General features: G+C 47.2%; 2 protein-coding genes and 1 long non-coding RNA gene across 8 annotated transcripts; 2 read left to right on the forward strand and 1 right to left on the reverse strand.

Annotated features, from left to right (window-relative positions):
• Window positions 1-38279: 38279 nt before the first annotated feature.
• Window positions 38280-87024, forward strand: TICRR (TOPBP1 interacting checkpoint and replication regulator). Of its 6 annotated transcripts, none has more exons than XM_047086706.1 (22): window positions 38280-38942; window positions 44959-45238; window positions 47158-47396; window positions 48532-48766; window positions 49729-49858; window positions 54238-54377; window positions 55176-55394; window positions 57846-57997; window positions 59249-59346; window positions 59657-59750; window positions 59846-59925; window positions 60088-60327; window positions 60812-60908; window positions 63592-63649; window positions 65238-65387; window positions 75687-75777; window positions 78536-78597; window positions 79936-80070; window positions 80654-80811; window positions 82883-84995; window positions 85116-85241; window positions 86027-87024. In XM_047086706.1, exons 1-22 carry the CDS (start codon window positions 38280-38282, stop codon window positions 86137-86139), a joined length of 5673 nt encoding a protein of 1890 aa, XP_046942662.1. In that variant the 3' UTR covers window positions 86140-87024. The 6 variants fall into 6 exon arrangements, with proteins under 6 accessions (XP_046942662.1, XP_046942658.1, XP_046942656.1 ...); XM_047086702.1 differs by lacking the exon at window positions 38280-38942 and adding an exon at window positions 43275-43514; XM_047086700.1 differs by lacking the exons at window positions 38280-38942; window positions 86027-87024 and adding an exon at window positions 43275-43514 and having other exon boundaries at window positions 85116-85426.
• Window positions 87025-87466: 442 nt separating this feature from the next.
• On the reverse strand, window positions 87467-110582 carry KIF7 (kinesin family member 7). Its single transcript, XM_047086707.1, is given in 20 exon segments — window positions 87467-87724; window positions 87726-87811; window positions 87950-88096; window positions 88206-88404; window positions 89133-89339; window positions 90034-90249; window positions 91070-91246; window positions 91421-91546; window positions 91827-92024; window positions 102167-102369; window positions 104038-104161; window positions 104163-104191; window positions 104368-104483; window positions 104828-104973; window positions 105737-105964; window positions 106473-106586; window positions 107122-107641; window positions 107843-108236; window positions 108622-108822; window positions 110255-110582. Coding segments are annotated over 20 exon segments (4017 nt in total).
• Window positions 87640-89226, forward strand: LOC124517316 (uncharacterized). Its single transcript, XR_006963416.1, has 3 exons — window positions 87640-87938; window positions 88014-88091; window positions 88261-89226. It is a non-coding gene; the product is annotated as an uncharacterized LOC124517316 (long non-coding RNA).
• Window positions 110583-110874: the final 292 nt, after the last annotated feature.

Raw genomic sequence — 110874 nt, forward strand, 5'->3', positions numbered from 1 at the left:
AAACTAATATAACAACTGGGCAAAACACAAGAGACTCTTGAATACAGAGAACAAACTGAGGGTTTCTGGAGGGGCTGTGGGTGGTGGGATGGGCTAAATGGGCAAGGGGCATTGAGGAGGGCATTGAGGAGGGGATGAGTCAATGATTTCTAGTCCAGAAATCATTACTGCACTATATGCTAACTAACTTGGATGTAAATTTAAAAAATAATCATAATAAAAAATAAATAATTAAAAAGTTAACATACTTTAAAAGTATTAATCCTTTTTTGGGTATGGTAATATTTTCTTTTCATTTTTTTGCCAGTGTGATTACACGTACATGAAGTACAATAAAATAAAATATCACTGTCTCCTTTCTTGCCATTATTATTAGTATTATCAATTTCATTATTATTGCTGAAAACAATTTTGCTGTATCGAGGGCTGGGAGCATTACAGAGGATCTATTCCATGGGGCACCTGAGTGGCTCAGTTGGTTGAGCATCTGACTCTTGATTTCAGCTCAGGTCACGATCCCAGGGTTGTGGGATCGAGCCCCACATCGGGCTGTGTGCTGAGCATGAAGCCTGTTTAAGATTCCCTCTCTCTCTCTCTCTCTCTCCCTCTCCCTCCCTGTCTATCTCTTCCTCTGCCCCCTCCCCTATTCCCACTTGCTCTCTTCCTAAAAAAAAAAAAAAAAAAAAAAAAATTCATTCCAAGGGTCAGATACTCTAGGTTCACCACTGGATATACTCCAGAGAAATGAGCGTAAATGTCCACCAAAGACAAGAATGTTCAGAGCAACTTTATTCACAAAAATGTCAAACCGTAGATAACTCAAATGCCCATCACTCAGGGAATAGATAAACAAGTTGCGGATTATTTACACAATGGAATACTGTGCAGAAATAAAAACTCAGTAACTACTGACACACGCAGTCAACCTGGATGGCTCTCACAAACAAATGAAAGAAGTCAGGAGCCAGTACGTGCCTGACGACTCCATTTACATACATTTTGAAGACAGGCAAAGATTTTTTAAGGTTTTATCTAAATTCCTGATAGCACACAGTGCGAGCGATGCGACAGTTCCCCTACATCACCCCATGCTCATCGCGACAAGTGCCCTCTGTAGTTCCCATCCCCCACCCCCCTCCTCTCACGTAACCAGCAGTTTGTTCTCTATAGTTAAGAATCTGTTCCTTGGTTTGCCGTTCTCTCTCTTTTGTTCCCCTTTGCTCATTTGTTTTGTTCCTTAAATTCCACATATGAGTGAAATCAAATGGTATATGTCTTTCTCTGACTGACTTATTTTGCCTAGCATAACACTCTAGTTCCACCCATGTTGTTGCAAGTGGCAAGATTTCATTCTTTTTATGGCTGAATAAAAAATATATATATAATATTCCACATTATACACACACACACACGCACACATATATCATATCTTCTTTATCCATTCATCTATTGATGGATATTTGGGCTGCTTCCAGAATTTGACTATTGTAAATAATGCACACACACACACACACAGGCGTGCATATATCCCTTCGAATTAGTATTTTTGTAGATGATACCCAGTAGGGTGGTTGCTGGGTCATAGGGTAGTTCTATTTTTAACGTTTTGAGGAACCTCCACACTGTTTTCCAGAGTGGCTGCACCAGTTTGCATTCCCACCAACAGTGCACGAGGGTTCCCCTTTCTCCACATCCACGCCAACACCTGTTGTTTGTGGTGTTGTTGATTTTAGCTATTCTGACAGGTGTGAGGTGACCTCTCAGTGTGGTTTTGATTTGCATTTCCCTGATGATGAGTGATGTTGAGCATCTTTTCATGTGTCTGTTGGTCATCCACATGTCTTCTTTGGAGAAATGTCTGTTCATGTCTTCTGCCCATTTTTTTTTTTCAACGTTTATTTATTTTTGGGACAGAGAGAGACAGAGCATGAACGGGGGAGGGGCAGAGAGAGAGGGAGACACAGAATCGGAAACAGGCTCCAGGCTCTGAGCCATCAGCCCAGAGCCCGACGCGGGGCTCGAACTCACGGACCGCGAGATCGTGACCTGGCTGAAGTCGGATGCTTAACCGACTGCGCCACCCAGGCGCCCCTGCCCATTTTTTTTTAAAAAAGTTTATCTTTGAGAGAGAGAGTGTGCGTGCATGAGCAGGCAGGGAAGGGGGAGAGAGAGAGGGAGACAGAGAACCTCAAGCGTGCCCATTTTTTAATTGAATTATTCATTTTTGGGGTGTTGAGTTTCATAAGTTCTTTATATATTTTGGATATTAACCCTTGATCAGGTATGTCATTTGCAAATATCTTCTCCCATTCGTATGTTGCCTTTTAGTTTTGTCGATTGTTTCCTTTGCTGTGTAAAGACAGGCAAATTTCATTGATGGTGAAAAATGTCAGGGGAATGGTTATGTTGGCGAGGGGGAGGCAGTTATGGATTGGGGGTGGTGAGTACTCGGATGTATATAATTCTAAAAAGTTATCAGGCTTTACATTTAGGATTAATATATTTCACTGTACGTAAATTATTCCTCAATACAGAAGAAAAAAAATGTAAGCTCCAAAGGGCAGAGATTTTTGTCTGGCTCAACTCTATCCTCAGAGATTAGAGCAGGGCCGGCATAAGGTAGCACACAGGAAGTATTGAATGAATGAATGAACTTGAGATTGCTCTTAGCACACCATCATGTAAGTCTCACAAGGTGACGTTTATGGATCTGTCTCCCTAGTTGGTTTCTGGCCTTGGGGATCTGGGACCTGGTGGAGGGGCCATGAGCAGTGAGGCTGGTCTGTGCCTGGGGTTGGGACAGTTTGAAGACCTGGGTACATTCCTCTACCCCCAACTCCCTTTAGGGGAGATTAAGGTGGGCTGGTCTCTGGAGCTGCAGAGCATTCAGGATGCACTCAAGGACTTTGAGATGGGCCATCAGTGATCATAGAATCAAGGAAGGAGAGAAATAAAGGCCCCAAAGTCTTTCACATTCCCCAACCTTAGATCATCCTGTAGACACTGCTTCAGCCCAGGGTCCCTCTGTCTGCCCCGGGGCAACTCTCCCAGATGTTTTTGCATCCTTCTCCATGGCGGATGGTCCCTTCTCATTGCCTCCAGCAGCTTCTCTGCCAATCTCTCTCTCTCTCCTTTTTTGAGTAGAATTTATTACAATCTTATTTCTTTGTTTTAATGTTTTGTTAATTTTTTGAGAGAGAGAGAGAGAGTACGAGCAGAGGAGGGGCAGAGAGAGAGGGAGACACAGAACCTGAAGCAGGCTCCAGGCTCCGAGCTGTCAGCACAGAGCCCGATGCGGGGCTCAAACTCACAAGCCGCGAGATCATGGCCTGAGCCGAAGTCGGACGCTTACCCGACTGAACCACCCAGGCGCCCCTGCAATTTTATTTCTTATCACACAACCATGCATATTTATTTGTTCTCCTTTCTTTAAACAGTTCAATGGGTCTCTTTCCTCTCTCTTGCTCCAAACCTCTTATCCCGATCTCCAGCTCCCATGTCTGGAGTCGCTTTCAAAGGTGACTCATCCTGAAACCAACCTCCCCTATACCTGTGTTCCCATGAAACACCTTTCAAAACCAAGAGAAACATGGGGAGGGCAGTGGCTTTATCCACGAGGGCTAATAACCCCCGATTGGGTCTTTTAACAGCTTATAATCCGAACATGGCAGGTGGATCGGCGTGCCCAGGAGGGGCCCTTGGCAGAAGTGAGAGCAGTGAGAAAGATTTCTGAACACCTTCCTGCTCCCTCCCGTCTCGGCTTAATGTGGCTCCAGGAGCTGAGCAGTGACAGAGACCTACCTAATCACACCTGTCCAGCACATGAAGAGCTGTTTGCCAACAGAGCGAGAAGACGAGATTTTAATCTTCATTTTTTAAATCCTTGGGGATAAAGCAAATGACCCTGGATTAAAAGCAGCAGGAAGGATCTGGGCTCCAAATCAGGAAGAATTGCCAAACCGGCAGTGAGAACGCGGAACTTGGGCATGACCCGGCAGGAGCGGTGGGACAGGCCCCTACTGGGAAGTCCTGAGCACAAAGGCAATTTCTGAGTCAGCTGGATTTATGGGCCGAGGCTGAGCCTAACCCTGGAGGGATGGCCTACCACCGTTGCCGGGCCAGGTGAGATACATTGCCAGTAGTCGGTGGCACGAAGCGTCTAGGGAGTCTGTCCCCACCAAGGAGGGCTTCTGGGCAGGGCTGGTCCTGTGGAGGCCGGTTAGGAAACTGAAGCAACAACAGATTTGCCCAGGAGGGTTGACTCTTGTCCATTTTCTTTCCTGACCAGCTCCTCTGAATCCGTCAGGATTCAGCACAGGTATTACCTGCTCCAGACAGCTCTCCCTCAGGGCTCTGAGCACAAGGCACCCTGGACCCAGCTGTTTCCCTCTCCAGACCGCAGATCCCTTGAGGGGCAACAGTGGGTGATTCATCATGGTGTCTCTCTTGCCTGACAGGGGCTCAGAGATGTGGAGGGAAAGAGGAAGGAATGGAGGGAAAGACAATGGGAGGAGGGAGAGAGGAAGGAAGAGAGAGGTAGGGAAGTAGGAGCGAGAAGGAAGGATGGAGGGGGTAGTGGAAGAAGGAGAAAGGAAGGGAAGAGGGTAGGAGGCAGGGACTTCTGTGCCCAGAACTTACACAGGTACCCAAAGCTCACCCCTGCTCCATAGACAGTTGTTCGTCCATAGCAACAATCCCCCAGGCTTCCCGGAAGCTGGGACCGGGGCTGCTCCGAGGTCCCTCCCTGCACCCCCAGGCCCAGCCCAGGGAGAGGGGCCCCCCAAGCCGGTGGTTGCTGAGTGTCAGAGCTGGGGCTTGCGATGGCACAGGTTACAATGGGGTTTATGGGTGAGAGCGGCCCAGCTCTGGGAGCCGAGGGAGAGTTCAGTGGTGGTGATTGCTATTAGATCTGGTTCTTGTTCATTTGAAAAAAAATTGTTTTTAATGTTTATTTATTTTTGAGAGAAAGAGCACGAGTCAGGGAAGGGCAGAGAGAGAGGGAGACACAGAATCTGAAGCAGGCTCCAGGCTCTGCCCTGTCAGCACGGAGCCCGACACGGGGCTTGAACTCACGAACCGCGAGATCATGACCTGAGCAGAGCTCGGACGCTTAACTGACTGAGCCACCCAGGCGCCCCAAGCCCTTGTTCATTTCTACTTGATTCACGTAATTTCCGAGCTGTATTCTTACAGGGAAATGTGCTTTCACTTAATTTAATGTTTTCATAAGGTGACAATAGCAGTCTTGTTCTTTCTGAATATAAAGGAAAGAAAGCACATTATGGCAAATAGAAACAAAGGAAAGAATACAAACATGACCCGAAATCCCAGAGATAACCGTTGTCAACATTTCGTTGCACATCATTCTAGAATGTATATGTATATGTGTGTGTGTGTGTGTGTGAACACGTTTCAATATAGAAAATATTTTTGGAAACAAACAAAACCCACCCCCCAGTTTTTTACTGTTAAAAAACAACTTTGGGGAAGGTGCAACAGCCCTCACAGTGTCATTTTTAAAACACACAGACACTGGGTGGCTCAGTCTGTTGAGTGTCCGACTCTTGATCTTGGCTCAGGTCATGGTCTCATGGTTCCTGAGTTCAAGCCCTGCATTGGGCTTCTGCACTGACAGCAGAGAGCAGGACGTGGGGCTTGAGTGCACAAACCGCGAGATCATGACCTGAGCTGAAGTCGGACGCTCAATGGACTGAGTTACCCAGGAGCCCCAAAATATAATTTTTATTTTTATTTTTTTCCCAAAATATAATTTTCAATTAAAAAAATTTTTTAATGTTTATTTACTTCTGAGAGAGAGAGAGAGAGAGAGCGAGTGCAGGAGGGGCCAAGAGAGAGGGAGACAGAATCTGAAGCATGCCCCAGGCTCTGAGGTGTCAGCACAGAGCCTGACGTGGGGCTCAAACTCACAAAGTGAACTGTGAGATCATGACCTGAGCCAAAGTTGGATGCCTCACCTACTGAGCCACCCGGGTGCTAGGGATCCCTTACTGTTCAGGCACCGAGGGAGGCTCTGGAGGGGAGAAGGAGCAGTGAACAGGACCCACCCACTTCTTCCCCTCCTGACAGGCTTCGTGGAGAAGCAAAGGAGACGCTCACGCCTTCAGTAAAGAGGGCACGCGGGGTCCCTAAGAGCTAGCCTTCTCCCCGCTTCTGTGGTCCTGAGCAGCCGCTGTGGGTAAGCAGTTCCTGGGTGCTGGTTCCGTGCGGCGCACGCCCGGGGAACGGGAAGATGCTTCTCGCAGACAGATCAACTTGTTGGAATCCCCTGCCTCGTCCAGAGTCACCCGGCCCTCCCTGTGCTACACCGCACAGCACACACCTGCCCCCCACACCGGTCAGGCACACGGTGTTTGTACTCCCGTTCTGGAACTCAGGCAAGTTTCACAGTTGTTTTCAGGAAGCTGGAAAAGAGCTTAAAGGTCACCTTGTCTAACCGACCTGGTCTGCTGAGGATGGAATCTTCTCTCTGATCCCCCACACCTCAGGGGATACCTTAGGTGGCAAGAAGAATTTTCTCTCTCAATGTGGCCCACTTATTCTGTAGGAGGCCACTACTCACTGATTCGTTCCATCAAATGGTGTGTATTAAGTGCTATGTACTCAGTGCTTCCTATGCACTAAGAAATAAGCCAGTGAGGGGGCGCCTGGGTGGCTCAGTTGGTAAAGCGTCCGACTTCGGCTCAGGTCATGATCTCACGGTGTGTCAGTTCGAGCCCCACGTCAGGCTCTGTGCTGACGGCTCAGAGCCTGGAGCCTGCTTCGGATTCTGTCTCTGTCTCTCTGCCCCTCCCCTACTTGCTCTCTCTCTCTCTGTCTCTCTCTCAAATATAAAAAATAAAACAGAAAAATTTTAAAAAAAGAAAGAAAGGAATCAGTGAGTAAAACACAAAAATTTCTGCTCTTCCAAATCTTACCTTCTAATGATATGGGTTGGGGAGGACAAACGTTAAACAAAGTAGATAAATTATAAAGTGCTAGAGAGTAATACACACTAGAGCAAAAAAAAGGGGGGGTATATGCAGGAATGGCTCAGGAATGGCGATTGTCACTAATATTAAAACATTAGTGTTATTATGTGTTAACTAATACATGTTAACTAATAAGTGAGTTTTAGCAGGGTCACGGGATGCAAGGTCAATAAACAAAACTCAAATTTATTTCTATATATTAGCAATAAACAAGAGGAAATTGAAAAAAATTGAAAACATCATTTACAGTAGCAACAGAAAACAGGAAATACTTCGGTAGAAATCTAACAAAATATGTGCAAGATATGTATGCTGAAAACTACAACACATTGGTGAAAGAAACCAAAGAAAGTCCAAAACACGGGGAGATAGACCATGTTCGTGTTTTGGAATCTGGGCTTAATAAAATTCTCCCCGCATGGATCTGTAGATTCAATGCAATTGTGCCAAAAATTCCATCAGCATTTTTTTTTGTAGAAACTGACAAGCCGATCTTTTTTTTTTTTTTTTTTAAAGGGAGCTATAGGGTTTTTTTTTAAGTTTATTTATTTTGAGAGAGAGACAGAGAGTGCAAGTGGGGGAGGGGCAGAGAGAGAGGGAGAGAGAGAATCCCAAGCAGGCTGTGCGCTGTCAGCCCAGAGCCCCCGGCCGCGGGGGCTCGAACTCATAAACTGAGATCATGACCTGACTAAAATCAAGAGTCAGACACTTAACTGACTGAGCCACCCAGGCTCGTCCCCTGACAAGCTCATTTTAAAGTTTATTTGGAAAGGCAGTGGAACTAGAATAGCAAAAGAATTACAAATAACAAGTCACTCCTAAGAAGAGTGTTGAGAGTGGAGGTGAGGACTGAGAAGTAAGAGAGGGGAGGTCCGCAGGAGGAAGACTTTCACTGTGTGCCTTTAATACTTTTCCAGTGAATGTGCTGCCTGTTCAAACATGAAACATATAATAATATTAAAAAAAAAAATAGAAGTTCTTGGGGGTGCCTGGGTGGCTCAGTCGGTTAAGCATCCAACTTTGGCTCAGGTCGTGATCTCACTCACGGTTTGTGAGTTCGAGCCCTGCATCGGGGTCTGTGCTGACAGCTCAGAGCCTGGAGCCTGCTTCGGATTCTGTGTCTCCCTCTCTCTCTGCCCCTCCCCTGCTCATGCTCTGTCTCTTTCTCCTCAAAAATAAACATTAAAAAAAATTAAAAAATATATATATAAATAAAGCGGCTCTAGCAGACTCAAACTCTACAACATGGAACTTTGATTCAGTGGGTATGACCTAGAGGGAAGCACCAGATATCAGAGTTCTACTGGGCTTGGCAGGGCACTTACCCTCTGCTAGGCAGGGACCGTAAAATGGGGCCTCTGTTTATGTATACACAGCTCCGGGTGGGTTAGGGAGGTCACCTGCGGAGCACCCAGAAAATCTCTGGGAAGGCCAGACCCTCAAGGCTGCTTGGTCCTCCGGCCCCTCACTGGGTGTGGAGAGTGAGAACAAGTTCTCATGGTCTCTTTAGTCATAAGGCTAGAGAAGCTTTCCCGGTGGGCAAGTGGGTGGCATTCAGATGTCATGCTAGAATGATCATGTGTCCCATTTGCCCAGGGCAGTCCTGTTTACACCTGCTGTCCTGGTGTAATTATTAATAATGCCCTCTCTCACTCTGTTTTGGGTGATAGCTAGGGTCACCCTAGCGATAGTTCAGGTTTGATCCCCAGAACGAAAGGAAGATGGTTCTAAAAGGGCACTGGTCCAGGAGTCAGGAACACAAACTTTTTTCCTGCTGCTGACAAACTGGGGGCCTTGGCACGTTTTCTCTGGCTGAATTGAAGAGTTTGGATCAGACAGCCCCCTTTTAGCTGGGCAGTTCATGCACGGGAGATGTGGGTCACAGGGCGGCGGGAGGGGGGGTCTGATTCAAGACCTTTCTGAACCCAGACCTAATACAAATAAGTAAAAAACAAACAAACAATAATGAAATGAGCCCTTGTCTCAGTTGTCAGGGAAAAGGTTGGACAACTGGGGGACATGGTAAAACCTGGAAGGGACTTTGTGAAGTGTCCCAGAAGAAAGTCTTTCCTGGAGGTTGGACAGGACTTGGTAGGGGGCGAGAGGAAGGGAAGAGAAGGGAAAGAAGAAGAGATTTAGGGGGAGGTTACAGTGCCATAGGATCAGAGAGGGGATGGGAGCGCTCCAGGCTGTAGGTCCTAAAGGTATCAGTTTGTAGGGAGGTGACACTTCTGAGTGCCACCGGGACAGAGTGATGCCTTTGGGCTACTATCTACACGGCTCCGTCCCGTGGGGGCCCATATGCAGCATCTCGGGCGTGTGAAGAAAGATTTCGAAAACTTCTCTCCCACCTATGACTTAAATTGGCTGAGCCTACTTGCTCCCGCTTTGGGGTGGGTCCCCAGGGTCACACCCAAAGGAAACACCGATCTTACTTAGAATGTCTTTTTATGCGTTTCCTGGAGGCTTTCCTGGACTCGGGATAGGAACAGCATAAGAGAAATCGTCTCCCCCATGTCAGCCAAAACCCTCCTTACCCATCTCTACCCCTCCCTAGACACCCTCTTCTCGGGACAGCTTGACCTCATTTGGATCTCATTCCCTGTAAACTCCAAAGTGGTGGTTCTCAAAGCACGGTTCCCAGACCAGCGGCATCAGCCTCACCTGTAAGCTTGTGGGCACCTGGGTGGCTCGGTCAGTTGAGCATCTGACTCTCGGTTTCAGCTCGGGTCATGATCTCACGGTTCATGGCACCAGGCTCTGTGCTGGTGGCATGGAGCCTGCTTGGGATTCTCTCTTTCCCTCGCTCTCCCCTACTTGCGCCCTCTCTCTCTCTCAAAATAAATAAACATTAAAAAGAGAAATGCAAATTATTGGGCCCTGTGGTATCCAGAATCCTGGCTCACGTTATTGTTATTTTTTTTTTAACGTTTATTTATTTTTGAGACAGAGAGAGACAGAGCATGAATAGGGGGAGGGTCAGAGAGAGAGGGAGACACAGAATCCGAACAGGCTCCAGGCTCTGAGCCATCAGCACAGAGCCCGACGCGGGGCTCAAGCTCACGGACCACGAGATCACGACCTGAGCCGAAGTCGGACGCTTAACCGACTGAGCCACCCAGGCGCCCCTATTGTTATTTTTTTAAAGGGTTCAAATACAATTTATTGTCAAGTTAGCTAACATGCAGTGTGTAGAGTGTGCCCTTGGCTTCAGCGGCCCCCCCATTCTTATTCCCCAGAGTCTGTGAAAATGTTACTTCACGTGGGCTCTCATGTTGATTAAATTAAGGATCTTGACCTGGGGAGACTATCCTGGATAATTTGAGTGGGCCCAGGACAGTCAAGAGGTTCATTGTAAGTGAAATGGGGAGGCAGGTGTGCTAGGGTCAGGGCGGGAGGTGTGATAATGGAGGGCAGGAGGGTGGAGGGAGAGGCAGCAAGCCCAGGAAGGCAGGTGGGCTCCAGAAGCTGGGACAGGTGACGGAGCCGGCCTCCTCCAGAGCCTCCGGAGGGAATGCAGCCCTGTCGGCCCCTTGATTTCAGCCCACCGAGACCCATTTCGAACTCCTGACCTCCAGCACTGTAAGGTAACAGATTTGTGCTGTGTAAGCCATTAAGTTTGTGGTGATTTGCTAAAGCCGCAAGAGGATGGACCTGGAGAGCATTAGGCTTAGAGAAATAAGTCAGAGAAACGGTAGCTATACCTGCAGGGAGCACAGCAAAATGTGGGGAGTGATTCACTATGTTGTACACTGGAAACTAACATTGTGTGTCTACCTCATTTAAAACAACGCAGCAATCGGAGACTCACGCAGGCTCCATCCCAGACCTGCTGAGTCAGAAACTGCAGGTTGTGTGTTATAAGTTCTTTCAGGGATGCAGAGGTGGGCTCCAGTCTGAGGACCAGTGCTCCCAAACAATGGTTCTTGGCTTTCATGGCACAGCTGACTTACCTGGGGAGTCTCTTTAAAAAACAAACAAACAAAAAACCCACAAATACCCAGGTCAACCCCCAGAAGTTCTGATTAATTGCTCTGGAGTAGGACTCAGGCACCCCACTTTCAAGACCTCCGTCTCTGATTCTGGTCCCAGGCCAAAGTTGAGCCCTGGGATTCTTGTCCCCCCTGCCTGCTTGGGCCTCTGCTCCCTCCTGGCCCCTGGGTATTGGTTTTCTCTTCCCCTGCTCTGGGCTGAACAGTCTGTGAGACTTCATCCTGAGACACAGGCTTGCCAGTATTCCTAATTAAAAAAAAATATGTATATTATATATACATATATAATGTATTATAATTATTATAATGTATTTTATATATATATATACACACCTGTCACAAACTCACTAAGCCGTGCAGGGCACAGATTTAGTCACACTCCTAGAAGGAAAAGATCTTGGAGAAGTGTCTGGTCCAGCCACATTCTTCCCAGTTGAGGAAATTGGGGCCCAGAAAGACGACGTGACTAGTCCAAGGTTATACAATGAGCGAGGTTCAAAGCGTGGGACAAAATTCTAGTTTGAGGCCCGCTCTCCTTTCCCTTCTTCACATCATGGTCCCCTGACATGGAAACTAGAGGACTCCGGAAAGGAAAGGAGCTGGCTCTTTAAAACCATCCCCCATTTCCAGGCAGAAGGGAGCCTGTGTAGTGAGCAAGCCAAACCCTCTGGAGGTGACCTTGGCTTGGGGGGCAAGGCAGGAGAGATTCTGATGGCCCGAGATAAGGGAGATCTGAGGGGGAGGAGAGGCAGCCAGCTGAGACTAACGCCTAAGGAACAGCTAGCCTGTTCCCAGCCACCTACACGGGGTGGGCACTGGGGGTTGGGATGGAGGAAGACGAGAGAGGGTGGAGGGGAGGAGGGAGCATGGGGCAAGAACCTGCAAATAAATAGTCCCCTACCCATTGCAGGGGCCCCGGGCTAACAGGGGGCAGGACACCACTGTGAGGCTACAAAATGGTAAGTCTGGGAGGGGCAACAGCTTGCTGTATGCAAAATCACAGGCAGTGTTTGGAATCACACACATGGGGATTCAAATCCTGAATCTGCCGATGTTTTTTGTTTTTTTAATGTTTATTTATTCACTTTGTTTTTTTACTTTTATTTTTTTTACATTTATTTATTTTTGAGAGACAGAGAGAGACAGAGCATGAGCAGGGGAGGGGCAGAGAGAGAGGGAGACACAGAATCCGAAGCAGGCTCCAGGCTCCGAGCTGTCAGCACAGAGCCCGACGCGGGGCTTGAACCCACAAACTATGAGATCATGACCTGAGTGGAAGTCGGATGCTTAACTGACTGAGCCACCCAGGCACCCCTATTTATTCACTTTGAAAGAGGTAGAGAGAGAGAGAGAGAGAGAGAGAGAGAGCATGAGTAGGGGAGGGGTAGAGTTGGAGGGAGACAGAGAATCCCAAACAGGCTCCGCACTGTCAGCACAGAGTCCGATGCGGGGCTGAAACTCACAAACCATCAGATTATGACCTGAGCTGGAACCAAGAGTCAGGTGCTTAACCGACTGAGCCACCCAGGTGCCCCTGCCAACACTATTTTTTAAATGTGTTTCTGAGTTTATTTATTTTTATTTTGAGACAGAGAGTGTGTGAGCAGGGGAGGAGCAGAGAGAGTGAGAATCCCAAGCAGGCTCTGCTCTGTCAGCTCGGAGCCCGACATGGGGCCCGAGATTGCATGAACCGTGAGATCATGACCTGAGCAGAGATCAAGAGTTGGACACTTAACTGACTGAGCCACCCGGGTGCCTCTGCCAGGACTTAAAAAAAATTTTTTTTAATGTTTATTTATTATTGAGAGACAGAAACAGAGCATGAACATGAGAAGGGCAGAGAGAGAGGAAGACACAGAATCCAAAGCAGGCTCCAGGCTCTGAGAGGTCAGCACAGAGCCCAACGCGGGGCTCGAACCCACAAACGGCGAGATCATGACCTGAGCCCAAGTCAGGCACGTAACCGACTGAGCCACCCAGGCGCCAGCACTTTCAACCACATGACCTGGGCCTCTCTGAGCCAGTTTGCCTTCCTGTGAAATGGGGCTAACAATCCCTGGCCCTTGTGAGGATTTTGAGAGAATCAGGATCAGAGAGGTTAAGCCAATTTCCCATAGTCACACAGCTGATGTGTGGTGGGGGTGGGACCCACCCCAGAGCCTCCCTCTTAACCACACTACACTAGCCTACATGCTCAAGCATGCCAATCTGTGCCGTTCAGCATGGGACTCAGGATCTAGTGCCCTTCCCCCGTCCTCCACGAGTCATGAAAGTTGCCAAGATCACTGTGTGAGCAGAGAGGGCAGTGGGGGTCGGTGGGGGGGGTGTTGGGGAAGAAGGAGGCCCCGGTAAGGACTGAAACTGAAGGCCCCTCCGGTCTATTGGAGTCAGACTTAAGCTGATTTCAAGCAAATAAGGAAGGGCAATGTTTCTCGGGCACCTGGTTGCAGCTGCAAAGTCTTGCCTGCCTTACGCCCTTTATCTTATTTAACTCTCAGAAGAACCGTGTCTCCATTTCACTCATGAAGAAGGTGAAACTCCTCGAAATTCAGAGACTCATTCAAAGTCACAGAGCTGGGAAGTGACAGAGGCAGGCATTCAATCCCAAGTTCAGCCTCCTAACTGACAACTGTCTGGACTTTTCCACATCCCTGGAGCCTTGCGAGTGGCCACTGCACAAGCATGGGGTGAAAAGGCTGGAAGGAACCAGATAATGGGGGGAGGGCAGAGACAGCTTCTGGGTGAAGGTGGCCTTCGAGCCAAGTTTTCGGGGATAAGTAGAGCGGGGCTTGGCAGAAAAGGGCCGGGAAGAGAGTTTCGGGCGTGGAGACCCAGAGATGAGAAACAGCAGGTTCTGTCAACAGCTACGAGTTCAGACGGGAGAGGAACTGGCCCAGGACATGCCTTCTGTAACCGCTGGTGACCAGTCCAGCATTCCTTGGGGCCCCTCACTGGCCAAGGGCAATCACAAGGCTGCTTGGCCCCAGCTCCCTCCCCGAGCCTCCCTGAATTATACCACTGCATTCTCAACGTGCCTCTGGAACATCAATGCGTGTCCCATCACTGGGAATGCTGTGAAGACAGGGATTCTGATTTGTCAGGACTGGGACGGGGCCTGGCACTCCTCAGGCCTTTCTGTCATGACCTCAGGCAATACTCCTGGTCCGAGGACCACACTTTGAGTGGCATCATCCAGAAAAGTATATGTTGAGCCCCTGCCATCTGCCAGGCATCGCGCAAGCTACCTTCTACACTTTTGCTAATGTACTAATCATCACAATGCTCTAAAATGGGACTTATTATTTCTACTTCCCAGAATAGAGAACGGAGGGGCCGAAAGGTGAAATATTTTATTTACAAAGTTAGTAAGTAGCAGAGCTGGGCTTTGAACTTGGGTCTGTCCAACTCTATAGCTGATGCTGGGCCTCCTGGTCAGAGGGACGGCTATAGACTGACTCGTGTCCCCCCAAGACTCAAATGTTGATGCCCTAACTCCGAGTAGGGCTGCATTTGGAGTTAGGTTGAATGGGGTCATAAGGGTGGCACCCTGATCCTATAGGACCAGTGTCCTTATAAGAGGAGACATCAGAGAGTTCTCTTTCTCTCTCTGCCACATGAGGGCATAGTGAGAAGGTGACCTTCTGCAAGTCAGAAAGGCTTGCACCAGGAACCAAACTGGCTGGCACTTTGTGGGGTTTTTGTTTTGTTTTGCTTTTAAAGGCTTATTTATTTATTTTGAGAGGGTGTGTGTATATGAGTGGAGGAGGGGCAGAAAGAGGGAGAGAGAGAATCCCAAGCAGGCTCTGTACCACCAACACAGAGTCCCACACGGGGTTCAAAGTCATGAACGGTGAGACCATGACCTGAGCAGAAATCAAAAGTCGGACACTTAACCTACTAGGCCAGCCAGGCGCCCCTGGTCAGCCCTTTGATCTTGGACTTGCAATCTCCAGAACCATGAGAAACGAATTTCTATTGTTTAACCCATTCAGCTTGTGACATTTCGTTCTGGCAGCCCAAACGGACTAAAACAGGGGCCCAGCTGCTACCGGTCAGCCAAGGATGCCAGTTAAAAGGAACGGCTCCCCTTCCATGGAATGTGGCTCTTCCCAAACTGCATGGGACAGGAGGAGAACCAAGACGGTGGTGATTATAATGGTGATGGTGATGGTGAGGATGTTGATAATGGTGATGGCAACAATAATAACTCACACCCAAGCCAAAGCCACCTGTACCATTTGCAAAATGAAACCACAACAGAACGACGTAGCTGTCCCGACCCTCACACCCCGATTCCAAAGACGTTTCAGGAGAAGACAGGAAATGGCCCAGTAATCAGGTGCCGTCCATTAATTTGCTGCATGTGTCGTGATGGCTGAGTCTGCATCCTTGTGGAGTGGACACACAGCACAAACAAGCAAAGCCTGCTTCCTCAGTTGGCCAGGCCCCCTGTGCCCGTGTGTCAATGGAAAAGGGTAGTGTAGTAGACTAGATACCTGAGTGAATCTCCCAGTGAGAAACCTAAAAACTGAATGCTGAATACAATATTAAACAAAATATCCTCTTAAACGAATCACTGAATTGACACAAAACGGAGCAATCCACAGACTCCCAGACTGGAGTGAAGGAGCCCCAAAGCCAGCTGGCACGCTGAGGTTTCGTGCAGGACACGGGAGACCTTGAGCTTGTGCTTTGCTGCCCCCCGGTGAGAGATGAGAAGATAAATCTTAGGGGTCCACCAGAGGATGTAGGGAAAATGTACGCACACATATGTACACAAATTTTACTGATTCAAAGATTGTATAGCACGTCATTTATAAAAAAAATAATAAGGGGTGCTTGGGTGGCTCAGTCGGTTAAGCGTCCAACTTTGGCTCAGGTCATGATCTCAGGGTTCACGGGTTTGAGCCCCATGTCGGGCTTTGTGTGGACAGCTCAGAGCCTGGAGCCTGCTTCAAATTCTGTGTGTCTCTCTCTCTACTCCTCCCCTGCTCATGTCTGTCTGTCTGTCTGTCTGTCTCTCTCTCAAAAATAAATAAACATTAGAAAAAAGACATACTAGGGCACCTGGGTGGCTCAGTCGGTTGAGCGTTTGACTTTGGCTCAGGTCATGATCTCACAGCTTGTGAGTTCGAGCCCCCCGTCGGGCTCTGTGCTGACAGCTCAGAGCCTGGAGCCTGCTTCAGATTCTGTGTCTCCCTCTCTCTCTGCCCCTAACCCACTCTCATTCTGTCTCTGTCTCTCTCAAAAATAAACATTAAAAAAAAGTGAAAAAAAAAGACATACTCTTTACTGTAAATTCGACACAAACAATTGATTCACACAAAACACTTACGATGATTTATGCTAAACCCTCATATCCATTGCCAGCCTATGGTTGTGGTTCACTCTAGATCTAACGTGAATGTTGGTGGACACTTTGCTGGTTTATGTGAAGGAGGAAGATGAAAGAAAACAAAGACATGTTGGAATTTCACTCATCAATCAACAGCGTAAGCTACTTCTTTGCTAAATCAGGTTATTATTATTTTTTAAGTTTGTTTATTTTGAGAGAGACAGAGATGGTGTGAGTGGGGTAGGGGCAGAGAAAGGGAGAGAGAGACAGAGAGAGAGAGAGGGAGAGAGAGAGAATCCCAAGCAGGCTCCACACTGCGAGCACAGAGCCCGACATGGGGCTTGAACTCACAAAACCGTGAGATCATGACCTGAGCTGAAACCAAGAACCAGATGAGCAACTGAATGAGTCATCCAGGTGCCCCAGATCATTGTTTTTGAATAGTGGAAGAATATTTCCCCAGGCTTGTGTGTGTGTGTGTGTGTGTGTGTGTGTGTGCGCGCGCGCACGTGCGTGTGTGCTTGTGCACGCGTGTGTGCACTATTCACAGTGAAATGACCACAGGCATAACACACTTATAAGTTTAATCTGAATGCTTAACATTTTCCCAACACTTTGTCTAGACAATCGATAAAACATTAAAGCAAGGTTTGACTTGCGGCTCTTAGAACGGTGTGGGGTGCACAGTAGATGTTGTCAAAATGCTGGCTATTATTTATTGTTATTTGCAGTATAAGTCACTCCATGATGACTCCTGAGTTTCAGTGTGGCTGGCTTCTGGATTGTGGCCACATGTGTCTGGAAAACTATGTTCCTGGTTCAAGTCCCAGAGAAAGGCAGGAAGGTGGGCGGACCCAGGTGGCTAAGGACGAGTTTGGGCTGGGTGAGTGGAAAATCCAGTGGAAGTCTTCCCCTCCCTTCCACCGTGTGCTGAGAGGGACCCTGGGTGGATGGTTGGAGCCCGGGACGTGCATGGGTTTCATCTCCACAATGGCACCAACAGAGCTGAGTCACAGCACAGTGTTTAGACATGGCTGCTATACATCATTGGGCTAATTGATTTGGATGTCTCTTGCTCAATATTCTGAATTTATGGGTGCGGCTTTCTTTCCTTTTACTTCCCCCTTTTCCCCGCTCATATCTACCGCACTTGGTCTCTAGGAATCTTGGGGATCCCAGGCTCATGGGGTCCTCGGGCCAAGGTGATAACTATCTGTTGAGTTTCGCGAGCACCCGGAAAGAAGTATTCATCACAGGACACTCTTAAGTTTCAAACAGGCCCCAGGGAAACTCTGCTGGGCTGGCTTGGCAGAAGTCCAGCTCTCATTTGTATGATCTGATTAAGGAGACTGACTCCTCTGTGCCAAGAAACACGAAGTAAATTGCCAAGGTAGACAAGACACTACTCTTTTTACAGACTTCGCCAGTGGAACAGTGATTCTCTCCCTCAGCATCTGTCCTGCTGGTGTCACCCCAGCACCCTGGGGCTTCGCGTCTCAGTAGGGGCTGACTCCCCGCACGACCGGGGCTTGGAGAAGTGGAGGACATGGGCGCAAAGGGCTCTGACTGCATCCCAGCAATGTTGTCTCCTTCGCTCTTTAGGCACAGGATGGGGAGATCAGGTGGTAAATTACTCCGAGCTCTTGGCTGCAAACAACAGACCCCGCTGTGGCGAGTGTGAACAGAAAAGGCTTTCGGGAGCCCCTGAGAATCGCTGTGAGGACGCCAGGCCAGGTTGGAGAGCTGGGACAAGGCAGAGCTGCTGTGAGGAGATGTCACTGCCGTCCCGATGGAGTGTGGGCCACGTGTGGCTGCTTGCAGGGCTGTTGCTGCCTAGGGCAGTGGGGGCTTCTGACACCCTCCCCCCAAAATGGCCCTCACTTCCCAACTCGTGATCGGTGGACACCAGTCACACGTCTATGCCCCTACTGCAAAGGAAGTCGGGAAGGTACGTTTCTGGTTTCTACTTTAGGGAAACATAAACTCAAAAGGTAGAGGCATCCCCAAATAAGAAAAGTGTGTGGGGGTGGGCAAGCAGAATGATAAATGTTCACACATAATCAGTGATCTCACATCACATGATTAAGACATCCCACCACCACCCCCCCCCCCCCCGGGCGCCAACCGCACTGCCTTGAGAAAGTCCCCTGGGCCCTGACCCACTGCCTGGGTCCTCAGATACTCACTCTGCCGCTCCTAAAGCTGGTCCTGACTCCTTACCAGGAGCCTTCATTCTCTGTGTAACTCAGAGGTATGGCTTAATTGTTGCTCGTATGTTTGGTTGGATCTTTGGGTTTTTTTAAGTTTATTTATTTTGAGAGAGAGAGAGAGAGAGAGAGAGAGAGAGAGAGAGAGAGAGAGAGAGAATGAATGAGAATATATCCCAAACAGGCTCCACACTGTCAGCCAACTCTCAGTGCAGAGACGGATGCGGGGATTGAACTCAGGTACCGTGAGATCATGGCCTGAGGAGAAGACGAGAGTCCGATGCTTAACGGACTGAGCCACCCAGGCGCCCCGTGGTTGGGTCTTTGTAGGCAAACACAAATGTCTTCAAGGGCCAGGCAGGTAAATTAGTGGAGGAAGTGAGCAGAGAGAAGGGCGTGTGGAGGACAGAGGAAGTGAAGGAGTAGTCCCTGCCCAGATGTTTTCATTTGGAAATATGGACCCAGTGGCCAGATCTCTGTGGATTTCTTTATGTGAAATACCCAGATTTGGTAATAATTGGTCAAATATTCTTGATCTGTTAAAAATTTTCATTATATTAAAAACTCCAAACATAAAGAGAAACAGAGTGATAGTATGATGAACACCCACATCCAAATACACTCATCACTCAGATTTAACATTTTTCACATTTTGCCACGTTTTATCTACTTTTCTTCTGCTTCAGTATTTTAAAGTAACAAAATCAGAGAAGCTAACAAAATATTTTATCCTTAAACATTTCAATAGGCATCTCTTCAAAACAGAGATATTTTCCAAAATAGTAGCTACTTAACAATACCTAAGAAAATTAACAAACACCAGGGCAATTGGGTGGCTCAGTTAGTGTCCTACTCTTGATTTTAACTCAGGTTTTGATCTTGGGGTCGTGAGTTCAAGCCCCACATTGGGCCCCACACTGCACACTGGGTGTGGAGCCTACTTAGAAAAGAAAAGAAAATTAACAAATACCCTGTCTTCATTTGTATTTCTTTCACTACCCCAAAGACGATGCTTTAGATGGATTGTTCAAACCAGAATCCAATAGAGGACCAAGAATTGGATTTGGTGGTTATGTGTCTTAAGTATCTTTAATCCAGAAGAGATCCCCACTGGTCTGTTCGTTTTGTTGCTTTTTTAATGTTTATTTATTTTTGAGAGAGAGAGAGAGAGAGGGAGAGTGTGGGCGGGGAGGGGCACAGAGAGGAGGAGACAGAAGATCCAAAGTGGGCTCTGAGCTGACAGCAGAGAGCCCAACGTGGGGCTCGAACTCACAAACCATGAGATCATAACCTGAGCCAAAGTTGGACGCTTAACCGACTGAGCCACCCAGGCGCCCCTGTTTTGTTATTTTTTTGTGTGTGTTTCAACTGACACTGATTTGAAGAACTCAGACCAGTGTCTTGTTGACTGTCCTACTTATCTAGATAGGTCTGGTTGTTTCCTTGTGATGTCACTTAACTTGTTCCCTTATCCTCTGTATTCCCTGCAAACTGGAAGTTAGAGCTAAAGGCTTGATTACGTCGATGTTAACGTTTTGTCAAGAATGTATCCCGGGTGATGCTGACTGCCTAATCCAGGACCTCAGAAGGCACAGGACGCTGTCCTATTAGTACAGACGTTAGATGAGAGACTGGGTTGAGATCATTCCCTGTCTTGTAACTTTGCGTTTTCTTCCTTAGATCATCATTGCCCCCCAGGAGCATTTTACCTAATGGTTTTAGCGTCCATTGATACCCCCTGCCCGAATCAATTACTTCATTAGGGATTGCAAGAGGGTGTTTTTCTAATGCTCTTTCTTTGACATTTATTAGCTTGCATTGTTCAATAACGAAGAGCTTTCTTGTGTCATCAACTGGGGCTGCGTGGTTCTCCTGAAACTGGGTCTACTTGTTCTTACTGGATGGCAGAAAAAAAAAATAATGTTTTGGCTTTAATTACCAACTCTCGGAGTAAAGAGTTGGTGCAACAGCTTTGGCCAATACAGTAGTCCCCCCTTATCCATGGGGAGCATGTTCCAAGACCCCCAGTGGATGCCTGAGACCACATATAGCACTGAACCCCATAGATACTATGTTTTTTTCCTATACATACATACCTATGATACAGTTTAATTTATAACCTAGGCACAGTAAGAGGTTAATGACAATAATAACGAGATAGAACAGCTGTAACATTATGCTATCTTAAGACTCATGTGGATGTGGTCTCTCTCGCAAAACATCTTATCGTTCTGGACTCACTCTTCTCGTGAGGCTGTGAGGTGATAAAATGCCTACGTGAGGAGACGAAGGGAGGTGAATGACGTAAGCACTGTGACAAGCGTCAGGCTAATACTGACCTTCTGACGATATGCCAGAAAAAAGACCCTCTGCTTCCAGGCCGCACCTGACTGTGGGTAAGTGACACTGCAGATCAGAAGGGACCACTGTAACGACAAAGTGTTCTTTTCCTTTCTGAAGTATTCACTACTCTGGCTGCTGGATTTTTATGTACTCAAAATTGTATCATCAGTTACAGCCTTTATTCTCTTTTTTTCTTTTTAATTTTTTTTAATGTTTATTTATTTTTGAGAGAAAGAGAGAGAGAGAGACAGAGTGTGAGCTGGTGAAGGGGCAGAGAGAGGGAGACACAGAATCCAAAGCAGGCTCCAGGCTCCGAGCTGTCAGCACAGAGCCTGACGCGGGGCTCAAACCCATAACCGTGAGATCATGACCTGGGCCCAAGTCGGACGCTCAACCGACTGAGCCTCCCAGTCGCCGCTCCTTTATTCTTTAAAAAATTTATTTATAAAACATTTTTAAATGTTTTTATTTATTTTTGAGAGAGAGAGAGCAAGAGAGGAACAAGCAGGGGAGGGACAGAGACACAGGGAGACAGAGGAAGCCTCTGAAACAGGCTCTGCACTGACAACACAGAGCCTGATGCGGGGCTTGAACTCATGAAGCATGAGATCGTGACCTGAGCTGAAGTCAGATGCTTCACTGACTGAGCCACCCAGGCTCCTCTCACAGACTTTATTCTTTTTTGGTGCTCAAATTGTTCCGTCTTTGGCCAGTGGGAGCCCTTGAAGATGGTTTCTGTGTGGTTTTTGATGTATCTCTGCTGCCTTTGGTCACTCTTCCCCTCCAGGCACACCTTGATGTCCCATGTTCCCCAAGGGAACTTTTCCTGCTCCAGCCCTGAGATGAACCATTTCTGCAAGAGCTTAGGTTCCTTTTTTCAAGTACTTTAAAGGCATTCTGCAAGTTATACAAACCACGTAGCTCAGTTGGATACAGCCCATGGCATGCTAGTTTGCCACCTTAGCTCTTAAGTTTCTGCAGTTTTACGCTATAAGACGCAAGCAATCAAACATCCGTGCATGTGGTTGTTGCCCTTATTGGTGGACCATTTGTTTTTTTTTTTTTTATTTTTTTTTCAACGTTTTTATTTTATTTTTGGGACAGAGAGAGACAGAGCATGAACGGGGGAGGGGCAGAGAGAGAGAGGGAGACACAGAATCGGAAACAGGCTCCAGGCTCCGAGCCGTCAGCCCAGAGCCCGACGCGGGGCTCGAACTCACGGACCGCGAGATCGTGACCTGGCTGAAGTCGGACGCTTAACCGACTGCGCCACCCAGGCGCCCCTGGACCATTTGTTTTTAAACCTAACACATGTCTGTGCAGGGCCCACTGTCCATTGACTACTATGCTCACGGGAGCCTGTGCGTTTCCTGGTTTCATGCAGAATTCTGGGGAATGATTTTCTCGTAATCTAGGTTTGCCTTGTCAGCTCCCACGTTTGGTCCCACTACTTTAGGATTATACTGTGTCTCTCTCGCACCTTCACGACCCAGAGCATTTCAGAATAGCTGACTGCTTCAAGCCCCTAATCGTGACACGGCAAGACCTCCATGATATACTGTTAACTGGGTGGCAAGGAGGAGGGCCTTGGAAATTGGTATTTTCATCTCATGCTATTGAGAGTATAAATTTGTATGACTTCCCAGTATTATTCTGGACTCCCTCACTTATAAGTGACAGCAACCCATACAAAACTAGCTTAAACAAACACACAAAGGATGTTCATTGACTCAATTAACTGGAAGACCGAGGGAGGGAAGGCTTCAGGCATAGCTGGATTCAGGGGCTCTATCTTTGTGACTTCTGATCCAAAAGGGAGAGAAAGAGCCCCCTGTGACAGTAGTTTATATAGAGTCTCAGGGAATACTTTGATTAATTCTCTCTGGATCTTATGCCCATCTCTGAACTGAACACTGCAGCCAGGGTTAAGAGAGGACTCTGGCTGCTTCAAGTAGAGGAGTGGGGGAAGCCTGGCTCCCTACAGGAAAAACAGAAGGCTATTATTAGAAGACGGGGGGAAAGAATTCTGAACAGGGGAGCACATCGGATGTCCATTTCATTTAGCAAAAAAAGCCAACAAAGATTTTGAAACTTTAAAACAAAGATTTTACCTTCCATCTAAGAGAATAATTTCACATCAAAGAATTCACGAACAAAAAGATCACGGACAAGGGCAGACTTGTGTCCAAGGATGTTTGTAATCACAGTACTGTGTATAATAGCAAAATATTTTAAGAATCTAAATGTCCATCTAGAGGAGATCAAGCAACTTAGCGCCCATCCATGTTACTGGGATGCTAGGCAGGTCTTGAAAATGATCATTATTTCCTTGTATTTCATGACCAGGAAAGACCCCCATGATATACTGCTAAGTGGAAAAGACAGTCTACAAAATAGCACACATGTTATAATCTAATTTTTTTTTTAATTGGCTCTATACCCATTGGGAAATAAACATGGTCAGGAACCACATCACAGGCTTAATAGAGGTTATCTCCAGGTGATTATTTCAATTTATTTAATTTGTCTACATTTTCTATGATAAGCACGTATTACTTTTTAATAACAGATTTTTTTTTTTTTAAGAAAAGAAATCAGGATAAACACACAAAGATACTCAAAGAATAGACTAACAAGTAAGGGGGGGTGGCCCAGGACCATGCCCACAAGGTCAGAGATGCTCAGAGGCAAGGACACCAGGCCTGTGGGTACCTGTGGGGGCTTAGCACACCTATTCATCAGTGCTGATTCCCTGTCATCTTGACGATTCACAGTTGCCACATTAATCGCAGGGTGGGGTGGGCAGGATGGGCTGACCAGGGCAGGCCACCACTGGCCCTCAGCTGAAAGAAGTCAAGTCCTCTTTGTCTTTTCCTCATCTGGTCCTGCCTGTGAAGACCTCCTTTTCCCAGCCAGCCCTATCCCCATCCCAAGCCCTGCCAGTTCTGGTCTCTGCACTGTCAGGTTAACTGACAGTTAACCCATCACCCAACTTGGCAGTAAAAGCCAGCGGGCCAGAAGGCAGGGAGGTGCCATAGTGACCTGGGAGGATCCCCTTGGCCTGATGCCCTGATGCTCAACTCCCCAGGACTGGCTCAGCAGACCCCAACCCACCTCTTCCCTTTACTCCCCCTAGGGGCTGGGATAAAAGGCTTTGGCCAGGCAAGGACCTCCAGCTCCAAACCAAAGTCAGCCTCTGCGCTGTGCCTGTTGGGGGATGCTGGGGCTCCAGGCCTCGGGTCACCTCTGTGTCTCCACTTGGGGAATGCTGAGGGATCTGTCCTCCAGAGGCCTTGACATCATCCAAATAGTCCACTATAACTTGATTACCTCTTTAGGCAGCCCTCTTGAGTCTCTAGCAGCAAATAAAACTGCCAAGAAGCAGAATCTCTGGTCACAGAGAGAACAAGGGCCCTCAGGCACAATTTGCTAGATTTTTGTTTGTTTCCCAAGAGAAAGTAAGGGGGGAAAGAATCACTAAGGTATAATGCTGGGCGGAAGGGGTACTTTGGGCCAGTAAAGGGAATATACTCAAGATTTGTTTGGAACACTCCTATCATATAAAAATTCGCAGAAATTTTATATGCTACTTCATGATATAGCTATATGTCTTTTTTCAACATTAAACATTTTTAAGTGTTTATTTTTCAGAGAAAGACAGTGTGAGCAGGGGAGGGGCAGAGAGAGAGGGGGGGACAGAGGATCCGAAGCGGGTTCTGCATTCACAGCGGAAGTCCCGATGTGGAGCTTGAACTCATGAACGATAAGGTCATGACTTGAGCTGAAGGCGGATACTCAACCGACTAAGCCACCCAGGTGCCCCTGTTTGCCACATTTTAAATGAAACATTTCAAACATAATTATTTTCACAGTGAAAATATCCCTATACCCACCGCCCAATTTCTACTATTAGTAGTTTACTATATTTGCTTTATCATATGTCTCTCGTTTACTATATTTGCTTTATCATATGTCTCTCTGTCTATCCATCCATCAATACATTTTATTTTTTGTGCATCTCAAAGTAAATTGCAGACGCAGGTAACTTCCCCCTAGTTACTTCAGTATGTTTATCGTTAACTAGAGCTCAGTATTTGTTTATAGTTTTTTGAAGTGAAATCTATAAGCAATGAGATACAGACTCTTAAGTATACAGCTGCCAAATTCTGACAAATACATAAACCTGTGCACCCCAACCTCTATCAAGATGTAGAACCCTACCATCACCCCAGAAAGTTTCCTCATGTCCCTTCCCTATTGATACTTGCCCCCAACCTCTCGGAGAACAACACTGTTCTGATTGGTTCTAACCTAGGTTAGTTTTACCTGTTCTGGAACTTTATATAAATTGAATCATACAGAATATATTCTTTTGTTTAAAGTTTATGTCACTAAACATAATGATTTTGAGTCACTTATGTTGTTGCATGTACCAATAGTTTGTTCTTTTTTTTTTTTTAAGTTTAAAAATTTATTTTTGTGAGAGAGAGAGAGAGAGAGTGCAAGTCAGGGAGGGGCAGAGAGAGAAGGGAACAGAAGATGCAAAGCAGGCTCTGCGCTGACAGCAGCGAGCCTGATGTCCCATGAACTGTGAGATCACAACCTGAGCCAAAGTCAGATGCTCAACTGACTAAGCCACCCAGGCTCCCTGTTCTTTTTTTTTATTAGGAATAATATTCCATCGTATGACTCTAGCCCTGTTACCCATTTTCCTTTTGATGGATGTCTGGGCTGTTTCCAGTTTTTTGGCTCTTAGGGAAAAGCTGCTATGAACATTCTTATACATATTTTTTTGTAGACATATACATCCTATCAGGTCAATACCTAGAAGTGGAATTGTTGGGTCATAGGGTTGGCGTATAATTAGTTTTTTAAAAAATATTTATTTATTTTGAGAGAGCAAGAGTATGTGCATGCACGAGTAGGGGAGGAGCAGAGAGAGAGGGGGAGCGAGAAAATCCCAAGCAGGCTCCACGTTGTCAGCACAGTGCTTCACACGGGGCTTGATTCCACAAACTGCAAGATTATGACCTGATCTGAAATCAGGTCAGAGCTTGAGGGCGCCTGGGCGGCTCAGTGGGTTAAGCATCCAACTCTTGATTTCAGTGCAGGTCATGATCTCACAGCTCCGTGGGTTTGAGCCCCACACTGGGCTCTGTGCTGGCCACATGGAGCCTGCTTGGGATTCTCTCTCTCTCTCTCTCTCTCTCTGCACCTCCCCAACTCGCTCTTTGTCTCTCTCAAAATAAAGAACTAAAAAAAAAAAAAAAAGAGATGCTTAACCAACTGAGTAACCCAGGCACCCCGGTGTATAATTAATTTTAAAAGAATTGGCCTTTTCATCATTTCTTGATGTGTCAGGTGCTTTACGTGCTTTATTTATTTATTTATTTATTACTTTATTACTTTATTTATTTATTTATTTACTTACTTACTACTTACTATGTGTCAGGTGCTTTACTTGCTTTATTTAATTTTGGAAATAGCTCAATGTGGAAGGTGAGGAAGGTGATATCATCTCATTAAAAAATAAAGAAAGAAAAGAACTGGCCTTTTCCAAAGTGGTTGTATTATTTTACATTCCCACTAACAATATAGGCGAGTTCTGGTCGCTCTCGATCCCCGTTAGCCTTTGGTGGGGGTCAGCTGTTTAAATTCTGTTGCGTAGGTTGTAATATCTTATTTTAATTTGCACTGCCCTGATTATGAATGATATTGTCTTTTTCGTGTGCTTATTATCCAGTCATATATCATCTTTTGTGAGCCATCTGTTCAAATCTCTTGCCAGTTTTTCACCGGGGTGGTTTGCCTTTTTATTTATTGAGTTGTAGAAATTCTCTACTCATCCTGGATACCAGTTCTTTTCAGACATGGTTTGCAAATGTTTCCTCCAGTCTAGAGCTTGCCTATTTGGGTTTATTTATTTTTTTTATTAAAAAAATTTTTTTTTTTAACATTTATTTATTTTTGAGACAGAGAGAGACAGAGCATGAACAGGGGAGGGTCAGAGAGAGAGGGAGACACAGAATCGGAAACAGGCTCCAGGCTCTGAGCTGTCAGCACAGAGCCCGACGCGGGGCTTGAACTCACATACCGCGAGATCGTGACCTGAGCCGAAGTCGGACGCTTAACCGACTGAGCCACCCAGGCGCCCCGCCTATTTGGGTTTTTAAAAAGTTTATTTATTTTGGGAGAGAGGAACAGAACGCATGAGCAGGGGAGGGGCAGAGAGAGAGGGAGAGAGAGAGAATCCCGAGCAGGCTCCGTGCTGTCCACGCAGACTCTGATGTGGGGCTCGAACTCATGAACTGTGAGATCATGACCTGAGCTGAAGAGCCAGATGCTTACCAACTGAGCCACCCAGGTGCCCCATCATTTTTTTTTTTTTAGGATTTTATTTCATTATTATTTTTTTTAAGTAATCTCTATACCCTGTGTGGGGCTTGAACTGACAACCCCAAGGTCAAAAGTCACATGCTTCACTGACTGAACCAGCTAGACACCCCTTGCCCATTCATTTTTAAACGAGGTCTTTCAGAGCTTAAACTATTGATAAAGTCTTCTTTATCAGTTTTTTAACTTATGGTTATTGCTTTCTGTGTCCTAAGAAACATTTGCTACTCTTAGCCACAAAGATATTCTCCTCTGTTTTCTTCTTTTTCTTCTTTTTAAAATGTTTATTTATTTATTTTGAGAGAGAGAGTGAAGGAGAGAGAACAAGCAGGGGAGAGGGGCAGAGGGAGACAGAGAATCTCGAGCAGGTTCCACGCTGTCAGCACAGAACCCAACACAGGGCTTGATCCCACAAACCATGAGATCATGACCTGAGCCAAAGAAATCAAGAGTTGGATGCTTAACCCACTGAAGCACCCAGGTGCCCCACCTCTGTTTTCTTCTAAGAGCTTATGGTTTTAGCTTTTATGTTTACATCTATGATCCATCTTTAATTACTTTTTGTGTACGGTGTGAGGTAGGAATTAAGGCTATTTTTTTCTGTATAGATATCCAGTTTTTCAGCCCCATTTATTTATTTTTTTTTTAATTTTTTTTTTAACGTTTATTTATTTTTGGGACAGAGAGAGACAGAGCATGAATGGGGGAGGGGCAGAGAGAGAGGGAGACACAGAATCGGAAACAGGCTCCAGGCTCTGAGCCATCAGCCCAGAGCCTGATGCGGGGCTCAAACTCACGGACCGCGAGATCATGACCTGGCTGAAGTCGGACGTTCAACCGACTGCGCCACCCAGGCACCCCCAGCCCCATTTATTAAAAATATTTTCCTCTCCCCCTTGGATTGGCTTTGGCACCATTGCCAAAACCAAATGACTAAACAAGTGTGGGTCTCTTTTCAGCTCTCTATTCTGTCCTTGATGCATTGCTTGATCCTTATAATGGCACCACACTATGTTGATTCCTGTAATTTTATATTAAGTCTTGAAGTAAGGTAATGTAAGTATTCTAACTTCTTTTTCAAGATTGCTTTGGAGATTCTAGATCCTTTGCATGTCTGCATAAGTTTTATTTTATTTATTCTTAATTTTACTTTTAATTTTTTTAAATTTACATTCAAATTAGTTAGCATAGGGGCGCCTGGGTGGCGCAGTCGGTTAAGCGTCCGACTTCAGCCAGGTCACGATCTCGCGGTCCGTGAGTTCGAGCCCCGCATCAGGCTCTGGGCTGATGGCTCGGAGCCTGGAGCCTGTTTCCGATTCTGCGTCTCCCTCTCTCTCTGCCCCTCCCCCGTTCATGCTCTGTCTCTCTCTGTCCCAAAAATAAATAAAAAACGTTGAAAAAAAAAATTTAAAAAAAAAAAAAAATTAGTTAGCATATAGTGCAACAATGATTTTAGGAGTAGATTCCTTAGTGCCCCTTACCCATTTAGCCCATCCCCCCTCCCACAACCCCTCCAGTAATGCTCTGTTTATTCTCCGTATTTATGAGTCTCTTCTGTTTTGTCCCCCTCCCTGTTTTTATATTATTTTTGTTTCCCTTCCCTTATGTTCATCTGTTTTGTCTCTTAAAGTCCTCATATGAGTGAAGTCATAGGATTTTTGTCTTTCTCTGACTAATTTCACTTAGCATAATACCCTCCAGGTCCATCCATGTAGTTGCAAATGGCAAGATTTCATTCTTTTTGATTGCTGAGTAATACTCCATTGTATATATATACCACATCTTCTTTATCCATTCATCCTTCGATGGACATGTGGGCTCTTTCCATACTTTGGCTATTGTTGATAGTGCTGCTATAAACATGGGGGTGCATGTGTCCCTTCGAAAGAGCACATCTGTATTCCTTGGATAAATGCCTAGTAGTGCAATTGCTGGGTCGTAGGGTAGTTCTATTTTCAGTTTTTTGAGGAATCTCCGTCCTGTTTTCCAGAGTGGCTGCACCAGTTTGCATTGCCACCAGCAGTGCAAAAGAGATCCTCTTTCTCTGCATCCTCACCAACATCTGTTGTTTCCTGAGTTGTTAATGTTAGCCATTCTGACAGGTGTAAGGTGGTATCTCATTGTGGTTTTGATTTGTATTTCCCTGATGATGAGTGATGTTGAGCATTTTTTCATGTGTCAGTTGGCCATCTGGATGTCGTCTTTGGAGAAGTGTCTATTCTTGTCTTTTGCCCATTTCTTCACTGGATTATTTGTTTTTTGGGTGTTGAGTTCTGCATAAATTTTAGAATCAGCATGTTAATTTCTATAAACAAACCTATGGAGATTATGATTTAAATCTATAAACCTATTGAGGAGAATTAACAATATTGAATCTTCTAATCCATGAACATGGTATGTCTCTCCCTATGCTTACATCCTTTAAACATTTACCTTAGGAACGTTTTGTAGTTTTCATTATGTAAGTCTTGCACATCTTTTGTTAAACTTATTCTTAGGTATTTTCTGGTTTTTTGTCTTTATCGTAAATTGGATTTTATTTTAATTTTACTTTTCAGCTATCTACTGCTAAAAAAAATTTGGAACACTTCACAAATTTGATGTCATCCTTATGTGGGGACTGAGTTAATCTTCCATATCATTCTAGTTTCAGTATATGGGTTGCCAAAATGACATTGTATGTTTTTAATAAAAACATAGTATCATCCACTCCTGTGAATTTTTGAGATACACTCCAGGCAATGGGGCACCTGGGTGGCTCAGTCAGTTAAGCATCCTACTCTTGATTTGGGCTCAGGTCATGATCTCACGGTCAGGAGATGGAGCCCTGAATCCAGGCTCTGTGATGGACATGAAGCCTGCTTAAGATTCTCTCTCTGCCCCTCCCCTACACACACACACACACACACACGTGTGTGTGTGTGTGTGTGTGTGTGTGTGTGTGCTCTCTGTCTCTCTTAAAAAAGAAAAAAAAAAGATACATTACAGGTAAGGAAGTCGCTTCTTACCTGGATCCCTTTGTGCGCCTAGCACAGTGCCATGGACCCCTACAGGGAGCATTATGGGATCTCTGCCCAGAGTGCCTTCTCCTCTGGGTCACTATCTGGCTCTCTGAGGTTGGAAGCCTACATTCTCCACTACAAACTCCACACACTCACATCACCTGTGATTTTGTAAAATGGTTCATCAGTCCTAAAACATGGTGGCAAAAAATGCTTCCTGAGCCAGAACCTGATTTACTGGCTCATTCCTCACATTCATCCCCAAGTATTACTGGAGAGAGAAAATCCCATCTCACGGACCTAAGGATAGCCAGAAAGAGTGAAAAGAGAGGCACATCTGTCAGGCTCTTTAAAAGCCATTTCTAACCTCTTGGGTGGGTCATGATGACCCTTGAGGAGAAGACAGTGCCTCCCGCAAAAGCTGGGTGGCCCCAGCCTACAGGTGCTCTTGGAGCACGCGGAAACCTCTCTTCAGCCTCAGATGAGACTGGCCTGACACGCTTTCTAAGCTAACCACAGTATCATATTCTTCTTCTTCTTTTTTAATTGTAGTGAAATATGCATAACATAAAAGTTACTGTTTTAACAATTTTAAAGGAAACAGTTCAGCAGCCTTAAGTAAGTACATTTGCACTATTGTGCAAACATCACCCCCATCTGTCTCCGGGACTGTTTCTCATCCCCTATCACGGTTCATCTTAGAAAATTATTTTTCATCTGACCTATGCTTTTTGAAGAATGAATTAAAAGCAGGTTGCCCAGCCCTCCACTCCCAAACCACTTCGCAGTCCTGGGATCCACAGTGTGATAGAAATCTTTCCTCCTGGCTCCCATTAGCTGGTCCAGGCCTCATGGGCTTAGCCCAATGCGGGGCTGTGAGCCCTCGGGCCCCCTGTCCGAAGCGGGTGGGTGGACGCCTAGGGGGTGGGGCTTCCAGATTAGCTTCCGCCCCATCCTCTGGTCTGGCCCTGGGTCCATTAGGGAGATTGCAGTCCTGCCCACGCCCCGCCCCCCAAATTGTCTGGGGCTTCCGTTCCTTCCCGCCCTGCCACCAGGACCCCACAAGAAGCCCCTCCAAGCGTCCTGAGGGAATGTGAGACCCTTCCTTCTCGGTGAAGCTAGCCCCGCCCTGGGGCAGAGCCCGAGGCCATGATCTTTCCCTGCCTAACTGCCTCCTCACGTGGCAGACCCAGTACAATTTGCAGTATAAATGACTTCCGAGAAGGGCTTTGATTCTGTAAGGAGTTTCAGCGGGCGCAGTGGCCCCACAACCACCGCTTTTGGCCTCATTTCTTAATGGGCTTCTGCCTGCCAGGGGACCTTCCTTTCATCCTCCAGTTCTCCCATCGGTGAGTGGACCTGGTGTTCCAAACGATTGTCACAGGGCCCAAGGTGAAGGGTTTCTGAGCTCTGTGCCGTCCTGATAAGGCAGGCCTGGGCCATGCCTCACTGGCTTCAGCCACAGCTTGGCTTTCTCAGCCAACAAAGAGGGCCAGGCGCACGGGACTCTGGAATCACACTGGCCCTCAGACCTGGTTTCCCAGGGAGCACTGCTGGGGTCGGAGCAGAGTGAGGTTGGAACAAGAGATTAGGGTCCCAGGCCTTAGGTCAGGAGGGGTCTGAGAGAGGACAGGGCAGGGGTGAGGCAATCACCACCCAGCCTGCACTCCTGCTCCCCACTCCACCCCATCTCTGAGCCACAGACAGCCCTGCTCCTCCAGGAAGTAGAGCGACCACTCAGTGAGCTGTGTGACGTCCAGCAACTTACTTAACTTTTCTCAACTGTTAAAATGGAGATGTACAAATGGTTTTGGGGATTAAATAGGAATGTTCTGGTTGAACAAATGCCTGGCATGGAAGAGAAACGATCTCCTCGGAAGACCCACCCCTTATCCAGACCCACCAAGGACACATACGCTATATGTCAATGCCAGTAAAAATCCCCAGACCTGTGACCTCAAGATGCCCTGCCCAACGGGAGCTGGAGGGGTCCAGACACCTCAGCTCCTTTTTCAAAGGAGGGCAAGGACATTTTTTGTCATCATCACCCTCAAGGAGAAACCAGAGTTTCACTGGGCCCCTGGGTGGCTCGGTCGGTTAAGCATCCGACTTCAGCTCAGGTCATGATCTCACGCTTTGTGAGTTAGAGCTCTGCGTTGGGCCCTGTGCGGACAGCTGGGAGAATGGAGACTGCTTCGGAGTCTGTATCTCCCTCTCTCTGTGCCCCTCTGCCCCTTGTGCTGTTTGTGTCTCTCAAAATAAATAAATACATAAAAACATCAAAAAAAAAAAAAAAAAGGGGGGGGCGCCTGGGTGGCTCAGTCGGTTGGGCATCTGACTTCAGCTCAGGTCATGATCTCATGGTTCATGGGTTCGAGCCCCGCATCAGGCTCTGTGCTGATGGCTAGGAGCCCGGAGCCTGCTTGGGATTCTGTGTCTCCCTTGCTCTCTGCCCCTCCCCTGCTCACGCTCTGTTTCTCTCTGTCTCTCAAAAATAAATGAATGTAAAAAAAAATTTTTTTTTTTTTTTTAGAAAAGAAAAGAAAAGAAAAAAAAACAAAAACCAGAAACTCAGAGCAAGGAGGGAGTTTGGTGATATGCCCAAGCCCCACCACAACCCAACTCAATTAGAATCTTTGCCGGGTAGGGCCAGCTTTGGATAGTTTTTAAAAGTCCCCAGGTGCTTCTAATGTGTAACCAGGGTTGAGAACTGCTGGTTTAGTCCAACCTCCTCATTGCAGAGATAAAAGAACACACAGGGGGAGAAAGGTTAACAGAAACCCAGAAACCCAGGGCAAACAGAAACCCAGAAAGGTTAACAGAAATAAAATATTTAAAGTGAAAGAGTATGGTTCAAATTAGTTGCCCTAAAGAGGGAAGTTGTTATGATTTCCCTATTTCTGTTATTGCTCTAGGCAGGCTAGCTCTGTGGACATGTATCTTATAGGGTCACACCGGCCCCTCGTGCTTGGAAGGGCCCTGTGCTTGACTTACTGCTCTGCCGCTGCTGTTTTGAAATGTTTAATTTTTTTAATAAGGGGTCCCACATTTTCACTTTGTACTGGGCCCCGCTGGTCCTGGCCCTAGATCGCACAGCTCTTAAAAGCAAACTGGATTATCACCCCTTTAAAGGAAGACGAAGAATGCAGGGCTCAGAGGCTTGCTGGACCTCCTGGGCTCCATTGCCCAAGGAGGTCCCTTCTGTCCACTCCATCAGGGGAGGAGGCTGTCCTGGGATCTCCTGCGGGAAGCAGTGAAAGAGTTCCAGTGCTCTCTCTTATAAGCTGTGAGAGCCCCTCTGAGGCTCAGTTTTCTCATCTGTAAAATAATGCCTGCCTCGCAGAATTACTGAGAGTGGCCAGAATTATGCCTGTCCCTCTAGATGCTGGAAATATGTGACTTCTCTTGCTTTATAGGAACACAGAACGCATCGTTCCCCAAAAGAATGGGACCCACGTGCTCCAGGTGCAGCCTTGTCAGCCACCCCAAGGTCCTTTTTTCTCCTTCAGAGGCCCAATTTCAGTAAGTTCCCAGATTTTTGCTTTTCTCACCCAAATGAAGGACAAGCAGTTTTGGGGAAAGCTTTCATTCTGGAGTGGGCTTGTAGGCTTGAGAGTCCCTGGTGAAGGGTTGCTGCTGCTGCCCTCTGGTGGTAATGTGTGTATATGCACAAATTCCTAACCTGGGAAACGCTTGGTAACATACTGCATTTCAATTATGATAATAATTTATTGCTACTCTGCTAGGCAAGAGGGATACAAAGACAAATAAAACATAGTTCTTGCCCTTTAAGAACTTTAAGAACTCACAGCTTAGAAAGTGAAAGGGAGATAGCTCGAATACAGTGTAACGTGAGAAGTTATAAAAACAACTCCCCGGGCACCTGGGTGGCTCAGTAGGTTAAACATCCAGCTTCAGCTCAGGTCAAGATGTCACAGTTCGTGAGTTCAAGACCGGCATCGGGCTCTGTGCTGACAGCTCGGAGCCTGGAGCCTGCTTCAGATTCTGGGTCTCCCTCTCTCTCTGCCCCTCCCCTGCTCGTGCTCTAGCTCTCTCAAAAATAAACAACAACAAAAAAAACGAAACAAAAACAACAACACCTGACTTCTAGCTCCAGACAAAATAGGGTACACATATTCCTATTATTCCCACTAAATAAAGCTGAAAACTTATGGACATTCTATATACACAGACATGAGAAGACCTCTTTGAGGTTGAGAGAAGAGGCAAACTTTGCTAGGGGCCTTGAGACCCAAAGAATGACATGGCAGTGAGTTCCCAGGGTTTTCTTTTGTCCTTTTATATCTGACTGGATACTGGAGAAGCTGGCAACCTTATACATCCATGGATGCAGACTAAAAAAAATCCCCGAGGAAAGTCTGCTCTCTCCAGTGAAAAGACCAGGAAAGGGGTAGACAAGCAAGACAGAAAACTTCTAGACAATAATCACTCCCGTCAGGTAAAACTCCAAAAAACACCAAGCTAAACCAAATCATACCAACAAACAAACAAGCAAACAGTGTCTCAGCCCCATCAGCAAAGGCTGAGTGGGATCCCACACTTGTGCCCACGCTGGGCATCACGAGGCAGCCCCTTCCCCTGCCAGGGTGGCATCAGAGGCCAAGTGGGGAGCTGGCACTTTTATCCCCACCCAATGGTAATGAGGACCAAAGTGGAGGTCCCTTAGGGAACCTGGACTCCCACATCTATCCGCTGGGAACAAGATGCCCCCTCTGCCCCTGCTGGGGTGATGGAGGAGGCACAGTGGAGAAACAGGACTGGCACAACCCCTGTGGTGACACAGTTCCCCCACCTGCAGTGTCAGCAGAGGCCACAGAGGCCAGGGGGAAGGGGGCTACATTTTCTAAGTGATGGGGGTGGAAAAAAAAAAAAAAGATCTGTCAACCCAGAATTCTATATCCAGTGACAGTCCTTCAGAAATAAAAACATTCTCAGAAAATTGAGGAATTTTCTGCAAGCAGACTTACTCTAAAAGAATGGCTAGTGGAAGCTGTAAAACACAGGAAAAAAATGATAAAAGAAGGAATCTTAGAACATCAGGAAAAAAGAAGTAACAATGGAAAGAGTAAAAGTATGAGTAAAGACAATACAATTTCCTTCTCAAGTTTTAGAAGTTTGATGGTTAAGGCAAAAATTATAACCAATGTAGGTATTAATATTTATAAAGGAAATACACAATTTTAAGTGAGGAAGGGTAAGGGGACTTAAAAGGAGGTAATATTTCTATACTACATTATACTTCATCAGACTGTGGTTAAGTTATACACAGATATTGTAATACTCAGACAAAACCCTAAAAAAATCTATACTGGGGCAACTGGGTGGCTCAGTTGGTGGAGCATCTTACTCTTGATTTCGGCTCAGGTCATGATCCCAGGGTCATAGGATCGTGGCCGCGTTGGGCCCTGTGGTGAGTGGGGAGCCTGCTTAAGATTCTCTATTTCCCTCTGCCCCTCTTCCCCCACCCGTGCACTCTCAAATAATAATAATAAAAATCTATATAAAGAAATACACTAACAAACAAAATTAATAAAAAAAAATTGAATTTAAAAAAAAGGTTCGGGGTGCCTGGGTGACTCAGTCAGTTAAGCGACCAACTTCAGCTCAGGTCATGATCTTGTGGTTTGAGAGTTTGAGTCCCACGTGGGGCTCTGCGCTGACAGTGCAGAGCCTGGAGCCCCTTTCGGATTCTGTGTCTCCCTCTCTCTCTGCCCCTCCCCTGCTCACGCTCTGTCTCTCTTTCCTTCAAAAATAAATAAACATTAAAATATTTTTTAAAAAGTTTCAATTAGCACTGAGGGAAGGAGGAGGAAAAAACAAAAACCAAAAAATGAAATGGCAGACTTAAGCCCTAATAATCAATAATACATTACACATAGTCTAAATACATCAATTAAAAGATAGAGATTGGCAGAACAGATTTTTTTTAATGTTTATTTTTGAGAGAAAGAGAGACAGAATGTGAGTGGGGGAGGGGCAGAGAGAGAGGGGGAGACACAGAATCTGACGCCTCCAGGCTTCGAGCTGTCAGCACAGAACCCCACATGGGGCTTGAACCCATGAACCGTGAGATCATGACCTGAAGGGAAGTCGGACACCCCACCGACTGAGCCACCCAGGCGCCACTGGCAGAACAGATTTTTAAAACTGACTCAATTATACGTTATGTAAAGAAACTCACTTCAAACATAATGATATAGATAAGTTAACAGAAAAAGATCCGAGCCAGATATACTATGCAAACACTAATCAAAGAAAGCAAGACAGGCTATATTAATAGCAGATACATTTATTTCAGAGCAAAGAAAAGCACCAGTTACAAGAAAGGACTATTACATAGTGATAGAAGGGCCAATACACTAAGAAGACACAGCAATTTTAAGGGTGTACGCATCAAACAGAGATGCAAAACATATGATGCAATATAATGATAGAACTGAAAGAAATAAGACACATCCACAATTGTAGCTGAAGACTTCAACATCTTCCTCTCAACAACTGAGAGAATAGTTAGAAAATCAGCACAGATATAGAAGCACTCAAAAAACACACTAACCAATGGGATCTAATTGGTATTTACAGAACACTCCACTCAAAAATGGCAGAACATGTCCCTTAAACTGGTCCCATCTCCCACCCTTCCTTGACCTCCGTACAGCATACCGTAAACACACTCCCCCTTTGTCCTCAGCCTCTACCTTGAATATTCCCTTTACCTTGTTGCCTGATTAGAAACCTGGCTTCTTCAGGTCACGATCTCACGGTCCGTGAGTTCGAGCCCCGCGTCGGGCTCTGGGCTGATGGCTCGGAGCCTGGAGCCTGTTTCCGATTCTGTGTCTCCCTCTCTCTCTGCCCCTCCCCCGTTCATGCTCTGTCTCTCTCTGTCCCAAAAATAAATAAACGTTGAAAAAAAAAAAAAAAAAAAAAAGAAACCTGGCTTCTTCTATTTGCAACAGGAAATGCTTTTTAGTCACTAAGTATATTTCTTCCTGACTATAAAAGTAACAAGGGGATACAGAATAGAAAATTCAGAAAAGTGTGAAATAGGTATATATGTCTAAAATCACCATAATGTCTTCATCACCCAAAGACAACTTTCGGTACAGTTTTATCATAACAGTTTAAAAATATACGCATAGAAAATTGGGGGTTCTCACTGCATGTGCTGTTTCACAGTCCTTTTTTAAAAAATCTAATGTTACATATGAAAATATTTTTGAAAGCTACTGATGTTCCTTCCCTTTAGGCCGTACCGTAGTTTAGTCATTCCCATTTGAGCTGTTTTCCAATCTTTCTCAAATTAAGTAAGTAACTCTATGATGTACCTAAGTCTTTTATTTGGATCTAATTACCTTCTTCAGAGAAATTCCTTGAAATTATTGGGGCAAAGTGAACTTTTAATTGTTAATAAATTTTTCTTCAATCACACAAAACGAAAATTTCATCATCGGATTCTATTCCATAGAAAGTCTAGGGCGGCTTCCTCCCAGTTTGAATCGGACCGTCCCAAATTCCCCTCCAGTCCTAAATTTCCAGTCTCGGTAAACATCTCCCAGCAGCCCGCACCCACGCCTGCGCACAATCGCCCAAACGCAGGCCTCCTGACCGAAGGGGAAACTTAAGGACACGCCCCCGAAGCGCAACCTCTTTAAATTTTAAAATGAAGGCCCGAGCCAATGAATGTTAAGTTTCTCCCGGAACTGGGTGCCCCGCTCACAGCCACGCCCTCCACCAATCAGGCAGAGAGCTTCTCCGTCGTCCTTCCAATCAGCGCCAAGGCTGGGAGTTACTCACGTAAGTTACGTAAGGCGAGCGACCAATAGGAGCTGACTCTGGGGGCTGACTCCGCCAATGGCAGCAGCGCTTGGAGAGCGCGGGAGCTTTTCCACCGGGACTCCTGAGGGAAAGTGGTGAATGGCGCTGGTTCCCTGAGCCGAGGCCCGAGAGGACGGCGGCGCTGGCCCCGGCCGGAGCCCGGGGGCGGCGGCGCGGCCGGCATGGCCTGCTGTCACAACGTTATGTTGCTGCTAGACACCGCGGGCGGTGCCGCCGGCCGGAGCCCGGCCCGGCGGGCCGCCCTGCGCCTCCTCACTTACCTGAGCTGCCGATTCGGCCTGGCCAGGGTCCGCTGGGCCTTCAAGTTCTTTGACTCCCAGGGGGCGCGGAGCCGGCCGTCCCGCGTGTCTGACTTCCGCGAGGTGGGGGCCCGCTCCTGGGAGGACTTCGAGGAGGAGCTGGACGCCGTGCTCGGGGACGGCGCCCACGGCGCCCACCTGCCGGGCCCGGCGCCCAGGGCCAGCCACACGCACGGCGCCCTGATGGAGACGCTGCTAGACTACCAGTGGGACCGGCCCGAGATCACGTCGCCCACCAAGCCGATCCTGCGCAGCAGCGGGAGGAGACTGCTGGACGTGGAGAGCGAGGCCAAGGAGGCCGAGACTGCGCTCGGGGGCTTCGTGAACGCGGTCTTCCTGCTGGCCCCCTGCCCGCATTCGCAGAGGGAGCTGCTGCAGTTCGTGTCCGGGTGCGAGGCGCAGGCCCAGTGCCTCCCGCCAGCCCCTAAGCAGGTGATGGAGAAGTTGCTGCCCAAGCGAGTGCAGGAGGTCATGATCGCCCGAAAAATCACCTTGTACTGGGTGGACACCACCGAGTGGCCCAAGGTGAGTTAATGGTAAGGTCCGACTTGGTGCACGGTGCCCTGCGGGATCAGCCGGAACCTGGCGGTGTCCGCAGAGCCGCCACTAGACCCAGAATGCGACCAGCCTGACCCGCATGGGTCCGTTCGGGAGGAAAGTCCTGTGGTCACAAAGTGAGACAGTCTCCACGACAAAACAGGTAGGTCCTTGGGCCCTGCTGAGGTCAGCGTTTAAAGCCCTTCACAATTTGGGCCCTGTCCGCCTTCCCAGGGAATACTCCAGCATGTGAAGCATGGTCTCTTGGGTCAACAAATCTTGAGTGCTTGTTCTGTCTTATCAGCCACCCGGAAGCCTTTGCGAGTCTAAGCCTCTCTTCCAACGCCTTGCCCAGTGGCAACACCTCGGTCTCTGTTTTGAATTTCCACCCACTTTTGTGGCACTTACCCTTTCCCAGTGATCAGTTCCGCTCCTGCAAGTCTCTCCCTTTCATCTGGTCTAAAAACGTCTCAAAGGCAGGTCCGCACACCCCTTTGTGTCCCCTGCAGATGCACCTTGAACTTGTGCGAGCTCAGTTAAGTATCTGTTGACTAAAGGAGTACATTTAGGTACTTCCGGTTCTAAGTGGCTCATTTGGGGCCCCAGCTTCAGTTAAACACCCCTGATAAGTATATATTTTTACCTTCATTTTTCTGCTGTCTGCTTGTTGTAATAGTCAAGCCATTGCACTGAGCGCCTACTGCACGTTGTAGCTGCTGGGGGTGCGGTGGTCAGCTGAAGTGGTTTACCTTCTGGTGAGGAAGATTCATGAAACAGATAAGATTAACAGATCAAACAGGTGAGCAGGAGGAGGTAAAAGGGTGGGGGGACTGTTGTATATAGGGTGATGGTCAGGGGAGGCCTTTATAAGCAGAGAAGGTGAAGGAGGAGGAATGTGAAGGCTGGGAAAGAACATTCCAGGCAAAGAACAAGTATAAAGGTTTGAACTAGAAACGAGCTTAGTTTGTTTCAGCAAGTGCCCATCCATGGGGCCTAAGCAGTAAAAGTGCCGATTTTCTTCTAATTGATGGGAAGTGGGTTAACCAGGTGAAAGATGTGATTCCGCTTATTGAAAACTGCCACTGAACGAGGGGTGGGTTAAATTGCAAGATTACAAATGGAAAATGAGCAGATGCTTAAATAATGATATGTAATGTTAAAATTTCCAATGTGCTTTCGCATACAAAGCCCAAAAAAGTCGTGGGAAATGCAAAATAAGGCAGCAGTGGCTTGTCAAAAGGAAGGGACAGAGTGTTTAAGGGGGATTGTAAACATTTCATGGAGAAAAAGGAATCCTAGAACTTAAAATTTCTGAAGGCAGCAAATGAAGTGTTGGACCCATACTCAACACATAAGTGTTTGATTTGGGATGATTGACACCAGATCACAACAAAGACTTGGTTCTGAAATTATATCAAATACTGGCTAGAAATCTTAACAGATGGGGCTTGGAGATCCTTCTCTCCTTTTTCTCTTTTTGGAATAGCTTTACAATAAGGAGATTGATGGTACCTTTTTTGGAGACCCCTTCCAGTTCTGACACTCTACCTTCTGAGGGGATGGGTCTTCTCTGAGGCTTCCCTTCTCACATTAGCTGTGTGTTTCCCCTAAGAAAATGTCCCATCAAACAGGCTTTTCTGGAATTTTTTTTTCTGGTGAAGATTGATCCTTTACTATTCAAAAAGCCTCTGCCTGGCCACACCTTGGAGACAAAAGGGAGCTTTGGGTCCTGTCCTTGGAGAGCTCTGGCTACAAGGGCAGAGAAAAGGGAAGGAGAGAAAATCCAGGCCCTGTCTGGTGGAGCTCCCCATCTGGGAAATGCAACGGGAGAAACAGAACCTGGATTCACAGACTGGGGGAGGAGGGATCCAAGCACAGAACTCTGGCAGAATAAAGGGAACATAGGAGACTCCTGGAACACTTTCGGCTTTCTCTCCGATTTATTCAACACCTACTTATTACCTGTCTGCTAGGTGTGCTGAGTGTACCATTAAGTGAACCAGACCGATGCTTTCCTGGAGTTTATAGTCTTGTGGACATTTATAAATCTCCAGATTCGAAACTATCACTAAGGCTTGTCTGTCAGTTATTCTGTAATATGCATAAAAATGAAAAATATAGGGGCGCCTGGGTGGCTCAGTCGGTTAAGCGTCTGACTTCGGCTCAGGTCATGATCTCGCGGTCTGTGAGTTCGAGCCCCGCGTGGGGCTCTGTGCTGACAGCTCAGAGCCTGGAGCCTGTTTCAGATTCTGTGTCTCCCTTTCTCTCTGACCCTCTCCCGTTCATGCTCTGTCTCTCCCTATCTCAAAAATAAATGTTAAAAAAAATTTAAAAAAAAATGAAAAGTATAACGATACTCTTTATATTGATTGTGTTTTTTATTTTGAAATAACTTCAAAAAAAATTTTATTTACATCCAAGTTAGCTCACATAAAGTGTAATAATGGTTTCAGGAGTAGAATTTAATGATTCGTCACTTCCATATAACAGCCAGTGCTCATCCCAACAAGTGCCCTCCTTAATGCCCATCACTTATTTAGCCCATCCCCCCACCCAGCACCCCTCCAACAACCCTCAATTTGTTCCCTGTATTTAAGCATCTCTTATGGTTTGTCTCCCTCCCTGTTCTTGTATTATGTTTTCTTCCCGTATGTTCATCTGTTTTGTATCTTAAAGTCCTCATATGAGTGAAGTCATATATTTGTCTTTCTCTAATTTTGCTTAGCATAATACCCTCTAGTTCCATCCACGTTGTTGCAAATGGCAAGATTTCATTCTTTTTCATCACCGAGTAATATTCCATTGTGTATATATACCACATCTTTATCCATTCATCCATCGTTGGACATCTGGGCTCTTTCCATACTTTGTCTCTTGTCGATAGTGGTGCTGTAAACATTGGGGTGCATGTGCCCCTTCGAATCAGCGTTTTGTATCCTTTGGGTAAATACCTAGTAGTGCAACTGCTGGGTCCTAGGGTAGCCCTATTTTAAATTTTTTGAGGAACCTCCACACTGTTTTACAGAGTGGCTGCACCAGTTTGCATTCCTCATGGTGGTTTTTTCAAATCATGTGCATATATTCTCATCAAAAGTTGATTTTTTTTTCAATTCTTACTAAAGCTTTACTTTTCAATTGATTAGCAGATTTTTTTTTTCCTGGCCATCCTCTAGCCAGAATCTCTAACAATTTCAACAAATTTTTTGTTTCCCTTTGGTGGAAAACCCCAATCAGGATCTGTGGTGTATGAACTAGCTTACCATTCTCCCCTATAGCAGTGAACACAGGCATGGACACATGGGTGGTAACGGCAGATATTGATTAATTTCCAAACTGGCATGCATAACTGAAAAGTCTTACGATATATTGTTTATCTTCGTTACATGTGATATTTTCTGTTCTCTGATATTTCCTATCCTGGTTTTTTTTTTTTTTTTTTAAACGCTGATCATAAGCCAGGAAATTGATCCATCAAAGGATCCATCCGAGTCCATCAAAGGGTCATAACCCTCATATTAAAAGCACTATCCAAGATAGTTCTGGGTTCTTGGACTAGTCTATCCTTCCCTTGCTGTGACCTTGGGCACTTTTATGCCCCTCTTTGAACTTGAATATATGGAAAGTTTGGAGATGTCCTGGAAGACCTCACATTTCCATAGCAATTTATTGTCTACAGTTATTAACTGTCCTGTGGAGTAGGCAAACCAGCACAATAATCATATTTTGGGGTAGGCACTCTTCTGTTCCCATACTACTTGAATATTCTCATATTGTGATGCTGCATTAAATATTTCATTTTATTACTGTTTTATTCCACCCCCAACTTTAAAATTCTAGAAGACAGGCACTGTGTCTCACTAATCTATGGCGTATAAAGTTTGCTCAATGAAAGTTTGAAATCCATGCTTGGGTGTTGAGACTCAGAGGGGGTCACCTCAATGCTCCCTGATAGAATTCCCACTGATTAGGTAGGTCAGTTCAGGATGTTTGCTCAAATGGGTATTGGAGTTCGACCAAATTGTTGTAATAAAACAAGAGTTTAATGCCTTAAAAAAAAAAGTTTGTTAAAAGAAGGTCGAATGGAGCATTGGCTGTGTGTGAGGAAACGAAGAGCAGCTTTTACAGAGAAAGCAGTATTTGAGCTAGATTACCAAACTTAGTGAAGAGGGAAGGGGAAGACACAGGAAACAATGAACAAAAGCATGGATGATAAAACAGGGCATGTTCAGGAAACATTAGTGGTTCAGTGTGTCTGGAAAGCAGCGATGGGTGAGGGAAAGATAATGTGTTTGGAAAGTTTGTTTAGGGCTGGGCTATCCAAGAGTTACGTTATCGTGGAGGCGGTGGGAAGCCCTTGAAAGTTTTTTAGAGAAATAGCATGATGTGATATATGATTTGGAAGAATACTTCTTAGAGAAACATGGAGGACAGATTCGAGGCGGGACACAGACTTTAGAGGCTGTACAGTAAGAGTTCAGGCAAGAGATGATGAGGACTTTGGTGAGAGCAGCGAGGACAGAACCGAGACCTGCTTGGTCCCCACACAGTCATGTGGAGTGGGTGAGTCAGCAGTGATCCCCCTCTAGGAGAGGGGCTCCTGCCTAGCTCCCTTGGTACCTAGCCATTGTTGTGTTCTGTTGTGTAGGACAGAATTATTTTTATTAATGTACTGTATGTTTCTTTTGACTCTTGACATTTCACGATTCCTCTCCAGTGATTTTTATCACTTCTGTTCCTTGCCAGAAAATAGAACTCAAGTGTTGTTTTCACTACATGGGCACTTTTTAGAAGGCATAGTATGTAGTAGTTATATTCTTAGGCTGTACAGTAACAGGATACTGGCCATTATTTGTGTTTGGCTTAATAAACACAATGATTGTGGAATTTGATCCTTTAATGTAGATGCCAGCTTGACTTTCTCTTGATCTCCCTAAGCTTGCTTTCTTTTTTTTAATATGAAATTTATTGTCAAATTGGTTTCCACCCAAATTGAAACACCCAGTGCTCATCCCAACAGGTGCCCTCCTCAGTGCCCATCACCCACTTTCCTCTCCCCCCCACCCCCCATCAACCCTCAGTTTATTCTCAGTACTTAAGAGTCTCTTATGGCTTGCCTCCTTCCCTCTCTGTAACTTTTTTCCACCCCCCTTCTCCCCACTGATCTTCTGTTGAGTTTCTAAGGATCCACATATGAGTGAAAACATAAGGTATCTGTCTTTCTCTGCCTGACCCATTTCACTTAACCCTCTCCAGTTCCATCCATGTTGCTACAAATGGTCAGATTTCATTCTTTTGCATTGCCAAGTAGTATTCAATTGTATATATAAACCACATCTTCTTTATCTATTAGTTGGATAATAAATAAATAAAGTTGATGGACATTTAGGCTCTTTCCATAATTTGGCTATTGTTGAAAGTGCTGCTATAAACATTGGGGCACAAGTGTCCCTATGCATCAGCACTCCTGTATCCCTTGGGTAAATTCCTAGCAGTGCTATTGCAGGGTCATAGGGTAGATCTATTTTTAATTTTTGGAGGAAACTCCACACTGTTTTTCAGAGCGGGTGCCCCAGTTTGCATTCCCACCAACAGTGCAAGAGGGTTCCCGTTTCTCCACATCCCCTCCAGCATCTATAGTCTCCTGATTTGTTCATTTTGGCCACTCTGACCTCACTCTGTGAGGTGGTATCTCAGTGTAGTTTTGATTTGTATTTGCCTGATGAGGAGTGACGTTGAGCATCTTTTCATGTGCCTGTTGTCCATCTGGATGTCTTCTTTAGAAAAGTGTCTATTGATGTCTTCTGCCCATTTCTTCACTGGATTATTTGTGTTTTGGGTGTGGAGTTTGGTGAGTTCTTTATAGATGTTGGATAGTAGCCCTTTATCCGATATGTCATTTGCAAATATCTTTTCCCCTTCCGTCGGTTGCCTTTTAGTCCCCTAAGTTTTCTTTATGGGTGCCTCATTTATAACTACCTGAGGTTCTTTATAATTTTTATTTCAGTTGTGGGAGTCCCCAGATCACCTTGGGTACTGGACAGTGTGTCAACTGCTCCACCTTGTAGGAGGCACTATCTTACCATCCGAAACTTTCCGCCAGGATTGTACTAAAGCTGGGAAAATACTACTTGGTAGTGAAAAAAAGCTGTCAAGTGAATCTCCCCTCACTCCATGGATTTCGACTCTGCCATCTGATGCCACTTTAAACTGTTTGCTCTATAATTCTCCTGCGTATGAAGCCTCATTTCCACGGATGGAAGGAATCTTATTTCTCCCTGTTGAAGGTAAGCAAATACTATTTTGGGGGCTTTTATGGTCTCAGGTACATTCATTTCCTCAAGGCAGATCCATGCTTTTCACTTGTTTAGAGTTTCCAGCAGTCTAGGCGCTCAATGCTTGTAATTAAAAGATACCCATGTAAAGGGGCACCTGGGTGGCTGGCTCAGTGGGTTAAGCATCTGACTCTTGGTTTTGGCTCAGATCATGATGTCACAGTTCATGGGTTCGAGCCCCACATCAGCCTCTGTGCTGGCAGTGCTGAGCTTGCTTGGGATTCTTTCTCCTTCTCTCCCCTCTCCCTCTCCCCCTTCCCCCACTCTCTTTCCCTTTCTTTCAAGATAAATAAACTAAAAAAACAACAACAAAAAAGATACCTATGTAGAATCAGAGGTACCACAGGAAAGGGTTGGACGTGGACACAGTATAACTGCCAGCCCACCTTTGAAAAGAACTAGTGAGTGATTCTTTAAAGAGTTTCCCAGCTGGGGTGCCTGGGTGTCTCAGTCAGTTAAGCATCCGACTTCCGCTCAGGTCATGATCTTGCAGTTTGTGAGTTCAAACCCCTCATCTGTCAGCACAGAGCCTGGAGCCTGCTTTAGATTCTTTGTCTCTCTCTCTTTCTCTCTCTCTGTCTCTCTCTCTCTGTCTCTCTCTCTCTCTCTGTCTCTCTCTCTCTCTCTCTCTCTCTCTGTCTCTCTCTGTCTCTGTCTCTCTCTTTCTCTGTCTCTCTCTGTCTCTCTCTCTCTGTCTCTGTCTCTCTCTGTCTCTCTCTGTCTCTCTCTCTCTCTCTGTCTCTCTCTCTCTCTCTGTCTCTCTCTCTCTCTCTGTCTCTCTCTCTCTCTGTCTCTCTCTCTCTCTGTCTCTCTCTCTCTCTGTCTCTCTCTCTGCCCTTTCCCCGCTCATGCTCGAGCGCTCACTCTCTTTCCCTCTCTCTCCCCCCTCCCTCTCAAAAATAAACATTAAAAAAAAAAAAAGTTCCCCAGCTGTTGTAAAGAAGGATAATATTTTTTTTTTTTAATTTTTTTTTCAACGTTTATTTATTTTTGGGACAGAGAGAGACAGAGCATGAACGGGGGAGGGGCAGAGAGAGAGGGAGACACAGAATCGGAAACAGGCTCCAGGCTCCGAGCCATCAGCCCAGAGCCTGACGCGGGGCTCGAACTCACGGACCGCGAGATCGTGACCTGGCTGAAGTCGGACGCTTAACCGACTGCGCCACCCAGGCGCCCCAAAGAAGGATAATATTGTTCAGGTGCTCAAGCAGAGGGGGTGGTAAGATTTCCCACCTCATAGAAGAGATTGAACAATTGAAGACCATAGAGAAGCGATGACTGATTAAGAGGAGAAATAAATTAGTTAAGAGGCGCTGAGAATGGTGCTTGTTACCAGGAAGAGCCAGCATGGTGAACTCTTCGTAAATTGGCTTTGCCGTGTGGTCTGTCGTATGGTGAATCTCCTTTGTGAATCCTGTCTCCACACAGGAGTAATCCTACCTAGAGATGTAAACCTAAAACTATGTGATGCATTATGTGCAGTTTAAGGAAACTTCAAGAGTAGTTTTGTTTAACCAGTTCTGTCATACCTAGTTTTTAGACTTTAACATTTTAATAAGATCTTATACCCTGGACTTAAGAGGCAGTGTTGTCTTTTTTGCAAGTAATGAGTATTACTTGAATACTTACGTCGAAGGCGTAATTATTGAGAAGTTCTGACATTTAGTTGCACCCGTGTAATTCTTTTCATCTATTGCTCTTCCCAGAGAGCGAAATGAACTTGCTCTGATAGCCTGTTGGCAGCGGAATGACGGTTGAAGTGTGAAGTGACAGTTACTAGCACCTCGACTGACAATCTGATTTTTTTCTTCTTACTATTCTATTTTTAGTACCTCTCACATTAGAATTTTAATATTCCTTATTTCTAATAGACAAAGAGATTCAAGAAACATGGACGGTCACCCTAGAGCCCTTGGCCATGCATCAGAGACACTTTCAGAAGCCGGTCAGAATTTTCCTAAAAGGCACAGCAGCCCGGTGGTCTCTCCCAGCGAGTAGCATTTTGGGCACCGATAGCTGGTTGCTACAGAGTCCAGAGGAGGGCAGATCAACTCAAAGACTGTTATTTCAGCAGCTGGTAAGCAGGCTGACTGCTGAAGACTTACACCTGGTAGGTACCGTGTACGCGCTGAGTTATTCCGGTCTGATGACGCACTTGTACGGTTCAATAAGGGGTCTGAGAGGAGCCAAGGCTGGATCCACATAACATACTTTAGTGACACAGGTGGTGTTTTTGTGAATCATACTATTTCACGGTAGCATCGTGACGGTGCTTGTTGGTGAAGAAACAGTTTATAAAATTGCATGTACCTTGATTCCCATTAAGTTAAATTATATTCACATGGGAAGAAAAGGCAGCGGGTCAAATGGAAGTATTAGGGTGGTGAAATCATGTGTGGTTTCTTGTTATTTTTTTGAGTGTTCTAGTATATATTTCTAAACTTATGTACTTTTATATCCTAAATGTCATTGCTATGAAGCCCTTCACTGTAAAATTGGATGTAATAGTGTTTAATAGTTCCACAAACTTAGAAATGTCTTCTGAAAGACACATAGGTACCCAGATTTGATTGAAAGGTGATGATTATTTTCAACTACTGGCAGATTTTTTACCTTACTTTGTCTTTTGCCTCTGTAACCTCAGAAGGCTTCTGTCGTCTAGATCCTTTGTGAAACATAGAAAAACTGTAGTCTCTGGACCGATGTTGTTCTTTCTAAGAGTTACGTGTGTTCTGAATGAAAGAGCTCGACTCAGGGAGTCAGCTGGGCCTCTGCTCTGTTCTGCAATTATGTATCTAAATCCCTTAAGTGGTAGCATTGCCTCATGGTTAAGAGCATGGGTTTCGAATTCATACACATGCAGGCTTGGCTTCTGCCTCTTACCAACTCGGTAACCTTAAACAGGTTACTTATTCCTCAGCCTTAATCCCGCCTCTGTAAAATGGGGGTAATAATCATTTTTTTACCTCAGAGCGGCTGTGAGGATTCGGTGAGTTAAAATCACGTAAGTGCTTAGTAAATATTCCCGGTAACCTTAGGTTTTTCTTGTTTATAGATTGAGAGATTAGGATCATGTGGTCACTAAATTCAATTCGAACGCTAATACCCATCCAGCCCGTCTGTTCCACAGTTTTGTCTTTTGTAATAATCTTTGGGAGAAACTATCATTCTGTCTTTTACTAAGCTACATTCTCCTTTAGCTGTACATCAACAGTCTTCTCAATTAATTAGACCTTCTGATGTAGGTTGCCAGCGTGGACCCTGGTGAAGGCTGGCCCCCCATCACTGGAGTTATTTCCCCCCTCTCTACCAATGCTACCATTCTCACTGTGTTCCGCACCGAGGAGGCTGAATTTCAAAGACATTTTCTCCAAACAGTTGTGGCAGAGAGCCCCCAGGATACAGCGTCCCTTTTTTCTGATGTTATGGATATTGTACTGAGTCAGATTCACAGTTCACTTGAGGATCCTGCCACCTGTGGTAAGCTTCTGAACCGATAACTAACATACTCTAGGGCAGTGGTTTATAGTTTCTTCTACCATCAGAATTTTTTTTCACTGTGCTCTTCGTAGAACCCCAATATCTATTATAAAACAGATAAAAGCAAGCTACGATACTTTAGGCAGTTTAAATCATCATTATTTGTAGAAATCCTGAAGCACCTCTGAGGAGGCCAAAGGCTCTATGAAACTGGTGTGAAATCAGAGGTATGAGATGAAACCTGTATTTTAATATACTTAATGAAAGTGAAAGTATCGTGCTCCTGTCCACCTCCAATCTGGTGCATTGTTACTAATAACAGTACAAACCCTATTTATGCCAGGTAGATATAAAGATAATCAATTTGATATTTATCCCATTCATTCAACAGATTTATTGAGTGCCTGCTATGGCAGGCACTGTTCTAAGTAACGGGAATATATCAGAGAACAAACTAGACAAAAGTCTGTGTTCTTACAGAGTGTACCATCTAGTCTGGGGAGACCAGACAGTGAATAAGGAAATTGCATAGTATATTTAGAAGAGATAAGTGCCATAGTCATAAAGCAGGAAAAAGGGAATAGGGAGAGTTAAGGGGTGGGGGGTTGAAATTTTAAACAGGCTTTGTTGAAAAAGTAATATCTGAGCAAAGGCTTGAAGGAAGTGATACAAAGAGGTAACAGCAAACGCCAAGACTCTGAGAAAGGTGTGTGTCTGTTACATTTGAGGGACCGCGAGCAAGCCTGCGTTTTGTACACTGTGGGGAGTGGCATTTTTCATTGACAGCATAGACCCATTGGGGTTGGTGGTGTGGATGGAGGAGTGTTGTTAGTGATGCGGCTGTGCATCCTTTGTAAGAATGCGGCCAATCCAAGGGAGGAGCAGGTGTTTGGATTCTCTGCTTTGGTCCTAATGCGCCTTTTTCTCTCCTTCCTCTCCCATCTCTGCTCCTGTCCCTGTAGCTCCTCCTGTTCCAGAGTGGGCCCAGCAGGAGCTTGGCCGCACCGGTCCTTGGAGCGCGGCCGTCATGGAGAAGTGGTTCCCCTGTTCTAACCTGACTGGCGCTAGTTCAAGTCTGATGGAGTCATTTTGGTAAAACTTTATTTCTCTGGATATTGATTGATGAAATCGGCCCTCACTTATCTGCTTATGGGTTTGTTTGGTTTTTTTAGCATACTGCATTTTCTTAGTGTAGTCCAGTAATACTAAAAACTACACATGGAGAGCATTGTTTAATGGGGATAGAGTTCAGTCTTATAAGATGAAAAGAGCTCAGGAGATGGATGGAGGTAATGGTTGCACAACATTATGAATCTACTTAATACTACTGAACAGTGTACTTAGTATATTTTACCACAATTAAAAAACTTGGGAAAAATTAATTACAAAAACAAAATGTTCTCATTATGGAAGAAAATATTTAGTATTAAATCTCAGTAAAAATGAAAAATAACAAATTTGTATAATGCAGCTAAGTTTATGCATACAGGAAGATTTAAGAGCTTAAACTGTCTTTTAAAGAAGAAAAGTTAGGGGCACCTGGGTGGCTCAGTTAAGGGTCTGACTTGGTTTTGGCTCAGGTCATGATCTCCTGGTTTGTGAGATCGAGCCCCACATTGGGCTCTGCTCACACCTAAGAGCCTGCTTGAGATTCTTTCTCTCCGTCTCTCTCTGCCCCTCCCCTGCTCACGCACGCTCTCTCAAAATAAATAAACATTTAAAAATAATAAGGGGAGTGTAGGTGGCTCAGTCAGTTAAGCGGCCAACTCTTGGTTTCAGCTCAGCTCAGTTCGTGATTTCGATCAAGCCCCACATCAGGCTTCCCATTGATGGTGCAGAGCCTGCTTGAGATTCTTTCTCTCTGCCCCTTCTTTCCCACTCACTCTCTCTGGCTCAGAATGGATGAATGAATAAACTTAAAAAAAAAATTTGTTTTAATAAAACAAAAAATAAAAAAATAAAAATAAACGTTAAAAGCCAATTAGCTAAGGGTCCAATACAGTAAATAACAGAGTAAATCCCCAAAATAAAGAAGGTAGTAATAAAGATAAGAACAATAATCACAGACAATAGAAATCAACAAACATAAAGTGATTTTTTTGAGAAGTCAAATAAAATGGAATTATCTATTGTAAAATTGAGTAATTTTTTTTAAAAAAGAAGACATAAACCATATTAGAAATGTAAAAGATGAAGCAGAAATTCAAAATAGTATTAAGAGGTAAAGTCAAGGTTTATTTTTGCCATATAGGTAACCAGTTGTTCCAACCCTGTTTATTAAAAGTCTTTTTCTCATTAAATTACTGTAGCACTTTGTCCAAATCAGTTCACCACCATTGTGCAGGTTTATTTCTGCGAAGAATCTAGTCCAGAAGTTGTTAATATCACATTGTCTTGAGGACTGAAATCAAGTAGTTTTAGTCCTCTCAACTTTGTTTTGTTTGGTTTTGTTTTCAGAATTGCTTTGACTATTTGAGAAACTTTGCATTTCCATGTAAACTTTAGAATTATTCTGTTAATTTCCACCAGGAAACCCTGCTAGGATTTTAGCTAAGAGTACATTGAGTCTGTAGATCAATTTGGGAAGAATTGACTTAATAATGAGTCTTCTGATTCCTGGATGTGGTATAGCTTGCCAGGGCTAAGACAGGACAGGTGCACTTTTCCCTATAAGATAGCAGTGTTTACCATAAAGCACTAATAAATAAGGTGGTGTGGAGCCCAAAGAGTGACCCACACCAAAGCAGCATACACCAAAGGCAGAATTATAAGTAGACTGTTGGGGAAAGAATAGACTGTTCTATTTTTTTTTTTTTTTTAAATGAGGAAGGGATTTTTTTTTTTTTTTAATTTTTTTTTTTCAACGTTTATTTATTTTTGGGACAGAGAGAGACAGAGCATGAACGGGGGAGGGGCAGAGAGAGAGGGAGACACAGAATCGGAAACAGGCTCCAGGCTCTGAGCCATCAGCCCAGAGCCTGACGCGGGGCTCGAACTCCCGGACCGCGAGATCGTGACCTGGCTGAAGTCGGACGCTTAACCGACTGCGCCACCCAGGCGCCCCGGGATTTTTTTTTTTTAACGTTCATTCACCCTTGAGACAGAGAGACTGAGCATGAACGGGGGAGGGGCAGAGAGAGAGGGAGACACAGAATCTGAAACAGGCTCCAGGCTCTGAGCAGTCAGCACAGAGCCCGACGTGGGGCTTGAACTCACATACCGCAAGATCGTGACCTGAGCCGAAGTCGGACGCTTAACCGACTGAGCCACCCAGGCGCCCCTAGACTGTTCTATTAATGGTGATGTGACAATTGGCTCTCCAGAAGAAAAGCAATAAAAATAGATTTCTACCTCACAGCATACACAGTGATAAGTTTCTGATAAATTTTAAACAAATGTGAAAAGTAAAACTTTAAAATCTTAAGGGAAAACACAGGAGGAGTTCAGGCTTGGAATGGGTTTCTTACATAAAACATCAAGCACTGAAACCATGAAGGAAAATATATGACTATAATTTAGAATTTCCTATATGATGAAAAGGCCTAGTCATAGGCCTAGGTAGCTGTAATGCATATAACCAGCAGAGGATTTGTATCTAAATTAGTACAGAGCTCCTAAAAATCAATAAGAAGAAAAGCAATTGGGCACAGAATGCAAACAAGCAATTCATACAATGAAATCCAATAGAGCAGTAATTTGAAAAGATAAGATACTCCGTTTCAGGGTGCCTGGCTGGCTCAGCCAGCACAGCGTGTGACTCTTGATCTCAGGGTTCTGAGTTTGAGCTCCACATTGGGCCTAGTAGAGCTTACTTAAAAAAAAAAAAAAAAAATGCTCAGCTTAAGCAAATGGAAATGAAAACGACGGTAAGAAACCCCCCACAAGATTCTGTTTTATACCCATTAGATTGTCGAAGGTCAGTAAGTCGGATATAGCACATAAAGAAATGAGATTTGTATTCCTCGTAAAGGAGAAACTTTACATGCTGGCACCCAGCAATTCCACTTTTACATGTCTACATTAAAATATTTGCACAAATACAAGGAGAGCTACACTCGATTGTTCATTGCCAGTCGTTACAAGTGAAAAAGTGGAAAGAACCGGCTGTCTCTCAGCGGGGAAACGGATAAACAGACTATGGTATAGTTACACAATAGAACATTATAGATAGATTAGTAAAACGGAATAAACGAGCTATTTATATACTCATGAAAAATGTTGAGTACAGACAGAAAATTGCAAAAGGATGATGTATGGTATTTTTTAAAACTTCCAACATATACAATAGCAATTTATGTTGGTTTTAATACATACGTATGTCTCTATAAATCAGATACAAGTCTAGGAATACTTCTGGAAGGAAAGGATGGGAAAAGATTGGGGCTTTTCTGTGTCTATAATGCTTAATTTCATTAAAAGAATCTGAAGTCGATAAGGTCAAGCTTTAGCAAATATTTAATCTTTGTGGGAAGAACATATCTAATAATGCTTTCACTACTTTTCTGTGTAATTGAAAGGCTCATAAGTTCTAAAAAAAATTAACAGAATGAAAAACAAACCATCCCTACAGTTAAAGGAAATCCCAGCACACTTAGGGAGAATTAGTCTGCTTCAGAACTGCACGTGTGAAGCCGAGAAGCCCAGCCCATTCAACCAATGTCACCATAACTTCCTCCCACTTTTAGATCAGATAATGGAAGATAGTGAAATATAAGTAATAAGTTTTTGTTTTGTTTGTTTTTGAACGTTTACTTATTTTTGAGAGAGCGCGAGCTGGGGAGGGACAGAGAGAGGGAGACAGAGGATCAGAAGCAGGCTGCTCATGCACTATGGGTGCACCGTCAGTGCAGAGCCCGACGCGGGGCTCAAACTCACAAACCCGTGAGATCATGACCTGAGCCGAAGTCAAACGCTCAACCGGCTGAGCCACCCACGTGCCCCTACAAGGAATACGTTTTCAAAGTTTTGCTCTTTTCATGGTTTCCCTTAGTGATGTTTAGCCCCAGGCAGAGAAGCATTTAATATCTAATCCCCTCTGCCACACTTCCTCCCCTTCTCATCAATTCCAGATTAGTTTACTATGATGTAATGGTGATGTGAAAGAATTATTCAGAAGGCACTGTGACACTCACTATACTGTATTGCATCGTCTTCTACTTTAATGTATGGGCAGTGGGTAGAAAACAACTATGGAATAGTTGCCTAAATTAGACATGTACCGTAGGACCTTAAGGATCTCATCAATATAGAAGTCACTACCATATGTAATGATTAATGGTTTTGTTAACAGGTGGCTTCTGTCCCTGAGTCTGTTTAAATCATAAATGAGAAGAGAGAGAAAATACATTTTTTGAAGGCTGCTTGTGGGGATATCTTTTGATTAGCTTTTAAAGGCTAATGAATTTTGTTTTTAAAGCATTTTGAAAAATCAGCATTTCAGCTTTGTACTAGACATCTTGACTTGTTCACAGGTTACTACAGGCTGCCTCATCTAATAAGGAAGAGTCTTCCAAAACTGAAAGTGAATTAACGTGTTGCCTCTCTGACCTCTACCAGAGAAAGTCTCGGGAAGAATCCACTGTGTCTAATCAGGAAGACAGCAAAAAGAAACGTATGCACATAGACTGTTTCTTGGTGCAGTCTTTCTTGAGAGTGTGTGTTTTAAAAGACTGGAATTCCCTAAAATGGGGTTGAAACGGTAACTGAATAAGAGGACAAGTTCTCGCATTTCAAACTTGAAAATGATTACATTAGTACAAAAGTGATGTTAAAAAATCGCCTACAATCTTACCTTCTTAATAAACCATTTCCATTTTTAGTTATGCAAGTACAACTTTGTATGCTACTCATCAATATTTATTTCCCTGTGCCGCCTTGCCTCTTCAGTTACTGTTCCACCTCATTGCCTCACAAGATTGATGAAATTTTTCTGTTGTTGAACAGTTTTCAATTTTTATCATTATAAGTAATACCGTAGTATATGGGGTGCATAGGATTTATTCTTTGAGTGACTTCCTTAGTGTAAATTATCTGGAACAAGTTACTGTATCAAAAAGTGGGGGAAAAGTAGCTTGCAATGCATACTGCTCAATTGCCTTCCAGAACTTTTGTCACAACTCTGTGACCACTGGGTGATGATACCTTGGGTCTGTTCGGCCTCTGCCTTCCTAAAAATCATCCGATCTTGTTGCCATATTTAGTTCCTAAACTTCCGTTACAAGAAGAGCTCTCTTTCTCTTCTGTGTTGTAGGTACAGACCGATGGGAGAACCACCTCATTCACATCCTCCTGCAGGGATGTACTTTATTGCAGTATCCCTTCACAGAATACTGAGTCTGAATTAAAGCATTACTAATTCTGCAGAAGTAAAAGCTATTTTACTTGTCTTCCCACGATGCTGTTTTGGTAGGAGGGGTCCCTCGCACCCCAGTGAGGCAGAAGATGAACACCATGTGCCGTTCCTTAAAGATGTTGAATGTCGCGAGGCTGAACGTGAAGGCCCAGAAGTCGTGTCCAGATGGCAGTCCAGATGCCACCGGGGAGAAGGGGATCCCAAGGGCAGCCGTTGGAAGAACGGCAGATAAAGTGGAAAACCGAGGGAGAACACTCCGAAGCTCTAAACCTAAAGGTATTTATTCCTCGATGCCATCGCGTTTTGGGGTCTAAGGCCACGCTTACTCTTTCATACCCTTGTATTTTTGTAAATTTTAATCCTGTCCTTCAGTTAATGAACATTTATTGAATATCTGCTGAATTCCTCAAGGTGTGTTACGGGGAATACAATAAAAATAGGATCATGTCCTATTCTCAGATTTATGATCCAATCACAAAGATGACAATAGTGAATTCATATATGCATGTGTACATGCGAGCGTACACACACACACGCACGAAGTACATAATGGACTAATACAACGTGAGACATAAGAGAGCCAAGAAGCTACAACAGCAAAGACATACTAGGTGTCGAGAACGAGAAGGTCGGCCTTGGGCCAGAAGAGGCTGAGAAGGCTTCTAAGGAGGCAGTGGAGCCCAGGCTGGAGTTTAAGGAACAAGCAGAATTCAGACGGCAGGAGGGTAAAGGAAGAGCGTACTAGATGGGAGATTAGCCTCAGTAAAGTCACAAGAAGGGACATGGCATGGCCCTAGGACAGGTAGTTAAAGAAGCTTTAGCCATTGAGGAAGAGAGGGAGATGGGGAAGCTTTGTGACTCATCTAGTGTATTGAGGTCTTTCAGAGTTGGGCAGAAGAATTTCATCCAGTAGTGTTAATTTTCCTATTTGTTTCTTTCTTTGCTAAAAAATGGATTGCATTGCAGTGTGTTTCTCATCCTCAGGGCACATTCTTAGCTCACGCTACCAGAGCCGGTCCTGTGGGAGGTGAACTTTGGACAATAACTGCATGATGTTACCTTTGATTTCTTTTGAGAATTCTGGAGTAAAAGTTTTCTCCTTGAAGAGTTTTTTTTTTCCCCACCTTTGGAATGCTAGATTCACAGATGATAATCAGTTTGAATGGGACAGAACATCTTTAATGAGCTAGTAAAAAAGTATTCACGAATGTGGATGGTTCATTCAAGGGAGAGCAAAATTAACAGTACTCAAATGCCATTAATATTAACACAGTTTCTGGATTAGATTCTGAGCAGAAATAGACCCGCCCAACAGTGGTACAGGCTTTTGGACAAAGGTGCCCCAATAATTCAGTAGGAAAACGATAATCTTTTCAACAAATGGTGCTGGAACAGATGGGTGTCTTGATGGAAAAAAAATGAACTTTGACCTCACCTCTTAGTGTTTCAAATCTCTGCTCTATTTTTCCATTCTAATACTGCTTATTTATCCTTTCTCTATTTAATATTCCTCAGTCTTACCATAGATTTCTGTATCTGGTTTTGCAGAGAATTATTTTTTTGTTTCTGCTGATCTCTCTTGGTTTTTTTCCCCTATTTAATTCATTTCTGTTCCTGTTTTTAGTATTGCCTTTGTTTTTTGGATTTATTCTCTCATGCTGTTTCTTCTGTTGTGCCCTTAGCTAATTGGTTTTTATTTTTCTTCTTTAAAAGATTATTTAAGTCTATGAACTTTCCTTTAAGTTTTAATTTAAGTGCATTATACAAGTTTGCTATGTTCTGTTTTCATTGATACTTCTAAATATTTGGTGACATCCAGAATATAAGGGAATTTTTTAACCCAATCTGATAGTTTCTCTTAACCAGCATGTGCATTTGTGAAATAGATGTTTATAATTATTGATAAGCTTGGCTGTTTTTTAGAGTCTTATTTTGTGCTTTCTAGGTTTTTTGTTTGTTTTTTCCTTTCTAGCAGACTGGGATTAATCAAGTTTTGTTTGTTCCTCTTCCTTTCTGCTGGGTTTGGAGGTTATATAGGTGTTTTTTTGTTGTTGTTTTAGAGAGAGAGAGAGAGCGAGCGCGCACGTGAGAGTGCAAGTAGGGGAGAGGGGCAGAGGGAGAGAGAATGAATCTCAAGCAGGCACCCCGCTCTGTGTGAAGCCTGACGCGAGGCTCGATCCCACAACCTCTGGGATCATGACCTGAGCCAAAATTACTAGTCAGACGTTCAACCTACTGAGCAACCCAGGCATCCCTTTTCTTTTCTTTTTTTAAGATTTTATTTTTAAGTAATCTGTTCACCCAACATGGGGCTCGAACTCACAACCCTGACATCAAGAGTCACATGCTCCACTGACTGAGCCAGCCAGGCGCCCCTATAGTTTCTTTTGCATTAATAGTTATCATTAAATTTATAATGTGTACATTTGATTTGCAGAGCCTTAATTAATCAGGATCTCTGCATTTCTCAGCCTCCCCACCACTGACATTTTGGATGTCTGTTAGGGGCTGTTAGGGGCTGTCCCTTGAACCACAGGATGTTTAGCAGCATCCCTGGCCTTTGCTCACTAGATGCCAGGAGCACCCTCCTCCTCCCCACCAGTCTGGCAACCCGGAGGTAGCCACACGTGCCCTGGGAGGCAAGATACCTAGTTGACAACCACTGGCTTAAGCCATACGGTGACTTCAGCTGGATGTGATGATCAACTTAATTTTTTTTTTTCACAGACTTTAAAACTGAAGAGGAGCTCCTGTCTTACATACATGAAAATTACCAAAAGACTGTGGCCACAGGAGAAACCATGTTGTATTCATGTGCTCGGAATATGATCTCAACCATTAAAGCATTCCTAAAGTCAAAAGGCACCAAGGAATTGGAAGTAAGAGAGTATGGATGTTGCTGTTTATTATAGGTGGAGTGGTTGGTTGCTCGTTGGTGGGTTTGGTTCATATGTCTTGGGAAATGATTGCTATGCAGTGTGTGATTCAAAAATAAGAGAAGGGATGAACTTAATTCCAGATCTGGGGAGGTAGACACAATGAACTGGTAAAGCAGAAATCCAGGAAGTAGGCTGGGTGAGGGTAGTGGTAATTACATGTACTTCTTTTTTTTTTTTTTTTTTTTTTTTTTTTTTAATTTTTTTTAACGTTTATTTATTTTTGAGACAGAGAGAGGCAGAGCATGAACGGGGGAGGGGCAGAGAGAGAGGGAGACACAGAATCGGAAGCAGGCTCCAGGCTCTGGGCCATCATCAGCCCAGAGCCCGACGCGGGGCTCGAACTCACAGACCGTGAGATCGTGACCTGAGCTGAAGTCGGACGCTCAACCGACTGAGCCACCCAGGCGCCCCACATGTACTTCTTTTTAATGTTTTTTAAAGAGCAGAGGAGAGGGGGAAAGGGACACATCGAGAGAATCCTAAGCAAAGCTTCATGCTCGGTGTGGAGGCTGACGTGGGGGGCTCGATCTTACAACTGCGAGATTATTACCTGAGCCAAAATCAAGAGTTGGGTGTTTAACTAACTGACCCACCCAGGCGCCCCTTCGTGTACTTCTTTTCTAACAAAATCTCTGTTCTCAACTACATGTTAGCTGCATGAATTAAACCAGCGGTTTTTACCTTAGGTGACTTTAGAGTCACCTAGAACATTTTTGAAAAATGCTAATGCCTGGTTTCCTCACTCAAGACCAACAGAAACAGATCTCTTGGGCTTGGTTCCTGGGTATGTGTACTTGTAAAAAGCTTCGTAGATGATTCTATGCAGAGGGAGTATTGTAAACCACTGGTTTAGACCATGCTGTCATTGTCTTTATTCACGGTTAGTGCTGAAAGCCAGTCTCCTTCTCAAAAATAGATAGGAGTTATTTATAGTCCTTAAGGTTTTTTTTTCTAAGGTCAGACATGCAAGCTTGTTGTAGCCACACCTCCTTGCTCTTAAATATCTTTTTTACCCTGTTTTTTTTTTTTGAAGATATGAAATAAGAACATTCATTTCACTATTTTTCGTTCAATAAGAGGGAAATACCTAAGGGGATATACTTCCCTTCTTAGGGCATTAGTCAGCTGTGAAATAAATTAGATATAATAAGTAACTCAGTTTTCTCCTAGGTAATAATTCTGTATTTTCAGATGAACTGCCTGAATCAGGTAAAAAATCGCCTCTTAAAAACTAGCAAAAGTCTTCGACAAAATCTGGGCAAAAAACTGGATGAAGATAAAGTCAGAGAGTAAGTAACTACCTTTGTTGATTGATTGACTGATTTACCACCACTCCCAAACAAAGCTCTAAGATTTGCTTCTATTCATTTAAAATAGATCGCCAATTGTTCAAAGAGGCTCTTTGTGCCTGATTCTTCGTGATGTTTTAAGGTGCAGTTTGAGTTACCCATTTATCTAATAATCATGTCATTACTTAGAGAAAGCAATGACTCTTCTTTTTGGTTGTCGGTTCTTCTGGAAAAAGATCTTTGCTTAAGGAAGGAGCTTTTAGTTAAATGGCACTCATGATCGATATGACCAAGTATTTTTTCTCTCAAGGTGCCGGCTTCAGGTATTTCTTCGTTTGGAGATGTGTCTGCAGTGTCCTTCCATACATGAAAGTGTAGATGATATGGAGCAAGTGGTGAAGGAGGCAAGTATATAAGCTCAGGGCCCCTGGGAATCAGCCTCAAAGACGTTCAGCGTCCCTGCAGAAGGCATATGGTAATTTTCCACTGTCTTCTTCAGGTGACAGATTTGCTGCGCATGGTGTGTTTAACTGAGGATTCGGCATACCTCGCGAAGTTTCTGGAAGAAATTTTGGAGTTGTGAGTTTGAGGACTAGTAACTTTACTACTCTTTTACCAGGAACCACGTGTGGTATTGTGTGCGAATCGTGGAATGGGAGGACTGCTTCTCGTGCTGGATGAGGGGTGGAACAGAGAGGGTGGAACGGTGGCTGCTCCACGTTCAACCAGTCTGTTCCGCAGGTATATTGGCTCCATCCCGAAGACGCTCGGAACTCTTTACGACAGCCTGGGGTTTATGATTCCTCAGAAGCTAGCTGGCGTCCTTCCTCTCGACTTTTTCAGCGATGACTCCATGACACAGGAGAGCAGATCACCGCTTCTTTCTGTGCCTCTTCTGTCAAGTGCTCAGAGATCAGTGTCGGGTGGCACTGAATCTGACCAACTGGAGGAGCTTCGCACCAGATCAGCTAAGAAGAGAAGGTGGGAGCTCCAGAGATTGGAGGAATTACTTGCACTGTTGTAGTTCAGACAGAGGGCAGTTGCCTTTAAATAATTGAATTCCTAGCTGCCCTTACTTCTGAATCATAGAAACCACTTCTCGGAGTTCCTAACCTACATCATCTGATGCCTTTCACTACCCAGGGAATAGGCAGTGCTGTTGACGTGGTCCACAGTGTCCTTCTTACCTGTCCTCATGGGGTTGCCAGGAGCCTTTTATGAGACACGTTGAGGGCTTCCGCGTACTTTCTGTTTTTCTTGATGTTCTTCATTGCTCGTAACTAGTTGAATTTATAGCAGTTATTTTGGAAATTGTGAAGTTGGCGTATTTCGCTACAGATTCAGACCAGTGTCAAAAAAACTGACTTTTATTTAATGTTCTCTTAGAAACTCCGGTTCTTTTCTAATGTAACTACTTGTCACCTCTATTGAATGTGTTTTGGCTCTTTGTTTCTGTTTTTAAAAGGAAAAATGCGTTAATAAGACATAAAAGCATTGCAGAGGTTTCACAGAATCTTCGGCAAATTGAAATTCCCAAAGTGTCCAAGAGAGCTACAAAACATGTAAGTTATTTCCAGAGGACAGGAAATGGTGCTTCTAGGTCTGTTCTTTCCAGCAGGAGTTGATTCAACAAGTAAGATTGAAAGGCAGTGTCTCTACTTTGAGGAAATGGTCATTGGAGAATATAGAAATAAAAGTAGATGTTTTTAATCCAACAAGTAAAGAACTATAAATTTGTTAAAGATAAACCATCTTACCCAAAAGTGTGACAGTTAGAGGTGATACAAAGAAAATCAAGTGAAAGTTAGGAATGAATAAGTGAATTCAAAATATCTAGATAAGAAAACTCACAAAATAATAACTAACATAAGCAAAGAGACCGTTGAAAAAGTAATGTGCATCATGATAGGACTTTGCAGATCAGAAGGTGCTTTTCAGTACCTTTTACTTCAGTAAGGTGGGGTGGAGGAGGAGTGCTGTCGGGACCCAGGTGATCTGCTTTTCTGTGACAGTAGATGGGAGGACTTGAACCCAGCTGCAGTCTGTTAATATTAAGTAGAACTGATGTTTTATTAAGGAAAGAAGAGAGTACCTTGAAACTTTTTGGAACTGCAGGCACTCTGAGAAGAGTTAAAATTCTATAAGAACTAGTTTTAGAAGCATTAATCATAACAACGGTTTGCTTTGTTTCTAGATATGTATAGCTGTCCTTTGGGATTGGAGGTGGGATTGTATTTTAAGAGCTAGTGGTATTCACTTCCTTAGTGTGCCTTCATAAGTGTCCATGAATCAGGCACTAATCTTATGTGTTGGAATCATGAGTGGAGAGCAGGAAATCCAAAAGTGACAGCAGCAGAAGTGGCAGGCTTCCTCTCTCTAGCTGTTACAATGATTCACGGTCCTTTCTAGCACTCCTTAAGTCAGCCTCCATGTGGTAGTTCATTCTTCAAGTAACACATTGGCATAATGGGAAAGAAACAACCCCAAGCTTTAAAAACAATTCCATTGTATAGCTGTATCTATATTTTTAGATTATTGTATAGCAAATAATTTAATATAGAGACTCCTTAAGATTATAGTCATCCTCGGGGTGCTTGGGTGGCTCAGTGGGTTAAGCATCTGACTTTTGAATTCGGTTCAGGTCATGATCCCAGGGTTGTGGAGTTGAGCCCTGCACTGGGCTCTGCGTGGAGCCTGCTTAAGATTCTCTCTCTCTCTCTCTCTCTCTCTCTCTCTCTCTCTCTCTCTCTGTCTCTCCCTCTCTCTGTCTCTCTCTCCCATACTCACAGTGTCACTGTAAAATTTAAAAAAAGTGGGGGCACCTGGGTGGCTCACTTGGTTAAACATCTGACTTCAGCTCAGGTCATGATCTCACAGTTCATGAGCTCAAGCCCCACTTTGGGCTCTGTGCTGTCAGCGCAGAGCCTGCTTCAGATCCTCTGTCTACCTTTCTCTCTGCCCCTCCCCCACTCATGTGCTCTCTCAAAAATAAACTTTTTTTTTTTATTTAAAAAAAATTGTTTTTTTTGACGTTTATTTATTTTTGAGACAGAGAGCATGAACAGGGGAGGAGCAGAGAGAGAGGGACAGGCTCCAGGCTCTGAGCTGTCAGCACAGAGCCCGACGTGGGGCTCGAACTCACAGACTGTGAGATCATGACCTGAGCCGAAGTCGGACGCTTAACTGACCAAGCCACCCAGGCACCCCACATTTTTTTTTTAAAGAGTATAGTCATCTTCTAATTTATACGGGTTTTCCTTTACTTTTTTTAGTATAGAAGGTATACATGATCATCGTTACAAAACTGAAACCTTAATAAGTTAAAAGTTAAGAGTGTCCCTCCTCTTCCCAGGCCCCTTTCTGTATACACCAATAGCACACATCAAAGGTTTCCACATACCTGGACACACGCCTATACATAAATGTTACAAATCGTTACTAAGCTACTATACTTCTCCTTCCCACCCCCACCACTTTCTCCCATCATGTAGCTCTTTCTGTGTATGTACAGATAAGTCTTCCTTCGTTCTCTATTTTTTTATTTTTATTTTTTTTTCAACGTTTATTTATTTTTGGGACAGAGAGAGACAGAGCATGAACAGGGAAGGGGCAGAGAGAGAGGGAGACACAGAATCGGAAACAGGCTCCAGGCTCTGAGCCATCAGCCCAGAGCCTGACGCGGGGCTCGAACCCACGGACCGCAAGCTCATGACCTGGCTGAAGTCGGACGCTTAACCGACTGCGCCACCCAGGCGCCCCTCCTTCTTTATTTTTAAAGGTCTTACTAATCTTTTAGTGTCTGTTGGATGGATGTATCAAAATGTCTTTCATTCTTTATGGATATTTAGGGTGTTTTTTTTTTTAATTTTTTCTTAACGTTTATTTTTGAGACAGACAGAGAGCATGAAGGGGGAGGGTCAGAGAGAGAAGGAGACACAGAATCCGAAACAGGCTCCAGGCTCTGGGCTGTCAGCACAGAGCCCAACATGGGGCTCGAACTCACAGACCGCGAGGTCATGACCTGAGCCGAAGTTGGACACTCAACCGACTGAGCTACCCAGGCGCCCCTGGGGTGTTTCTTATTTTGCACTACAATGCAGGCTTCAGTGTCCTTGGAACATATATCTGTTTTTGTGCATTTTACAAGTATTTCTGTTAGGGGTTCCGGCAAGTGGAACTGCGAGGGTCAGAGGATTTCATGTGGAATTTTTATTCTTTTTAATGAGTGCCGGTTTACTCTTTCAGGAAGGCTCTCATCTTACTCTTCAGCAGCCTCCAGTCCTGGCAAAAGATACAGTGCAAGGTATACTTTGTCTTCTCAGTGTACGCATATACTGACTAGGATGACAAACTTAGTTTAATTGCATGTATTTAAACAGCTGCATACAGTTCTAAATTATAATTTTATATGATCGTTGGTTAATGAGATACGTCCAGGTATCATATGTCCTAAGTCCAAATATGTCCTAAGAATATCTTAGAATAAGATATTCACACAGTCTCAAAATAACTGCATTCTGCAAAATCACGGGCCAGAAATCTTTATTTATTTTTTTTTTTAATTAAGCTTTACACCCAACATGGGGGGTGAACTCATGACCCTGAGATCAAGAGTTGCATGCTCTACTGACTGAGCCTTCCAGGTGTCCCTGGCCTGAAATCTTTTTTTTTTTTCTTTAACACCATTATTATGAAAGCCACAGAAAGGAAAAGAGGCAGTGAAACTGGTCTAGATGAAAGCACTTTAAGTGTGACAGTTGAATGCACTATATGATCCCTGCCTAGATCTTAAATTCAGGGAGGCAAGAAGCCATAAGGGATATTGAGACAGTAAGAGAAATGTGAAGATTGGTAGTATGCTGGGTGATAGGCCCTTATTTTTTGTGGTGTTCCTACCTTACTGTGTTGTGTTCCTCGTGGGAAACTGTGTAAATGTAGAGAGTGATGGAGAAAACAAAACTTGACAGTTGGTGAATTTTAATGATGACTCTACGTGTAATGAATTAGTCATTGGCATTTTCTGTCAATGTTAAACTTTTATAAACTTGGGAAAACAAACCAACAAATCCAGCTTGGCTGTCAGATCATAAATGAGTTTCAGGCGTTTGTTTTTGAAACTCGGGTATCACTGGTGTCCTTAACTTTAATGTCTGTCATTGATCGGTAGATATAAGGGCTCCTCCCAACTTGTGGGTCATGGTTTATTGGGGTTGTATTTAAATGACTTGCTCTCAGAAGAGTTACCGTGGTGAGTAAGTGAGTCGGCTTCCCTATAGGCCATCTTGCTTCGGGTGAAGATGCCATCCTGCTGGCTTTGTCAGGTAGTTTTTGATTGATTCTTCAGCTACTTTCCTCAACTTTAAGTCTATAAATGGTCACACACTCCCATGTTCTGAAGTCAGGAAGAGAATTTAAAATAATGCAGCAAATTCGTGAAATACTCAAATCCACAGAGTGAAATCTGTGGATTTGAGAAGAACACTTTTTCTCCTTGGAGCTGAGTGCAAAGCAGTAAAAAGGCCCAAAGTGAGGAAAATCCTCACAATTCTGGCATACATTAAAACAGACCCTGATCTACACTACCGGCCTCCTGAGGATTGTGTCCATTTTACAATGACGACAGACTCTGATTTAAGTGATGTGGGCCTTCCTTGTGTTCCTGAAAAGTTAGATTTAAATTGAATTTGTAAAAGTAAATAGTCTTTATGTACCATATGAGTATAATACTTAAGAAAATCCTGTTAGTAAATGTGAATATAGAAGCCAGTCTGTAGAATAGTTCCTTAAGCTTAATCAGCTGCTTTCTGTTTTGGTTGTCTTTCTTTTCCCAGATATGGCATTTATTAGTGATAATATTTGGTGCTTTTGTGTGTTTTTTTTAATGCTTTCAGAAGTGACCAAAGTTCGAAGAAATCTCTTCAACCATGAAATGATTTCTCCTTCAAAGAGATTGGCAAAGCGGGGGTTGCCTAGAAGCCATTCTGTGTCGGTTGTGGAAGGTTTGGAGAATAAACTTAACAACTTGAAGAAGAAGACCAAAGGTATCATATTTTAGGGTAACCAATAGAAGGGGATTCTTGGATCCAAAGCAGTCTTCAGACTCTGTTGCAGAAGCTCATTGATCTCCTCCATTTTCCTCTCTGTGGTTACCATCAGTTTTCCCCTTGGGGTCTCTTCCTCCAAGCTTGGGTGAAGACTTAATCCTGGGATCTGGTCAGTCCTCTCCTACCTAGTCACCCCTACAAGTATCTGTTTGACAAGCCAGTGAAAAAGAAATGAAGGATAATGACAGTTTTTTTCCTAGTCTTTTGGGTGTTTTGGTTTTTTCTTTTTTGTTCTTGTAGTAATTGAGTAAAGAATGCAATTCACTGGCCTTCGTTGTATTCGTGAAGTGGTGCAACCGTCATCACTAATTCCAGATTGTTTTCATCACTCCAGAAAGAAACCACATATCCAGTACAGTCACTCCCGTTTCCCCCAACTTTCCCAGCTGTAGGCAGCCACCAGTGTACTTGCTGTTTCTGTGGATTCACCGCTTGTGGATATTTAAGTAGAGTCATATACTATGTGGTCCTTGTAACCAGCTTCTTTCACTTAACATAATGTTTTCAAGCCTTATGTACAGGTTGTAGCACATCTCAGCACTTCATTTCTTTTTATTGCCATAATACACCATTGTGTGGATAAACTGCCTTTTATTTGTCCATTCATCAATTGGCGGACATTTGAGTTGTTTCTACTGTTCAGCTGTTAGGAATATGCTTCTATAAACACACACAAGATTTCACGTAGACGTGTTTTTAATTCTCAGGCACATGCCTTGGAATGAAATTATAGGGACATATGGTAACTCTGTGTTTAACTTTCGAGGAATTACCAAATTGCTTTCCAATGTGGCTATACCATTTCACGTCCAGTTTCCCCATACCTCCCCCCCACCTGTGGTCTCTTTCTTTGATTCTCCCCATCCTCCTGGGTGTGCAGTGGTGGCTCATTGTGGTTATGAGTTGCATTTCTCTGATGACTGGTATTGAGCATCTTATCCTGTGCCTGCTGGCCATTTGTAGATCTACTTCAGAGAATGTCTATTCAAATCTTAGCCCATTTTCTAATTGGGTTGTCTTTTTACTGTTGAATTATAAGAATTCTTTATGTATTCTAGATATTGGGCCCTCATCAGATACATGATTTGCGAATATTTTACCTCGTCTGGGGGTTGTCTTTTCACTTTCCTTGATAGTGCTCTTTGATACACAAAGTTTTTAATTTTGGTAAAGTCCATTTGAAAGCAGTTTGTGAATTTTTGTCATTGCTCATGCGTTTGGTGTCCTAACTTAGGGAAAAAAAAACGAACAGAATCCGCTTTTAGCTTTAAACAGTTACGTTTCAGTCTGATCCATTTGGAGTTAACTTTTGTGCGTTATTTTGTGTGAGATAGGAGCCCAACATCGTTCTCTCATATATGGCTATCCAGTTGTTCCGTTGGTTGAAATGGCTTCTTTCCTCATTGAATTGTCTTGGCATCTTAGTCAAAGTCAATTGACCAGGGGTGCCTGAGTGGCTCAGTCGGTTAAGCATCCGATTCTTGGTTTTGGCTCAGGTCATGATCTCACGGTTCATGAGATCAAGCCCTACGTTGGACTCTGCTGACAGCACAGAGCCCGTTTGAGATTCTTTGTCCCTCTCTGCTTCTCCCCTGTTTGCTCACTCTCAAAATAAATAAACTTTAAAAAAAAAGTTAATTGACCGTATATATTAAGGTGTTAATTTTTTTTTAATTTTATTTAAATCCAACTTAGCTAACATATAGTGTAATAATGATTTCAGGAGTATAATTTAGTGATTCTTCTTACATATACCATCCAGTGCTCATCCCAGCAAATGCTCTCCTTAATGCCCATCACCCATTTAGCCCATCTCCACACCCAGTACCCCTCTAGCAACCCTCAGTTTTCTTTATATAAGAGTCTCTTAAGGTTTGCCTCACTTCCTCTTTTTATTTTTCCTTTTCTTCCCGTTTTGTTTCTTAAATTCCACATGAGTGAAGTCATATATTTATCTTTCTTTGCCTCTTTCGCTCAGCATAATACACTCTAGTTCCATCCATGTTGTTGCAAATGGCAAGATTTCATTCTTTTTGATCACCGAGTGATATTCCATTGTGTATATATATCACATCTTCTGTATCTATTCATCAATCAATGGACATTTGGGCTCTTTCCATAACTTGGCTTTGGTTGATAGTGCTGCTATAAACATTGGGGTGCATGTGCCCCTTCGAGTTAGCATTTTTGTGTTCTTTGGATAAATACCTACTAGTGAAATTGCTGGGTCTTAGGGTAGTTCTATTTTTAATTTTTTGAGGAACCTCCCTACTGTCAGAATGGCTACACCAGTTTGCATTCCCACCAGCAGTGCAAAAGTGTTGCCCTTTGTCTGCATCCTTGCCAACACATGTCATTGCCTGAGTTGTTAACGTTAGCCATCCTGACAGGTGTGAGGTGGTATCTCATTGTGGTTTTGATTTGTATTTCCCTGATGATGAGTGATGTGGAGCATCTTTTCATGTATCTGGTAGCTATCTGGATGTCTTCTTTGGAAAAGTGTTCATGTCTTTTGCCCGTTTCTTCATTGGATTATTTGTTTTTTGGGTGTTGAGTTTGATAAGTTCTTTATGGATTTTTGGATACTAACCCTTTATCTGATATGTCATTTGCAGATATTGTCTCCTTTTCCATCAGTTGCCTTTGTGTTTTGTTGATTGTTTCCTTTGCTGTGTAGAAGCTGTTTTCTTGATGAGTTTGCAGTAGTTCAATTTTGCTTTTGTTTCCCTTGCCTCCAGAGACATGTCTGTAAGAGGTTGCTGTGGCTGAGGTCAAAGAGGTGTTGCCTGTTTTCTCTTCTAGGATTTTGATAGTTTCCCCATCTTACATTTAGGTCTTTCATCCATGTTGAGTTTCTTTTTGTGTATGGTGTAAGAAAGCGGTCCAGGTTCATTCTTCTGCATGTCACTGTCCAGTTTTCCCAGCACCACTTGCTGAAGAGACTGTCTTTATTCCATTGGATATTCTTTCCTGCTTTGTCAAAGATTAGTTGGCCATACGTTTGTGGGTCCATTTCTGGGTTCTGTATTCTGTTCCATTGATCTATGTGTCTGTTTTGGTGCCAGTACCATACTGTCTTGGTAATTACAGCTTTGTAATACAGCTTGAAGTCCAGAATTGTGATACCTCCAGCTTTTGTTTTCTTTTTTAACATTACTTTGGCTATTTGGGGTCTTATTCTGGTTCCATACCATTTTAGAACTGTTTGTTATAGCTCTGTGAAGAATGCTGGTGTTATTTTGATAGGGATTGCATTGAATATGTAGACTGCTTTGGGTAGTGTCAGCATTTTAACAATTTGGTTTTTAAACTTTTTTATATGTGTATTTATTTTGAGGTAGAGGGAGAGAGGGAGCATGAGCGGGAGACAGAGCATGAACGGGGGAGGGGCAGAGAGAGAAGGAGACACAGAATCCGAAGCAGGCTCCAGGCTCTGAGCTGCGAGAACAGAGGCCGATGCAGGGCTCGAACCCACGAACCGTGAGATCATGAGCTGAGCCGAAGGCAGATGAGCTACCCAGGCGCCCCAACAATTTAATTGTTTTTTAAATGTTAGGTAGAAGTCAGCAGTAAAGCCATCTAGTCCTGAGTACTTCTTTGTGGGAAGGTTTTGATAACTACTTCCATCCTTTCACTTGTTACATACAGGTTTATTCAGATTTTGTTTCTTCTTGAGTCTGTTTTCAGTGTTTGTGTCTTTGTAGGAATTTGTCCATTTTTTCTTGGTTATCTATTTTACTGTTACACAGTTGTGCACCTTATTCCCTAATAGTCATTTGTATTTCTGCGAGCTCAGTAGCCATGTTCCCTCTTTCATAGTAGTTTGGGTTTTCCCTCTCTTTTCTTGGTCAGTCTAGTTAAAGATTTGTCAATTTAACAAAGACGGGAGTAGAGTTTAGTGATTCTTCATATAAAGCACTGGGTGTTTTATGGTTCTTCTCAAAGAACCGACTTTTGGTTTCATTGGTTTTTCTGTTGTTTTTTAATTCTTGATTTCATTTATTTACTATGTAATCTTTACCATTTCCTTCCTTCTACTTGCTTTGATGTTAGTTTGATCTTTTTGACCTTTTCAGGTTTAGTTTAGGTTATTGATTTGAGATCTTGTTTTTTAATACAGGCATTACAGGTACAAATTCCCTTCTAAGCACTACTTTAGCTGTGTCCTGTAAGTTTGGGTGTGTTGTGCTTTCATTGTCATTATCTCAAAATATTTTCTAATTTCCCTTGTGATTTTTTCTTTGGCCCATTGACTATTTATGTGTGCATTGACCTTCATGTATTTGTGAGTTTCCCAAATTCCTTCTGTTGTTAATTTCCAATTTCACTCCATTGTGGTTGGAGAACAAACTTTGTATTTTAGTCTTATTAAATTTGAGACTTATTTTATGCTCTACCATTTGACCTATAATGGAGAGTGTTCTGTGTGTGCCTGAGAATAATGTGTATTCTGCTCTTATTGGGTAGAGCGCTATACTAATCTCTGTGACCTGTTTATTTTATAACTGAAAGTTTGTACCTCTTAATTCCCTTTATCTATTTCACCCACCCCCCACGCACCTCCCCTCTGGGGACCACCAGTTCTATATATTGAGGAGTCTGGTTTTGTTTTTTTAGGTTCCACATATAAGTGAAACCATATGGCATTTGTCTTTCTCTGACTTAGTTCACTTAGCAAAATACCCTCTAGGGCCATTCATGTTGTCACAAATGTCAAGATCTCATTCTTTTTTATGGCTGAGTGATATTCCATTGTATGTATGCCACATCTTCTCTATCCATTCATCTATCAATGGGCATTTGGGTTGCTTCCATATCTTGGCTATTGTAAAGTTGCAATAAACAGAGGTGTGTGTATATCTTTTTGAATTAGCAGTTATCATTTCTTTGGATAGATACCCAGTAGTGGAATTATACTGGTGAATTATATGATAATTCTGTTTTTAATTTTTAAATGAACTGTCATTGGGCATTAAGGAGGGCACTTGTTGGGATGAGCACTGGGTATTACATGTAAGTGATGAATCACTAAATTCTGTTCCTGAAATCATTATTACACTACATGTTAACTAACCTGGATTTAAATAAAAAATAATAATAGTCCAAAACTATAAGGTTTAGAATCAAGATATGTATGTATATATATATTAAAAAATCAAGAATTTCCTCTACAAAAAAAAAAAATAATAAAATAAAGGAACCTTCATAGTGTTTTCCCCAGTGGCTGCACCAGCTGGTATTCCCACCAACAGTTCATAAGGGTTCCCTTTTATCCACATCCTCACCAACATTTGTTATTTCTTGTTTTGATACTAGCCATTCTGACAAGTGTAAAGTGACCTATCATTGTAGTTCTGATTTCAGTTTCCTTGATGATGAGTGATGTTTGAGCATCTTTTTGTGTCTCTGTTGGCCATTTGTATGTCTTTGGAGAAATAGCTGTTCAGGTCCTCTGCCCATTTTTTAATTGGATTATTTTTCTGGTGTTGACTTGCATGAGTTCTTTATGTGTTTGGGATACTAACCCCTTACTGGATATGTCATTTGCAAATATCTTCTCTCATTCAGTAGGGTTGCCTTGTCGTTTTGTTGGTTTCCTTTGCTGTGCAGAAGCTTTTTATATTTCAGTGTAGTCCCAAAGGTTTATTTTTGCTTTTGTTTCTCTTGCCTGAGGAGACATACCTAGAAAGAAGTTGCTGATGTCAGGTTACTGCCTGTGTTCTCTTCTAGGATTTTTATGCTTTCAGTTCTCACATTTAGGTCTTTAATCCATTTTATTTTCGTATATGGTATAAGAAAGTGGTTCAGTGTCATCCTTTGCACGTAACTATCCGGTTTTCCCAGCACCATTTATTGAATAGACTCTTTTCCCATTGTATATTCTTGCCTCCTTTGTTGTAGATTTACCACATAAGAGTGGTTTAGTTCTGGGCTCTGTATTGATTCTTTTGATCTGTGTGTCTATTTTTGTGCCAGTACCATACTGTTTTCATTATAGGTTTGTAGTATATCTTGAAATCACAGATTGTGATACCTCTAGATTTGTTCTTTATCAAGATTGCTTTGGCTAATTGGGATCTTTTGTGGTTCCATACAAATTTTAGTATTTGTTCTAGTTCTGTGAAAGATGCTATTAGTATTTTGATAGGGATTATCTTAAATCCGTAGATTGCTTTTTGTAGTATGGAAATTTTAACAATATTAAATCTTCAAATCCATGAGCATGGAATATCTTTCCATTTATTTGTGTCATCTTCAATTTCTTTTATCAGTGTTTTATACTTGTCAGAATACAGGTCTTTCACCTCCTTGGTTAAGTTTATTCCTAGGTATTTTATTCTTTTTGGTGCAGTTGTAAATGGGCTTTTTTTTTCTTCTACTTTGTTACTAGTGTGTAGAAAGGCAACAGATTTCTGTATATTAATTGCAATCCTGCACCTTTACTAAATTTATTTATCGGTTCTAGTGCTTTTTGGTGGAATCTGTAGGGTTTTCTATATATAGTATCATGTCATCTGAAAATAGTGACAGTTTTAATTCTTCCTTACCAATTTGGGTGCCTTTTATTTCTTGTTCGATTGCTACAGCTAGGAGTTCCAGTGGTACTGTGTCGAATAAAAGTGGTTGATACTCTTGTCTTTTTCCTGATCTTAGAGGAAAAGCTCATTTTTCACCATTGAGTATGATGTTAGCTGTGGGTTTTTCGTCTATGGCCTTATTACTTTGAGGTATGTTCCCTCTAAACCTACTTTGTTGAGAGTTTTTACCATAAATGGATGCTGTGGTTTGTCAAATGTTTTTTCTGTGTCTGTTGAGACGATCATACAGTTTGTATTCTTTCTCTTGTTCATGTGAAGAATCACGTTGTTTTGCAAATATTGAACCACCCTTGCGTCTTTGGATTAAATCATACTTGTGGTGAGTGATTTTTTTAATGTATTGCTGGATTCGGTTTGCTGATATTTTGTTGAGGATTTTGGCATTTTTGTTCATCAGAGATACTGGGCTGTAGTTTTTTGTAGTGTCTTTGGTTTTGGTATCAGGGTAATGCTGGTCTTGTCAAATGAATTTAGAAGTTTTTTTTCCTCTTTTATTTTTTGGAATAGTTTGAGAATTAGGTTTCTTTTAATAATTTTTATCACTTTGTTGACTGTCTCATTTTGTTCATACATTGTTTTACTGATTTCTTTATTTCTTTGTGATATTCTTGAGTCATTGAGGACATTTAGAAAACCTGATTTACTGTCCTTGACCAGGCATTCTGATGGGTTTTCTTAGTGATGGTCTCCATCAAATTCTTCTTTTCCCGTGGATGGGCTCTATGTCCCTGTTCCTTTGTATATTTTGTAATTGTTTGTTGAAGATTAGATATTCTGACTATTATAATGTGGCAACTTCGGAAACCAGATTCTCCCACTCCTGAGTGTTTGCTCCTGTTCGCATATTGAGGACTTCAGCTGTCTCTGTTTTCCAAACAGAGACACGTAGTCCATATTGTGTGTGGTCACCGAAGTTTCTGTTATCTCTGGTTTGCCAGTAACCTGACCAAGATTTCCTTAAATGTCTGACTCTAAAAAGGGAAAAACAAGAAAGTATTCTTGTCCCTTTAAATCTTCCCATAGCCATCTTGGGAAACGCAGCTGCCTCCTGGAGGTCCCAAAACCAGAGCAAGTGTCTGCGCCCGCCCATCAGGGGTCCATCAGATTAACCACACAACCCCAAGTTTGGAGGACAAGGTGTCTGCCCTACCACCAGCCACCTGCTCCCGGAATGTGGGCCCCTCTCCCCACAGCTGCGGTGAGGCTGGGGAGAGGAGATCAGAGCTTCATGCGTGGTGTTCCCGTACCAAAAATCAGCAGCATCTTCCTTGCATAAATCATGTCCCTCATTGTTGCAAGTAGCTCCTTGGGTTCCAGAGTTCCAAAATACTTGATTCTGATCATTTCCCACCCCCCACTCCCCTGCCAGTTTACTAGCTGTTTTGGTGGAGAGACCAACCCCTAGCTTCTTATGGCACTATTTAGTGTAACATCACTCCCTCTGGGGATTACAATTCCTATCTTCTAAGAGTCTAATTCAGATTAATACCAACTTCATTTCAGCAGTATTGAAAAACTTTGCTCCTATAAATACAGTTCTGTTTCCTACCCCCTCCTTTGTGCTCCGTTGTTATACACATTACATCTTCGTACACTCTATGCCCATCAACATCAATTTATAATGATCACTTTATTTTTCAACTCCTAGGAGAAGAGAGTTACAAACGGAAACTGCTTCTGTGCTGTACGTTGTATTTATTTATCTAGTTCCTTCCCTGGTGCTCTTTGATTCTTCCCATGGATTTGCCTCACTCTTGAGTGCCCTTTGCTCTCAGCCTGAAGGACCCCCTCTAGTATTACTCATGGGGCAGGTCTGCTACTGAAAAGTTCTGTTTTTTTGGGGGGGGAATTTGTTTTTAACCTGGGAATGTGCTAATTTCTCCCTCATTTTGAACAATAATTTTGCTGGATATTCAATTCTTGGTTGAGTCTTTGCCCTTTCAGCGCTTTTCTTTTTTTTTTTTTTTTTTATTGTTTTTGAGAGAGTGCGAGTGGGGGTAGAGACAGACAGACACACACGCAGAATCTGAAACGGGCTCAGGCTCTGAGCTGTCAGTACAGAGCCCGACGCAGGGCTCGAACCCACGGACCACGAGATCGTGACCTGAGCCGAAGCTGGACACTTAACCGACCGAGCCACCCAGGCACCCCTGCATGTCTCTTTTTTTATTGACAACTGGACGTAACATAATAAGGCATTTCTGACTTCTCCCCTCCCCTCCAGTGTTTGTTGTTATTGTTACTGCTTTTGTTTGGTGACTTTCCTGAACTAATTCTTTAAAGTCTGTATTCTGTCATGTGTGGCCACTGACATCTGCTCACTTAGCTTAGCGATCCAGCTAATGATTGGACAGATTTTCTTTGATGCCTGGAACCAGTAAGTTTCTCAGCCTTTGCTGAGGGCCTTTGGTGCGTTGGCTCATTTCTTCAGTACTCAGCCAGGCAGCGTATATTTCTCTCTGCTTTTCTAGAGCCTCAAGGTGAGCAGTGGGTGACAGCTTAGGGCCTTCTTGGGTTTACCCTGGGCGTGCACACAGCCCTGCATTGCATGGAGTTTTAGGTCCCAGGAATATGTTGAAGGTTTGTTGAGTCCTCCATAGACACCTCATTCCCTAGTTTCCCCTTTTACGCTTTTGGTTAGCTTGTTGTTTGCCCCAGCTGTTATCACTCCCCTAGGCAGCTGTGATGTTCACAAGTGCTGCCGGTTGGTTTCAGTAAGTGCGCCCTGGAAAAAGCTCATTCATACTGGGTGAGTCCTGAGGTCAAACAGAGACTACTTGAGCCCGTGAGATTTTGCTTTTGCGGGGGAACTGCCAGACAGGTCAGATAATGATATCTGTGAATGGGGCTTTGGAGGAGCTCCAGTCTCATTTGGCCCTGTTCACACACAGGCCCCTGGGCCGTTGGTCTGCAGAGTGATTGCAGGCTGTTGGTTTTCAAGGCTACAGGGCTGGGGGCGCTGGGGCAAGATAAAGTTCCGTGGACTTGGCTGTTGTTACTGGGATTCACTGTTTTTCTTGGATAAATACTCCATGGATTGTTGCAAACTAGTTAATTTCCAGAGTTCTGAAAAAGCTGGTTTTGCCCATTTTTGCCCAGTGTTCTCGTTCCTTTTGTGGAAGAGTTATTTCAGAGGTTCTTACACCACATTCCTGCCGACATCTCTTCCTGGTCACTTCTAATTCCCTCTAAACTAGTCCTCCCGTGATCAGCTTGGTTACATACCCCACTGCGGAAATGCATGCCGGCTAGATGGCTCTCGCTATTCAGTATCTTAATATCTGTGTGGCATGTCAGCACTTTCATACTCTATCATTTCATCATAAATATAAGAAGCACTGGTGAGATGGATACTTATTAGTCCTGATTATTTTTTTTTCAGAATTGCTTATTAGAATTTTACAGTATTTTACACTAGCTTATTATTTAATCTCTAATGCTGATTGACTGTTGTATCATGTTAAATTAAGTCCTATGGTTAGACGTTAGCCCCAAAACAATTAAGAGCCCCTCCGGTAAAGACAAACAGAAACCACTCCAGGTGAGTAGTAAGCCATACAGAATTGCAGACTGCTCGCTTTGCCTTGCTGCCACTTCTTGATAAGGTTAAATGAAATTGATGCTATTTACATTTTAGGTTATCACAAACTGCTGACTAAGAGTGTGGCTGAGACTCCAGTACATAAGCAAGTCTCCAGAAGGCTTCTTCATAGACAAATCAAGGGCAGGTGAGTAACGTCCTTGCCTAGCTACTTTGTGTAGTCACACAGCCTTGCTAATGATCTTGTGGGCCACTGTCCACCTTCTCGGAGCCCCTGTGACTGATGTCTTAACTGTCTTATTACTAAAGAGTATTCAGCATTCTGTAAATTCTGAGGACTAGAGAATCATACAGAATGCGCTCTTTTGTGTCACCTCTTTCACTTGGCATAATTATTTTGAGATTGGTCCATGGTGTTGTATGTATCCATATTTCTTCCTTTTTGGGGTGGTGAGGGGTTGCTGAGAAGCAGTCCATCAAATGGGTATTCCACATTTATAAACTTTTTTTTTTTTATTTTATTTATTTATTTATTTATTTATTTAAATTTTTTTTTTTTTCAACATTTATTTATTTTTGGGACAGAGAGAGACAGAGCATGAACGGGGGAGGGGCAGAGAGAGAGGGAGACACAGAATCGGAAACAGGCTCCAGGCTCCGAGCCATCAGCCCAGAGCCTGACGCGGGGCTCGAACTCACGGACCGCGAGATCGTGACCTGGCTGAAGTCGGACGCTTAACCGACTGCGCCACCCAGGCGCCCCAAACTTTTTTTTTTTAATTAAAAATTTTTTTAACTTGTTTTATTTTTTTTTAAATTTACATCCAAATTAGCATATAGTGCAACAATGATTTCAGGAGTAGATTCCTTAGTGCCCCTTCCCCATTTAGCCCATCCCTCCTCCCACAACCCCTCCAGCAACCCTCAGTTTGTTCTCCATATTTAAGAGTCTCTTCTGTTTTGTCCCCCTCCCTGTTTTTATGTTATTTTTGTTTCCCTTCCCTTATGTTCATGTTTTGTCTCTTAAAGTCCTCATATGAGTGAAGTCATATGACACTTGTCTTTCTCTGACTAATGTCACTTAGCATAATACCCTCCAGTTCCATTCACGTAGTTGCAAATGGCAAGATTTCATTCTTTTTGATTGCCGAGTAATACTCCATTGTACATATATACCACATCTTTATTCATTTGTCCATCAATGGCCATTTGGGCTCTTTCCATACTTTGGCTATTGTTGATAGTGCTGCTATAAACACGGGGGTGCATGTGTCCCTTCAAAAGAGCACACCTGTATCCCTTGGATAAATGCCTAGTAGTGCAATTGCTGGGTTGTAGGGTAGTTCTATTTTTAGTTTTTTGGGAACCTCCATACTGTTTTCCAGAGTGGCTGCACCAGCTTGCATTTCCATTATAAACTTTAAAAAAAATTTTTTTCAGAGAGCGTGTATGCATGTGCTCACACACGGGGGAGGAGCAGAAGAAGGAGGGAGAAAACCCAAGCAAGCTCTGCGCTCAGCCACCCACACAGGGCTTGATCCCAAGATCCTGGGATCACGACCTGAGCCAAAGTCATGAGTCTGGTGCTCAGCTGACTGAGCCACCCAGTCCTCCCCTGCACAATTTTAAAAACCATTCTTCATGGCATCTGGGTGGCTCAGTCATTTAACTGTCTGATTTCTTGATTTTGGCTCAGGTCAGGACCTCATGGTTGTGAGATCAAGCCCCATGTTGGGCTGTGTGCTAAGTGCAAAGCCTGCTTAAAGATTCTCTCGGAGCGTCTGGGTGGCTCAGTCACTTAGGCAACTGACTCTTGGTTTCGGCTGAGCTCATGATCTCATGGTTTATGTGTTCAAGCCCCACGTCAGGCTCCGTGCCACCTGCTTGGGATTCTCTCTCTCTGTGTGCCCCTCCCTTGTGCACATGCTCTCTCTCAAAATAAACATTTTAAAAAACCTTCAAAAAAATTCTCTCCCTCTCAGCTCCTCCCCTCACATGCTCACACTTTCTCTCTAAAAATAAAAAACTTAAAAAAAAACCAAAAAACCCACGCGGGGCACCTGGGTGGCTCAGTCGGTTAAGCTTCTGATGTTGGCTCAGGTCATGATCTTGTGGTTCATGAGTTCAAGCCCCATATCCGGCTCTCTGCTGTAAGCACGGAGCCTGCTTCTGACCCTCTGTCTCCCTCTCTCTGCCCCTCCCTTGCTTTCTGTCTCAAAAATTAAAAAACAAAAATGCAAAAGCATTTGTCATTACATAGAGGGGTCATCATCACTGCTGGGCCAGGCTGCAAGTTTAGGATCTCGGCTCAGCCTATGTGTGTGGTGGGCCACAGTTTTCCATGGTAGTTAGTGTCTGAAAGTTTGTCGTGCTAAGCTGCCCCTTTCCTGGTTCTTTGGCTAGAGAAAGCTGACTTTTCTTAGGGCAGTTTTGGTACCTGTTGGCATATTTGGGTTATCTATTTCCCCAGCACCCAGTCCAGGATCCAGGAAGCAAAAAGGGAACTCTCTGGGAGCTCACTGCCCTGTCTCTCTTTGGGTCCTGTGATCCCCAGCCACCTGCCTCTTCTTGTCACTGTTTAATCTGTAGTTCATTTTAATATAACATCCAGGGTTTTTAGCTGAACTTAACAGGAATAATAGGAAGGTTTCATCTTGACATTATTTGTGTACAGATTTTACATACTTGTGCAAGTTATCTACAGGATAAATTGCAAGGAGAGAAATGGGTGGGTTAGAAGGCATGCATATTTTTAATTAATTTTTATGTTGTAAAACCACTTTCCAAAAAAGTGTTCTAACCATTTTACTTGCAACAGTAAAGTATATGAGAGTGCTTGCCAACACTGGTACTCTTAAGCCCTGTGGTCTCTGTTGCTTTGTGAGGCTTATGGTGCATGAACCATGAGTGATACTAAATAATCCCTATGCTTGTTATTCGTTAAGGTCCTCGGAGCCTGGTCCTGATATTGACATAGTCGAAGAGTCCCCAGAAAAAGGAGCAGACGGTATTACCTATGTTTGTTTTGTGCTGTTTTCTCTAGTTTCTTTGAAAACCCTCTATTTGTGGTGTTGTTCAGCATGTCCTAAGATATTGTGCAGACACTATGACAGCTCTGGGCCTGCAGTGTAGATCAGTAAATGTTTATTAGTAAATGGTCTTTTACACAGAATTTCCTGAGGGAATTTCTGGAGAAACCTTTTTACACAGTAGGAACAGAGGTCAGGGTACGGGCTAACACGGGGTGATACAAAGTGCCGTGGCTTCTTTTTAAAGTACATGTAATTCAGGGGTTTCCAAAAGCAAACATTTTGTTTTTTCCAAAAACAAAGTCATGTTTTTAATGACTCAAGTAATTTGTTTATTGTAGAAAAATCAGAAAAGTAAAACAAAAAATACAGAGAAGTCAAATTAAAAAAAAAAATTTTTTTTAACATTTATCTATTTTTGAGACAGAGAGACAGAGCATGAACAGGGGAGGGTCAGAGAGAGAGGGAGACACAGAATCTGAAACAGGCTGCAGGCTCTGAGCTGTCAGCACAGAGCCCGACGCGGGGCTCGAACTCACAAGCCGCGAGATCGTGACCTGAGCCGAAGCCGGACGCTTAACCGACTGAGCCACCCAGGCGCCCCAAGAAGCCAAATTTTTAATAATTGCTTGGTAATCCCACAACTCAGAAATACTTAACATTTTAGCTTCACTGATACTCGGACAGGTGTCGTTTCTACACAAATGTATGTATCATAAACATGAAAACTGCAATTTTTAAATTTAAAAAATTTTTTGCAAAAGTCACACTATATAAACCCTTTTTTCACCCAGTATCATGGTTAAAAGGGTGGCAGTTTGAGGGGCGCCTGGGTGGCGCAGTCGGTTAAGCGTCCGACTTCAGCCAGGTCACGATCTCGCGGTCCGTGAGTTCGAGCCCTGCGTCGGGCTCTGAGCTGAGGGCTCGGAGCCTGGAGCCTGTTTCCGATTCTGTGTCTCCCTCTCCCTCTGCCCCTCCCCCGTTCATGCTCTGTCTCTCTCTCTGTCCCAAAAATAAATAAACGTTGAAAAAGAAAAATTAAAAAAAATAAAATAAAATAAAAAATAAAAAAAAAGGGTGGCAGTTTGAGATTTCCAAAGGTCACAGTCTGGTAGGTCAGTGGTTTTTCTGAACTTTGTTGGAGCCATATGTCCTACCCCTTGTAACTTTGTTACACTTCAGAAGTCTCAAGGTCAGTAATTTGTGACAGTCCATTTTGTATGTGGTATAACATAAATTTTACCCATTTCATACACAGGCAAATGTAAAAAGCTTGCGTTTCTCCCTGGTTACTAACTGTGATTCTGGTTTTGTAGAAATAAGCTTGAGACGAAGTCCTCGAATCAAGCAGTTGTCACTCAGCAGGACAAATTCTGGTTCCTTCTATTCTGTGTCTCAGCCCAAGTCTCGAAGTGTGCAAAGAGTTCACTCATTCCAGCAAGACAAATCAGGTAATTTGCTTGCCCACCGCCTAGTTGTGTGCCTACTTGGCGGGAAGTATTTTTGGGAAAAGAAGTATAAAACTTGGCATTTTCTTTCTTGATATTGGAGCGGTAGAACAGGCATATTCAGTAGAGGTTTAGAGTGATGGACGATCCCTGACATTCACTAACAGCGTCCTTCCTTTGGATTCCTACAGCTGGTCATTCATACTATCCTTTTGGTAATTTATCCATTCAACAGGTAAATTACCTGTTATTTCCACCATGTGTTCACATTCTACACTCGGGTCCTAGGTGGAAGGGGATACCTGTTTGTCCTTCATTCTTTCATCCATCATTAGTTTGGATCATCAGATAATGTGTTTTTATATTTACAAATTAAATTCTTTTACTTGCCTCACATAAGGGCTGAGGTAACTATGCAATCTTATTAAAAGTCCAGATGGCAGCAATAATTGGGGTTGCTGGTGTAATTAGGTGGGATCCCCCACTCCCAGTAGCTCGAAAAAAATTGTTTTCTTGTATGGACTGGCTGTTCTGTTAGTATTGGGAGGGCAGGAGTTGAGAAAGAATTACTATTTTTGACTTGCAGACCAAAGAGAAAAATCTCCAAACCGAAGTATTCGTTCTCCCAAGAGCCTGCTTTTTGGGGCATTGCATGAGATGGTCAGTCCTTCTGAGAAGGGTTCAGCTCGACTTCAGAGGACTTCAAGAAGCACATTGTGTTCTGAGATACCTACATCTTATCAGGTATAACATTTCTATAATGTTTAAAGTAGTGTGGTCTTGTGGGGGGAAACAAACATGGCCCAAAAAACCCACTGAGACCATTAGGGACGAGAAAACAGGTGATCTGTAGATGTTAATACGTATTTGGGGGTGGTTGGGTTGATCGAGATGAATGGTTATTGGGTATATAGGGATGTAAGGCAGCAGTCTGGCTGAGGCCAAGGTGGTAGGAGAAAACAGAAATGATCTCATCTAGTCTCTTGGTTTCGTCCACCATTTTTATCATACACCACGTATAGATCTTCCTGAAATGTACAGGCATCATTCATCTGTTGCCCTTACACTACCCACCCAATCCAGTCATCCACGTGAGAAGCCTGAGTCACTCCCAGACATAGCCATTTATACCCATTCCCTTTTCTCCATCCCTGCAGTTCTGCCCTATTCCAGTTCTGCCTGGAACATTTCAACTGCCTTTTCCCTCTTCCCTCTCAAGTCCATCCTGCCCCCAGAGGCCAGAGTGAGCCTTCTTTTTTTTTTTTTTTTTACATTTATTTATTTTTGAGAGAGCACAGTGGGGGGAGGGGCAGAGAGAGAGGGAGACACAGGATCCGAAGCAGGCTCCAGGCTCTGAGCTGTCAGCACCGAGCCCAACGCGGGGCTTGAACCCACAAACCGGGAGATCATGACCTGAGCCGAAGTTGGATGCTTAACCGACTGAGCCACCCAGGACCCCCTGGAGTGAGCTTTCTGACTGCATCACTTTGCTTAAAGCTCTAGAGACCTGTTAAACAGGGTTTTCTGAAAATGGAATCCTTATGTTAAAAAATAATTTTTATTTGGAAACCCAATAAACCGCTTAGAGTTTGTGGGAGGACACTCAGCTATGGAGATGGGTTTGAAGACCACAGATTTACAGAACCAGGTTCAGTCCTCTCCAGATGGGCATGGGCCTCCATCGGCTGGCTCTGGCCCCCACTCTCCCTCTGCTCTGTCCTCCACCTTTCCGGTGACGTCAGGCTGCACGTAGGTCTGCATGCAGCTGCTGGTTTTCATTTTAGGCAGAGAAAATGATAGAGCAAAGGCACCAGGGGCACCTGGGTGGCTCAGTTGGTTAAGCGTCCGACTTCGACTCAGGTCATGATCTCACCGTTTGTGAGTTCGAGCCCCAGGTCGGGCTCTGTGCAGACAGCTCAGAGCCTGCTTCCGATTCTGTGTCTCCCTCTCTCTGCCCCTCCCCTGCTCACACTCTGTCTCTCAATAATAAATAAACGTTAAAAAAAATTTTTTTTTTAAAGGCACCAAAACTACCTCTTCCCCGCTTTCCCACCTTTTACATTTACCTGCTGATACCCATTCTTAATGACCTAACTCACTGTTCCTGTCTCCCCTTCAGGCTAGCTGGGTTAGACAGTCCTCTCTTGTGCTGCCAACACGTGTTGTCCCATGCACATCCCTGTCGGTGCGCTGGTGACACTGTTACCATCTTTCTGTACCCCATTCAACGTGAAATACCCAGTAGACCAGGATTCCCTTGAGATGATCACGATGGGTGTCTGACCTGCTTTACCTGTTGGAGTGTTTAACTGCATTTTGCCAGAAGGAAGGGAGATTTTTTGCTGGGGAGTCTTGTTCCTGAGACGTCGTCTTTGTTGCTGGACCTTATGTATCCATATATTCCATACTCCATCCCCCACGGCCTGGCACATGACAGGTGTGTAGCAAGCACATGTTGAAGGCAGGTGAACAGCAGCTGATGTGACACCTAGAAGCTACTTCAGGAAGGGAGCAGGAGCAGTGCGGTGGAAGAGACCGTGGCAGTAGTGGAGTGATCCACCATTGAAGGCAAAGAGTGTTTTAGCTGTAGTATGCATCTGAAGAAAATTCTTGGTCTTAGGACCAAGATCAGATTTGGTGCTTAGTGCTAGGAAAAGAAAAGTGCGCATGTTTTGGAAGTTGAAACGTGCCACTGTCTGAAATCCAGGTTAAGGATTTCCCATGTGCCTTTCTGATCGTCTTAGAGGTGACTCAGATGCTCTGTAGAGCATATGGGTGATGACATTCTGGCACTGAAATGAGCGTTTCTTTACAGACTCCCAAGAAGAGTAACCGGAAATCTCCAAGCTCTTCTAAAGCGACGCTGAGACGGTTCCCTCGTATGCCACGAACTCCACTGCGCACCCCTGAAAGGTGGCAGAAACCCCCTACTGAAGTGACCCCTGCAAAACAGGCCATTTTTGAGGAGTCCTTAAAAGACTCCTCACAGGACTGGGGCTCACCATCTCAACCAAAAGTCACTCCTCAGAAAGGCTGCTCCCTGGCTAAAGGAGGAACCTCTCCTCCTGAAAAGAAGATCCCAAGAACCCCCGGAAGGCCAGCTGGATTTCTGCGGAATTCTACTTGGCCACTCTCGGTGACCTCCAGTCCAGAAAGCACCCCCTGCCCCGCAGCCCCCAACGGGACCGCAGGTCTGAGTCCTGCCGGGTCCTCTCCGCGAGCGGCAGCCTCGGGAGTGCGGGGAGAGACGCCTCCGGACCAAGAGCACCACCGTCCCTGTGTCCCCGGGGCCTCCCAGGCAGGGGAGCTAGCACAAAAAGGAAAGGAGAAAGCCGCCTCCACCCCCGGGAGCCCGGAGATGACAAGTCTGGTGCCTCCCCCATCTCCTCCTCCAGAGAAGCCTTTCACCTTTCCCTCAGGCAAGGTTTCCAAGAAGAGTCCATTTTGGAAATTTTCGACGAACTCTCCTTCCCCTGGAGAAATGGACTGGAGAGAGCCCTGGAAAGCCCCCAATGTAGCCTCACCTCTCTCCTGTCCTGCTTCCTCAACTCCTCCCAGAATCCTGCAGAATGCCCAGTCTGACCCCGCACCCCCTCTGCCCCCTTCTAAAACTGGAAAAAGGTGCAGAGAGCCCTCGGATCTTACAAGCAGCTTCCTGGAACACCAGCCTAGTGCCTCTGCTGCTCCTAGAGAGGCCCCAGCTGACAACCCAGCTGCCGGCACAGATGCCGGAAAGGACCAGAAGGAAGTGAGCCTCTCTCTTCGGTCTTCCCCTGAAAGACACAGCTACCCTGGGCTTGGCTTCAGGAGGGACTGGCGTCTGTCCTCTCCTCTGCTGATGGCGAGTGACACAGAGTATCTCACTCTCCTGGACGAAGCACAGCTTGACGGCAGTGACGGCTTGAAAAGTGATGTGGCACCAATGGGAGAGGAGAGGCAGTCAAGGACGATGGTTGCCAAGGAGAAGTCTTCTCCGTCGAGCCCTGGGGTTCTTCCATCCCCTCGTTCCTGCGGGCCTGGTTCTCCCCCGACACCTTCCTACGACCTGCGCTGCACTGCAGACAGAAGGCAGCGCCAGGCCGCCGCGCAGCTGGAGGATCTGCAGGCGTCAGCTCGGCTTCCAGAAGCCCCCGCCAGCCCGCAGACCTACGAGGTAGAGCTGGAGATGCGAGCTTCTGGCCTGCCCAAGCTTCGCATCAGAAAGATCGACCCCGGCTGTCTGTGCGAAGCTGAGTCCCTACGAAGGGCGGAGAGCTCCCTCCCTGGTGTTGGCCTGCCCCGGGCTGGCAGGTCCTCAGGGAGACCCGAAGCCACCTACGTGTCTCCCCCCTGCCTCCACCCCTCACACAGCACCCCTGGCAAGAGCGGGGGACAGATGTACATCTGCCAGTCCTGTACCCCCACCCGCGGCCCCTCTAGCACCCCCTCTCCGTTTCAGACAGACGGCAGTGTTCCTTGGACCCCGTCTCCCAAGCACAGCGGGAAGACCACTCCGGACACCATCAGAGACTGGCCCCGCAGGAAGCGGGCAGTGGGCAGCAGCTCTGCTGCGAGGAGCGAGGTCAGCGCTGACCTCCCTGCAGGGGTGTCCCTACTCGAGCCGGAGAGGAGGGAGCGAGGCCCCGAGCTCAGCATCAGCAGAATTCCCCTCTTGGGGGATTTTGAGCTCGAGGGGGTGTGCCAGCTGCCCGACCATTCGCCTCCTGGGGACAGTATGCCGAAGGCCGAGGAAGCCTGCTCCTGGGGACAGTTTGGGCTGGGTTCCAGGAAGAGGCTCCTTCCTGCTGAGGAGGAAATGGAGCGTCGAGCAAAAAGAGCGTGTGACGGGCAGAGAGGAGACCCAGAACTCAGCAAGAGTGAGGAGCGGTCTCCGGGCGCGAGCGTGCTGTACCTGTCCTCCACGGGGGACGACGAGGTGTTCTTTTCAGGTGAGGCTGCCGCCGTGGGTTTTGGGGGTTGGGGGGAGTGCCTCAGAGCTGCTCCTTGAAGAGGCCCGGGCCCCGTGGCATGGGGTACCACGGAGCCGTGCTCACCCTGCGTCTCTGTAGGTTCCACGCCTTCTCCCGGCTGTGCCGTGCGGAGCGGCGTCTCTGCCAGCGGGCTGCAGGCCCTGACCCAGTCTCCACTGCTGTTCCAGGGGAGAACGCCTTCCTCTCGGTGGAACGATGCCAGAGGTAATTGTTCACGGAAGGTCCTGAGGAGTGACTGCTGGGTGCCTCCCTGGGGTCAGCTCGGGGCTGCCAGGCCGTCTGGGGGAGGAGTTCTAGGGAAGGCTGGGGTCTGGGACAGAGGACCGTCCCTGCAGGGTCCCGTGCTCTTCCCAAAGAATCTCCGCATTAGAACCCCATGGTGTAGTTAAGAAGTGCAGGCCTCAGATCCTGATGTGTTTTCTTCAGCTTCTTGAAACTGTGACAGACAGATGTGGATATCCCACATCCTGTGTGGAGGAGAGGGGTGGGCAGCACGCTGGCAGCTTTCTCACAGCGGGTTCCACGCTTCTGTACTGGAAGCTTCTGTACTGTGGTAGATGGAGGACTGGCTGTCGTGATCAGACTCGAGGCTTCCCTTTCCTCGACCCCGTGGCTTGCGTCTGCTGAGTGCATGGGTTAGAAAGGTCTCCTGGAACGAAAGGGGAATGCAGGAGTGGGGGGCCTTTGGTGGTTCCTCTCCCTTGACACTCAGACATAAATCACGTGAAACAGCATAAACCCCACAATCTGAGCCAAAAAGAATGTACAAACCCAGCTGAGGGAGTTCAAACTGCAGTACTTAGCTTTTTCCATTATTTACTGCCGTCCAGTCAGTGCTGACGGGTGGGGGGCGTTCACGCAGCCCGAGAACCTGCAGGCAGTGCTGGTGTCAGTCCGTCTTCGGGTGTAGCCTCTCCAGTTCAAGCCCGTTTTCTTTTGTTCTGTCCTCAGTGACTTCCTGCCCACTAAGTCTTTCTGCCTTTCTCTAGACGAGGATATGGATGTTTTCCCGGCCACGGCAGAAGACTCTCCTTTCAGCCGAGCCTTCTCCAGGAGACGCCCCATCAGCAGAACTTACACACGGAAGAAGCTGATTAGCTAGCGAGGCTGGAACCGGTCGGGGGACTTAAAACTTCAAACACCACGGAGCGTGGCCAGAGCCACCGTGTCCCCAGCACAGAAGACGTGTTCTGAGCGGTCTTCTCCGGGTTGGAAGTTCCAGGCTGCTCTCTGTCCCACGTAACCCTGGGCTTGCTGCACAGAAACGGGAATCGCCAGGGCTCAGTGGAGCCAAGGGAGTTCAAAAGAGGAAGCTGCAGTCAGCCCGGTCCCCATGCCTCTTTGTGGTCAGCTGTCACATTCTTTACTCCCTCCCCAGGAATCCAGCCCTACCCCTCCTTAGGGAGGTGGTGTCGCTGGGGCTGGGAGTCAGGAAGCAGGCAGGAACTGTAAGACCAGGCGCTCATTCCAGCCCTGCCCTCCGAGAGACCAAGGCAAGTCAGTCGACCCCCCCCCCCCCCCCAGCCCCTCCACGGGTTCTTTATGAAGCTGCCGTGAGGCTGGGACCCGGAGATCCCGGCAGGGCTCGTGAACTAAAGCACCACACACAAAGCTGAAGGCGGTGGCAGACAGAATAAATTTCTTGCCTTCCCCGTATAATAATAAAGTCCTCTCTTGCTACTCAGTGCATTTCTGCTTCCTCACCAGGGCCGAGCTCTGGTGGTTCCGGGAGCAGCCACATCCCCGGGCCTGCTCTGAAACTCAGCCAGTGCCCAACGGTCCTCACCGTGAGTGGGGAGACGCACCGGAGTCACACAGAGGCCCGGCGTGTCCCAAGGAGCAGCTTCTGGGGACTCCTGGTGGGGGCCCCGGTCCGCAGTTCTGAATTGGGCCTGTCTCAGGGGCTCTAAAAAGCCTTCACACCTGTCATGTTCTCAAATCTGACTCATGTCTTGTAAATCAAACCAAGTAAAAACTCACATTCTTCCCTTCAGAGTCTCATTTATTATAAAATGGTTTTACAAAAGTCTAAAACTATGCCAAGCTTCCCACTTCCCACCATATACATAAGACCATTTAAAACACAACCCGGTTGCCACTCACTGTTGTGTGTCCAGCACCGGCTGAACCCCAGCACTGGGGGCACCCGCACGCAGGTCTGGGACCAGAATTGCCTTTTGGGAACTCTCAAGCCAAAAGATGGCAATCCGGTACCGGAGCTCAAAGAAATGAGGGGCAGGAATTTACAGATGAAAAAATAGGAGTCTGATCCACTGGGGCTAGTGGCCCAGGTTCGCTGATCCCGGCTGTGTCAAGATCAGGACCCGGATTTGGAGGGAGAGCTAAAGGCCGTCTTTCACGAAGCGAACGGGGTTGACCGTGCCCGGGAGCGGGCTCAGCCTCCCTGCAAGGCGGGCTCTGCGCACAGCCTACAGCGGGTTTCTCCTGACGTCGATCATGCCTGAGCTGGCCCGGCGCGGGTCCCGCCGGGGCTTGGGCGGGGGCCCAGGGTTCCAGGGCAGGCCCGCCTCACCCACGGGGGGCGCCCGCCCTCCCAGGGGCTCCTCGGCGCCGCCCTGCTCCTCACCGCACAGGCTGGAGCGCTTCCACGTCAGCGGCAGCGGGGCCCGGACCAAGTCCCGCGCCTCATCTCGGGAGCGGGGGGCCCCCCTCAGGGAGGGACTGCTGCCAGAGAAGCTCGGGCACGGGGCGCAGCTCCTCTTCGTTCCCGGGAGCCGGTCTGCTCTCCAGGCACAGGGCCCTCTTCTCCCCACCTGTCACCGAGACCAACGACACTCGTCAGAAACGGAGGCCTCAGCTCCCCTGTGGGAGATGCCCGCCGAAGAGCGGAGGTTAGAGGGGTTCCCAAGCCTTCCCGGAGGCCGGCCCAAACCGGGTCAGGTGAGCCTCACCCCTGCTCTGGCCCGCCGCACTCAGGCTACTGAGCTTCTGTTTCAGTTCCTGGTTCATCCACAGGTGGCGGCCCAGCTCCTTCTCCAGCGCTTGGATCCTGGTCTCATACTGCCTCCTGCTGTCCGCTAGCCCCTCCCCGAGGTGATCTAGACGGGAGGGGACACGGAGGAAGGCCGGGAGGGGCGGGCGGAGGAGGAAGGAGGGGAGGGGCCGAGGAAGGCGGGGAGGGGCCGCGGGCGGGGAGAGGGGCCTCACCTCGGCTCTGCTGGAGGAGAAGCTGCATGTTCTGCTCGTGCTCCTTCTGCTGCAGGGTCAGCTGGCGGTCCATCTCCAGGCGCTGGCGCTCCAGGGCCACCTCCAGCCAGTAGACCAGCCTCTGCTGCTCCTCCAGCTGCATCTCCAGCTCGGAGAAGGCGATCTGCTGCTGGTGCTGCTCCTCTCGGAGCGTCACGACCTGTCCCAAGACCCAGCCGGGCTCAGCCCCCAGCGCGGACCATCCCCGACCGGCGGCAGGTACTCAGGTACTCGGCAAACTTGTAGCTACCACCCCCCACGGGCGGACGTCACTAAGGAATCACCAGGGTGTCCCGCTGAGCCAAGACCTGGCCTCCCACACCTTCTCAACGGTGTTCTAGGCAGGGATTTCCAAATGACAAGAGTCAGCTGTCAAGAGGAAGCTTACTTCCTACCCCTGCCTCAAGCTCCTTCCGAGGCCCAGGCTCCTAAGCCCGCGGGCAGAGCCTTGCTGAGGCCCAGCTTCTCAAGCTCCGCACTACTGACATTTCAGGCAGGGAGTCTGTGGTGGTGGGGACCTGTCCTGCCTGCTGTAGGGTCAGCAGCATCCCTGGTCTCTACCCTCATGGCTGTGAGGACCGGAAGCATCTCCAGACTCGGCCAGATGTCCCCTGGGGGAAAACCATCCCTGCCGAGAACCACCGATCTGGGTGCACTGAAGGGGCCAGGAGGCCGGAAAGTGGGGGGAGAGGAGACCGGGTCTTCGTTTCACTAAGAAAGTTAGGGTTTAAGGAGGAGAGTCTGAGGCAGCCCGGGAGACTGGAGCTGGCCCTGATTCTGTCCCCGCATCTGGGAGGAAACAGACCCCCGTCTGGAGCTGCCAGCAGACCCCTCCCCCACACAAGTACCAGACGGAGGTGGCGGAGGGCCCGGGAGCCGGTGACCCACCTTGTCAAAATACTTGCAGAGCAGGGCTCTGGTCTCCGAGGACGAGAGGTAGCTGAGCTTGGCCATGAGGTTCATCTCACACTGGGACAGCAAGGAGGCCGAGGCCCGCAGCACCCGCTGGCGGCACGTGATGGCCTCATTCTTGTATTCGATGGCAGCATCCAGGGCCTCGATGGCCTCGTCCAGCTGGAACAGCGTCCGCTCCTCCTGCGGGACACGGGCGGGCGTGGAAGGGGAGGCCCGGGTGCCCACACCACGCACACCCACTCCCCGGATGGCAGCCCTGGGCAGACGTCACCAGCACCCAGCCATGAGGGAGATGCTCTGTCGCCTCATCCTGAGCTCACAGCACATCCAAAGTGTCCCTGACTGGTATGGCAGGGACAGGAAGCTTCCGTCACAGCGCCGACCCCGGGGGAGGCCAGGCTCTGCTGACGGGCTGCTCTCTGGTGTATCGCCTGTCACGTGATCTACAGAAGCACAGAGCACCCTACGCCAAACGGAAGATACGGCGGGTCTGCTACGGGCACCAGAGGGGCCACCGGGGTGAGTTTATTGCAACAAGGCTCTCTCTGCTGCTCAGGGACTGGCCACGAGGCGCGGGGACGTGCTGCCACCGCTCATTCCCACACAGGGAGCCGAGACGCGGACGCGCGGGCTGACACGGCTCAGGACACAGAGCGCCCCCAGGGTCCAGCCGGGCAGGAACCGCGAGGGCCAAATCCATGCGTCCCTGCTGCGGGGGCCGCAGCGGGAGGAAGGGCCAGGACAGCACGCCCGCTGCGGCCACCCCACGCCCTGGGTCTCACTCGCAGGGAAAGCGTGTCAGGGAGCAGCAGGGCCCGGCCCTAGGCCAGGCCGAGGCCAGGCAGGCTGCGGAGGTCCGGGCTGCGGGGCTCACCTCGGGCGACAGCAGGCTGCCCCTCCTCAGCTTGCCGTCGATGTCCAGGCGCTGCTTCAGCAGCGAGTCCTTCTCCTGGCGCAGGGCGTCGATCTCCCCGCGGAGCCGCTGCTGGCTCTGGGCGCTGCCCTGCCGCAGCTGCCCGCTCTTCTCCGACAGCTCCTTCTCCAGGTGCTCCAGCCGGCTGGACACTCGCACGATGTCCTCGCTGAGGGCCTGGGGGCGGCACCACTGGGGGTCAGGGAGGGGGCGGCCCCACCCTCGCAGAGGTCACAGAAGCGGCCCAGCCACGGGACGCTACGGAGGCTGCGGGCCTTTCCCTCAAGAGCCCTACGATCCGGGAGTACCGCCCGGCGGGAGGGCCCGGCTCTTGACTCTGCGGCGGCTCGGCCAGTGGGGCCAGCGGGACCAGAGCCTCGGAGGAGGGACCCCCGGAGACGGCCCCGAAGGATCCCAGCAAGCATGGGAAAAGGCACTCCTGGCAGAAAGGGGGTAGCACTGGACAATCCAGCAGCACCCTGAACCCTGCTGGACTTCAGAGCACTCTCGACCCCCGCGGGCACTGAGTCCGAGCACCTGCTCCGGGCCCGGGCTCTGGGCTCTGGGTCTGACGTCCCCCCTTTCCCACCATCCTGGCACCACTGTGATTCCACCGGCCGAAGAGGGCACTGGCTCAGAACCTCCTTACTCAAGAGGAAGCAGTGACGCAGGGGGGACAGAATACCGCGCAGCGGGGAGGCCGCCGTCTGCCCAGGTCCGTCGGCCTCCAGCGCCTGTGAGGCCTGCGTCTCCTTGGTCATCCCCCTTTCCACACCTGCTGTTCCTTGTTGGCCCGCACGGCCCCCAGCAAGTGCAGAGGGCGAAATGAAGGGGACGGAGCCTCACGTGGCTGGAACTTGCCCGGCAGGGGCATCACCCGGAAGAGCCTCCCCCGGCAGGGCTGTCACCGGGAGGGACCTCCACGGGAGGGGGCCACCCGATGGCATCTCACCTGGCAGGACCTCAGCCAGCACAAACCCCGCTGGCGGGGCCTCACCTGACTGGACCGCAGGCGCTTGCTCTCCAGCCCCGTCTTCTCCTGCATCAGGGCCTCCTTCTTGGCCAGGATGGCCTCCCGCTTGTGGAGCTCCTCCCCCAGCTCCTCCAGTGCCCGCCGCTGCTGCAGGACCTTTTCCATCTCCTGGTCCAGCCACTTCTTCTGCTCCTCGATCTTCTGACGGGGGTGGCGGAGGGAACTCAGCTCTCACCCCTGGCCCCACGGGCCACCGCCCGGGGTCAGTGGGGGAGAAGGGTGCGCCCCCCCTCCCATCCCCCACCTCCGCCGCGCCCCAGGGGGACCGAGGCAGCCGACCGGGGGCTCCGGGGACGCCGGCCCGGCCCGGCCCACCTGCTGCTGCTCCAGGCTGACCACAGAGCCGTTGCTGCCGCTGCGCCGCTTCCTCTGGAACGCCGCGATCTCTTCCGTCTTGATCTTCAGGATCTTTTGCTGCTGCTCGTGCCGCCGCTCCAGCTCCTGGGGACGCGCCCGGCGAGCAGCTCAGGGGCAGGGTCCCAGGGGGGCGGGGCGGCCGCGTCTCCCCAGAGCCCCTCCGGAGATGGCCTCGCCACCCACGTCTCCCTGGGACTGGGCTCCTGCGGGCCGCCGGCCGCGGGCACGGCTCACCTCCTGAGTCCCGCCCGCCTCGCGTGCCCTCGGGCTCTCCTCGTTCTCAGGGGCGAGGACAAACTCAGGGAGGCCGAGCCGCCAGCTCGGGAGGTCCCGCGGTCCCCAGGCGCCCCCGACCCGACCCGACCTTGACACGGTGCTGCCGCTTGTTCATCTCGGTCTCCAGGCGCCGCTTCTGCTCCGTCTCCTCGCGAAGCCGCCTCTGCAGCTGCCCCTGCTGCTGTCGCATGAGCTGCACGTGCCTCTCGAGCTCCTGCAGCCGCTTCTCGCTCTGGGCCGACAGCGACGCCAGCCGCTCGGTCGCCTGCTTCTTTTCCTTCAGCACCTGGACCGACACAGCCTCGGCTGGGCCACCACGAGATGGCACCACCCCCGACACTCAACCAGGATAGGCAGGACCGAAGGACGATGGACGGAGAGAGGGACGGACGGAAGGGAAAACAGGCCAGTGGGTAACGGACTAAAGACAGCAAAAGATGGTGGCTACCAGGACATTTTCTCTGTACGAGGCACACATCACGTGCTCTGTGGGTATCAAATGATCCCAACAATCCTATGGAAAAAATAGGATTATCATTATCCCTACTTCGCAGACTAGGAAACTGAGGCACAGAGAGCTCAGGAAACTTGACCGAGGGCACACGGCTACTAAATGGCAGGGCTGGGATTCAAACCCAAGCAGACAGGCTCCAGAGCCCGTGCTCTTGACCATTCTACTGAACTGTCTCTTGGACAGCTGAGCTGAGGAAGGGAGACGGGAAGGGAGGGGGGGAAGACGGATGGACAGACAGCTATAAAGTCTGGTGGATGGAAGGGTGGGTGGACAGATGGACGGGATCATACAAGGGTGAAAAACAGGGTGGGGGCGCCTGGGTGGCTCAGTCGGTTGAGCATCTGACTTCAACTCAGGTGATGATCTCACGGTTCGGGAGTTTGAGCCCTGTGTCAGGCTTTGCACTGACTGCACACAGCCTGCTTTAGTTTCTCTGCCTCCCTCTCTCTCTGCCCCTCCCTGCTGGCACATGCTCTCTCAAAAATAAACATTTAAAAAACTAAAATAAAACACGATAAAATGCAGACTGCTGGAGGAGTTCCCTTGTCCAAAATCCAGTCCACAGCCTCTGAAAGATCATGAATATGAATAAAAGCTCCAGCCATGTGAGCGGGCTGGTTCATGGCTGGAGCGCTGAAATGAAAGCTGAGAGAGTTGTAGGAGGCCGCTAATCTCACCTCATCTCATGGATGCAACTAGAAAACACATGGGAGCAAACAACCCAGAAAACAACCAGAAGACAGGCAGAACAAACCAAACTAAATGAAGAGAAGACACCCGTGGAAGAGGGTGGGAAGGGCGGAGACATGGTGGGAGCTAGGTGGACCACAGGACCGTCCTTGGGAAAGGGGGACACCAAGGAAGCGGAGAAGGGACAGAAACAGACCCTCACACCAGGGAGCCTGCCCGGGGAAGACCAATCACCCTAACATTTGGCTTTGAAAACCAGAGGGGCCAAATTTTGAGAGTTCTTAAAAGTAGTGGGACTTAAAGCATGGAACTTCAGGAGTGCCTGGGTGGCTCAGTCAGTTAAGCATCCAACTCCTGATTTCGGCTCAGGTCGTGATCTCAGTCATGAGACCGAGTCCTGTGTAAGGCTCTGTGCTAAGCATGGAGCCTGCTTAAGATTCCCTCTCTCCCCCCTCTGCCCCTCCTGCTTCACGCACATTCTCTCTCTCTCAAAAAAAAAAAAGCAAAATAAAAAAAAATTAGAACTTTAAAACTCAGCGGGCTCAGGTCTGGGAGAACCCAAGGGCCACAGGAAGTGGAGTCCCACCCTTAAAGAGACAGCACAACACACAGGCATGGAGATACAGACAGAAGCAGGAGTTTGAAAAATGCCCAGGGCATATGGAGGGAGAGTCATTTACTAATCTGGAGGGACAGACATCACTGAGGGACTCCTCCAGGAACAGAGGACTTGGCAGGTGCCATTTCCACGCTCTGCCCCCCCAGCATCAACACACAGCCCCTCGTGGGGGCCAGCGCGACACCAACACTCACTGCCTAACTTACACTGAGCCTCATCCCACGGCGCTCCAGCAGATCTGCCCCTGCAGCCAGACCTGCCTCGGTCCCAGCAAGACAGGACTCCTCCCCCAGAAGGCGGGCGCAAGCCTTGCAGACACCACGCACCCCACACTTTACAGATCCACCTCCTCCACCCCCGTGGCGGGTCCTGGACATAGTAGCAGGAGGTCCCCTCTCACAAGAGGACAGCTCACAAACCTCGTTAAAACTGGATGCCCTGCCCCTGTGCACGTTGCAGACCCGTCCGCTCTAATATGCTCTGGGCCAGAGCCCATCCAACCCAGGCCACAGCCTGGCAGTGTGGAAGCAGCCCCCACAGAGGCCGGCACTACTCCAAAGTGGCTCCTGCCCCAGAGAGATGGGAAGACAACCACACTAGTCTGACTGCGGCGCCAGCAGTGGGCTGGGGGCAGACAGCTGGTCTTGCTGGAGGCCGTGCGCATCCACAAAAGCTTCTCGGGAAAACACAGGGAAAGGGCCCTGCAGTTCGGTGCTTCCACGGCTCTGGCAAATCCCTGATCTGACTCAACTCAAGCCCGGCGTGGCCCCAGACTGGCCCACTAACGGCACAGGGACCAAACTCTGCCCACAGCAGACAAAGAGAGCCCCTGCAGACCACTGGACGGATGGCAAAAGTGGCCACAACAGTCAGGTGCACACGATGCACATGTGAGATATGTGTGAAGCATCAGGTTCTGGTGAACAGGGGACACTGCACTACAGGACCTCTTCCTCATGAGGCCACACTTTCAAGAGCAGAAGATGTAGCTGACTTTCCTAACACACAAAACCCGACCCAGAGTTAGACAAAATGAGGAGACAGAGGGATATGTCCCAGATGAAAGGACAGGACAAAATCACAGCAAGAGGCCGACACAAAACAGAAATAAGTAATATGCCTGATAGAGGATTTAAAGTAACAGTCATAAAGATACTCACTGGACTTGAGAAAAGAGTGGGGGACATCAGTGAGACCCTGAACAAAGAGACAGAAAACATAAAAAGAGAACCAACGAGAAATGAAGAACACAATAAATGAAACTAAAAAGACACTAGGGGGAATAAATAGCAGACTAGAAGAAGCAGAAGAATGGATGAGGGCAGAGTAATGGAAAGTAATCAAGCTGAGCAGGTGAGAGAAAAAAATTATGCAAAATGAAAACAGATTTAGGGAACTCAGCGACTCCATCAAGTGTAATAACATTGGCATTATAAGGATCCCAGAAAGAAAAGAGAGAAAGGGCAGAAAATTTATTTCAAGACATGATACCTGAAAACTTCCTGAAGCTGGGAAAGAAAACAGATATCCAGATCTAGAGGCACAGAAATCGCCCCATAAAATCAACTCAAGGAGGCCCACGCCAAGACACTGAGTAATTAAAATGGCAAAAAGTAGTGATGGAGGATTTTAAAAGCATCAGGAGAAAACAGTTACATACAAGAGAAACCCCATGAGACCATCAGCTGATTTTTCAGCAGAAACTTTGCAGGCCAGAAGGGAATGGCATTCACGGCACTGAAAGGAAAAGGCTGCAGCCAAGAATAATCTACCCCGTAACACCATCATTCAGAATAGGAGGAGAGAGAAAGAATTTCCCAAACAAAAGCTAAAGGAGTTCACAACCACTAAACCAATTCTGCAAGAAATGTTAAATGGGACTCTTTCAGTGGAAAGAAAAGATCATAAGTAAGAGTAAGAAAAGTAGGAAGCATGAAAGAAGTAAAATACGTATATCTGTAAAAATCAGTCAGGGGACTCACAAAGTAAAAGGTTATAGAGTACTACATCATAAATCCTACAATGTGGTGGGGAGAGGAGTAAAGAATGGGTTCCAACTTAACCGACCATCAACTTAATATAGACTGCTATTTGTAGAAGATGTTAGATACAAACCTAACAGTAACCACAAATCAAATACCAGGAATAGATACGCAAAAAATAAAGAGGAACAAATTCAAGTATATCACTAAAGAAAGCCAGCAAACTGGGAAGAAAAGAGCAAAAGAATAAAGAAACTGAGAGGAACTATAAAAAACAATAAAATGGCAATAAATACATACCTATCAAAAATTACTTTGAATGTAAATGGACTAAATGCTCCAATCAAAAGACACAGTATCGGGGCACCTGGATGGTTCAGTTGGTTAAGTACTCGACTTCAGCTGAAGTCATAATCTCATGGTTCATGAGTTCAAGCCCCGCATCAGGCTCTCTGCTGTCAGTGCAGAGCCCGTTTCGGATCCTCTGTCCCCCCCCCCCCCCCCCCCCCCGCCGCTCTCCCTTCCTCTCTCTCAAAAATAAGAAAACATTAAAAAAAAAAAAAAAAGACACAGTGTGACATGGATTAAAGAGACAAGACCCACTATATACTGCCTAAGAGAGACTTATTTCAGACCTAAAGACACCTGCATATTGAAAGTGAGGGGATGGTGGGATGCCTGGGTGGCTCAGTCATTTGAGTGTCCAACCCTTAGTTTCGGTTCAGGTCATGGTCTTATGGTTCATGGGTTTGAGCCGCACATTGGGATCCAATCTGTCATCGCAAAGCCTGCTTGGGATTCTCTCTCTCTCCCTCTCTGCCCCTCCCCTGATCATGCTCGCTCTCGCTCTCTCTCTCAAAATAAATAAATTAATAAAAAAGTGAGGGGATGGAGAAACATCTATTATGTAAATGGATGTGAAAAAAAAGCTGGGGTAGTAATCTATTCTATCAGACAATATAGACTTTAAAACAAAGATTGTAACAAGAACAAGGAAGGACATTATGTAGTCATTAAGGGAACAATCCAACAAGATAGAACAATCGTAAATATTTATGCACCCAACACGGAAGCACCCAACACATAAAGCAGTTAATAACAAACAAAAAGTAATTAATTAATAGTAATACAATAATAATAGGGGACTTTAACACCCCACTTACATTCATGGACAGATCATCCGAACAGAAAATCAACAAGGAAACAGTGGCTTTGAATGACACACTGGACCAGATGGACTTAACAGATATATTCAAAACATTTCATCCTAAAACAGAATACACATTCTTTTCAAGTGCACATGGAACATTCTCCAGAACAGATCACACATTAGGCCACAGAACCAGTCTCAACAAATTCCAAAAGATCAAAGTCCTACCATGCATCTTTTCTGACCATAACTAAAAATCAACCACAAGAAAAAATCTGGAAAGAACACAAATACATGGAGGTTAAATATACTACTAAACAATGAATGAGCCAACCAAGAAATCAACAACATATATGGAGACAAATGAAAATGAAAACACAATGGCCCAAACCTTTGGGATGCCACAAAAGCTGTTCTGAGAGGGAAGTTTATGGCAACACAGGCCTACCTCAAAAAGAAAAAAATCTCACATCAACAATCTAACCTTATACCTAAAGGAGCAAGAAAGAGAACAGACAAAATCCAAAACCAACAGAAGGAAGGAAATAATAAAGATTAGAGCAGAAATAAAAGAGACTAAAAAAAATAGAACAGATCAATGAAACCAGGAGCTGGTTCCTCGGAAAGATCGACAAAATTGATAAACCTTTAGCCAAACCTATCAAAAATAAAGCAGGGGAGGGGCTCAAAATCAGAAATGAAAGAAGAAAAATAACAAGTGACACCACAGAAATTATACAAAGGATGGTAAAGAGAATATTAAGAAACATGATACATCAGCAAATTGAACAACCTAGAAGAAACGGATAAATTTCTAGACACATAACCTACCAAAACTAATCACCAAGAAATAAAATTAGAACAGACTGATTACCAGCAATGGAATTGAATTGGTAATTAAAAAAAAAAAAACAAAAAAACTCCCAGCAAACAAAAGTCCAGGATCAGATGGCTTCACAGGAGAATTCTACCAAACATTTAAAGACGAGTGATACCTATTGTTCTCAAACTATTCCAAAAAATAGAGGAAGGAAAGCCTCCAAATCCGTTCTGAGGCCAGCATTACCCTGAAAACAAAACGAGTCAAAGACATGACCAAGAAAAGAGAACTACATGCCAATATCTCTGATGAGCATAGATAGAAAAACCCTCAACAAAGTACTAGCAAACCAAACCCAACAATATATTTAAAAAATTATTCACCATGATGAGGTAGGATTTACTCCTGAGGTGCAAGGGGGGTGGTTCAACAGTCACAAATCAATGTGACATATTACATCAATAAGAGAAAACAACCACACGATCGTTTCAATAGATGCAGAAAAAGCATTGGACAAAGTACAACATCTATTTATGATAAAAATCCTCTACAAAGTAGGTTTAGAGAGAACATACCTCATCATAATAAAGGCCATATATGAAAAACCCACAGCTAACATCATGCTTAATGATGAAAAACTGAGAGCTTTTCCCCTATGGTCAGTAATAAGGAAAGTATGTCCACTCTCATCACTTTTATTCCACATAGTACTAGAAGTCCTAGCCACTGCGAGCAGACCAGAAATAAAAGGCACCCAAGTTGGTAAAGGAAAAAGGAAAACTCCTATATGCAGATAACATGATACTATATATAGAAAACCCTAAAAATTCCACCAAAACACTACTAGAACTGATAAATTAATTCAGTAAGGTCACAGGATACAAAGTTATACAAAAATCCGTTGCATTTCTATACACTAATGATGAAGCAGCAGAAAGAGAAATTAAGAAAACCCTTTCGTTTACAACTGCACCAAATAATAATAAAATATGTAGGAATAAACTTATTCAAAGAGGAGAAAGACCTATACTCTGAAAACTATAAATCACTGACGAAAGAAACTGAAGATAACATAAACCAATGCAAAGACATTCCACGCTCATTGATTGGAAGAACAAATATTATTAAAATGTCTATACTGGGGCGCCTGGGTGGCGCAGTCGGTTAAGCGTCCGACTTCAGCCAGGTCACGATCTCGCGGTCCGTGAGTTCGAGCCCCGCGTCGGGCTCTGGGCTGATGGCTCGGAGCCTGGAGCCTGTTTCCGATTCTGTGTCTCCCTCTCTCTCTGCCCCTCCCCCGTTCATGCTCTGTCTCTCTCTGTCCCAAAAATAAATAAACGTTGAAAAAAAAATAAAAAAAATAAATAAATAAAATGTCTATACTACCCAAAGCAACCTACAGATTTAATATAATCCCTACCAAAATACCAATGAATTTTTCACAGAGCTAGAACAAACAATCCTAAAATTTGTATGGAACCATGAAAGACCCCAAATAGCCAAAGCAATCTTGAAAATGAAAAACAAAGCTGTGGGTATCACAACTCCAGATTTCATGTTACATTACAAAGCTGTAGTGATCAAAACAGTATGGTACTAGCACAAAGATAGATACATAGATCAATAAAACAGAATAGAAAGCTCAGAAATAAATCCACACTTATGTGGTCAATGTTTAACAAAGGAGGCAAGAATATACAATGGGGAAAATAGTTTCTTCAACAAATGGTGCTGGGAAAACTGGACCGCCACATGCAAAAGAATGAACCTGGGCCACTTTCTTACACCATCCACAAAAATAAACTCAAAATGGATTAAGGACCTAAATGTGAGACCTGAAACCATAAAAGTCCTAGAAGAGCACACAGGCAGTAACATCTCTGACATCAACTTCTTTCTAGATAGATCCCCTGAGGCAAGGAAAACAAGCAAAAATAAACTATTGGGATTTCATAAAAATAAAAAGCTTGTGCAAAACAAACAGTAAATAAAACTAAAAGGCAACCTACGGAATGGGAGAAGATATTTGCAAATGACATTTACAATAAAGAGTTAGCATCCAAAATATATGAAGAACTTACCCAACTCAACACCAAAAAATACTCCCATCAAAAATGGGCAGAAGACATGAACAAACATTTCTCCAAAGAAAACAGGCAGACGGTCAACACACACACGAAAAGATGCTCAACATGACTCATCATCAGGGAAATACAAATCAAAACCACAATGAGGTATCACCTCACACCTGTCAGAATGGCTAGATGTAAAAAGACAAGAAATAAGTGTTGGTGAGGATGGGGGGGGGGGGGAGGAACCCTCATGCACTGATGGTGGGAATGCTAATTGGTGCAGCCACTGTGGAAAACAGTATGGAGGTTCCTCAAAAAATTAAAAACAGAATTACCATATGATCCAGTAATCACACTACTAGGCATTTACCCAAAGAAAATGAAAACACTAGTTTGAAAGGATATAAGCACCTTATGTTTACTACAGCGTAATTTACAATAGCCAAGATATGGAAGCAACCCAAGTGTCCATCGATAGATGAAGGGATAAAGATGTGGCGTATATGTACAATGGAATATTACTCAGCCATATAAAAGGGATGAGATCTCGCCATCTGCAACAACATGGATGGACCTGGAGGGTTTCATGCTAAGTGAAATATGAGAAACGCAAATACTGTGTGATTTTGCTTATATGTGGAATATAGAGAACAAGAAGCACAAACAGACCCATAAATACAGAGGACAAACTCATGGTGGCCAGAGGGGAGGGGGAGGCGGCACAGGTGAAGGCGAGTGGGAGGTACAGGCTTCCAGTTATGGAATGAATAACTCATGGGGCAAGACACAGCATAGGGGATAAAGTCAATGGGATTGTAACAACGTTGTGTGGTGACCGATGGTAGCTACACTTGCCGTGAGCACACCGTAAGTACACACTTGGTGCATCACTATGTTGTACACCTGAAACTAATGTAATATGTCAACTATACTTCAAAAAACAAAAAAAAACAAAACAAAACAACCCAGCAGACTATAGTAGTAACAGATAAAACCACTCTGGCTGGGTGGACTAAAGTACTCCCCCAGGCTTTCATACAGTTGAGCGATCAACCAGTAGGGCCCGTGCCCCATATGCCAGACTGGGGCCTCTTGCCAAGGCACCCAATCCCGTCGAGGTATGGAAGTCATGGGAAACAGCCACTGTCTCAACTCTCACCATGGAGCCATGTGCTGTGCTGCTGAGACCACCAAGCCCCACCACGCCTGGGAAAGGGATGGTCTACCAGAACTTGCCTGGGGTGTCCCATCTGGATGGGTGAGTTACTTCGAGGGAACTCCTCGGTCTCCACTGGGATCCTGTTGTCCTGCTACAAGCCCGACCTGGTGAAACGCACTAGACGCGGAATGGTAAATGTGCCACTGGGAGAGGGAAGAAGGTGGGAGTCCTGGTTGGGCACATCCCCCAGTCCATCTCTCCACGCCTGGCAGTGCTGCCTCCCCCGGCCAACATGTACGGTACGCACACCCAGGTCAATATCCTAAAGCTGCGAACTTCCCTCTCCTCAAGGCCAGGCGGACATTGTTTTCCAACAGTACGATCGTTTGGCCGCCATCTTGGTTCCCTCCACTGGGCTGGAGGACAGTATAGCACACATAGAAGCCCTTACTAAATTCATCTAGCAAGCTTAAATGACAGCCAAAGAAGCCTGTCCTCAACACTGAAAGGTCTCTGATGAGAACAGCTATCCTCCAAAATAGAATGGCCTCGGACATTACTGTCCTACAAGGAGGCCCCTGTGCCATTATCCAAACACAATGTTGTGTGTTCGGCTAACGTGTGATCCTTGTTGAATCTAGTTGACCCATGAGCTGGGTGGACCCAGGTGATCAGAGGCTCCTCACTCCCTCCCCTGTCCTTGGAACGTGGGCTCTGCTCGCCTTTCCCACTCCCCGAGGCGGCTCTAAGGACACGACCTCGAGAGAGTGATGTGGCGCTGAGAACGCTGCATGTACACACGACTGAACGCAGTTCAGGGAGCCTCACAAACTTTTAAGATGTGGTGCGCGGGTGCGGGGATCCACTCACCTTGCTGCCGCCAAGACCAGACTGGGACGCAAGCTCCCTTGCTTAGGAAACCTTTCTACCTGGGGTGGCTGCCTCTTTCTTTGGTCTCTCCCTGCCCTCTGCACACAGGGACCCGTTTCAGGTTACACCCGGGAAGCTCCGGAGGGGGTTACCAACCAACAGCGTGACAGACAGATGTTCGAGTCAGACAGACTGACGGCCCGAGGGGTAGACAGAGGAGACGGGACGGAGAGAGAAGTGGCCGGGGGGGGGGGTGGGGGGGTGGGGGGAGGCGGGCTGCATGAGGAAGGGGTAGCTTGCTTTCGATGCCCACCCTTCCCCCTTCACTGGGCCGCAGGCGGCACTGGCCTCCCTGCCTCTGCTGTGTTTACAGCTGAGCCCCCCCCCACCGCTCAGCGCTGCTGACTTCTGTGTAACACCGGCCTCACCCTGGGAGTCGGAGGCCGTTCCCCAAGCCAGCCAGGGGCTGGGCCACGAGGGCCTGAGCGCCCACGGGTGCCGGTGGACCTGGTCCCGGGCCCCCAGCCACTGCCCCGGGATCCCCACACTGACCTGCACCTGGCTCTGGGCGACAGCGACCCTCTTGCGGAACTCGTGGAGCCGGGACCGCTCGCCGGCGTCCTGGGGCTCCCGGCCCTCCAGCTCCCGCAGCTGCCTCTGGCTCTCGCTCAGCTCCGCCCGCACCTGCTCCGCCTCCTGCTCCAGCTCCCGGATGTGCTGGCTGTGCTGCCGGTTCAGGGCCTGGGCCGCCTTGCCTGGAACAGAGAGCGGGGGCCTCATCAGCACAGGCAGAGCCTCTCCCCCAAGGGGCCCATCGCTCGGCCCCCCTGGGAGGGGTTCCAGACCTCCGTCAGCCATGGTCACCTGCGGGGGTTTTGCCAAGCCTCTGCACCGCTGGCACCGTGAGTGATTTACCATATTTTCCTTTAAGCCACTTACTTTTTCAGTTAAAATCAGCCTCATCCATAGCCATGACCCGCAGAAATTAGGGGTTAAACTGGCTTTATTCTTTTAAATGTTTGTTTTGGTGAGAAAGAGAGAGGGAGAACGCACGTGCATGTACGCAGGGGAGGGGCGGAGAGAGGGGGAGACAGAGAATCCCAAGCAGGCTCCGCGCTGCCAGCACAGAGCCTGACTCGGGACTCAAACTCACGAGACGTGAGATCGCGATCTGAGCCGAAGTCAAGAGTCGGAAGCTTCATCGACTGAGCCTCCCAGGCCACCCCTAAATTGGCTTTATTTTCACCTGACACCTGCTAACAAATACACAGGTTGGGCCTGCGTGTAATTAAGCCTCCAGAACTGACTTCCATTGGCGGGAAATCTGGCGAGCGGAGGGACGAGTTAAATAACACCACAAGGAAGCCAATGGGCAAGTCCTGAACACGAGGGGTTTGGGACAGTCTACAGGACTGTGAGGAGACAGGAGAAGGGACGCTTTAGAGGCCTCGCGAGCACGGTGTGGGACATGTGTGGAGCTGGGTGCCAGCAAATCGGCTGTCCACGGGCTCTGCCAAAGACCTGAGGGCACAGGCTTGTGCTCTGGGCGTGGGGGGGACGTGGAGCTTCGTTAGACGTGCTCATGGCACGTCGGTTAAAGTGTCCAAAAAGAGGCAAACTGAACGATGTGGGGGTGAGATGACAAGATGCCTGGGATTTGCTTCAAAACACCTCAGCGAAGGCAAAAGAGACAAAGGAAAGGGATGTATGGGAGAAGCTCGTGATGCTAAATCCGGGTGACGGGCACACGGGGACCTGCTGTGCCAGCCTTCCTCCTCTTGTGTTTGAAATTCTTCATGATGCATTTTGTAAATGTTTATTTATTTTTGAGAGACAGACAGACAGACAGACACAGAATCCGAAGCAGGCTCCAGGCTCCGAGCTGTCAGCACAGAGCCCGATGTGGGGCTCGAACCCACGAACCGTGAGATCGTGACCTGAGCCGAAGTCGGACGCTCAACCGACTGAGCCACCCAGGCGGCCCTTCATAATGCATTTTGTAATAAATACACAACCCTTCAAATAAAAAGGCTCAGCTGCTTCTTTACATGTGTCACCAGTAGCGGACATAGCATGATTTGGGGCCATTGTTTGCACCCTAAGAGTAGGGGATCCTGTGCCCAGCAAGGTGCCTAACACGGCAGGCAACTGACAAATACAACTACCGCTACCACGAATAGGTATTGCTTTCTGAGAACCGGTCTTAGCGCTTCGGCTGAATGAAGTCCCTTCAACGGCCCAAAAAGCAGGTACAATTACTAGCCCCACTTTAGAGAGAAGGAAACAGAGCCACAGACGGGCTATTCTACTTGCTCAAGGTCACACAGCCCCAAGAGGCTGAGTCGGCTACCACACTAAGCCACCTGGTCCCCGCTCCTAACCACCCTCAGGCGGGCGGCCCGCCCGAAGGCCCACCGCCTCACCTGTGCGGACCAGCTCGCCAATGAGCTCCTCCTTCATGCGGATGTTGATGGCCAGCTCCCGGATCTTCTGTTGGGCTTGGGCCAGCCGCCGCTCAGAGGCCGTGGCAGCTGGGGTCCGGCGGGGGCCGCGCCAGGGCCTTGCTCCCACCGGCTACTGTAACAAGCCCGCCGTCAAGGCCACCACCCCAACGATCAGTGGGGCAGGCGGGGGAGGGGAGAGGCACGCCCCGGGCAGGGGCGGCGAGGCATGGCGTGTGGACCGTCTGGGACAGCCAGTCCAGGATCACGGAGGGGAGGGTCAGAGCCCTCTCTGCACCAGGCCCAGCTCACCTCTGGGCCCCGGGACGGCTGCACCCGGTTCTTCGGGGTGAAGCTCTGGGCCCTTCCCGGCACATGGACTTCCTGGGCGGGCCCCCACCCTCTGGCTCCACTTGTTGATCCCGTTCCTGGAAGACAGAAGCAGGACTCAGAGGAAGGAAGAGAGGCCCCTGTGGTCTTCTGTCCTCTCGGGGTCAATGGAGCCTCGGGGCGTCGGTCTGGCAGAACTGAGGCCAGGGGGCTGGGCTGTTGGGGGCACCGAAGGCCGCCGTGAAGGCCGAGAACCAGGAGGCCCGGGGCCCACCCTGTGGCGTACTCACCCCACCGGTTCCAAGCCCACAGTCCCCATCTGCTCTCCCCACCGGACGGGGCAACGGAGGTGAGGGCTCCCTGAGACCACAGTGGGGCCCTCCTCCAGCCCAGCCTGGCTCCCGAGGTGCTTCGGGTCAGGTGGGCAGCTGGTCCCACTCACCTGCGCAGGTGCGGGGGCCGCAGGGGCGGCTGCCCCTCCTCCTGCCCCTCCTCCTGCCCCTCCTCCTCCGAGGCAGCTGAAGAGCCGCTCCCCTGGCTGTCCGCCTCTGCCAGCAGCTGGGCCCCAGCCTCTCTGCCATTTGTCACCTGCCAGGGGAGGGCCAGGGTTTCAGGACAGAAAGCGCCCAGGGCACCGTCCATCAGCCGTTTTCCATCACTGATCTTTGCTCGTGCCTATGCCCGGCCCTGCCCGCCCTCCTCACAGCCCTGCCAATCCCAAGTGAGAGTAGGAGCTTCCTCCCAACCCCCCAGCGCCCCCTCCCCCGTGGCGCCCATAGCACCTGGGACCCCACGGATGACGGCTTGCCCTATCTTTGTATACAGCTCACCAGCAATGCCCTGCCAGAGTGGTGGATGTATAACAGACTCCGGTCAAACCCACACCCTCCCTCCCCGCAATGCCTTGGGCTTTTACAGCTGAGATGACCCAGAACTTTCAGGAAGACGCAGGACAGCCTTTGTCCAAAAGGTCCCAAGTGACTAGAAGGCCGGGCTCAGGGAGATTAGGGCTCATGGAAAAGTATACTTGCAAAGACAGAAGGGGTGGCCTCAGAGGTGATAAGCCCCCCATCTCTGGAGGTGTGCAAGCTTTCCATCCAGCGCCTGAAGCCCAACTCCCTCTGTAACGTCCTCACTTCAAAAATCTCCAGCCAGCCCAGGGATGCCCAGTGGTACCAGACCCTTCTGAGCGGCCCTACAGAGTCCCCCAAATTTTGGCCCTTTCTCTAGAAGCCCTGGAAAGGGGTATCTCACAGCTGGTCCCGGGAAAGGCCGGATACATTCGGCAGCACCGCCCTTCCCCTGCCCGAGCCCGTCCAACGCAAGACCCCCAGCCTCGCGGCCTCCTCACCTCTCCCCAGGTCTCAGGGCCAACTTCATCTCCAGGAAGGCAGACGGGGGGCACCATGCCCAGCATGTGGCTGTGGGCACCGCCGAGGGGGGCTGTGTGAGGCCGGGGCGCAAAGGAGCCGGCGGACAGGCCCTGTAGGAGCCCTGGGGCCCCCCAGCCAGGCCGCACCAGCTCTAGCCGCAGCCGAAGCTCCGCCATTTCCTGCTGCTGCTCCCGAAGCCGGTCGCTCTGGAAGACATGTTCCGGGTGCTGATGGGGGGTGCGGACGGGGAGGGTGCCGGGACGCTGGCAGGCAGAAGTGCGGGAAACTGAAGAAAGGGGCCACCCCACCCTCTCTCGGCTAAAACCGAGGAGGGCCAGATACCTCTGACCACTTGTTGCCCAAACGCACACACGCACACACGCACACGCACGCCAGTTGTTCAGGGTCAAGCTCTCACCCCACCCTGCTAGCTCCAGGTCAGTCCTCCACGTTCATGCCAGTCACTGCCGCCAGAGGGCGCCGGGAGCAATGCTGACCCAGTTGCCTTGGGACGACGGGGACCCGACCGACTGCCCCTCCAGTCCCACCTCTCATCCAGGGTCATGGCCATCAGGCACGACCACCCGCACCATTCTCTTCCTCACCTCCACGCTGTTGCTCAGTTGTGCCCCCTCCATCTCTTCCCGCCCTGGCTAACTCCCCCTTGTCCCCGGAAGCTCAGCTCGATTCCACCTTGAGGAAGCCTGCCCCCACCTGCAGTTTGTACTGCTCCATGGCGTCCTCCAGGGCCGCCAGAAAGTCTCGGTTCTCCTCCTCCAGCCGGGCCACCTGGCTCTGCAGGGCGAGCAACTGCAGTGCCCCATCTTCCTATGATAGGGGCAAGGAGAGAGGCTTCAGGGGCAGGAGCCGGCGGACAAGCCTGCCTGTCTCTGGGACACCCCGGCCCTCTCTCTGCCCTGCCAGGGCTTCCCCTAGTCCAGCTTGCTACTCTGCTGCAAGCCCTGCCTGCAATGGGGCTCCAGAGCGCACCCAGCCTGCGGTCCCCTCTGCAAGCTATTTGGGCCATCTCTTGGATTATGAATTATACTTTTATCAACAATAATAACGGCAGCACTATTATTGGGAACCCACTGAGGCTCCACTAGCGTGCTGCGCTGGGCACTCGGTACACCTTCGGCCCTTACAACAAGCCTAGGAGGTAGATACCCACGTTATCCCTGTTTCACAGACAGAGACCCTGAGACTCGGGAGGGTAAAGGACGCGGTCAAGGTCATCAGCATCGCCTCTGAATCCGGAATGCGCTGCGCTGATGGACAAGGGGCAGGGGCGCCGCTGGCCGTATGAAGACGGCTCCCTTCCCCGTTCCCTCCCTCCCCGGGGCCACACCTGGCCCTTGGCCACCTTCGGCCCGCCGGGCCCCTGCGTGGCCTGCTCCTCGGCGGAGGCGCTCTCGATGCCGCTGTCGGGCCCGGAGGCGGAGCTCAGGGCGCTGCGCTCCCCCTCGACGGCGCACAGCCAGTCGCGCACCTTGCGGGCGGCGGCGCCGGGCAGCCCCGGCTCGGCCTGCAGCTCGCGCAGGAGGCTGTAGGCGGCGTCGGTGCGGGCCCGGTAGCGCGCGCACTCGGCGCCCAGGCGGGCGGCGGCCGCGGCGGCGGCGGCGGCGGGGCCGGGGGCGCGCCGTCCGCGGTGGATGATGCGCGTCTCCGAGCGGTGGCGCGGGGGGCCGCGCGCGCCGGCCGCCGCCTCCTCGGGCGCGCGCTCGGCCTCGGGCCGCCAGTTGACCGCGGCGCGGTTGCGGATGTTCTGGGCGCGGCTGGCGTAGTTGAGGGTGTTGAGGGTCTCGTCGAAGTCGGAGGAGGAGGGGCTGACGCAGGCGATCATCACCGTCTTGGCGTTCCCGCCCAGCGAGTCTTTGAGGATCCTGAGGACGCCGGGCGGGGGCGCGTCAGGGGCGCCGGAGCGCCAGGACGCGCCCGGCCCCGGGACCCTGATTCGTCGCCCGGGGGGCCTCGGACCGGAAAGCCAGAGGGGCCCCATCCCCTCCTCGCCGCGCCTCCCGCCGCCCCCTGACCCCCAGCGGCCGGAGAGGGGCCCCTGCTCCCGTGGGCCGCAGGGCCCTCACCGGGTGATCTTGGAGTCCCGGTAGGGGATGTGGCTGCCGCGACGCTGGGGGTCGCCCAGGGCGCTGATGACGTTGCCCAGCGCCAGGAGGCTGCTGTTGATCTGGATGCTCTCCTTGAGCCGCTCGCCCGCGCCGCCCGTCTTGAGCACCCGCTCCGAGCCCGCCAGGTCCACGAAGTGGAACTTGGAGAGCAGCAGCTGGCCCGCAGGGGGTCGCGGCGGGCGGCCGGGGGCGCGCCCCCGCTGCTCCAGGGTCACCGTGAAGACGGTGTGTGAGCGGCTGGACAGGCGGTTGAGGTGTGTGGCGCCCGTGTGCCGCGCCGCGTTGCCCATCTCCAGGAGGCTCAGCACCTCGTCCAGGCCCTCCACGTCCACCTCCTTGACGCCACACAGCACTGAGGACACGCAAGGCTGTGAGCCCAGCGCAGGGGCAGCCCGGGCCTGGCCAGGAGGGCAGGCAGAGCAGGGCTAGCCCCTGCCAGCTCTTCCCGACTCAGATGCCCCTTCCCCATGCCTGACAGGCGGGGGTGGGGAGGGTCCTGCCCATCCCGGCTCGGGCCCCAGGGGCTCCCGCTTGCCCGCGCCCACCTTGCACTCTGGGTACAGAAGTATATACTGAACTCCGGGGAGACGGGAGAAAGGAAGGCAAAACGTTCCAGGGCTCGGGTTTCGCAGTCAGGAGGTAGCCCTCCCAGACAGGTGAGCCACCCCTCAGCAGGTGAAGCCGCGTCAAGCCACATGTCCCGCTCCCAGCCAGTGGAGGCCCCAGGAGCTCCTCACCAACGTTTCCGCGGTCATCTTCCCGCAGCTGGATGTCACGGCTGGCGGTGCCCACCTCCAGCAGATCTCGGAACTCCTCCTTATACACTTCCAGGTAGGACACGTGCACCAGACAGTCAAGCAGGTCATTTTCGTCGATAAGCTTGAAGGCTTCAGCCATGGCCCGCGGGATGATGCCCTGCTCGTCCTCGTGAAGGGAGGCTGGGGAGACACGGCAGAGCCTCCTGCCACCATGCCTCCGGCGGACATGGCTCGAGGCCCCAGGGCCCCAGCCAGCAGCTGGAGGGCAGGGCTCCAGCATGAGCGTAGCAGCGGAGGCCAGGATGGCTGGGTAGCCTGAGCCAGACCACGCTCCAGGAAGGTCAGGCAGAATTATGGAACTTCAGAGTTGGAAGCAACCTCTCAAGGTTCGGCCAACCCCTTTCATGAAGTAATAAGCATCCCCTCCACCACATCTCTGCTAGATCATCAGATACCGTTGGCTTGATTACTCCCCGGGTCAGGGAGCTCATTACTATAGTCTACGCTCAGTTAGCTAAAGGACCTCCTAAATTTATCCCAAGGAAGTAATAAGAGGGTGTTCAGAACAGCACTCTTCATAACTTCAAAAGAATGCAAACATCCTAAGAGTCCGTCCTAAGATCCAATAGGGGTCTGGTTAAATAAGTTAACTTATATACACAATGGAATGCCAAGCCACCATTAAAAAATCAGCTTGGAGGGGCGCCTGCGTGGCTCAGTCGGTTGAGTGTCCGACTTCAGCTCAGGTCATGATCTCTTGTGGGTTCGAGCCCCGCGTCGGGCTCTGTGCTGCCAGCTCGGAGCCTGGAGCCTGCTCCGTATTCTATGTCTCCCTCTCTCTCTGCCCCTCCCCAGCTCACACTCTGTCGCTCGCCCTCAAAAATAAACATTAAATTTTTTTTAATTAGCTTGAATATTTAACGATCTAGAGACATGTGGATGATATATTGTAAGAAAAAAAAACAGGATATAAAAGAACAGGTACAATATAATCCGTTTTTTAAAAGGTAAAATAATTTTCTCAGAGAAATTGGAACGGTATCCGGGCGAGTGATTTCTGGAAAGTACCAAATGCTCGTGTTTGTATTTTCCTAATTTTCTACGGCACACCTGTATGCGTTTGTAACCTAAGAGAGAGAACGTTTGTGCTACTTAACGTGGGGCAGTTCCTTCGACTGGCCCAAAGCATCCCTCCCAAACGAAAGCTCCAGGGCCTCACTGAACTGCCGGCCCCCTTGCCAGGCAGCAGCCAAACTCGGCTCTTCCAGAACAATCCCCCCTCCCACTACTCTGACTAGAACACGGGTCCCTGAGCCGTGTCAGCCATCCTGACGACCTCCAGAGACCAGCCGACTTGCCTCGCCCTTCCTCCCCCTGAGGTCCCCGGAGCCACGCAGTGTGACCCCATCTCTGTGGAGGTGCAAAAGGCTCCCCACGTCAAGGACTCTTCCTTCCCGTCCTGGTCAGCCTCCCGACACGGCCGCTCCCACCCGGGGCCGCAGGTCAGATTGGGAACCCGGCTCGCCTTCGACGGGGGTGTGGCAGCAGGAACGCAGGGGCAGGAGCTGGGGAGACTCCACAAGGGCACGGGGCCTCCCGCTGGGTCACTCACCCACACTGGCCTCCCCCATGGTGTACGTCTTCCCGGAGCCCGTCTGACCGTAGGCAAAGACCGTGGCGTTGAAGCCCTCAAAGAAAGCCTCGAGGAGGGGCTGCACGCAGGCCTGGTACACGGCCTCCTGCCCCGTGTCCTCATCCAGCACCACGTGGAAGCCAAAGTGGCGGTCTCGACCAAGGGTGACGCGGCTGTGCCCCGGCTCCACCCTCAGGCAGCTCTGGTGCCCGTGCAGCAGCTCCTTGGGCAGCAGCGGCCGGACCCTCAAGGCCACCCTCACCGGGGCCTCCTCGGCCCCCGGCAGCCTCTGGGCCTCCAGCCCCATGCTGGGGGAGGGCAGCTCCCGGTCCTGTAGAGAGAGGAAGAGGCCCCTGGCCATCAGCACCTGCAGGTGACCCGGAGCCAGATCCCGGGGCTCCCGACCTTGGGGACATGGAAGGGAGGGTGCCTGGTGTCCGAATACTGCGAGGGCCACGTGCGGTCCTACACGGTAACACTGCGTGGTTCCCGTCACTGGCCAAAGAAGGCCCCCAACTCCTCCGCTTGACTCCCAAGGGCTTCCGTGTTCCAGCCGCACCCCTCCCCGGTGACCCCATCTCCTAGAACACGCACGCTCC

The sequence above is a fragment of the Lynx rufus genome, unplaced genomic scaffold (genome assembly GCF_022079265.1).
Source record: "Lynx rufus isolate CCGP_SWC_20201006 ecotype Redwood Valley unplaced genomic scaffold, mLynRuf1.p SCAF_21, whole genome shotgun sequence".
In the NCBI taxonomy this organism is placed as follows: Eukaryota; Metazoa; Chordata; class Mammalia; order Carnivora; family Felidae; genus Lynx; species Lynx rufus.

Excerpts from the sequence above, each read along its gene's own strand:
- TICRR (XM_047086706.1), top strand. The coding sequence starts at position 38,280 with ATGGCCTGCTGTCACAACGTTATGTTGCTGCTAGACACCGCGGGCGGT. Across the intron at positions 47,397-48,531 it reads CTGCTGAAGACTTACACCTG|GTTGCCAGCGTGGACCCTGG; the intron begins GTAGGTACCGTG and ends CTTCTGATGTAG. Across the intron at positions 78,598-79,935 it reads CCCAGAAAAAGGAGCAGACG|AAATAAGCTTGAGACGAAGT; the intron begins GTATTACCTATG and ends CTGGTTTTGTAG.